This window comes from Lontra canadensis, unplaced genomic scaffold, assembly GCF_010015895.1.
Source record: "Lontra canadensis isolate GAN:19392208 unplaced genomic scaffold, GSC_riverotter_1.0 scaffold5, whole genome shotgun sequence".
Taxonomy (NCBI): Eukaryota; Metazoa; Chordata; class Mammalia; order Carnivora; family Mustelidae; genus Lontra; species Lontra canadensis.
Genome location: NW_022630999.1, coordinates 24,882,902 through 25,008,468, shown reverse-complemented (window position 1 = coordinate 25,008,468; position 125,567 = coordinate 24,882,902). Strand labels below are relative to the sequence as shown.

Genomic DNA, 125,567 nt, shown 5'->3' with positions numbered 1-125,567 from the left:
GGACCCGTGTGGATGACTTTTTTATCTGACTTTACCTCACAGGAAGTGGCTCACTCAAGGTCAGGTCCTTACTCAAGGACAGGACTGGAAATTAAGTCCAAGGGTGCCAACCACAAATCTGGAACTCTCTGCCCTGATGGGTGGCAACCCCTCCCCAGAGTAAAAGCCATCACTTGTGCATTTTACATCCTTCTCAGGAGTTAGCACAGTCATGCATGTAATAAATATTTGATCCATTATATAATGAAATAGTAATTTTATGAAATGATAATTCTATGTCCAACACTATGCAAAGTACTAATAATAGATTATTCTATTTGCTGTTCATAATAACTGTATTGAGGTAGCCTACTTTACAGAGAAGGAAACCAATTCTCAGAGAGATTAAGTAACTCACGTATGATCACAAAGCCTGAGATCACACCCAAGTGCACTAACTCCAGAGCCTGGTCTCTTATCTACTAAACCACGAGTTATCAAACTCAGGACTCCTTTATGCTTAAAAATTATTAAGAGCCAGCAGCACCTGCTCAGTCAGTTAAGCATCCAACTCTTGATTTCAGCTCAGGTCATTATCTCAGGATCTTGAGATCAAGCGCCTATATCCAGCTCCTTGCTGGGCTTGGAGCCTGCATAAGATTCTCTCTCTCTGCCCCTCCCACCAGCTCTCACTCTCTCTCTCTCTCTCTCTCTCTCTCTAAAAAAAGAAAAATTATTAAGGACAACAAAGAGCTTTTGTTTATAAGGATTATGGCTATCAATATTTATAGTATTAGAAAATTTTAATTTTTATTTAAATTCAATTTAGTTAACATATAGTATATTATTAGTTTCAGGGGTAGAAATTAGTGATTTATCAGTTGCCTACAACACCCAGTGCTCATTAAATCATGTGCCCTCTTTAATGCCCATTACTCAGTTATCCCATCTCCCCACCCAGCTCCACTCCAGCAGCCTAGTTTGTTTCCTAGAGTTCAGTCTCTATGGTTTGTCTCCCTCTCTGTTGTTTGTTTTGTTTTTTTTTTTAAGATTTTATTTATTTATTTATTTGATAGAGATCACGAGTAGGCAGAGAAGCAGGCAGAGAGAGAGAGGAAGGGAAGCAGGCTTCCTGCCGAGCAGAGAGTCTGATTCGGGGCTTGATCCCAGGACCCTGGGATCATGACTTGAACTGAAGGCAGATGCTTTAACCCACTGAGCCACCCAGGTGCCCCTCCCTCTCTGTTTTTATCTTATTTTTCCTTCCCTTTCCCTATGCTCATCTGTTTGTTTCTTAAATTACACATGAGTGAAATCATATGGAATTTTCTTTCTCTGACTGACTTACTTCACTTAGCATACCTTCTAGTTCCATCCACATTGCTGAAAATGGCAAGATTTCATTCTTGTTGATGGCTGAGTAATATACCATTAAATACAATATTACATACAATTATACATCTGCTTTATTCATCTATCGATAGACATCTGGGCTCTTTCTATATTGGGGCTGTTGTGGACATGGCAGAAATTAAAATGGGAATTTAAAAAATATTTACTCATTGATTTAAACATTGCAAACCCTCCTAATATTCTATTTTTTATGAAAAAATCACTATTTTCCCAGATTTAAAAAAATATTTAGTGAGAAGACCGTCACTATTTTTTTGGATTTCTTTATGACCTGACTTTTTTTTTTAAAGATAGCTAGATTCTCTATCTTCTTCTGCATTCAGTCTGCTGGGATACCTCACTTCATGCAGCTTCTGCCAAACTCCACTGTCCACTTATAAGAGAACAGGAATGCAAAGGGAAAATAACATCTTAGTATTATTACTGAAATAGTTTTGACCTCATGCACCCCTGAAAGGGCCTTTGGGACCCCTGGGGTCTTGGGCTGCTGTCGGAAAACCACCACTCTCTATAGGGCAAATGAGCCAAGGGCCCTGCCTTCCTGAGAGTCACTTCTGCAGGGAGCTCATTCCACTCAAAGCACTCCCGTGGACATCTCAACTGCTTTTGCTTCCTTTTTTCCTCCATTCTTGTTCTTTTCCTGGCAATTGCATGTCGTCTCAGTCGACTTTTTCTTCCTCCATGTCCTGGACACAGCCTGTCAGGGAGATGATGAACCTCAAGACAGAATCCTACAAGCACTAAAGAGGGGCTGTTTTAATCTTAGATGCCTCAATCTAAAGACCAAGAAGTATAAACTGTTAATTCCTATTATTCCATTTCTAGGGAAAAGAACTTCTAAAAAATCCTGACTCAAATTCATCAGACTAAGAAACCTAGTATTGAACAATGATACTCCCGCTTGGGTTTCACTGAGATAAGTAGTTCTACATAGCCTTATACTAAGACACCCACGGCACCTCGAGGGAACCTTGGCTCCCAGCTACCACCCCATCCCCGGCCTCCCGTCAGCATCAGTGAAGAGGGCGCCCCATCCACCACCACCAGGGATCCTCACTGCTGCTTCCAGGCCACTGTCCCTTTCTCTGCCCCAAAACCCAGCTTGAAACCTCATGTCATCAGACTATACCATCCATTGGCCTGTCTTGTTGTGAAGAACTGGGTCACTCCCTTCCCACCTTGGAGATTCTGGCTCCTGGCTCAGTACCATCCTAATACCACCCCTTCATTCTGTTTCTTCCTTTCAGAACTCTGCTCTCAAAATTACTGGGCAATTCTCCCATGAGCTTGTCCTCCATCTGCCTGTCCCTCATTCCTGTGGTCATCTGCTAGACATTCTCACTACCAATAGCTTCAAACTCTCCATAATCTGACCTTCAAGCACCAAAGTCTCCATCTTCCCAGCTCAGCACTACCCTATTCTCAATAATCTTTTGACCACCCCCGCCCAGGGACTTACACTTAAAATCCAAAGTCATTTTTATGGCCTTCAATGTCCTAATGATTAGGCCCCTGCCTACCTCTCTGGCACTGTCTCCTAACCCCCTATTACTCATTATGCTCCAGCCCCACTGACCTTTCAGCCATTCCTCGAACATGCCAAGTCCATTCCTACCTCAGGACCTTTGTACCAGCTCCCTCTTATGCCTGGATAGTCCTACCCCTGGATATTCTCAGCCTTTCTTTCTCACCTCCTTCAAATCTTTGTTCAAAATTACCTTCTCAATGAGGACCTCCATAAACTATTTAAAATCCCAACCCACCCATCCATCCCCTCACCCAAAGGACATTCATTCCTCCTTCTCTACTTTATTTTTCCATGGCACCCACCACTTTCTAGCCTATAGTAGACCTTACTAAATCTGGCTGATTTTTATCTGTTTTGTTTACTGCTATGTCCTTAGTACTTAGATCAGTGCCTGGCACTTAGGGACCATTCAGCATTTTCTGTGTGAATGAAGGGAATTGGATTGTGCAGATTTTGAAACAATAAAAAATAAGAGCTTATTAAGTCATCTTATACACACAGTTTTAAATAACAAAGGACCTGCTCTCCCTGTCTCTCTTTACCCAACTATCTCCTTCAGCATCTCTCCACACCACCCTCAGCCCTCTGCCTCCACCTACAATGTAGGACAGAAAGATGATTTGTTTTACTGCTCTAGTTACATGCCCAGTTTTCAACCTACCAATGCAGAACACTGCATTCAACTAGCTTTTGATCTTTCTAGGAAGATGAAGATGCTTCCTAACTATGCGCTCTCCCCTCACACCTCCAGGTTAGTCTCCCATAGTGCCCCCAATGGGCTGTGTCCCTTCCCGGGTTAGTGCAAGGGTGCAGGAAGCCAAAGCCAGCTGTGGCCTGGGTTCTGAACAGCATACCAATGGCAGGCAACTCCCACCTCTGCAGTGGCCCTGCAAGATGGAGGGGAGGGACAGTACGTGCCATCACCATGGAAACCCCCTCCCACTCCTCAGGCATCAGAGGAAGGCAGAGCCTGCAGGCTGTTCCACTGTGTTCTTAGAGAAGTGGCTCGTCAATCCAGCCTCTTCTCACAGGAAAAGAGGCCTCTTCATAAGGAGTGTAGTCACAGATCCTCCCGGGAGCCTGTGCATACAGGCATACTGACAGCCACTTTGCTGTCTGACTTCCTGCTGTAATCAGTCCCACAAACTGTCCCAGGCAGGGCTGTGGGCTTGAAGGCTGCAAAGATCAAGCACCCTTCAGAGCAGAGGACTGGAAGATGGGCCTCTGATTGCTCCTTTTGCTTGAGCGCATGTGGCTAAGGCCTCCAAAAGTCACCTCGTACAGCCTGTCCTAAAGCTAGCTCTGTGCTTGCTTTGAGGGGCAGAACCAGCCACCAGGAGGGGACAAAGGCCTAGGAAAAGGAGTGGTCAGCTTTTTATGTCTTCAGGGAAGACACATCCACCATAGGAGAACAGGTTTCCTCCCCCTCCTGTGGCCAAGACTGGCTCCAGATGAACCACATCTGAGGACCGGGACCTGCAAGAGGAGGAGAATGGTCCTTTGTCCCCCAGAGGCATGCCTGCTGAGCTGCAGAAACTGTGGGCCCACCTGGTGCCACCCACAGAGCCAAGCACTGTGAGACAGGGCTCCAAGGGGAGCATTCTGGAAGCCTAAGAATATGGTTCCTTTTCAGTCTTCTTACCAAACAATGGAGAGAAAGGGAGGATCATTGGCCTGTGGGGACTTGAGCTTAAATATTGGTGGCCGCTCCTTGTCCCAAGATTTCTCCCCTGCTGGAGTAGCCCAACACTTTAGGGCCTGAAGATCATTGAATACGGTGTGCCCAGGAAACCTACACTCCATCCTGTTCTCTGTGGCCCTCAAAGGGTATGAAAAGGACCCCAGTGGTTATTAAGGGAGGGGGCCCTGGACAAAGCAGTAGGAAGCCTCACCCAGGAAAAGTACGGAGGAGGCATGGCTGCCATTCTCAGAGGCGCGGGAATCCCCAGCCATATGGAAACACACGACCACACACACCTCTACACAGAGTGGAGGCCACCAGCCCCACACAGAGCTCAACACCCAGACCGAAACCAGGACACTGCCCATAACCAACACGTGGCCTGTCACACGAGCACTATCGTTTTTCCCTCCAGCTGTCCTCCCTGGCATTGGGCCGCAGGAGGCCCACGCAAGCCCAACATCTGCAGGGGGGAGGGGGGTTGGTGTTAACCACACAGGCTCCAGTCCCGGCTCTAGCCCATGCAGGGGGGAGAGAAGAGCTTGCGAGGAGTCCGAGACTGAAGTTTTAAAATGAACAAGATGGAGGCTTACATTCCAAGTCAGAAACTGATTTTAACAAAGAGAAACCAGAAAGCTATGGCATCTAATAAGATGCTTCTCCCCACCACCCAGCAGGGAGGAGAAGCTGAACAAACCCCAGTGGTAGCAGTTACTGAAGAAAGAAAACCAGCTCCCATTTCCACCTTGTTGATTTGGACCTTCTCTGCACACAGGCAGGTAGTGCTAGGAGAACACAAACAGGATGGGAGCTGCCCAGCAGGGGAGGCGAGAAGCTGGCCCCATGGGCTTGTGCTCTACCCCTGCCTCTCTCTCTCTGGGGGACGTGGGATAAAGGAAAAGTCCCTGGCCCTGACTCTGCATGATGTTAACAGTGAGCTTGGTGCAGTCACTGGGCCTCTAGAACCTGGGTCCCCAGGGACAGGTGACACATTCCTTCATTTCGGTAAATACCTGAGAACCTACCATCTCCAGGAATACAAGAGCAAACAGGGCCGACCCGAGCTGGCCCCCAGTACAGCAGAAGAGACAGACAAACAGGCAGACACAGCTTAACAGGTGACGTGATAGGAGGAGTTTCAGTGTCTGGAGTGGAGCAAATAGGAGGGAACCCAGCCCCCTCTTTGGGGTATCAGGAAAGGCTTCTGGTCAGACAAGTAGCCCAGTGGAGAGAGAAAGGGTGGATAGGTGTGAGCCCCCAAATCAGAAAAGCTTTCCTGGGGAAGAATCACACTTCATTGCCCTAGGAGCCACTGGGCAGCACTGGGAGTCACATGGGCTTTCTCCTGAGGGCAGTGTGGCACCGTTTAAAAATGAAGTGAGGAATGGCTGCTTGATGGGTACAGGTTTTCTGGGGGGAAGGATGAAAATGTTCTGAAAGTAGGTAGTGGTCATGTTTGTACAATACTGTGAATGACTTAAAAGCCACTGAATTGTACACTTCAAAATGGTTGAAATTTTTAAATGGTGAATTCTGTGTTATGTGAATTTTACCTCAACTCAAAACAAAAGGTAAATCACACCTGGAGGGAACTTTCGATGCCAGCCAAGCTGGCAGAACAAGGACCAATTTACCTTCCTGCCCAAAACAACTGAAAAACAACATATGAAACGTGGTTTCCAAGAGAATTGATATTGGGCAACAAAGGACAGTGGTCCCTGAGGAACGGGGAGTAAATGAGGTGAGCCCCCTATGATATGGCCCAGCTCACTGGTCTGAACATTTCCAGGCCAGAGTGGGGAAGAAAGAAGAGCCGAGCCAACTCTTTGAACTGAAGAGACAGAGTCAGAGAAGTCCATGTAGTTAGTCACTCGGCCAGAACACTGGAGAGGAGGGCGCTGCTCTGAGATGACCCTGGGAATCTGCCGTCTCCTGTAGGGCCTCATTGCTTGCAGGTGAGGAAACCACCTGAGAGCTAGAGGGAAGAGCACCAGAGCTCACAGAGCACTGGGAAGGCTGTCTGCTCCCAATAGCCAGGCTAGAAAACCTCCCAATCCTTGAACAGTGGATGGAGTTTTAAGAGTCTTACTTCATTCCTCAAAAAAAAAAAAAAAAAAAAGAGAGAGAGAGAGAACCACCATATGATCGAGCAAGCCCACTTCTGGGTATAGATCCAAAGACCATGAACACGGCATCTCGAAGAGATACCTGCACTCCCATGTTATTGTGGCACTATTCACAAGAGCCAAGATGTGGGAACAATGTAAGCGTTCATCAACAGAGGAACGGGAAAAGAAGATATGGTGTGTATTCACATACAATGGAGTACTATGCAGGCATGAGAAAGAAGGAAATCTACCATGTGCAACAACACAGATGGACCTTGAGGGCATTATGCAAAGTGAAACAAATCAGGAAGACAAATACTATATGATCTCATTTACATATGGAATCTTAAAAAAGTCAATTTCAGAATGGAATACTGGTTACCAGGGGCTGTGGGGTGAAGGAAATGGGGAGATGCTGGTCAAAGGGCAAAAACTTCCATTTTTCTTCTTTCTTTGGGGGGGGTGCCTGGTGTCCCAGTGAGTTGAGCCACCAACTCTTGGCTTTGGCTCTGGTCATGATCTCTGGGTCATGAGCTGGAGCCCCAAGCTGGGCTCTGTGCTCAGCCTGGAGTCTGCTTCTCTCTCTCTCCCTCTGCCCCTCCCCAGATCACACAAGCATGTATGTGTGCATGCTCTCTCTCTCTCTCTCTAAAGTAAATAACTCTTTAAAAAAGAGACAGAGCACAAGCTGGAGGATAGGGTGGGGAGGAGCAGGGGAAGACAATCTAAAGCACGCTCTGCGCTCAGCACAGAGCCCAACACCCATCTCATAACCCTGGTATCACAACCTAAGCCAAAATCAAGAGTCAGACACTTAACCAACTGAGCCACCCAGGTGCCCCCAAACTTCCAATTATAACATCAGTAAGTTCTGGAGATGTAATGTGTAGCATGGTGATTATAGTTAACAATATTGCATTATATAATTGTAACTTGCTAAAAATAGATCCCAAATGTTCTTATCACCAAAAAATGGTAATTACATGATATAATGAAAGTGTTAGCTAACTATGCATATGTACCAAATCAGCACCTTATACAATGTTGTATGTCAATTAGATCCCAAAGCTGGGAACAACGATAACCAAAAAAAGCCTGGCTCCTGGGGCTAGACAGACATGAGTTTGATTCCAGACTCCTACAACCTACCAGTTGTGCCACTTAAATTTCAGGAGCCTCAGTTTGCTCATCTATAAGATACAGATTCATTTGACTGTTGTAAAGATAAATGGAAGAATGTGTTTTTCTTTAAATAAAGCATGACCTCAATAGAAGGGGGAAAATTAGCCCTCGTGTTGCCTAACAAATTTAAAAGCAAGACTCAAATGAATCAAATTGTTTCCGAGCAACTTAACTACATCCCAGAAAAAGGTTTGGGAATGTTTACATAAGGGGCACCTGGGAGGCTCAGTAGGTTGAGGGTCTGCTTTTGACTCAGGTCGTGGTCTCAGGGTCCTGGAATCGAGCACCATGTCAGGACTCCCTGCTCAGCAGGGAGCCTGCCTCTCCCTCTGCCTCCTCCCCTTGCTTGTGCTCTCTTGCACAGTCAGATAAATAAAATCTTAAAAAAAAAAAAAGTGTACAGAAATATAAAAATACCCAGCACAAAATAAAAGGTAAAATTCTTCTGGCATCCAATAAAAAATTGCCAGGCATAGTACACAGTAGGAAAATAAGGGGGTGAAAAGCCAAAACAATTGAAACTGACACAGATCTGACAACAGATGTTAGAATTAGTAGACGAGGGCATTTAAAACAGAGATAACTGTATTCCATATGTTCAAAGTTAGGCAGAAACATGGAATATTAAAAAAAAAAAATCAAGCTTTTAGAGTTGAGAACTACATCTGAAATTAAAAGGAAATGACACCATCACATTTGCTGAATGGGAACACTCACCCTGGCTGCACATGGAGAATAGCTTTGGGGAAATCATATGAAAGCAGGTGTGAGAAGCTGTTAGAACATCCCAGGGGAGAAATGGTGGCCCGAAGGGGAATACCAGGAGCAAAGGAAAGAATCAAACCCTGAAATATGCAAGCGGGGGAAGTGGCAGGACTGGGTGACTGCTCAGGTGAGGAACAAGAGGACGGAACAGGGGGCACAGATGAAGGGAAGCAATGCACTCCCTCTGCTTCAGAGCTGCCCCTGCCCCCTCAGGTGCAGTCAGCAATGGTTAGAAGAATCAGAAAAAATGCAATTCAGGAGGCAAGAGGGATGCATGCCTCCGGCAGGAGCTGCACCAGGGGCAGGAGTAGTGCCTCAGGAACTAGAAGATAGGGAGAGGGAGACTGGAACAAGGGACAACCAAGCACCAGGCAGGGCCCAGATCATTCAAGGCCTCATAGCCTGAGGAGCAGAGTTCACCTGCTACCCAAGGCCCAGTAAGAATCTACTAGAAGGTTTCAAGCAGGGAACAAAAAGAGTTGCATTTAAAATGTCACTCGGCGGGGAGTGGTGGGGGGGCACCTGTGTGGCTCAGTCAGTTAAGCGTCTGCCTTTGGCTCAAGTCATTATCTCGGGGTCCTGGGATCAAGCCTTGCATCGGGCTACCTGCTCAGTGGGGAGTCCACTTCTCCCTCCCCCTCTGCCCGTCCCCACTCCTCGCACACACATGCTAATATTTTTTTAAAATAAAATATTATAATGTCACTCTGGGGCACCTGGGTGGCTCAGGTCATATTCTCAGGTCCTGGGATCAAGCCCCACTGCTGGCTCCCTGCTTAGCAGGGACCCTGCTTCTCCCTCTACCCCTCCCCCCACCATTTGTGCTCTCTCTCAAATACAATCTTTAAAAAATAAATAAAATGTCACTCTAGGGCGCCTACATGGCTCAGTCAGTTAAATGCCTAACTCTTGGTTTCAGCTTGGGTCATGATCTCAGGGTTGTGGGATCGAGCCCTGCATTGGGCTCCACACAGAGTCTGCTTGAGATTATCTGTCTCCTCCCTCTGCTCCTCCTCACACTGTGTTCTCTCTCTCTCTAATAAATAAATCTTAAAAAAATAAAAAGTCAGACCAGGGCTGTCTGAGTGCAACGGAGCTCCCAGGTATCCGAGCGGGAAGCCAGCTGCAAAGACAGAAGCAAGGAGTGAGCTCTCCTCTCCTCCTGCCTCTCAGCTCCAGATTACCTTAAACCATGATCCAAAGCACAGTTGAACCACCACTCTTCCAGCAGGGACCCCACAAGTGGCAGATCCGGGGAGACCCCCTCCTTGTTCTACTGGGAGGAGTGGCATAGAAGCAGCGTGGCAGGAATCTGCTGGGCTTGGAGACTCCAAACAGGGCCCTGTGCCAGAGATAGAAACACTTGGTGTTTCCACAGGCCAGGTGGGCTCAGAGTGCAGCCGGAAACCACGGAGATGGGAAGGGTTCACTGCTTTATCTTTGAGGGCACACTGAGGGGTGGGGTCCCAAGCTCTCTGCCCTCCCGGGCGTCCGGAGACTAGGACGAGGCCGCCATTTTCATTCCCAGCCTCCAAAGCTGTACGGAAAACATTCAGGGAACAAAAGCTAGCAAGAGCAAAACCGGGCAGATTACTTAGCCTGGCCCCTGGCAAGGGCGGTGCAATTCCACCTTGGGCAGACATTTGAGAATCTCGGCAACAGGCCCCTCCGCCAGGAGATCAGCAAGAACACCCAGCCAAGACCAAGTTTACTGATCAATGAGAACTGCGGAACTCCTGAGCTAAGGGAAAGCAACACATAGAATTCGTGGCTTTTTCCCATGATCCTTTAGGCTTTCAAAGTTAAATTTTTTTAATTTTCTTTTCTCCTATTCTATTTTTTTTTATTTTTCCTCTTTCATATTTTACCATTTTTAACTATTTTATCTTATCAATACCTTTTTTAAAATCTTTTTAAATTTTCATTGTTAAAGTCATATTCCATCCCTTCATCATGTTTACCCTTATTTTTGTAGATACATGTGTTTCTTTCATTAAAAATTTGGGAGGCATGGGGTACCTGGGTGGCTCAGTGGGTCAAGCCTCTGCCTTCAGCTCAGGTCATGATCTCAAGGTCCTGGGATCAAGCCCCGCATCAGGCTCTCTGCTCAGCAGGGAGCCTGCTTCCTCCTCTCCCTCTGCCTGCCTCTCTGCCTACTTGTGATCTCTCTCTGTCAAATAAGTAAATAAAATCTTTAAAAAAAAAAAATGGGGGAGGCAGTTTCTTCTAACAGACCAAAATACACCCAAAACCAAGTATGTGGCTCTGTTCTACTCAACAGTCTATCATATACACACACACATATATTATATATATAAATATATATATTTCCCCCCCTCCTTTATCCTCTCCCCAATTTCAGGTCTCTTCTGATTTGGTTATTGTATATTTTTCTGGGGTCGTTGCTACCTTTTAGTATTTTGCTCTCATTCATGTATTCTTATCTGGATAAAATGACAAATTGGGAAAACTCACCACAAAAAAAAAACAGCAAGAGGCCATACCAATGGCTAGGGACCTAATCAATATGGACATTAGTAATATGTCAGAACTAGGGTTCAGAATGAAGATTATCAAGGTCCTAGCTGGGCTCAAAAAAAGCATGGAATATACTAGAGAATCCCTTTCTGGAGAAATAAAATCGCTTTGTGGAGAAATAAAAGAACTAAAATCTAACCAAGTTGAAATTAAAAAAGCTATTAATGAGGTGTAATCAAAAATGGAGGCTCTTACTGCTAGGATAAATGAAGAAGAGAATTAGTGATAGAAGACCAAATGATGGAGAATGAAGAAGCTGAGCAAAAGAGAGGCAAATAACTATTGGCCCATGAGGGGAGAATTCGAGAGATAAGTTATACCATAAGACGGAACAATATTAGAATAAATGGGATCCCAGAAGAAGAAGTAAGAGAGGGGGGCAGAAGGTATATTGGAGCAAATGATAGCAGAGAATTTCTCTAATTTGGAGAAGGGAACAAGCATCAAAATCCAGGAGGTAAAGAGAATCCCCCTCAAAATCAGTAAAACGTTTACTGTCATCTAACAGTAAAACTTATAAGTATCAGTGACAAAGAGAAAATCCTGAAAGTAGCTTGGGACAAGAGGTCTGTAACATACAATGGTAGAAATATTAGATTGGCTGCAGACCTATCCACAGAGACCTGGCAGGTCAAAAAGGACTGACATGATATATTCAGAGCCCTAAATGAGAAAAATATGCAGCCAAGAATACTATATCCAGCTACACTGTCATTGAAAATAGAAGAAGAGATAAAGAGCTTCCAGGACAAACAAAAACTAAAAGAATTTGCAAACACCAAACCAGCCTTACAGGAAATATTGAAAGGGGTCCTCTAAGCAAAGAGAGAGCCTCAAAGTAATAGACAAGAAAGGAACGGAGACAATATACAGTAAAAGTCACCTTACAGGCAATATAATGGCACTAAATTCATATCTTTCAATAGTTACCCTGAATATAAATGGGCTAAATGCCCCAACCAAGAGACACAGGTATCAGAATGGTTAAAAAAAAAACAAGACCCATCAATATGCTGTCTATAAAAAAACCTCATTTTAGACCCAAAGACACCTTCAGATTGAAAGTGAGGGGGTGAAAAACAATTTACCATGCTAATGAACATCAAAAGAAAGCTGGAGTGGCAATCCTTATACCAGATAAATTAGATTTTAAGCCAAAAACTATAATAGGAGATAAGGAAGGACATCATATCATACTTAAAGGTCTGTCCAACAAGATATAATAATTTTAAATATCTATGCCCCTCACATGGGAGCAGCAAACTATAAAACCAATTAATAACAAAATCAAAGAAACACATCAACAATAATACAAGAACAGTAGGGGACTTCAACACACCCCTCACTGAAATGGACAGATCATCTAAGCAAAAGATCAACAAGGAAATAAAGGCTTTAAATGATACACCGGACAAGATGGACATCATAGATATATTCAGAACATTCCATCCCAAAGCAACAGAATACACATTCTTCTCTAGTGCACACAGAACATTCTCCAGAATTGATCACATCCTGAGTCACAAATCAGGTCTCAACCAGTACCAAAAGGCGGATCATCCCCTGCATATTTTCAGACCACAATGTTCTGAAACTAGAGCTCAAACACAAAAGGAAAGTTGGAAAGAACTCAAATACATGGAGGCTAAAAAGCATCCTACTAAAGAATGAATGGGTCAACCAGGAAATTAAAGAAGAATTTTTAAAAATTCATGGAAACAAGTGAAAATGAAAACACGACTGTTCAAAATCTGTGGGACACAGCAAAGGCGGTCCTGAGAGGAAAATACATGCAATATAAGCCTTTCTCAAGAAACAACAAAGGTCTCAAGTACACAACCTAACCCTACACCTAAAGGAGCTGGCGAAAGAACAACAAAGAAAGCCCAAACCCAGCAGGAGAGAAATAAGAAAGATCAGAGCAGAAATCAAGGAAAAAGAAACCAAAAGAACAGTAGAACAAATCAAGGAAACTAGGAACTGGTTCTCTGAAAGAATTAATAAAACTGAGAGAGCGCTGGCCAGACTTATCAAAAAGAAAAGAGAAAGAACCCAAATTAATAAAATCATGAATGAAAGAGGAGAGATTACAACCAACACCAAAGAAATACAAACAATTTTAAGAACATATTATGAGCAACTATACACCAGCAAATTTGTCAATCTGGAAAAAATGAATGCATTCTTAGAGACATATAAACTACCAAAACTGAACCAGGAAGAAATAGAAAACCTGAACAGACCTATAACCAGTAAGGATATTGAAGCAGTCATCAAAAATCTCCCAAAAAACAAGAGCCCAGGCCAGACGGCTTCCCGGGGGAATTCTACCAAACATTTAAAGAAGAATGAATACCTATTCTCCTGAAACTTTTCCAAAAAATAGAAATGGAAGGAAAACTTCCAAACTCATTTTATGAGGCCAGCATCACCTTGATCCCAAAACCAGACAAAGACCCCATTAAAAAGAAGAATTACAGACCAACATCCTTGATGAACACAGATGTGAAAATTCACACCAAAATACTAGCCAATAGGATCCAACACTACATTAAAAGGATTATTCACCACGACCAAGTGGGATATATTCCTGAGCTGCAAGGTTGGTTCAACATCCACAAGTCAATCAATATGATACATTAATAAAAGAAAGAACAAGAACCATATGATACTCTCAATAGATGCTGAAAAAGCACTTGACAAAGTACAGCATCCTTTCTTGATCAAAATTCTTCAAAGTGTAGGGATAGAGAGTACATACCTCAATATTATCAAAGCCACCTATGAAAAACCCACAGCCAGTATCATTCTCAATGCGGAAAAACTGAGAGCTATTCCCCTAAGGTCAGGAACACAGCAGGGCTGTCCACTATCACTACTGCTATTCAACATAGTACTAGAAGTGCTAGCCACAGCAATCAGACAACAAAAAGAAATAAAAAGCATCTGAATTGGCAAAGAAGTCAAACTCTCACCCTTTGCAGATAACATGATACTTTATGTGGAAAACCCAAAAGACTCCACTCCAAAACTTCTAGAACTCATACAGGAATTCAGTAAAGTGTCAGGATATAAAATCAATGCACAGAAATCAGTTGCATTTCTATATACCAACAAGACAGAAGAAAGAGAAATTAAGGAGTCAATCCCATTTACAATTGCACCCAAAAGCATAAGATACCTAGGAATAAATCTAACCAAAGAGGCAAAGAATCTGTACTCAGAAAACTATAAAGTACTCATGAAAGAAATTGAGGAAGACACAAATGGAAAAACATTCCATGCTCATGGATTGGAAGAGCAAATATTGTGAAACTGTCTATGCTACCTAAAGCAGTCTACACATTTAATGCAATCCCTATCAAAATACCATCAATTTTTCTCAAAGAAACAGAAAAAAGAATCCTAACATTTATATGGAACCAGAAAAGACCCCCCAATAGCCAGAGGAATGTTGAAAAAGAAAACCAAAGTTTGCAGCATCACAATTCCAGACTGCAAGCTTTATTACAAAGCTGTCATCATCAAGACAGTTTGGTACTGGCACAAAAACAGACACATAGATCAATGGAATAGAATAGAGAGCCCAAAAATTGACCCTCAACTCTAGTCAACTCACCTTCAACAAAGCAGGAAAGAATGTCCAATGGAAAAAAAGACAGTCTCTTCAACAAATGGTGTTGGGAAAATTGGACAGCCACATGCAGAAGAACGAAACCAGACCATTTCCTTACATCACACACAAAAACAGACTCAAAATGGATGAAAGACCTGAATGTGAGAAAGGAATCCATCAAAATCCTTGAGGACAACACAGGCAGCAACCTCTTCAACCTCAGCTGCAGCAACTTCTTCCTAGAAACATCGCCAAAGGCAAGGGAAGCGAGGGCAAAAATGAAGCATTGGAACTTCATTACGATCAAAAGTTTTTGCACAGCAAAGGAAACAGTCAACAAAACCAAAAGACAACTGACAGAATAGGAGAAGATGTTCGCAAATGACATATCAGATAAAAGGCTAGTATCCAAAATCTATAAAGAACTTATCAAACTCAACTCCCAAAGAACAAATAATCCAATCAAGAAATGGGCAGAAGACATGAACAGACATTTCACCAAAGACATCCAGATGGTCAACGGACGCATGAAAAAGTGCTCAACATCACTTGGCATCAGGGAAATACAAATCAAAACCACAACGAGACACCACCTCACACCAGTCAGAATGGTTAAAATTAACCAGTTAGGAAATGACAAATGTTGGTGAGGATGTGGAGAACGGGGAACCCTCCTACACTGTTGGGAATGCAAGCTGATGCAGCCACTCTGGAAAACAGTATGGAGGTTCCTAAAAAAGTTGAAAGAAAAGCTACCCTATGATCCAACAATTGCACTACTGGGTATTTACCCTAAAGATACAAATGTAGTGATCTTAAGGGGCACATGTACCCAAATGTTTATAGCAGCAATGTCCACAATAGCCAAACTATGGAAAGAACCTAGATGTCCATCAACAGATGAATGGATAAAGAAGATGTGGTATATATATACAATGCAATACTATGCAGCCATAAAAAAAAAAAAAAACAACAACAAAAAACACGAAATCTTGCCATTTGCAATGTGAAAGGAACTAGAGGGTATTATGCTAAGCAAAATAAGTCAATCAGAGAAAGACAATTATCATATGCTCTCTCTGATATGAGGAATTTGAGAGGCAGAGCAAGAAGTCATGTGGGGTAAGAAGAGAAAAAAATGAAACAAGATGGGATCGGGAGGGAGACAAATCATAAGAAACTCTTTAATCTCAGGAAACAAACTGAGGGTTGCTGGGGGGGAGGGGGTTGGGTATATGGATTACGGACACTAGGGAGGGTATGTGCTAAGGTAAGTGCTGGGAATTGTGTAAAAGTGATGATTCACAGACCTGTACCCCTGAAGCAAAAATACATTATATGTTAATTTAAAAAATAATAGTGAACAAAATACGATTCACTCTGGCAATGGTGGAGAATGGGTTGGAAAGGGCATGAGTGGAAGCAGAACTGCCAGTTAGAGGGCTTTGGTCATCATGAGAAATTACAGTTTGCATTTGAGGGGTGGGAAGCAGTGAACAAACCGGGAATATATACCAGAGGCAGAATTATCAGGCTTGCGATGGGGATGGATGTGGGGAAGGAGGGAGGTGACAAGGATAGCCCCAGGTTTGTGGCAGGAGTAAACATCATTTATTAAGGTATTGAAGGCTAGCAAGGTGCAGACTGGAGAGGGGAAAAACTAGAGCTCCAGTTTAGACAGAGGAGACTTGAGATCTAGTAAGCAACTACAGAGTTTAGGGGAGAGAGCTGGGTCAGAGATGGCAAAGCGGCAGAGAGGTGGGATTTCAAACCGCAGGACTGCAGAAGATCACACAGGGAGTTTGTCATTGGAAAGAGATGGAGACCAAGAAGGAGTTTTAGGTACAAAAGGGAGACTGCAGAGGCTGGAGTCCCTCCTCAAAACACACATGAGAGAGTAGGAGGGGGAGATAACAAAAGAGGGGACAAGGGGACGTGAGCCAGGCAGGACATCCATTGCAAGATGTTGTAGAATAAATGGCAGCAAGAAGAGGACATTCCTGAATGTGGGCTCCTGCAGCCTCTACTAGGGGGAGGTTCAGCAGCTGAGAGGCAGGGGTGGTAGCAGACAGACTCAAGTTTAAGGAGTGGAGAGGTAGGAATACAGTGGCCTCCATGTGGAAGAATGATATCAGTGTAAAACTGCCAGGCAATGTTGCGTGCCCCAGTCAACACACAAAGTTGGTTGATCATGAATCTGTACAGATGCTGACTGGCCCCATTGGGTGATCTGCCCCAGGAAGGCTCTTCAGCTCTTGAAAGGCACTAACACCAAAGCACCGTCTCCTACCCCAGCCAGCCTCTTATCGGGTCATTTCAGAATCAGCTGCACTAGGCCCATCCCAACTCATGAACTGGGTGTTCAGGCATCCCTGAACCTTAAGGGCTCAAGGTAAGGCTCAAACCCAATGCCCCCAACTCTACAATAAAGCCCATGGGCAAGGACATAGGGATTCATTTGACTGTTATCAAGACAAATGGGATAAATGTTTTTCTTTAAAAAAAAAATTACTGGGTGCCTGGGTGGCAGGGTTGGTGAAGCATCTGCCTTTGGCTCAAGTCATGATCTCAGGGTCCTGGGATTTGTTATGCCCAAGTTTTCATTTCCGAGAGACCACCAAGGAGCCAACACCGATGCAATCACACGAGGGTTTATTTGACAAGCTTAAGCTTGGACCCAAATATACCCAACACAGCGGAGTAGGGACTTGGACCCTGAGGTGACATGCTTAAGCTTGGGCCCAAGTATACCCGACACAGCAGAGTAGGGACTTGGACCCTGAACTGGATTACAGTCAGAGTTTTTAAAGACAGAGTTGGGGTGGACTTGGCAGTAGATATTTGGGCCACAACTGCTGGCTCAGCAGTAGGTGAGGACAAAGGGGATGTTCAGAAGGGCTATCAGGGTAAAAAAGACTGTCAGGATATTGGAGGCCCGGTTATTATCAAATCAAGGCCATTTCTCCCTCTGAGGAGGCACTAACATGACAATTGGGAGTTTCCTGGTAGAATGTCACATTTCTCCTATCAAGTGTTCTTGTTAGTGAGATTTAGGTTTAACATTTAACATTTAGTTTCCATTTTCTTCTGCCTCAGCCTCAGCCTCCTTCAGTTTTATGGAGGGGAGGGCGATGTTAGGGCTAGACTCGAGGTGGGTACAGCCTTGTTTTTCTTGGCCTCCACAGGATTAAGCCCCATGTTGGGCTCCCTGCTGAGCAGGGAGTCTGCTTCTCGCTCTCGCTCTGCTCCTCCCCCTCCTTGCTCTTCTTATAAATAAAATCTTTAAAAAAAAAAAAAAAAAAAGGTATGACCTCAGACAATCTCTCCAGCCTCCAGAGGGAGTATTTTCTCTTTCTTTAAATGGTGTAATCCTATTAATATATAAGTTTTTATAAGTTTAAGCTGGTCTCCCATATGCACACACAAGATAACCTCAGTAAGGCATGAATGTATGGTTTTATAGATATTTTTATACTCACAAATAACCTAATCATAATTGAAACTAAAAGGCTTACTACAAGTCAAGCTGGTTTTGCGTTCATGCAGTAGCTCTCGTACTCTTCCTGACAACCTTTCACGATAAACTCTATCAAGGATCTCATGAATAAAAAAACAGAAGTTCAGAGAGGTTAAATGATATGCCCAAGGTCACAGAGGAACTATGTTGCTGAGCCACAATCTCATTTTTCACTTCTTGTCACTATGCTTTCCTGTCTCATAATATGTGTATTTAAATAAAAGTGATCCTAGATCCTGTTCTGTAACCCACTTTTGACAATGAAAAAGTCCCATGGTTATCTTTCCTTGGCCACATATATAGATGCCTTTTAAAAAAAAAAGATTTATTTCAGAGAGAGAGAGAGAACAAGCAAGTGGTGGGGAGGCCTAGAGGGAGAGGAGCATCTCAAGTTAACTTTGTGCTGAGCACGGAGCCTGACATAGGGCTTGATCTCATGACCCTGAGATCATGACCTGAGCCAAAATCAAGAGTCAGTCGCTTAACCAACTGAGCCACCCAAGCACCCTAGCTCCCTTTTAATAAATATATTTAATTCCAGTATGTATCTGTATCATATTTTCCAATTACAAACTATGCAGCAAAAAACACATTTGTAAACATAATTGGGGAACCCCCCTGTAAGGGATGCTCCCAGGCATCACTGACTCTTCCCAGTGCTATCTCCACACCATTTGCCGCCCTGCCAAGTCCAACTCCTGGATCCCTCCTGAAGCCTTATTCCATTCTCCATGGTCACCTCTTCAAGTCATTTCATCAACATCAGCTATGGTAGACTCCAGAGCAGTCTCCCTGCCTCCACAGTGAGGTTCTGAAATACAAACCTCACCCTGTCACTCCCCTCCTTAAAACCTTTCCATGGCCCCTAACATCCCATCCCTAAGACAGATGCTAAGCCCCTTGCCAGAGTTTACAAAGCCATGTGGCCCCTGCTTAACTCTCCAGACTCCTTGTTACCAACCACAGACCTTGCCCAAACCTGAAGGAGAAAAAGGAAAAAAAATAAAAATAAAGGCGGGAGTGGGGATGGGGAAGTTTGTTTTCATTCAACATTCGACAAGTTGTGTTCTCTTGCCTCCTGGCATTTGCAGAAGCTGTTTCCTCAGGCCAGAGCACTTTTCTTCCTTCAAGTGTCCATCCATGGTTTCTCCTCAGGAAGCCTCCTCTGCCCTTCCCTAAACTGGGCTGGAAAGTGCTTCCCCAGCAGCTGGTTCTTCCCACCCCTGAATTCATTTTCCTGTATCCTGACAGCATTTCCTGCAGCGTACCCCACTGGATAACAGGCCCGAAAGCAGGGACAATGTGTCACTTAACCATCACAGCCCTGGTCCCTAGTACAGAGAGGCCTGTGTACATGATTGGTTAAACTAATGGAAAAAACAAAGTCAACTTGGGAATTTTAATGGTTGTACCGACCCTCCTGTGGCTTGGTACCATTGCTCAGAATTGGTCTGACAGAATATTTACATTAACATATTTAAAAAGCTTCATGTTCCTATTGAGGGTTCATCAGAATTCGAAGCCCGAAAAATGTCAATGGAGGCGTACGCTAGGTATGGGTGGACTTTTCATATATCAGAGCACCCTTATGGTCCAGTGCGGTGGAACTGCCTACCCCAAAAACAATCAACTTAAGAGAATTATCCCTTGGACAGACTAGAATTGCAAATAGGACTTCTTGTAAGCTTTAAGTAATGAAGCCAAACACGTGATACTTAGTAAAATGTATACAAATAGCAGCAATCCCCACAGAATAAAAATTACCTATATTAATGGAGAAGCTTCTGTCTAAAGTTCTCAAAGCCATGACCAACATTAGTCACTTTTAAGATTTTACTTGAGAGAGCGTGAGAGTCCACACCTGGGAGAACAAGGGGAGAGAAATAGAGGGGGAGGGAGAGGGACAAGTAGACTCTGAGCTAAGTGTGGAACCTGACGTGGGGCTAGATCCCAAACACCCTGGATCATGACCTGAGCCCAAATCCAAAGTGGAAATCAAGTCGGACAGACTGAGCCACCCAGACACCCCAAACACTTTGTATTTGGATTAATAGCAGATGAAGAGAGATCACCAAGGGCAGTTAACTAGCTGGAAAAGGACTAACTAGCTGCCAGGCTCTCAGTCCTTTGTTCCTTCTACCACAAGAGACCCCTTTCCAAAGCTTCTAAATTTATCACAGAGTATGAAAACCACTCACAATCACACTTTATTTTCACAGGGCCCTTCTATATCTGAGGATGGCAGATCTAATACTCTTCCTTAAAACCAAGTGTCCTAATAGTCTTATTTTCTCTTTTAGGAGTCCACTAATTACAGAAGTTCAGACTGATTCAGTTATATTTTGAAGATAAAAATTTTTTAAGATCGAGATCAGTGTATGTGTTCCTAGTATTTCATGCCTATCTTGCCACTTCCTTGTTTGCTTCTCAACAATGAAGGCAATAAAAGTAAACATTGAGGGGTTTAGGTTTCAGGGATAAGTGGCAGCTTCTAAAATAAACCATTAAGGGTTACCTGAGTAGCTAAGTCGGTTAAGCGTCCAACTCTTGATTTCAGGTCAGAGTCATGAGATCAGGCTGCATCGGGCTCAGCGCTGGGCATGGAACATGCTTAAGATTCTCTCTTTCCCTCTCCTTCTGCCCTTCCCCACTCACACTCTCTCTTGCACACACACACACACACTCTCTCTCTCTCTCTCTCTCAAAATAAATAAAATAAAACATTAAAATAAACCAAAGCGTTTTAAGTTTTTCTTTTCTTTTTTTTTTAAGATTTTATTTATTTATTTAACAGGGAGAGATCACAAGTAGGCAGAGAAGCAGGCAGAGACGGAGGGGGAGAGAGCAGGCTCCCTGTTGAACAGAGAGCCCGATGGGGGGCTTGATCCCACGATCCTGAGATCATGACTTGAGCTGAAGGCAGAGAGTTAACTCACTGAGCCACACAGGCGCCCCTAAGTTTTTCAATAAGATAAGCGATTGTCAGATTACAGACCCTAGTCTGTTAAACACTTCTGCTAGCTTTCAGTTTCCAGCAAATCTATAGAATACCAATCGCGGTAACGATGGAAAAGGGTTCAGATTCTGACTACAGATGCTACAGACCTTACAGGAGAGAAGCTTCCTACATAGGCTGGTATTAAGTAAGGATCAATTCAGTTGGACTCCATGGCCCAGGCAAGTAAAGGGAGTGAAGGGAGCTGGAGCAAAAAGAGACAGTAGAAGGACACTTCAGTTGTCCCTTTGGGCTATTCCATTTAGGGTCTATAGCACAGAAAGCCCACCTAAAAGGCAGCGAGCATTCCACTGCCGGTCCAAGTATTCGAAACAAGGGCCAACTATTGCCAGATCCCCTTTACCAAGAGCAGCTCCAAAACCGAAGGTATGTGATACATTGGAATTTTAAATGGTGGCCACAATTTTTTTTTTTTTTTAATATCCTCCATCCCAGCCCTTCAAAAAAGAAAATCCATGAGCAACCATTTATAATCTCTGATATTTTGATCCCAATCTCCAACTTGGGAGTCAAAGTGATAGCTCTTCCTGTCTCTGGCATATCAATGAGTTTCTGCACTTCACAGTTCTCATCTGAAAAATAGGGTCATAAACTTGAAACACAATAATGCTTATTAAATACTTAAAAGAGGTCCCAAAACAGTGTAAGCAACTAAACAGAGTTTCCTATAGGTGAAGAGTGGTTATTACTAACCGTAAATTATCTGTTGCGCTCTTGAAAGAACCTAATTGAAGATCCCAGGGAGGAAGAGTTCTCAGAAGATTTAGAGCCTTGCAAATTCTGATTACCAAATAGTGTTAAAGTCATTAGAAACCAAATAGAACCAGCAATAAAGAATGCTTTGCAATAGATATTTAATGAGCTAGAAGTGGCTCTTCTAATTAAGAGATCTAATAACTGTCACTAGTTAATGGCCACAGAAAGGCAGTACAGTACACATTGAGGGGTATGTTTCAGGGAGAACAGTGGTAGTGTCTAAAATAAGCTGTTAAAACAAACCGAAGGGTTTTAAGGTAAGTTTTCAAATGAGATATACTTCTGTTGTCAGATTATAGTTCCTTGTCAAACACTTCCAATAATTTCCATACCGTTTTAAGCAAATTCCAAAGAATACCAACTGCGAGATTAGGAAGAGTCTGTTAAAGAGTTGCTTTATTAATACAAAACATACAAACTATTAAATGCTAATTTAAATATCTAAGTCATAGCAAACAGGTGGTAATTCAACATCCAGGGTCGACAGAATGCTTGGAGACTGCAACAGATCTAGAAAACAGGAATTTCTTATTCAATATCTGCAAATGCTTTAGTCCATCTCAACAGACATTGGTTGTCAATTTTACTCACAAATTCTTATTTTCCCCTTTGTCTAATGAATCCCTAGCCCCACCCCAGCTAGACACACACACACACACACAATTCTTGAAATGTGGCTAAAACCCCAGAATTAAACTTCATTAGGAAATAAATCTTAGACATACCTGAAACTCCATTGCTCTGAGAGACCCAAGCAAGAGCCAACAATATCACTATGGTAATTTATAAAATAGTATACGCTATCCCATCAGAACAAATAGAAAAAATACAGAGGCCTCCCACCTTTGTAGTAAGATTTTGCCGTTCTGTGCTATTGTGCTCAAGTGTCTTGATCCTAGATTAGCTTTGGATAGAACTTGGAATTCTCATTCCACACAAGTTTATTACACTTCAAGCTATAAGCTATGAAGCTGTATCCTAAATTTACTCTTATTTTCTGCATCTAAACTGTCCAGATTCCAGAAGGACTTAATTTGACCTGGGCATTTGGGACTGAAAACAATACCAACTGAAAGCAGTTTTCATTATTCTGAAATTTTATCTCTGAAGTTTGAAACAGAAATTACTTATAGGCTAATCTTCTACACAATTCTGCCCCCACAGTAATGGAAGCATTATGACACAAATAATCCGCAGCCCTTCTAGAAGAGCACTTGCTCACTTACTAGACTCCCATGGTGGAGAGGGTATCTTCAGAGGTGAAGGGGGGCCCAGGTGTAACAGCTTTTCAAGCTCTCTCTCCTCATCAAGGATCATGAGAGGCACTCCATTCAAGGGGAGGTGTGCAATCTGGTGTTCTTCAGGCAGGTCGAAACTCTCAAAATCTGCCACAAAGACAAAGCACTTTATCAAGACAGTGGTTCTCAGAGTGGTCAGGAGCCCCTTGGGGGTCTGAGACACTTTCAGTGGAACAATGAGGTCAAACTCTGTGCTTAATAACATTAACACCTTCTGCTGTGTTGACATTTGCAGCAATGGTACAAAAGCAATGATGGATGGAACTGCTGTGCCTTGGCACAAATCAAGGCAGTGGCAATAAACTATATTTTATAGTCACTACTCCTCAATACCATTCACTTGTAGTAAAAAATTGCCAGCTTCACATCTCACTTTACCATCTGCAGTAAGAAGTATTAATTTTATTAGCTCTCAACCTGAAGAACAGTTGTCTTTTTAGTATTCTGTATGATGAAATAAGTACACCATAAAGCACTTCTGCTGCATACCAAAGTACCAGGTAAGCTCAAAGAAAACAAGATTTGCATGATTATTCAGTTTGCAAGCTAAACTAGAGGCCTTTTTCCTGGAACACTATTTAGTTGAAATAACAATGGAAAGACAAACTGGTTACTCAGACTTGGGTATTTGTAGCACATTTTCTGAGAGGAATGAAAGAAGTTCTATCACTTCAAGAAACACGATATTCGTTGCCAATGATCACAATTCCAAGAAAAAAAAATAAAACTAGAATTCTGGAAAACTTATCTGCACTCATTAGCTTGCCAACTTCCTAATACACTTTTCTGATGAGATCCGTGGTGGCATTAATGAATGTGTGTTTGATACTGCATAATGACACACTTCAACATTTGGATGAGCTACAGTTCCCAGTGAATCATTATTTCTAAATGATCAATGTGTGATAAATGCAAAAATAAAAGATATTCAAAGTACAGAACAGCCCAATGTATTTTAGCACTTATTGTCAGAGTACAAAATGTTCACTGATAAGGTTTCAGATTACACATTGCAATGCTACATTTGGAAACTGCCACTTGTTGGGTTTTAGTCTGGTAGGAAAGAAAACTCCACACTTATTTGAAAAGACTATTGAAATGCTCTTCCTTTTTTTTTTTTTTTTTTAAGATTTTACTTATTTGACAGAGAGAGAAAGATTACAAGTAGGCAGAGAGGCAGGCAGAGAGAGAGGGAGGAGGAAGCAGGCTCCCCGCTGAGCAGAGAGCCCTATGAGGGGCTCCAACTCAGGACCCTGAGATCACGACCTGAGCCGGAAGGCAGAGGCTTAACCCACTAAGCCACCCAGGTGCCCCTGCTCTTCCCTTTCTTAACTGTGTATCTGTATGAGGCCAGATTTTTTTCATGTACTTCAACCAAAACAAGAGATACAATAGATTGAATGCAGAATCAGAGGACAACCCAGTGCTTTATGCTAAACCAAATTAAGCAAGTTTTCAAAAATATAAAACTACACAATTCTTCCGTTTTAAAAAAGTTATTTTTAGGTCTTAGAAAAAAGTTACTTACATTAATGTAATGGGTTGTTTTTTTAAGGAATTCATTTTTTTATTTAAATATCCTGCATTAGGCATCAAAATTGATAAAAGACACACAAAGGTTCTCTGGAGTCTTCATTAGCTTTTAAGAGTTGTGAAAATCCCACAACAAAAATAAGAACTATTGGGTTAAATCACACTCCTTCTTATAATCCAAGTGCCTTACTTCTTAGGATTAAAGTAGATTTGGGGGGGGGGGGCACCTGCCTCAGTTGGTAAAGCATGATATTCTTGACCTCAGGGTCTTGAGTTCGAGCCCTATACTGGGCTGAGAGATTACTTCAAAAAAAAATTTTAATTAAAAAAAGAATACAGCATATTTTTCTTGACAGTAACAGAAATAGAATTTAAATATTCTTCCCTCTTTTTGAGGGGTTTAGCATTTCCTCAAAAGAACAAAGACGGAAAGAGAACCATCGTTTTCTGAAGTGTGAAAGTTCTTTAAAGCCTAAATACTAGGAATTAGCCTGCTCTTTTAAAGACTGACTAAAACCCAGAAGTTAAGGAATTGAGTGATATGGAACTATTTAATTTAAAACCAGTTAATTATATGGGGTACTAAAGCAGCTCAGTTGGTGAAGCCTCTGCCTTTGACTCAGGTCAGGATCCCAGAGTCCCAGAATCAAGCCCCACTTCGGGGTCCCTGCTCAGCAGAGAGTCCGGTTCTCCCTCTTCTTCTGCCCCCTCCCCCTGCTTGTGCTCGGTGTCTCACAAATAAATAAAATCTTTAAAAAAACAAAAAACACTGAATTATAAAGGAAACCATAAACAGACAAAAGACTCCAGAGGGAAAAAGTCTGCAACATATTAGGGTTAATTTCCTTTATCCACAAAAGCTGTTACAGAAAAGGAAAAAGGAAAGGAAGACCTATTATCAAAGGAAAACAAAGATACCAATAGGAAATTAAAAAACAAACTATAGGGGACGCCTGGGTGGCTCAGTTGGTTAAGCCGTTGCCTTCAGCTCAGGTCATGATCCCAGCGTCCTAGGATCGAGTCCCACATCGGGCTCCTTGCTCAGCAGAGAGCCTGCTTCTCTCTCTGTCTCTGCCTGCCACTCTGCCTGTGCTCGCTCTCGCACTCTGTCTCTCTCTCTCTGTGACAAATAAATAAAATCTTTAAAAAAAAAAAAAAAAAATTTTGGAGGTCAATAATCAAGTATGCTCACCACACATACATGCTCCCCAATTTAAAACAATAAGATACCCATTGCCCTTTTGATAAGAGGTTTAAAACATCTGCTGTTAGAGATTAGAGAAGCAGGCATCCTCAGCCACTGTACATGAATTCAGTAATTTATGCTATTTTGGAGGACAACTTCACCGTATCGCTTTCCTCAAACAGCATATGGAAGTCCTCCTTCCTGATCAAGATGCATAAATCTACCTCATTTTCCTTAATGGCTGAATGGTAATCATTAGCATGGAAGCACTCCATTTTATCAAATCTTAATCACATACCCTCTGAGACTCAGCTATCCTGACAAACTCACAATACAATTTCAAGAAAACTGCAGAATTGTATTATATAAAATGCATTATATAAAGCCAGAGACAATCTGGATGTACAGAATGACTAACTGCCCTTTGGATGAAAGGGCAAAAATGCCAGCTCAGAAACCTAGAAGGCACTGCAGGACCTGCCCACAGTCTCACCTCTGTCGTCTTTCCCTCTGCCTCTGTCTCAGAACCACTCCAGTCCTTTGCTCCACCTCAGGATCTCTGCACACACATTGGTGTGGTGCTCTTGCCTGGCCCCTCCCTGCTTCACCTAGCTCTCCCCTGTTACCTTTTAAAAGGCCACATCATGGCACTTCCTGAGAGAAAGCCTCCCTGCTCTTCCAGGTGAGGTTCAGTTCCCCCTAATGGGCTGGTTTCTCCTTCTCACTTACAGTGAGAGAATTTGTTCGTGTTTGACTTTCCCTCCAAATGATGGGCTCCATCAGCGTGGGCCTGTCTTGTTAAACACTGCATCCAAAGCCTGGATACAGTAGCCTCTCCTCCAGTGGGAGTAGATTAAAGCTTGAAAAGGTGCTTCTATAACAGAAAATACTTCGGATACATTAGCAGGCTGACGGAGTAAAAATGCACACGCTATCACGGACTATGTGGATTTTTCTCACTGTTCAACTTAACATAAAACTCACTTTCTAAAAGGCTTGCCAAAAAAAAGTCCCATTTAGACTTGTTCAATGTTAGTGAACACATCTTATCTCCCTTATGTTTTTGAGGTCAGGAACAATGTTCTCCACATCTTTGTACCAATTCCCCTTCTGACCTAAGATGTTCCTTACAAATAAATCTGCCAACAAGTATGTTTGTGGAAAGAAACCCAGATTTAGACTGTCTTATTACAGTTTTGGGTCACAGTTCACATTATATCCATATCAGATTAGAGCTGAATCAGATTCTAAGAGAAACTCAAAACTAAAGCATTTTTATAATACCAAAAGAATACTACCTAAAGGATTGAAGGGAAAGAATTTTTCTATTTCTGGGTAGGTGTCATCAGAGGCAGGAACAGAGCTTTTTGCTTTGACAGTCTTCTCGGTCACCTAAAACCATCCAAGAAAATATGAATTAGTGAAAGGCAAGCCTTGTCAACTGATTAGGACAAAAGATCTTTAGTCTTCTTCAAGACATGTGACTGCTTCACCAGTTTTTCAATCTCATGCTGACTTCTAAAAAAACCATAATCCTTAGTTCTCATAATTACATACCAATACAATTCTGCCAGCAATTCTAGTGGCATGGCTCAAGAGTTAAGTCTGAAATTTAAGTACCCACACCTCTCAGCATAAGTCACCAAGAAGGCAGAGTTAATTCAGAGCTAATCAACTCAGTCACTCAACCTGTCCCAGAAAACAGCATGACTCACTCACACAGAAGCTAATCCTAGAAGTCATTTGTGGGTTTTGGAAGTGTGATTTCCATCTATGTTTCTCCATCAGTGCTCCCTTAATTATTTGCTTGGTTAATATTAAGTTGAAATACACACACTGAGTAAGATTCAGCAAAAGACAGTTAAGCAGTTTAGAACCTGGATAATTCCCTAATCTAAAATTGGCAGATAGGCAGTATACTATAGTAGGCCAAAGCAGAAGCCTGCACATTCCTGATCCAACCTTATGTCATATGTGCATACCTACAGAAATCCTTAAAGCAGGGTTTCCCACACTTCAGTTCTGTGTCACATTCTCATTATTGTTGCCATAGCCTTCCAATACTTGAACTGAACATTTCTCTTACTCAACTTAGTTTTTTTAAAAGATATCTTGTTCTAAACCACACCTCAAGTCTTATTTTAATATAAAGTACTAGGGGGTTTTTTTTCCTAATACATAATAAAACCATTTATTTTAGCAAATGAAGCGTAAATCTATGTGCTGAGTCATCTTTCACAGCAAAGTCTCCTCAGTCTGGGATGCACAGACTGTTAGCTCGTGCACACACACTAAGGTCAACATGCTAGCAGAGTACCTGGTACTTCCTCCAGGAGGCCTTTGGGAGGAGGATGGTAACTCCTAAGCTATTCTATTAGCTCCATGACCTCCGGCAAAGAACCTTCCCTCTCAGTCCTTTCTGTGACCATACATAGATACTATCAATCAATCTTCTCCATACTAGTTAAGAACAGGTGAGGCAGAAATATTCACCAGCTGCTTCTGAGACTTCTGATCTTGCGGCACAGAGGAAGACCACAAAGAGAATAAGCTTCCCATGCTTCCCTCCTGTTAATCTATATTAGGTAGCCTACATTTCCTTGCATTCACAAGAGAGAAAGCAAGGTAGGATGCCTATAGTCACTTGAAGAGTCAAAAGCGCTAAAGTGTTTCAACAGTGACTTTGTAGCCAACACTTACCTTTTTGGCAGAGAAGGTTGGCTGCTTCTGTTTGAGAGGTCCACTAGTCTTTACTGAATTTTCTGTGGCTCTGTTGACAGTTCCCAAAGCCTTTCTGGCAACTCTAGGTACGGCTGCTTGAGCATCAAACATTTTGCCTACCCGTGGTGTTGAAACCTGAGATCTTCCATCTAAAGCTTTGACTGCTGAGGAAAAAGGCTTACCATAAGATTATTCAGGCAATAAACACGGGTGCAGCTTGAAGGCTGACTGTATAAATCAACCTGGCCTCATTCTCATCCCCAAACTCAACCTCCACTTTTGTTGGTGGCATGGCCATAGGCCTAACAGTACTTCGGTTCTGCACCCCCTTAATTATCTGAGGTACTGAACATGAAAAAGAGACCCAGGAGCACGTTGCAATAGTGGTATTCGGTAATACCTAACTCAAGCTGTCAAGTACACAGAATGCTTCCCCAGCTCCGGGACACGCCCACAATTGATTGACAATACCAGACTCGGGTTGCAGTCCGTTTACTTACGAGGCCTCGACCCCAGCTTCAGCCCGTCCTTGGGAGCCACACGGGTGCCTGGTTCTCCATTTTCCTTATCAACAAAGATCAGGGTAGCCATTCTGGACCAGCTGCGGGTGTGAAACATACATTAGACCCCGGGGGTTATGGAAGAAGACAGAAGCGAAGGTGTAGCACTGACCAAACTTTCTACCCTGAGCACGTCCACGCAAAAACTAGAGCTAAGGAGCGAGCTTAGCCTGTTCCTGAGCCAAGAGGCATTTAATCCAGCTCTTAACTCTTGAAACCTGCACCGGAGGCTCTAAGTTCCAGAAGACTCGGCGGTTTGGGGCTGGCACAGGTCCTGGTACTCATCACATGGAGGACTGCCCACGCAGAACGAGGACGTGGCTCAGCCCGGCTTGGCGACGCAGACGACCCCGGGAAGCCCCAGACCCCGACCTCCAGGCCCTCCGGCTTCCAGCCCCCAGCCCACCTTCCTCCTCGCGGGACCCGCGCGCCCAGCCAGTCACTAACCCACGGTCCACCCACGTCGGGACCAACAGCCAAACTCATCCGAGACTCGGCCTCCAGAGAGTTCCCAGGACTCCGAGTTTAAAACACAACTCACGCTCCTATTGGTTCATCTTCCAAGGAGGCGGGACCGTGGGTGGGGCGGAGGCTCCCAGGAAGAACCAATGGGAAGAACCCATGGGGGGCGAAAACCCAGCCTCCCGCGGACCGCCGGGAAAGCTTTCCCGGGAAGTTTGTAGTTTGCTTGCTGGGAAGAAAAAGACCGAACCTGCTGACACCTTTGCCTCTAGGTCATTTAATGGGACTTATTTTAAACCTCTTAACTTTATTTTAAACCTCTGTATCTTAACAATACATAAATCACAGCTGCCTGGAAGGGCCCGGTGGCGGAGTGCACAAAGGCGAGGAAAAGATCTGGGGAATAATAAAATTATAGATAAGGAATTCCAATTTCCAAGATAGGGGGAGAAATAATGCTTGAAAAAGTTAATGACCTTTTTCTATTTCTGTAGTAAATGGAAATAGATTAAACAAATACAAGGTAAAGGAATAAAATCAAAAGACCAAAACTGATCTGTATCATCCATCCCTACTCCCCACAGGTCACTAGATACATTCTAACTTGTAGGGAAGCTGAGAGAGAGCAGTTGAGCCTACATTATTTCACAAAAGATTTAGCACCACACCTGGCATAGACGCAGTTCCCAATATATGTTAGTTCATTTGCCTTTCTTCCCTGGTATTTCAGAACCAAAATTGGTTGAATGAGTAATTCATTCAATACATATTTATTGACTAACGTTTAAATGCTAGACACTGGGCTAGGCATCAAGAAGAAAAGATCCTAACTCAAGAGGGCAAAAAAGACAAAAAAAACCATGCACACCTTTATTGCCCCTTCCCTGTCCTTTTCCTTTTATTCCCACTCCTCTCCTTGCTTTCTCTCTGTATCTCCCTCTAAATATTTCAACTCTATATTGCATCATCAGCACATGAAAGTGTTCACTTTGAAACCATATCTGTACAGCACCTATAGCTCCGAAGTGAGGAGTCTCTATATCCTAAGGTCTTTGGGTGCAAGATTTGTATCTCCCCCAGTTAAGTCTTCCCTTTACAACAGTAAGCACTGTGTCTCCCAAGGTCATACAGAAACTGAAAAATGCTTTAACCACCTCCTCTTTGAGTGATTGTTGTTTTGTCACCAATGATGCCCCAGACCCACTTTACTACTCTCTACTATTACTAGATTACCCAGTTAGTAACCACCCTCCACTTATCATAACACCTAGATGCTAATTAATCCCAGTTTATTCTAATCCTGATTTACAAACAGCAACCCATCTAAAACTCACCCCTTGCTTCCCTATGCTCTCCTCCGAATCCTCCATGGGGGACCCCAGCCTTACAAATCTATTTCCTTCTCTTCCAGTACATTATATGATTCTTCTGTGAGATGTGTTCCCTGACTTACGCCTGGTGGGTTTTTTTTTAATAGAATTTATTTTATTTTATTTATTTATTTGAAAGACAGAGATCACAAGTAGGCAGAGAGGCAGGCAGAGAGAGAGGAAGGGAAGCAGGTTCCCTGCTGAGCAGAGAGCCCAATGTGGGCTCAGGGCCCTGGGATCATGACCTGAGCTGAAGGCAGAGGCTTTAACCCACTGAGCCACCCAGGCGCCCATGCCTGGTGGTTTTAAAACAGGCCTCAGCACTTCCAGCATATTTCAGAAATTGTTTAAAGAGATGAAAACAAAGTGTGGGTGATTCAGAGACTACTCACTTTCAAACTATTCTCTGACTCTGTTCCTTCACCTATTGCCCTGTAAATATCAAAATTAGTTATTTACATTCCTGAGCTCTAGGCACTGCAAATTTTTAATAAGAAAAAACATATATTGTATTATGAGAGGCTTTTATTGAGGCAAGTATGTGAGCTATTTTCACTTTTTTAAAATATATATTTACTTGAGAGAGTGAGAGAGAGAGCATGATAGCAGAGAGAGCATGTTGGCAGAGAGAGGAGGAGCAGAGGAATGGGGAGAATCTGACTCCCCACTGAGCAGGGAACCTGACATGGGGCTCCATTCCAGGACTCCAGAAGGGGAAGGCAGACACTTAATTGACTGAGCCACCCAGGGGACCCTTGCTTTTACTCTTAAAAGCAATACATGTTGGGGTGCCTGGGTGGCTCAGTCGGCTAAGCGACACAGTCTTGATTTCAACTCAGGTCATGATTTCCAGGTGCCAGGATCAAGCCCTGCAATCAAGTGGGAAGTCTGCTTGAGGATTCTCTCCCTGTCCCTCTGCCCTCCCCCTGCTCTCTCTCTCTCTCTCTCTCTCTCTCTCTCTTTCTCAACAAATAAATAAGATACCTGATATCTTAAAAAAATTTTTAAATGACAACAGCACAAAGAAGAAAAACACAAGAAATTCTATGAAAATTACTGCTTATTTTCCAGTATTTTATCTTACTTATTACATGAACTTTTTAATAAAGATTTTATTTATTGTTGAGAGACAGAAAGAATGAGCATGGCGGGGGGGCGGGGGGGCGGGGGGGCGGGGCGGGGGCAGAGGGAGAGGGAGAAGCAGACTTCTTGCTAAGCAGCGAGCCCCATACCAGACTGGGCTTGATCCCAAGACTCTGGGATCATCATCTGAGCAGAAGGCAGACGCTTAACTTAATGAGCCACCCAGGCGCCCCCATACCTGTGCTTTATTTTTATTTATTTGTCAGAGAGAGAGAGACAACGGGCACAGGCACAAGCAAGAGGAGTGGCAGGCAGAGGGAGAAGCAGGCTCCACACTGAGCAAGGAGCCCAGTGGGGACTCGATCTCAGGAAGTGGGATGATGACCGACCTAAAAGCAGAGCTTAATCAACTGACCACCCAAGTGTCCCCACACATGTACTTTCAAAGGAGGCTTGGGATGTCATAGATACTATTGTTTTCCCAAAATAGAAATTGTTTTGTACTATTTCTTTTCCAATGATAAAACGCGAGATCACTTCGGTGCAGAATGTCACAATTACCAAATAGTGCCTGACGTTCTCATAGCATCTGGTATTCCTTTCACAGACTTTTTAAAACGAAATTACTTGAATAATCATTTTAGTGTTTCACTCTGTATGATGAAATTTCGAAGAAATACTCTTTTTGCTCACCACGTCTGAAAGTGTTACACAGTATCTGCCTAATTAACGCTAGTTTTAACTGTTTTTTTTTTTTTTTAATTAATATGTCACGAGGTTCCCCGTTCATTTCATAGTTCCGTAGAGAGCCTTAAGCTGTTGTCCGTTCTCGGTACTTCAAAAATACAAACAAAAAACAACAAAAAACACATCCTAAGGCTCTCCGAGTCTAAAAGAAACAACAGTACAAACTCTGGGAACACAAAAGCATCTACTCAAACTAACCTCCTCTTTCCCGAGGTAAATAAAGACGCACTCGAGATCTCGCGATAACAACATCGCGTGGGAGCCTAGGACTCCCCCGTCCCTCGCTCCGGCCGCCTCCATGTTAGTGCGCATGTGTCGCTCGCCCGGAAACTACCGCAGTGGCTGCGGGGAGAGAACTGAAAGGCAGGAAGTAAACATTGACGGATTGACTTCATTTTTGTCGGGTGATTTCGGGGTGGCCTGTGGCCCGACTGGGTAAGAAAACGTGGGAATTTGGGGATCGGGAGGAGATGAAGCTGGAAAACTCTGGGAAATAGGACAAAGGCTCCTATTTCTTAGACACATCCTTACAGAAGTGATGAATTCCAGGTCGAGGAGGGAACGGGGATTGGGAACCGAGAAGAAAGCCACCGTCCTAGGCCTCAGACACTATACTGGTGCCAAGCCAAACCAGGACTGTGTCTTTTTAATGGTTTTTAGAGTAACAGCTATCAGATGTTATTGGAGTTTCACTTCCCAGCTATTAGCTACTTGGGGCTCCTGAGCACTTGATATATGGCTTGTCTGAATACGTGTAAAATTTGTATCAGATTTTAAAGATTTACTTTATTTTTTCTTATGTTCATTGCATGTTAAAATAATATGTTGGCAATATTGGATTAAGTTAAAATATTGTAAAGTAATTTTACCTGCTTTTTACTATCTTAATATGACTACCAGAACTCTTAAAGTGATATATGAGGCTGGCATTGTATTTATCTTTGCCCCGTATTGAGATTTTAGGCTTGTGTAGTGGGATATGACATAATCAAATTTATGTTCTGAAAAAATAACACTGCAGTTTGGAGAACTGATTGGAAAGAAGGACAGGAGACCAATAAGGAGGGAAAAGTAATAATTTATATTAAAATGTTAGCATTGAGAATAGAGAGAAGTAAATAAATCTGAACGCTATTCAGAAGGCAAAAAAAGCAATAGTGATGAAATATTTATGGAGATTAGCTGGAACATATATGTAAAGGTATGAATGGTATTTATCAGTAAGAGAGGAAACAGTGAATGGAGATGCTCATGAATTTGAATTAAGATTTGTTGAGTTCAGGTGTCTCTAAGACGCTCTAAATGGAGATGCTGTGAAGTAAGCAGTTGGAATATATGTATCTGAAGCACAGATAAAAGATCTAGAGAGGAGAAATAGGTTGGAGAGCCAACAGTGGTATATAGTGCCTATTAAAGCCTTAGAAATGGATGAGCTTTCTACTGATGGAGTCCAGAGTGATGAAAGAGACTAGCCTTGTGGAATCCAAAATTAAATAGGCAGAAATAGAGGAACTTGTCAAGAAGACAGGAGCAGCAGGAGAGATTCAAGAAAAACCAAGAGATAATAGTGTTACTTAAGCCAAGAGATACGAATGTTTCAAGAAGGGAAGGAACAGGGGTACCTGGGTGGCTCCATTGGTTGAGCGCCCAACTCTTGATTTCAGCTGATGTCGTCATCTCAGGGTGGTGGGATTGAGTCACAGTCTGTCCAGCTTCCCACTCAGCAGGGACTCTGCGTCTCTATCTCTCCCTCTGCCCACCCCCCCCATACCCACATGCATGCTCTCTTTCCCTCTAAAATAAGTAAATCTTGGGTCACCTGCGTGGCTCAGTCGGTTAAGTGTCTGCTTTTGGCTCAGGTCATGATCCCTGGCTCCTGGGATAAAGCCCCATGTCAGGCTCCCTAGAGTCTGCTTCTCCCTCTGCCCTTTCCCCTGCTCATGCTCTCCCTCCAAAATAAATAAAATCTTTAAAATAAAATATTTTAAAAAGGGGAAGGAAGAGAACTGAAAAATATCTAGTGGATTTAGCACATTGATCCTTGATGACTTAGTGCTAACTCTTCAGAGAGATAGGGGGTGGAAGCTAAATTAGAGTGACTGTGGAAGGAAGTAGAAGATGGGAAAATAGAGAATGGATATAGATAATTCTTCAGGCATTTCATCTTTAAGGAAAATAGGACACTGTTTACTCATGTATGATTAACATGCTAGAAAAGCCTGAGACATACATAGAGAGATTCAGGAGTGTTAATGAGAGAAAGAGTCTTGTGAAATTTTAAGTACACGTGTATGCAGGATGCCTGGGTGGCTCAGTGGGTTAAAGCCTCTGCCTTCGGCTCGGGTCATGATCTCAGGATCCAGGGATCGAGCCCTGCATCGGGCTCTCTGCTCAGCAGGGAATCTGATTCCCCCTCTCTCTCTGCCTGCCTCTCTGCCCACTTGTGATCTCTCTCTCTCTCTGCCAAATAAATTTTTTTTTTAATAAAAAAGAAAAGTACACGTGTATGCTTCTCTCCATTTGTAAATTAGAGTTGAGGAAGGAACTGCAGACAGTACATAGAGACTTTTTGTAGAAAGGAAAGAGACCCTTCCCTCGCAGATACTTTAAGAACATATGAAATACTATGTATAAATGAGACTGCAGTATGTGTTATTAGGGTGTACTTTTGATAATTTCACTAATGAACTCATGAGGGCCTAGTTTATACTAATATATATATATATTTCTTTTCATAGAGGGGTCCAGATAACCATGTCAGCTGCAGCTGTAGATGCAGTTAATGCGGCCCCCCTGTCGGGATCCAAAGAAATGAGTCTAGAGGAACCAAAGAAGATGACCAGAGAGGACTGGAGAAAGAAGAAGGAGCTAGAAGAACAGCGAAAACTGGGTAATGCTCCAGCAGAAGTTGATGAAGAAGGAAAGTAAGTACATTGTTTGCATGATCTGTTCATTAAAAATTGAAATTTATGTTTACTTAGTAATTTCTCATGTTTTGCTTTGACAGTTTTTATTATTTTATCAGATTTGTATATGTAAGATTTAATAATAGAAATGCATTAAAGAACTTCTAATGAACAGCAGTCATCCCTTTCAAGTCTTCCCACTCCCTGTCCCACTCTGCAAAAGTGACTACTTTTAAATCTATTTTGAGTTTTTCTGGTTGATAGCTCCACATCTCTAAATAATGTATCTACATGATTATTTTAATCAACTCTAGGCATTATTAACTAGCTTCTTGATCTTGTGTAAGGTTTATCTACTAACATATATCCCTATTTTCCTTATCTCTTTCCTGACTTCAGTTCTATCACTACTCTTAGTTGCTATATTGGAAATGTTTTCACTCTAAAATAAATTACATTCCTTGAGGCGCCTGGGTGGCTCAGTGGGTTAGGCCTCACCTTCGGCTCAGGTCATGATCTCAAGGTCCTGGGATCGAGCCCTCCATCGGGCTCTCTGCTTAGCAGAGAGCCTACTTTCCCCTCTCTCTGCCTACTGCTCTGCCTACTTGTGACTTCTCTGTCAAATAAATAAATAAAATCTTTAAAACAAATTACATTCCTTATCTTCAGGTTTTTTTGTTTTGTTTTGTTTTGTTTTCTACTATAGTATAGAGATACCAAGCATATCCCCCCCCCCCACTACACTATCTCTGTTTTTACAATCTATATAGGTTACCTTTGTAATTGTAATACCAATTATTTTTAAACTTTATTTTTTTTTCTTTAAAGATTTTTATTTAATTGATGGAGAGAGAGACACAGCGAGAGAGGGAACACAAGGAGGGGGAGTGGGAGAGGGAGAAGCAGGCTTCCCACCCAGCAGGGAGCCCAATGCAGGCCTTGATCTCAGACCCTGGGATCATGACCTGATCCGAAGGCTCAGAACCTTTAATCAAGAATTAAAGAACCTTTAATCAAGTTATATCAGAATATAGAACCTTTTACCTGGGATTAAAATTTACAATACATACTACTTTTGTTTCTGTGTTTTCTTTTCTATATTTTTTGTTGCTAAAATACTTAAACTTTCTCATTTATAAAAGTATGGAGACTTTAAGTAGTTTTACTCTTAATGAGTAAGTCATTAAAATTAATTCTAATTTTTTTCGGGTTTTTTTATTTATTTGACAGAGAAAAAGATCACAAGTAGGCAGAGAGGCAGGCAGAGAGAGAAGGGGAAGCAGGCTCCCTGCTGAGCAGAGAGCCCGATGCAGGGCTTGATCCCAAGACCCTGAGATCATGACCTGAGCCAATGGCAGAGGCTTAACCCACTGAACCACCTAGGCGCCTCCACAAACTTTATTCTTAAAAAATATATTTTTTTTAATTACAGAGACATCAACCCTCATATACCTCAGTATATTTCTTCAGTGCCATGGTATATCGATCCGTCAAAAAGACCTACTTTAAAGCACCAGAGACCACAACCAGAGAAACAGAAGCAATACAGCTCATCTGGAGAATGGTACAAGAGAGGTGTAAAAGAGGTATGTGAGCAACTTTTATATATATCCTTATGAAAATGGAGATTTTATTTTAAGAACTTAATTTAAGAACCTTTAATCAAGTTATATCAGAATATAGAACCTTTTACCTGGGATTAAAATTTACAATACATACTACTTTTGTTTCTGTGTTTTCTTTTCTACATTTTATGTTGCTAAAATACTTAAACTTTCTCATTTATAAAAGTATGGAGACTTTAAGTAGTTTTATTCTTAATGAGTAAGTCACTTCACTAGACAATATAGTAATGAGAACCAAAATTATTTCTAACTTATTCAGAAATAAAACATTTTGTTTTTCTTTATATCCATTTACAGAATTCCATAACTACTAAGTACCGCAAGGGGGCATGTGAAAATTGCGGGGCCATGACACACAAAAAGAAAGACTGCTTTGAGGTAAGTTCATCTTTGAGAATTCTAGAAACTTGTCAGAGAGTCTCTTTTTTCCTATCAAAGAGCTTAATTCTATTTTTCTAAAGTTACCTAAATTTTTGTACAAGTTAAATAAAAATTTATTTGAGTGAGATTAGTTTAGCACCATCATAATTTTCTGCTGGGAGAGTAACTGATAATTGAACAGACCACAAACTTGCATGGTATGTTTATGCTTGCTTTATAAAGGTTTCCTGAAATTTTCCTCTAGGCTACAGGAACTTGGGGAAAGGTTTGATTTTATTCTATTTCCCAGAGACCTAGGCGAGTTGGAGCAAAATTTACAGGTACTAATATAGCTCCAGATGAACATGTCCAGCCTCAGCTGATGTTCGACTATGATGGGAAGAGGGACCGGTGGAATGGCTACAATCCAGAGGAACACATGAAAATTGTGGAAGAATACGCCAAAGTGGATCTGGTGAGCAAAGTTCCCTGCTTTCCCACACTCCTTAAAGAATGTACATTTTGCTGTATCATTGATTAAGCGACTCTGTTTTTGAGTGTTCGAGCAATATAAAAATGGTGGCGTTTTTATTATAGTAGTAGTAGGTCTGATAGAAGAGAAGAGTGAAAATAAAGTGTGCTAACCGTAGTGGCAGCAGTTTCTTCTTACTTGATTCTTGTATTTTTTATTTAACTCCCTAACTGAGGCTGCAGAAGATATTGGAAGCATGAGAACGGATTAGTATCTAGGGCTTTTGGATTTTTAAGGTTATGAACTCTTTCCCGGCCCCACACACTGCATCTTGTCTGGGCCTATTTACAGATGTCTCACATAGCGTTTGAGAGAAGTGAAAGGAGAACAGGATAACACATATCAGAAAATTGAATTTTATTTTAATTCAGCTTCAGGTTTTTTTGTTACGATTTTATCAGCTTTCCCCCATTCCTTCAAATCCACAGTAATGCTGCTTTTTTTTTTCTTATGTAGATTTTACATTTAAAAATCACTGGATTTATATAATGTAAATTTCATCTATTCTTGAACAATGGAATATGTGGTAATCCTGGGCCTGTCAGGCAAACATCAGTCATCTGGGGCCAGGTGACAGCTGCCCCTTTTGGATAGGGCTTGTTCTTTACAGTTTAATCACTAGTGCTTTTTCGGCCAGTTTACATTAATGCCTGACTCGAACAGGAGTTTGTAAATCCTGTTATTTAGAAATCATACATCTAGAGTTAAAAGAAATCTCAAAGAGATGACCTTGTTTATTGACCTTTCTGGAAACAATAAATTTATTAATTTTAAGTATATAAAAATTAAATGTTCATTTGAATGTTGTAAAGTAAATTTCAAATGTTTCTTTTTTTGTTAGGCAAAACGAACCCTGAAAGCCCAGAAACTCCAAGAGGAATTAGCCTCAGGAAAATTAGTGGAACAGGCTGTAAGTAATAAAAATGGTCCATAAAGACATTAAACTCTTAGTAAACAAAAAATGAAAATCAAAACAAGAATTCATTTTATATCTGTCTAGTTAGGAAAGACTTAGGAAGAGAGAAGTGCTATTGAGGGGAAAGACTAAAACTGGCACTTCTATAACATTCATGGGAACATACCTTGATGCAGTCATTTTGGAAAGAATATTGCCATAAGATATTTATATACATTTTCTGGAATTAAGTCAGTAGGTCCTTTTATCCTAAAGAATTTCCTAGTAATCAGAAAAAAAAGATCACATATGCAAAGATATTCATTGTAACACTTTTTAAAATGGCAAGAAATTGAAATAGCCTAAACAGGAGTAAGGAGTTGGTGAAGTAAACTGTCCTGCATCTGTATAATAGAATGTTGCATAGTTCTTAAATGACTTTTATCAACACTTGTAACAACAATGGATAACACTTATATTTAAATAACATATGAAAAAAATATTGTAATATCACATAGGAAAAAAAACCAGAATACTGATTCTCATTCACTGTAGAATTAGTAAATTTTTCTTGGTATTTTTACTAGTATCTTCTACATTTTCCATAATAACTATAGTAATTTTATAGCGGAATAAAAAAATCTATAGTAAAGCTGTATTGCCAATTTTTTATTCATGACAGCTTTATAGTTAATGCATACTGTGCTTGGTAAAGGTTTTCTTTTTAACAAATTGATGGCACACATAAATAATAAGTAAAACATTTGGAGTTTAAATTCCTAAAAGGGACTCAGCAAATATGGGTTACAAACAGACCTAAGTAAGTAATCACCACCTGAGCAGTCACTGAGGCCACCTGGCAGGAAAGTTCACAGCACAGGTTAACAGAGTGATATCAAAATGCAGCTCTGTCCCTGGCCAGTTAGGTGGTCACAGAAAAAGTAATTTATTTCTCTGAGCCTCAGTTTATCATCTCAAGTAGAGACACCACCACCTACTGCCTAGGAGGCCTAGCATCATATCACAATGTAAGTAAACACTTGATAATTAGAAGCTGTTACTATTACCAGCTCTGGAAAAGAAAACTTGCTGTTTCTCTTGTTCTACTATATTCTCTATTGTTTGTTGTAACCTGGTCTAATTTATTTCGCCGGTAAGCATACTTAAATGTGTATAGGAGACTGATGATTTGTGCCCACTTCAGTACTTGGATATTAATATTAATTACGTGCAGTAGAATAGTCTACCATAGAGATTGAACTTTTTGTATGGCAGTATAAATGTTTTTTGTTGAACTAGCAACTTGTGGGAACAAAAAACATTTCTGGGGTGCCTGGCTGGCTTAGTCAATAGAATGTGCAACTTTTGATCTCGGGGTTGTGAGTTCAAGCCCCACATTGGACCATACATAAAAAATAAAATATATATATATATTATGTTAGTAGAAATATATATATATATATATTTCTGATGCTGAAAATAGTACATACTCAGTGAAAAAATAGAAAATTATAAAGAAGAAAATAAGTATCTTTTATGTTAATTATTAACCTTTTAAAGTAGGCCTTTCCAGGGCCCACTCCGCCTCCCCACATGTATCTATATGTGTGTAATTATAACACGTTTTTAACATGGATTTCATCTTTACATACCTATTTATCACCTACTCTTTCAAATAATATATAGTGCAGTGAACTTATGTTTTCTCTGTCATTATAGACCTATCTATTTTTATATTAATTCACATGGTTCAAAACTCAAGATGTGCAGTTATCTATTAAGAAGATATGCAGCAAAAAGTCTCCCATCCTGGCCTCCATCTACCTTATCTCTAAACCTCACCCCGCCATAATCTGTTTTATTTTTCTTGTGGATCCTTTCAGAGTTTCACAAACAAAAACAAATAATATTATTCCCACCTTTCTCTCCCCTTTTTTTTTAACAATAACTGCAAAAAAAAAAAAAGAGGAGCAAATTCTGTTTTTTTCCTGCAAATTGGATAAAATCACTTCTAATGGATGTTCAGTATTCACTGAGTGCAGTAATTTATGTAACAATTGTCTATTATTAATTTGACCTTTCCCAGATTTTTGATACTATATACAACACTGTAAATAACATTGTTTTACATACCACTTATATAATTGATTTATATAATTGACATATTCCCTTAGGACAAATTCCTTAATGTGTAATTGATGCAGTGAATATTTTTATTTAAAATTTTAATGTCATGCAGCGCCTGGGTGGCTCAGTGGGTTAAAGCCTCTGCCTTCCGCTCAGGTCATGATCCCAGGGTCCTGGGATCGAGCCCCACATCGGGCTCTCTGCTTAGCGGGGAGCCTGCTTCCTCCTCTCTCTGCCTCTCTGCCTACTTGTGATCTCTGTCTGTCAAATAAATAAATAAAATATTTAAAAAAATAAAAAATGAAAATAAAATTTTAATGTCATATCACTTAAGTACCATTCAGGAAAGCTATACAAATTTATGTGCACACATATATATATAATGTCCACATATACATAATCATTGTGTTTATATAGAGAGGATAGATATATTCATACACACTCATATTTCCACATCCCCCCACTAATGCTCTAAAGTAGTCTTTTTAACTTTGAAGACTTTTAAAAGGACATGATAAGATGCTGACTACTTTGCTATAGGCCTTTTGTGGAGTTAGAGAAAATCCTGACCAATGCTAATGAAGGAAGGATGTCTTTGTGACTAGGATATCAGACTCTCCTTAAATTACAGTACGGTGGCGTGCCTGGGTGGCTCATTGGGTTAAGCCTCTGCCTTCTGCTCAGGTCATGATCCCAGGGTCCTGGGATCCAGCCCTGCATCCGGCTCTCTGCTCGGCCGGGAGCCTGCTTCCCCCTCTCTCTGCCTGCCTCTCTGGCTACTTGTGATCTCTCTCTCTCTCTCTGTCAAATAAATAAATAAAATCTTCAAAAAAAAATTACAGTATTGTATCATTTGAGTAGATACCTCATTGCGTGATTTTGCAAAAGTTGTTTTGGCTCTAAAGATACTTATTACATGATTCTAGTAACATTTTCTTTTTAGACTTGATAGAAGAACTCCAGTGAGGCTTGGCAAAAATGGTATATGCCTGAAGGTTAACATATAAGAAATGAATATATATTGGATACATTGGTCATTTTAATGTCCTTCCTACCTTTGTGCAATTATAATCCTGTATCACTGAAAATTCTCTAGAAATTTTCTGGCTTTGTAGACAGTCTGATAAAAGCATTCACAGTGACATACTGGTATTCAGAATTTACATGCTGATTACAATGAGAAATAGGATTTGTTCAGCTAGATTTAACTTATGATATTTTACCTATATATTTAAAGTGTTAAATAATCAGTAGATTCAGGGGAATAAAATTACAAATTTTTTTTCTTCTTGAATGATGCAGAATTCTCCAAAACACCAGTGGGGAGAAGAGGAACCAAATTCTCAGACGGTAATAAATATGTGCCCTGTCTGGGTATACATTAAATTTTTCAGTTTCTGACAGCTAATAACAATAACAATAATAATAATAGCTTTAAGAAATATAAGTAAATAAGAGTTTGGTTAGAGGGAAAACAGGAACTAGATGTGGCTGTTTTTTTCTTATAATTTGTTTTTCCTTCTTTCCCCTCCCTTCAGGAAAAAGATCATAATAGTGAAGATGAGGATGAAGATAAATATGCAGACGATATTGACATGCCTGGACAGAACTTTGACTCTAAGAGGCGAATTACTGTCCGGAATCTCAGGATTCGAGAAGATATTGCAAAAGTAAGCCTTGCCAACTCAACATATACATCCAAAAAAATGTTTGTCTTCCCACCCCAGATTTTGTCTACTCATCTGGTATCTGAGCACTGTATGGGTTGATATAGTTTGTCATTCCAAGATTAAGTATCATTCTGTTTTTTCCTCTTCATCTGTACCCCACCAATGCATACACACATGTAATTGATCATGATTAATTCCTCCGCCTAGTCTGCTGAAATCTTTTTTTGACAGACGTAAACATTAATGCAGTCTTAAAACATTTTTCCTTCTAGTATTTGCGGAATTTAGATCCAAATTCTGCTTACTATGATCCCAAAACTAGAGCGATGAGAGAGAATCCCTATGCCAACGCAGGGAAGAATCCAGATGAGTAAGTATCAAGTTAAATGTATAGATTTCACGGTGGGGGAGGAGCGTTTTTAATCATAAAACTGAATCTGAGTTAAAATGAACAACATCTGTGGCTGGGTCAGAAAAGAATGAACTTTCCTTAAAGAAAGCAATTTCTGAAGCAATTCGTTTTTTAACTTGTATTTACAGAGTGAGCTATGCAGGGGATAACTTTGTAAGATACACAGGAGACACCATTTCAATGGCTCAGACACAGTGTAAGTGTTTACTCTATGTCAAGGTATTTTATATCCGCTCTAAAGAAATTTGGTGGCATTTTTAGAAGCTTGTTTTCAATAAGTATGCAATAAATATAGCTGAGAACTCATTAAGATGCTTTTGATTATTGTAGTGTTTGCTTGGGAAGCCTATGACAAGGGATCTGAAGTGCATCTACAGGCTGATCCTACAAAACTAGAGCTGCTATACAAGTCCTTCAAAGTCAAAAAAGAAGACTTCAAAGAACAGCAGAAAGAAAGCATCTTGGAAAAGGTAATTTTGATCAGAATGCAAAGAAAAGAATGTTCATTAACGAGAAATGACCAGTTCACCATTTGATTTACATGTGGAATACAACACACAGAGAGGCTCTTTTAGTTCGTTAGGACTCATTCTACCCTCCTATTAACTTGATCAACTGTATACATTATCAGTATATCCATATCAGGAAGCTTTTGCAGCAAAACAAACCATGGAAAAACTTAGTAGTTTAAAATAAACATTTGTTATTCCTCACAATTTTGTATGTCAGCTGGGTCTCCTGGTCTGGGCCTGCTCATCTGAAGCTGGATGATCTAGAATGGTCTCATTCCGGTCTCTAGCAGTTAGCAGGCTAATTATCCTAAAAGCCCACCTCTGGAACAGCTCATCTCTGCCCCATGTGAGCTCTTACCCTATAGTAGGCCAGTCCAGCTTCAGCAGGCATTCTCGGTACCAGAGACTAGTAACAAAAAGCATGATGCCCCAGTGCACGAGTGCTCTTCAGGGCTTTGCTTGCATCGCATTTTCCAGTTTCCCACAGGCCTAAACAAGTAACATGGCCAGGCCCAGATTCAGAGGTTGGAGAAGCTGTTTCTTGAGGGGAAGAGTAGCAAAGTCATGTGGCAAATGGGCATGCATACGAGAATAAAAGGAATTAATGGCCATTTTGTAATCTACACACTCAAAAGATGAATAGCAGCTGGAGACATCTTTTATTTCCCTCTAAGATTTTTGTGGCTTTTTTTTTACTGTATTTTGCATAACAAAGGCTATAATGATTATTCCTTTAATGTTTCTGATTAGAAATAAACCCCATCAATAGAGATTTGAATGTGAATCTTTGCTGTAAAATGTATTTAATAATGTTCGCTGTTCTTTTAGTATGGTGGCCAGGAACACTTGGATGCCCCTCCAGCTGAATTGCTTTTAGCTCAGACTGAAGACTATGTGGAGTATTCAAGACATGGAACAGTCATCAAAGGACAGGAGCGGGCTGTCGCCTGCTCTAAGTATGAGGAGGATGTGAAGATCCACAATCACACAGTATGTGCTAAACCAGAACTATTTGGTGTCCTTGTTAGCATTTTGCTCTGGGTCATATTTTCTTACTACAACAGTAGCAAATCATTGTTGTGCTTTTCTTTTTTTTTTTACATTTTAATTTTGTTTTATGAAATTTTTCCAAAAATACAAAAAATGTGGAAGAATACTATTATGTTCGTCCACATAGCTACTACTTAGATTCAGAAAATTTTTGCATGTTGGTATATATGCTTTGGGGTGTGTACATGCACGCGTGTGTGTATATGCATGTGAATATAATATATATATAAAATTTATATTTTTTTAACTAAAACATTTGAAAATCACAGATACTATGATATTTCATCCATAGAAACTGTATCATGTGTCTTCTAAAATCAGGGATATTCCCCTCCATAACTATCACACTTTAAAAATTGACACAACTCCTTCATATCATCTAATCTCTGGTTCTTAATCACATTACTAAAATATACACAAAAATGTCTTTAAAGAGGTGGCTTGTTTTTGTCTTGTGTCAGAATCCAATCAGAGTTCATTTTGGTTGTTGTATCTCTTTTTCTTTATCTTCCTCTGTCATAGCTCCCTTTTTTCATGACGGCAACTCTTAAACAGATGAGGCCAGTTATTTTTTAAACTGTGTCATATTCTGTATTTGACTGATTCCTAGTGATATAGGATTTATTCCTCTATCTTCTGCATTTCCTATAAACAGGAATTCAGAGCTAAAGGCTTGATTAGTTATAAGTTCAAAATTATGACAACATTTGTGACACAGAAAATTCATAATTCATACATTTTATGATGAATTCTACTGTCTCACATCATAAAACATATGTTATTTGCTATACTCTTGAAGTACTCAAACTATAATTGTCAAAGTCAGGTCAAAAACTGAACTAGCTATAGAAGCCAGGCCACTAAATGTATATGAGCAAAATGAGCCAGGCACACACACAGAACACAAATCCTGTCTAAAAGGGGCATCCAGGGCACCTGAGTGGCTCAGTCATTAAACGTCTGCCTTCAGCTCAGGTCATGATCCCAGGGTTCTGGGATCAAGTCCCACATCAGGCTCCCTGCTGGCCTACTTCTTCCTCTCCCATTCCCTCTGCTTATGTTCCCTCTCACTGTCTCTCTCTCTGTCAAATAAGTAAAAATCTTTTTAAAAAAATAAATAATAAATAAAAAAATAAAAGGGACATCCACTGGTAACCAACAGCCAGTTCTTGCCAAGTGGGAATGTGGGCCCAGAATTTCCCAGTTCTTAATTTTTGAAGAGAAATCAGATAATCCTAAATTTTTTTTATAGTTTTGGGAATGGAAAGCGAGACCATTATAATTTAATGGCTGCTTCTTACACCTGAGGTCAGGCCACCCTTTCCCTATTAGCTTGCCGTGGAATCCCCATAGTTTTCCTCCCAAATTACCTTTTAAAGGGCTGTATTATTTGGTACTCATATCAACAGTATATGAGAATCCCTAGTTTCAGTTTCCTTTTTAAGTAACAACTCTCTCTCTCTGCAGCATATCTGGGGATCGTACTGGAAAGAAGGCCGATGGGGATACAAATGCTGTCACTCTTTTTTCAAGTATTCCTATTGCACTGGAGAAGCTGGCAAGGAGATTGCTGTAAGTAATTGTCCTCTAGTTCTTAAACTGTAACACAACCAAAGCTCTTAAGTCAGAATCTGTATTAAGTATGTTTTCTCATATTTCAAATGTTAACTTTTTCTTCAGTGATTAGTAACTATGATAAGTCAAATATATTTTCCCACAGAATTCAGAGGAATGTATTATAAATGATATAACTGGAGAAGAATCTGTGAAAAAACCTCAAACCCTCATGGAGGTAAGTCTAATCATTTGTCCTGAATTAAGTCTTGGAAGGCTGACTTTAAAATTTGTGCCGGATCTTTGTTTTTGCATTAATAACACTATATATTTCAACCCTCCCTGTCAGATGCATCAGGAAAAACTAAAAGAAGATAAAAAGAAGAAAAAGAAGAAGAAAAAGAAGCATCGAAAGAGCAGTTCAGATAGTGATGATGAAGAAAAGAAACATGAAAAATTGAAAAAGGTCTCTGTGAACTCTAAATAGTCAAAGTGATGACAGTATTCTTTATTTGTAGCAACCTTAAGAAATGAGGAAATAAGCCCCAAGTCTGGGTGATTTGTTTAGGTTACCTTGTATCAGGTCTAGGGTGCAAAAGGAGATTTTTGTGTATCTCAGTATTCCCTGTTTCTTGGAATGTTTGATAAAAATTACTAACATACTGAAGAAATGTGCTTTTAAAGCTGTTATTTTAGAGTTATTGACTGCCCAGAAAGAATTGCCTTTTAGGTCTATAATTTGTAAGTTTCAACAAGTCCTTGGGAAAAGTCAGAATGGTAGTTTCCACCAGAAGCATCAGTTGTGGACTTCTGTTAGTGAAATCAATATCATTGAATCTTTGTTATTAAGTAAATTTTTTTAACATTGAAAATGTGGTAGAATGTTTTGTGCTATATGAAAATACTGTATCAGCCAAGTAGTGATTAGTTACAGCTTGACAGTAGGAGGGCTGACACTTTAAGCTCTTTTGAACAATCTATGTTTTTGATATGACAATTTATATTCAGTGGGGTCTTTTGGTATTCTGCTACTTTAGAACAGAAGAGATCTGATGTAGAGCTGTGGTTCTCATGTTTTTCCTCTCACTATAGGCATTGAATGCAGAGGAGGCCCGCCTTCTTCATGTCAAGGAGATCATGCAAATTGATGAGAGGAAGCGGCCTTACAACAGCATATATGAAACTCGGGAACCCACTGAAGAGGAAATGGAAGCCTATAGAATGAAACGTCAGAGGCCAGATGACCCCATGGCTTCCTTCCTTGGACAGCAGTAACTAGTTATAGACAGTCACCCAAGATAGACACAGCTGATACATTCTTTTCAGCTTCTTGCTGATGATTATAGATGGAAAAACCCATGACTACTACTCTTGCTGCCTGACTTTAATAAAGACTCCAGAAGTCTCATAGCAAATTCATTTCTTTACACACTGAAGAAACAAAAACAAAGAGGAAGTACATTAAGTGTATATTTTGATTTTACTTCCAGTTTTATATTAGGTGATGTGCAAAGAGGCCTTGGCTCTCTACCTAACAAGAACATCTTCTATTCAACATTTATTAAGTCTCTAACTTTATTTCCTCAATTCTTATGGCCCTTTATCTAGTGCTAGTACACATTTTAAAGGCAGATGAGTTACTCTTTCTCAAAATCACAGTTTTGTTTTTTCAAATTACTAGTAACTATGGTTGTAGTTATTTGAGTATCGTTTGTTTTTGCCTTCTAAGGTTTTCTTGGTCTAAAGCTAAAAATAAATTGGGTTCCTGAAAGGAAACCTTTGGAATATATGTATGACTTTATCCCCCATTTCAGTCTGTATAGTAATAATTCTGTTTTCTATTTGGTTATAAAATTTTGATTTTTAAAATATTTCCTTATACTTTATACCCAGAACTAAATGGATTAGTCTTTGAATGGAAAAATAACTCTTTTGTTATCTTCGAGTCACTGACCAGTACTAGGTCTTTTACCATTCTGGACATGAGCCTTTAGACACAGAAACCCTTTCCTCTATCATAGAGTATGGTTTGTGGTACTATTTGTTGTTTTAATTGTGATTGCCTTTATGTAATGATCATGAATATTAAGTTTTAGAAGATTGTAGAGTATCCATTGTACCTAATCTTTACAGAAAGCAAAAATTGCTTGTAATTGTATAAAAATTGCAGAAAGCAAAACCTGAAATTGAAGGTTTCTTCAGAGAATTACAAGGATAGCTTATAGGGCTATTAATAACTGAGACTACCATGATCCTCAGGCCTCTTCTAAGAACATTGTGAAGATAATACAGTGAGAGTGGGATCATGAAAACAGCCTGTTTCAAACCCTGACATAAGTAATTGGCTTTTAACAGCTCACTGGCTTCTAAGCTACCAAAACCCACTAGGACACCACATTAAGTTACCATCTAAGAAATTGTGCTGGTGAGAGTAACAATCAAATTGTCAAGTACTATGGATACCGTAGCTAGATTCAGACTAGTACTAGTACGAAGTTCAAACAGCAATGCAAAGAGAGCTCATTCTTACCTATTTCAAGAAAGTCAATGACTTACATTTTCATACTCCTACCATAATACGGAGTGGTTCAACATAAAGTCTGACAATGTCTATTTTGTATTTTATTTATCTTTTGCTAATAAAGATATATAATTGAGAATACTTAACTGAGTGGTTTATAGTATTATTTCAAATATTTGGCAGAAAAGTAGTTTATGGCTAGGGATTTTGAATTAGAAAATTTCAGGATCCTTTAACTCAAAAAATGTGTCGACTTTTCTGGCTCTCTGTTCCCTCTTCAGTGAAATCTAATTTACTGATTTTAGGAAGACTTCTATAATATCTGAACTCGTGTCTTATTTCTCCATTTTGGAAAACAAAGATAACACCTGGAACATTATTCATTATGTGAACTTTGTGTTTATTAATAATAGCTGCCTTTTGAGTGCTGAAACTGTACTGTAATTTTTTGTATGTTACCTCTGCAAAAAGAACTTCATGGTGTAATGGATAATGCCCCTATCTATCTTACAAAAAGCACATGGGCTTAACAATTCCAGGTAGCTTGCTCAAGTCCTGACAGTTAAAAGTATTAGAGCCAGGACATAAAGCCAAGTATCTCTGACTCTTAAATCCTACTCCTGTCTCTAGTATTTAAGACCCTGCTTTCTGGACCAGGAAGACTGGTCTTTTGCAGGCCTCAGTTGGCCAGGTTCACCCTCAACACCTGATAATGATGCATCTGTCCTACATTCTTTGATAGTGCCCCTTTCCCCAACCTTGTGGCATGTTTCTACCAATACTGACAATACAAAAATGAGTAAATCGTTCTTTCATTAAGTTTGTAACAATTCTGGAAGGAAGTACCCCCTCCACCGCCACCCCCAACGAGCTGGAGGTTTATGCTTGAATTTCTTTCAGCAACGTTTTCTAGTTTCTGCTTTGGGATTTTTCCTATAAAATCTCTCTAACGGTGCCTGGGTGGCTCAGTGGGTTAAGCTGTTGCCTTCGGCTCAGGTCATCGTCCCAGGGTCTTGGGATCGAGTCCTGCATGGGGCTCTCTGCTCAGCAGGGAGCCTGCTTCTCCCCCCCTGCCGTCTCTGCTTACTTGTGATCTGTCAAAAAAATAAAATCTTTTAAAAGTAAAACCTCTCTAATACGGATTTATAATTTTAAGATCATGTTAAAATGAATTTTAAAATTGAAGCACTTTTCTCTAAAGTGATGATGATTCTGAGGAAATTCATCCTCACGCTCTAATTTATGGAAAGAGGTGACTTGCATGGACAAGAAGACACAAGCTCTAGACGCTCTTCACTCTGAGTATCTTCATGGAGTTTACAGCCTGTCGCATTTGCTTCAGTGTTTAATTTGGGAGTTCAATGAGCTTGCTTCTCTTAACTCCTTAATCACACATAGAAAATGCTAATTACTGGAGTGTTAAAAATTTATTTCAGTGTTCTGAAGAGCTACGTAGACTTTGCCATACCTTCCATTCCTTCGATTCTACGATTCATTCTTTCTGGCAGACACAAAAAAAACCCTCCTTGCTACGTACACAATTAAAAAAAAAAAAAAAAATGGAGAGAAACAACACGCATGCTCTTTACTCAAGCCTGCTGAGTCCTCAGCCGGTGGCTAATGCGCCTGCGTGCGGGGAGACACCTCGCCCCGTCTGCGGGCGGGAAGCCACACGGAGAACCCGGATGGAACCCCGGCGCGGCCAGGGTGGAGGTCGCTGCGGACTCTTCTGTTTCCCTGCGCTCGGCGGGTTCCTGCTCGGGGACCGGACCTGAAGAGCCGCCGCCCTGACTGGTTCCGGCGCCTGGTGGCTGGACCCCAGCCCGATCGGAGAGCGACCTGGAGCTGGAGACGGGCGCCTGAAAGAAGCCCGAGCATCCTTTGGGCCTGCGCCCAGGCTCGGAGACGGGCGGGTGGAGACCGAGCGGAGTCTTCTTTCCTGGCCGCCGGCGCGCGTAGCTCGCCCGAGCCGCTTCCCAAACGCGCCGTCCTTAATACACCAACAGGTCCTACCAGTTACGAGCTGCATGTTCCTTACATGCATGCTTCATAATTAAAGCTCCCAACAACCCTCTAAGGTAGGTACTATTGTCCTCCCCACTTGAGAAATCGAGGCTTGGAAGGGACCCAGCCTCCAGGTGACAAAGCCAGGATCCCAGGCGTTCGCCTCTGGAGCGTTTGCTCAGCTACTGTTCCGTTTTCTCCTGGCTGTTGCCTTTAACTGCAGAGTGTGTTGATCAAATTCCGTCCCCCAGACACCCGCACCTCCCTTGGACTGGAAGAGGTAGTGGCGAGATAGAAGTTGAATTGGGTTTGATTTGGAGTTTTAGGTTTACAGCTGCACTTGGGTGTTGTCACTGCGAAATATATATGTTAGCATTTCCCAGAGATTTCAGTTATGTGAATGTTCACTTTTAACCGGCTTTTCATCAGTTGTGATACTTTTTGTGATCCTTATCTACCCTTATGCCTCATAAACTTGCAAAAACATTTTACTTAGTTATATCACGTCTTTAACTCCGCATCTTCACTCTCAAAGGAATCAAACAAATTATGTCTATTTTATAAGATAATGCATTTTGTTCGTTTTACTGTTTACTATGGAACGTTTTCCCATATAACATAAACATAGTGAGTGGTGTAATGTAACAACCATCATTCAGCTTTGTTAACAACTCAAGGCCCATCTTATGTCTCCTATCTCCACTCCACTTTGTGTGTATACAGTATTTCAAAGGAAATCACAAAAGTCATTTCACTTGTAAACAACTAAGTCTGTATCTCTAATAAATGAGTACTTTTTTCACACAAACATACCATTATCACATCTGTTTAACAATAATTTCTCCTTTTTTTTCTTTTTTTCTCCCCATTTTTTAAGCAGGCTCCACACCCAGCATGGAGCCCAAAGTGGGGTGCAAGCTCTGAGATCAAGACCTGAGCTGAGATCAAGAGTCGGATGCTTAACCGACTGAGCCGCCCTGGTGCCCCAGTTAACAACAATTTTTAATACAATAATGCTTTTTTAATGTTTACATATTTTAGGATATTGTGATTACTAAGGAGCAAGTGAAAATTGAGAGGTTCTAAAACACAAGAAAGCCTCTTGGGCAATAAATTCCTCTTTGAGAATCTTGAAAATTCTTGCCACCTAGTCTCCCTTTTTGAGGGGGATGAGGAGGACTACTGCAAATGAATTTTTCTAAAAATCCTTTTTGTTCAAAACAGATAAATTTTCAATCAAAACATAGTTGAGTAGCATAGGGTGAATTGGAATGGACTCTTAACTGGTCCTGTAATAATTTCTAATGAGACTAAAGCAAAGCTTTTTCATTCACTTCTGCTCCCCAAAACATACATGGTAAATACACATAAGAGAATATAGAAAGATAAGCATTTTTTTTGACAGTGTTATAATTACACTATCAGGAGAGGTTCTAAACAGTTGGCCCTATCATCATCACTTGACAAAGTTTAAGATCAACTTTTAAACTTCATATCATCTTTCTTGATGGGCAGATACCTTCCAGTTTTTAACTGACTCATACCAGACAGCCATATGGTATGTCAACTTACTAACTTACATAGAAGTTCATTTTATAGCTAGTTAATTGTGGCAGAGCCACTAGAAAGTTAGTGTTTGAAGTTAATATTCTTGCCTTACTTATTGTGAGGGTTTTTTATGGCCAAAGTGGGCATTTGGACTTAAATGTATCCCTTTTAAATTATTTCTGCCACATTCTGTAGTATAGAACTTTGGAAACAGGGGATCACTTGTTTACTGGAAGATAGAATTGTTTTCAAAGGTATATTTGAGCCTACCTGTGGGTTATACCTTTGCTCATTGCTAAGGAGGAAGAAAAGTAAAAGGCATGGCTTTCTTTCTGTCCTTCAACTTTGTTAGGAGGTTGTTACCAACTCAGAAACTTAAAAGCCCATTAACGCATTTACTTAGCAACCTAAGTAAATGCGTTAACTAGCAGCCTAGTGTGTCAGCAAGCTAGGGGTTGGCCTGAAGGGTATGTTTTCATTCCTCTAAATCTGACTATGCACTAGACTATGTATTAGAACCACTTGGACAAGATTTAGAGCCTTTTTTTTTTTTTTAAGTAATCTCTGCCCAGTGTGGGTCTTGAACTCACAACCCCAAAATCAAGAGTCCCATGCTGTACCAACTAAGCCAGCCAGTTGCCCCAAGATTTAGAGTCTTTTGTCCTCCTTCTAGAAAAGATGATTTATTAGTTCTAAGGGAGGGAGATGTATAATTTCAAAGAGGTTCCCAGTGATTATGATGAGCATCTCTTATTAAAGATTACTGTTCTAGTTATCATTTATAAGAATTATCTAAAATGTTTATGTAGAGTACAGATTCTGCACGCCTGCAGTAGAGCTAGGGAATCAGAATCTCTGGAAGTGGGCACGATGAATCTACATTTTACCAAAAGATTTCACTGATTCTTCCATTTGCTAAACTAGGAACCATTACCTTCTAATCCCTGTCCTCAGATTAAAACAAATTTAATCTTGGGAATACTGCTTATTTTCATTCCATTGTTGTGACTTCTTTCTTGACCGCTTTTATTGATGGGTAGCTATATGAAAAAGCATCATGAAATTCCTATTGTAACTAAGGGTGTCCTATGAGAGACATTTTTCTGAAGTCTCAGTAACAAAAATACTTGTGTTTCTCCTGAGCAACTTGTTTTGCTTCTCTGTATGGACAATATGAATCATGGTTTGGTAGTGTGTTACACTTCAGCCGCAAGGAAGCTCTGAGCCAAATTTGCATCCTGCTTCTGTGTCAAAGGCTACTTAATCCAACCTGCTTGAAATTCTCTCCTTACGTTGGAATCAGAGCCAGTCAAGGATCAGATAGTATTACAGACCTGTTTAATCCTTAACTACGAAAATGAACTGGCCACTACGTCAAAATATCTCCTTCTTAAGAGTATTTAGTGAATTACTCCCTTCCCTATTCACTTGTTCATAATAACTGCCTATATGTCTCCATCCCTGGTGGAGAATGGAAGGAGGGGGTAGTATAGTTGAGATGCCCTTTTAGGGAATACAAAATGTACCAGATTTGCTTGGAACGTACATCACTGAAAACAAGCCATAACTTCAGTTCACCAATAGAGGTTTTTTAGGTATTCACCACCTACATGAGTGCACATCTTCCAAATGTAGCTTACTGGTAAGTCATTTATTCTGGGGCATTAGCTGTGAGTTGATAGTTCTAAGTTGGACTGTCATGCTCTCATGGTTTACTTTCAACTGACGTGTTACAGGACGTGTCTTGACATGTACAAATGGCATGTGATGTGGCTTTGTTTTTATTCGGTCAGCTCGTGGTTTTTAATGTGTGGGTTATATTTTGCTTCCAAAGCAAAATTCTGCAGCATCTCTGGAATACTGCCTGAGAATTTGAGGGTGCCATGTCGAAGAAACGCAAATGGGATGACGACTATGTTCGTTACTGGTTCACCTGTACAACAGAGGTTGATGGAACTCAGCGCCCACAGTGTGTGTTGTGTAACTCGATATTTTCAAACGCTGACCTCAGACCATCCAAATTGTCTGACCATTTTAACAGACAGCATGGTGGTGTAGGTGGGCATGATCTCAATAGCCTGAAACATATGCCAGCACCATCTGATCGGAGTGAAACCTTGAAAGCATTTGGAGTTGCATCTCACGAGGATGCCCTATTACAAGCATCTTATCAGTTTGCATATTTATGTGCCAAGGAGAAGAATCCTCATACAATAGCTGAAAAACTAGTGAAACCTTGTGCGTTGGAAATAGCACAAATAGTTTTGGGACCAGATGCACAAAAGAAGCTTCAGCAGGTACCCTTATCAGATGATGTGATCCATTCTAGAATTGATGAAATGAGCCAGGATATCTTACAGCAAGTTCTAGAAGACATCCAAGCCAGTCCTCTGAAAGTGGGTATTCAGCTTGCTGAGACCACGGACATGGGTGACTGCAGTCAGCTAATGGCATTTGTACGATACATAAAAGAAAGAGAGATCATAGAAGAATTTCTATTCTGTGAACCATTGCAGTTAACAATGAAAGGAAAAGATGTGTTCAATCTCTTCAGAGACTTCTTTCTGAAGCATAAGATAGCATTTGATGTATGTGGCTCTGTTTGTACTGATGGTGCCTCTTCTATGCTAGGAGCAAATTCAGAATTTATTGCCTGTGTGAAAAAGGAGGCACCTCATATCGTGATCACACATTGTTTGTTGAATCCTCATGAACTTGTCACAAAGACCTTGCCTACAAAACTGAGAGATGCTCTGTTTACTGTGGTGAGGGTAATAAATTTCATCAAAGGACGAGCTCCAAATCATCGCCTCTTTCAGGCTTTTTTTGAAGAAATTGGAATCGAGTATAGTGTGCTCCTTTTCCACACCGAAATGAGATGGCTTTCCCGAGGTCAGATACTCACCCACATTTTTGAAATGTATGAAGAAGTAAATCAGTTTCTCCACCACCAAAGCAGTAATTTAGTCGATGGCTTCGAAAATAAAGAGTTTAAAGTTCACTTAGCCTACCTTGCAGATTTATTCAAACACCTGAATGAACTTAGTGCGTCTATGCAAAGGACCGGGATGAACACCGTATCAGCCAGAGAAAAGTTATCTGCTTTTGTTAGGAAGTTTCCATTTTGGCTAAAGCGACTTGAGAAAAGAAATTTTACCAACTTTCCTTTTCTTGAAGAAATCATTGTTTCAGACAACGAGGCAGCAAGCATTGCAGCTGAAATACCACTGCACCTGCAACAGCTGAGTAGCTTCTTCCACGGGTACTTTTCTGTCGGCGATCTTGCTGAGGCAAGTAAGTGGATACTGGATCCGTTTCTTTTTAATCTGGATTTTGTCGATGATGGTTACTTGATGAAAACTGATCTTGCTGAATTGCGAGCTAGTGGCCAAATCCTAATGGAATTTGAGACAATGAAGCTTGAGGATTTCTGGTGTGCTCAATTCACAGTGTTTCCAAGCCTGGCAAAGACAGCTCTAGAAATCCTTATACCATTTGCAACTACATACCTTTGTGAATTGGGATTTTCATCACTTTTACATTTTAAGACAAAGTCCAGAAGCTGCTTTAACATGAATGATGACATCCGTGTGGCTATTTCGAAAAAAGTTCCTCGTTTCTCAGACATCATTGAACAGAAGCTGCAGCTACAGCAGAAGTCACTGTGAGCTGATACCTTTTTAATGTATAATTTTTAATATATTTTTAATTCCATTGTAAAATTAAGCTATAATTGTGTCTCTTTTATATTTACGGTCTACCAAAGCCCAAGAAAAAGTTTAGCATCTGTAACTTTAATTTTCCCAGTTTTGGTAATAAGAACACAGGCAGCAGAGAAGATGGAGTCTCGTCTGGTGGATACATAGAATTCTTCAAAGTATCTGTTGAACCTGCTGATATGATACATAAAAAGACACATAAGCCCTAGAGTATCCAGCTAAGTGGTACAGTAGGCTAGGAATGGAGCCCATCGAAAAGAGAAGATCTCCTAGAAAATGGATCTTCATGTTAAAAGTAAAAGTTGAAGGACAAAACGACAGACTGAGTCCCCACATCTCTGTGAGTGTTGTTATGGGGAGATTAATGGGATCAGAAGAGGATTGTGAAATGTTATAGTGGGAGAAGGGATGATTCTAGTTTATATAAGATTTACTTTTAAATGTATTCTTTGGAAGTAGTCTTATAATATCCAGTTCTCTCACTCCCATGCTCTAAATACCATGACATTAATAAATGTCCTAATAGCCTATTAGTCACTCTTTGTCTTTTTTTAAATTACAGCAGGACTCCAAGTCATTGGGGTTGCTAAAAAGAGTCTTGCCATAGAGATTCTGATTTAGCAGGTCTGGGCCTTCATTCTCAACCAGCTTCCAGATACTTCTGTTGGATTCTTTGGGCTCTGTTCTCATCTTATTTTCCCTTTACCCCAATTTTCTCATTTATTTTACATCTTAAGCTATGTGAATTTTCCTTAGTTCAAAGCTTTTGAATGGACCAGAATATAAATAATAAATAAATTGACATGAAGTCACTGTGGTAAATCAGGGCCATCAGAAAATTTCCTGTGGGAATTTAAATTTATATGCTTTTTCTAGATAATAATTTGGTAAAATATATTTTTAAACATTAATAAATTTACATTTTTATTTCAAAACTTTAATATCTTATCGAAGTGGTAGGCTAAAATATGAGTCCTATAATGAAAAGCCACAGTCCCTTTCCTGCCCAATTACTTAACCATTTCTGTTTTTTCTCTAAGTAATGTGTTTATACCAAACACATATGCCAGTTCTGTGTTTTGGTTTTTTAGTTTTTTAATTAAGCAAACTCTACCCTCAGTATGGGGCTCGAACTCACAACCCGGAGACCAAGAGTCACGTGCTACACCAACTAAGCCAGCCAGGCATCCCCACATACGCCAGTTTTGATTTATCAGCTTTAGAAGTTATATATTGACTCCTCTAGATAATAGGTAATTACTGAATTTATAAAATGTTCATTTCCTTTCCTACTATTCCTAATTTTTTATTATGGTAGTATTAATTTTAGTTCCTTTGTTGATTATTCATTGCCCTTTGATTGGGGATTTTTCCCTCTAGGAATTTACATTCTGGGAAGAGTCAGGGATATCCTGATTTTATTTATAAAATGGGTAATTGCAGCATTTTTATAATAGTGAAAAATTGGAGGAAAAACGACTGAAGGGGAATGGAATCTAACAGTTATCACCTGAGTACTACAAATTGAAGTTTGTATTGTCTGCGCAAAACTCGACCTGATCACCATCCATCAAAATACTTTTATCAATAAACATAAATACGTGGCTTTCATCTAAAAATGTATTTATAAAATATAAGTCCTAATTTTTTTCTAGTATGATCTAACATCAAAAGCAGTGGGAAGAATTTCCAAAGCTAATGTAGGAATAAATATGGAAGAGTATGTATAAAGTTTCATATGTGAGTGTATCTAGAGATAGGAAGGAAGAAGGATGGGAGCAATGTAGGCATGTATGAAGCATGCAACCTAACAATACAAAAAAGCAGGACTAGGATGCACTGCTAGAAGTAAATGACCTTTGATGGCCAGTCTCTCGTTAAGTCCACTAGAATTCTCTCTTAAACTAAATTCATTCATTTCTGCTATGAAACAAAAATCCAAAGGATATTTTAAAGGGAATAGCTGAGTTTTTAATTTATCTTCAAATTCTACAACGGTTTATTTTCCCTGATCAAATTATAGAGACTGCAGTATCTAAAATGAAGAAGAAACTTAGTTTTTTGTTGTTGTTGTTGTTGTTGTTGTTGTTCTTTTTAGTTTAAAAAAATTTCTCACAATGGTACATACATTGGCACTTACAAGTCATGTGTTGGTTTCTTTTTCTCCCAAGAAAGAGATAACTGTCTTATATTTTTACTATAAGGTCATATAATTAAGGTCATGGGTCAATTGCAAAAAAGAATCAGGATAAATACGTAATCTTTATGACCAGCAGATGTCACTCTCTATGCATGATTGGTTGAAAATAAATTTAACCACATAGATTTTGCCAAATACCTTATTTTAAACATCTCTAGAAAAAGTATTTGTAGCTTACATTAAAATTCCCCACCTGAGGGGCACCTAGGTGGCTCAGCCAGTTGAGCTGCAGGCTCTTGATTTTAGCTTAGGTCATCATCTTGGGCTCCTGGGATCCTGCCCCATGTGGGGCTCCGTGCTCAGAGGGGAATCAGCTTGAGAATTCTCCCTCTCTTTCAGCCCTTCTCCCTGCATTTGTGCTCTTTCTCTCTAAAATAAATAAATAGATGTTTCTTCTTCTTCTTTTTTTAAGAAAACTGCCCCACCTGAGCCCCCTGCTGACTCAAAATTGGCAAACAGAACTGTGGTGGAGCATTGGGAAATGAGGGTGGGAAAGAGAAAATACAAGGAGCTTTTTCTCCAAAACTGACTTGAGCATGTGGATGTTTGACATCTCAACTAGTTTTTCTAAGCCACCAAGGGCTACTTGAAGTGGGTGGATAGGTCAGCACATACTCCTATGCTATTCCATGACAATAAGGCTGACAGAAGTGCCACCAGCAAAGCCATACCCAGATAATGTGTCTTTTCCAGTGAGAGTAAATTGCTGTCCTTTCCATGATAGAAGGGATCTAATGTAAGTAACCTGTCACTAAGTGCCCATATCAGGGCTCAGTACTGGTCTCTGGTCTCTGCTGTTGGCAGGTCAGGCACTCAGTAAGTCAGTCTTGGTGAAGGGAGGTCTATGTCGCTAAGCCTATGTATAAGCCTCCGTCCTTGCCAACATGGCCACTCTTGTCCATGGACCCACTGAACAGTCATTAGGATGGCTAGAAAAAGAAGCTGACTAATAGCTAGCTACAAAGTATGTCATCTTGTCCTGATGCTGAGAGCCTCCTCTGTCTTAATTTAGGTTCAGCAAGCCCTTCGAGGAGTCCTCAAGCCAAGGCCAGCTATCACAAGTGACCCCTATACGCTTTGGTATTCCTGTTACTCTCACTCATTTGCTGGAAGCAGCCCAGCTGGGAAGCATGAATCAGCACAGGTGTGATGAACTTCAGAGAGCAACAGCTGGGGCCCATGGTCAATTATGTTCCCTATAGTTGCATGTTTACAAAGTACATTCTTACGGATATACAGTGTCTTTTGGTGAATATTAGCCAGGAGCAAAATAACCTTCAATTCTCTGCCTATTCTGAGAGGTCCGGATATATACTTCGCTCCAGACCTCGTCACTTGTCGTACATATCTGTTCTTCCCAAATCCTGAACAATCATCCAACCATTAGTTACTGCCCTTGAACTCTAGAGTTTCGATGCATACTTCTGGGTAGTGCCCAGTTCAGACATAGCAGACAAGCAGTTGTACAGCTCAGAATTCTTTGAAAAACTCCCTGCGTTAGGATCTTTAAGAGCTGCACCTGATTGACGTTCTAATGCTATAGCAGACTTCGCAGCTCCCAGCTGCACAGCCTAGCGGGCAAAATAAACTATAAACCAGACTTAAATTCTTTGTTAGTCAGCTGGTCAAAAGTAACTCCTTAGGCAGCCAAAGTTAAAGACTGAGAAAAAGGAAGACTTGTAACAGGAGTAGGTGTCAAAGAATTTGAGCCACCTACTCAGGCAGTTTGCTTCTGCGTTCTAGAGCTCCTGGATCTCTCTCCCTTATATACCATTGCCTCTTGAGGAGAGGGGGCTGCGGTGCACATTCCAGTTTATGGCTTGCTGAATCACACAGCAACCAGTGCTGTGAAACAGAGCTGTTTCTAAAAGGAAAATCAGTTAGCTTCAAAAGAGGGTATGGATTTACTCCCAAGCCCTAGAGCTATATGCTTCACTTCTCCTATTAGCATTTGCCAGAGGCTCCATACGGAATCCTTATTTGCCACACTTAATGTCATTGAATCTACCGGTCTTCAGTTTCAGGGGGCAGAATAGCTAGTCCTACACTTGCTACAGAGCCTTTTCCACTCCACTCAAACCGGCAGTGTTATGGTAAATGGGTCAGAGTGATACACTCAAACGTGGTATGTGTTGCCTCCAAAAGCCAAAAAAGCCCACCAAGGATCAAGCCTCTGTTGCAGTGGGAGGTGATACAAGGTACAGCAACTTACATTTCACCTGGAAAGAACTATTGCAACATGCTCCGGACCATCAGCACATCAGAAATCTCATCAAGGTGCATGCATCCCTGGATTTTTACAGAGTTTACCTCCCACTGTCCCACCTCCCGTTCATTTTACGAAGGCATCTGAAGTACTGGCCACTACCTTCCTACCAGGTCCAATCTACATGTCATCAGTGAAGTGGACCAGTGTGATGGGACTGTCACACATCAAGATGATCACGATCTCTCAGATTATGACAGACAGGAGGCTGAGGTCGCCCTAAAGGAAAACTATAAAGGCGGTCTCAGTTCTGCAAGGTAGAAACAAGCTGCTTCTGGTGGCCATTGCAGATTGTTACAGAGAGGGGATAAACAGCATTTGCCAGATCACTAATGGTACATGAAATGCCAAAGGTTATGTTGATTTTCTCTCATAAAGATAGCACATCTGGAGCAGCAGTTGCAAGAGGAATCATCACCTGTGTAAGTTTACAGTAATCCGTAGTAATTCTCAGATGCATTGACATTTGGCACAGGACTAACAAGTAAATTTAAGTGGAAATGTGAAGATACCAAGCCTATGGTGGTGACACTAAGCTCTGCAATTTCCTCTAAGGATGTGTTATTACTGTTGGCTTAGTAAGGAGGGATTTTCTAGGGGGTTCTCCTTGGCCCTTTTATACAACAATAACCCTCAGTCCATGGATTAGAGAGGAAATTTGGGGAATCTGCCAGTAATTAAGTATGTCTAATGCAATGACGTTCAAGAACTGGAGATGTAACCACTGGGTTCACAGACCTACTAGGCTCTCTATAATTTTAACTTGGGTCAATATTCCATTCATCACCTGACCACCATTAGCCCCCACTTTAACTGGTGGATCAGAGTACGGTTTTAGGGTCCCAGAAATTCCTGCCAGTTCAGGGCCAGTGCTTATTAACGTCCAAAAGATCTGAAGGGTTTTTTTCAGTACACAGTCACCCTATTAAAGACTGCAGGTCTCTGGGGAAGTCTTGAAAGATGGTGTATAGTAAATACTGTGGCAGTGTTGTGGAGTTCTTAAGAGAACTCAGCATATCCTTCAGTCAGGGGGCTCTGGGAATGATAGCTGGCTTAGGTCTGGAAACCGGCGGAGAGTCTCTCTCTCTCTGTAGTGACTTTAGTCAGACTTCTGAACACCAGACCTAGAGTTTTTCCTAATGTGTAGACCAAGTAATATTTCGTAGACTTCCCATCTATTTTATTCCTAGGTCCACTGTACCAACTGGCTACTGTATTAGGGTTCTCCAGAGAAAAAGAACCGATAGGACATGTGTGTATGTACATAGAAGAGATTTAGTATAAGGAGCTGGTTCGCATCATTATGGAAGCTTGGCAAGTCCCAAATCTGCAGAGTGGGCTAGTAGCCGGACAGGCAGGAAAGCAGATCCAGTCTGAAGACAGTCTGCTAGAGATTCCCCTTTTGCTTGGGAAGCTTGGTCTTTTTATTCTATTCAGGCCTACAACTAATTGGATAAGGCCCACTCCCATTTTGGAGAGCAATCTGCTTTACTCAAAGTCCACCACCATCTGAATGTTAATCTCATCTGAGAACAGAAACACCCAGAATAATGTTTACCCAAACATCTGGGCACCCAGCGACCCAGCCAAATTGACACATACAAGTAACCATCAACAGCTACCATCAATGATCCCTGAGGGTCAAAACGTTTTGATGGCCATTTTGTCCCTGCTGTGTATTATGTTAAACACATTCCCCTTATTTCTAGTGACTAAGCACTGCTGCTTAGTCTCTGCTACTCTACTCTTCAATCCAGATGAAATTAATGAACAGCAATGAATTGGTGACAGCACCTTTTATACCAGCTTAAAGAGAAAAGCCATCGCAGAGATTCTCAAGAATACTGATGCTTGATCAGTAATGCTTGCTACCTTAATGAAGGAGTGTCCACTAGGTCCTCTTGAACCATGTAGTAGTTGACAGTAGTGGCAGAAGTTTGAAGGTCACACATAATATGTCTACTCTGACACTTCTCTCTCCCTACATTTTTTCATTCCTTTCTCTACATTATGCCAGGGAAGTTTTGGAATCTCAAACTGATTCTTATATGTAGGTCACTACGGAGTCCAAATAAGCAAATTCTTAATATAGGTTAACACATTAAATAGAGAATCCCTGATAAGTACACCCATATCAGTAAATCTGGCCTTTTTCTTCTGCCTTCTTGGGTCTAATGCTCTTAGAATCCCATTCCACACATATTTACCAGGTTTCTGCCTATGTAAATTAGAAAAAAATCTTGCAGTTATTTTTAATTATAAAATCTTTTCTTCAGGATCAGACTCTGAACTTGTTTCCTTGTAATATGCTGAATCTGACTCTAGTTATGGGTCTAGTGGCAATAAGGGGTAGTAGGGTAGATCTTGCAGAGTAAAGGCATCTCCTTGAAAAGCGTCTGCCTCTGGTGAGGTTAATATAAAGACTTCAAGCAAAGAAAGCCTAATCTCAGTCATGGAGGGTGAAGGCAAGGAAGGCTCAGAGTGATTTAGGGGTGAAGATTTTTAGCTTCATCCAAGCCCATGCAGATGTCTTCATTCCAAGTCTTAGAATTAGACACTGTCCCAGTTCTCATCCCAACTTGACTGAGAGACATAGGCTGTGAATTCAATTTACATTTAAATTCTGCAGCCCTCACAGTTAAATATTGCATCTGAATTTGCAGCTACAAGAGATTTGAGATACTTTTTAGAATCTCCCTAACCAGGACTTGAGCTGAGACTTTCAAGAGCTGAGTGTGTCATTTTCTTTCTGTAAGCACTCCAGTGCCCACAGAAGAAGGCATCCCACCCACAATCCTCCTAGTCATCATTATCCCAGTGAGCCACTTGATCTCAGGAAGTTCTTCATCAGAATGATCTACAGCCAATAAATTGACTAATCAGTGCCACTCTGTGGCATGGGTTACCAGCATCCCATTTCCATGACATGTCATTTCCATGACAAGAAGCTCAATAGTGCACTCAGGTCTAGAGACAAATCCAAACACCTAAAAAATTTCATCTTTGAGGGTCTGTTTCCTGTCACTTCTGGTACCAATTTCTGCATCAGTCGAGATTCAGTCAGGGGGCACAAACTCTACCAATTACATTCACAGACAGAATTTAATATAAAGAATTGTTAACCAGACATTAGGAAACTGGAAAGGCAAAGGAAATACTGTAGTAAATGCAGAAAGCAGTTACCAGCCCAAAAGCTGGGAGAAAGGAGAAGAGCTTGGGATTAATAAAACGTAATAGCTCGGATAAAGGGACCCATGGGGCTGGGATAGGAAAGACATCTGACAGCTGAAATCTGTATGTGTGAAGAAACATAATGAGGCTGGTTCTGAGATTGTGGAAAAAATGGAAACTTGAACCAGCTGCTCCCACAGGAAATAATTCTGTCATTGCCAGCGTGAGGAACTGTTGTTTGGGTGACACTGACAGTAATAGGAAGCAAAACAGAAAGGAGCTAGTTCCTGGCCAAGTCTAGACTTCCAGTCTCTCTCTAGTGCTCCTATTGGCTGACTAACAGAAAGAAGACCAGCTGGCAAAGGGGAAAGAATTAGCAGTCCCAGCCTTGACGTAGAGCCAGTAGAGTTCGAAGCTAAGAGAGTATAACGTAATAACCGTGTGTGTGCGCGCGTGTTCTGAACCATGTTAAAGTGAGTTCCAACATTGTGTTCTTCACCCCTGCATACTTCAGCATCCATCTGACAGTAACTCCCTAATACTATCTAACACTCAGATCATATTCAAGTTTTCTCCAATTGCCCCCAAAACATCTTCTTAATTTTATTAAACACCTTATAATTTTGTATGCCATTTGAAACAATGTCTCACTCTCGGAATTGGTTGTTTTCTATCATTGAACTAGTGCCTCTGTTCTCTCTTTTCTGCTAACCAGAGGTTAGGTGTGTGTATGTGTAACCTTTTCTCTTCACAAGCAGTAGCACTTATAATGATTTTTTTATTATGCCAATCATAAAATATGTGGATGAGACCTGTAGAGCTAAGTGTCTTCAGAGAAATCTGTAGGTCTTTTGAAATACAAGATTTAGACAAATTAGTCTCTGTTCACTGTACAACAGCTGATAGACAAAAAATGTCTTTCTAGCCACTAGCTAAATCTCACTTACGCAGTCTAATCATGCATCGTCTCCTCAATCTAGGATTTCTGCTTTGCTTTCCAGACAAAAGGCAGGGATAGGTCCTTTATTTCTCACAGCCCCTCCCCACATTATGCTGGCAGAACTTGGCAAGGCCTTGGTTTCTATACTCATTCCTATGCTGATCTCTCAAACATTGATTCCCTAAAGCAGAAGGCTCAGACTTTCTTAGCAGGGCGTTTCCCTCAAATCAAATGTCTTGTTCCTTTCTGGTCCCCACACCGGCTTGAGAAACATCCTCAAGAGCGTTTTGCATTAGATTCCAGAATGTCCCTCCAACTGAGGCCCTTCAAGTTACATCTGGAAAGTGGTTGGATCTTTTCTGGGTCATTTCCTGTTGAATATAAGTGGTAACTATTTTGGTCTGACTTCGTTAGTGCTGGGAATCTTGCTGGCTCAGGGCTTTAACTCTACTGAGACCTTGGGCCAAAGGAGCCTCTCCGAGCTCTCTGGTTCTTCTTTTCCCTCCCGCAAAGACCCTGTGCTTGCGGAAGCCATCGCCCAGCTGCACGTAGCCCCCGCAGAAGAACCTATGACTGAACAAGAGCTGAGCTCACATGGCATCTCTGGATCCTGCTCACCCCATAAACTTGGGAAGATGGCCGGCTTCCCTGCCTCCGTTCCTTCAGCTGTATAAAATGAGAGAAATAGTCATCCCAAACTTGGAAGACTCAAACAGACTGAATTTTTTCTTTTTTAAGAAAGTATATAGTTGTAGGGGGAGTGTTAGTAATTTTAACTCTCTCAGCTCTGGCACAGCCACAGATCCAACTCATCCATCAGAGCAAAGGAAGAATTTCCAAGGACTGTAACACAGTATAATCTTTTATTTTATTTTATATTATTGAGGGAGGGACATAGAATAAGTACGAGATTCCCATGTTTTAAAAGTCAATTTGTCCCATACAGTGAATAATAAATCTTCCTTTTACGACTATTTTCCAGTTCTCCTCTCTAGAGACAACCTTTTGGGTCACGATGTTTCCTGTATCTTTCTTGAGGTAGATTATGTTCATACAGTCATGTGTTCTCCTGTGTGTTTTCCTCACCTCTTTTTAACTTGGATTCTAGCAAACTATACACACTGTTCCACTCCTTATCGTTCTCACTAAACAAAGTATCTTGCAGATAATTCTATAGTAGTACATAGAGTTCTGCCTCTGTGTAAGTACATATTTAATTAGTTCCCGATGATGAGCCATTCAGATTGTTTCCAGTCTTTTATTAGTTCAAACACCGTTGAAATGAATATCTTTATGCACATTTCCAGAATAAGTTGTGGAAACAGAACAGCTATGTCAAACATAAACTGTGTATTTTCAATTTTTATAGTCTGCAAGCTTTCCTTGCAGTTCAACTATCATTTTGTTTGATTCTAAGTGACATAATACACAGGGAAGCCAACACTCACTCCAACATCTTGATCTTTCTGTGGAAGGACAGCAAGTCCTCTCTTTCAGCAGCTGTCTCCCCAGTGCTGCCACAGTAAGAAGACCCCATCTGGAATGATCTCATCCTGGAGAACTTCACAGCCCCAAAGCCCCTTGTTGAAAGTAAGCATTGACAATTTGGGTCTTGGCCATTAGCTATTTGGAATGATTCAACAATTACTTTAAACCCTTTTTTGTGCCAAAATTGCAAAAAAGAAGGGCTGAAAAAGGACAAAGAAGAAGGCCAGGAAGGCCTACATTTTATTCATGGGTGGAAGTCAAAAGATTGTGGACTTTCTCTGCCTTGACTTCACAACTAATTACCAAGTCACTGAAGGTCTCTGTCCTCTTTTTCTCCATGTGTAAAATGAAGACCACAGACCAAACTATTCCTCAAGACCTTTCCTCCTTTGGAGATTCAGATGCAGTGCAGGTCAGGGGTCCTTGCCCTCCCAACCTCACCACATTCAAAAAGCAAGAGCTGTCACAAATTGGTACATGACTAATATCCGAGTGGGTGGTTCAGTTGACATGGCATTCAGACAGTGCTGTGCTGGTGAACAGGCTGGAGCCTCGGCTGGGGGGAGAGAGTCTTGATTTGTAGCATTTGCTGATTTCCGTAGTGTAATTATTCCCACTATGACGCAAATATGAAGTTCCTTGACTCAGAATTGGAAAGAGAAGCACAGAGGCACGGCATGGGTGGCTGTCTCCAGCAAACCACTAGTTAGGAATTCAAGGACAACATTTTCTCCAAATGATTCTGTACTGAGAGGCCCTTCATGAAAGAGGAGAGACTTGAAGTGGGCACTGAAGGGTAACACTGTAGGACTCTTTGGTAACTCACGGTAACTGACAGGAACTACTCACACTGGCTTGAAAACAGAGAGAAAATGAATATGAGAACATGAATGTTGTAGTGCAAGTATCTGCACAGATTTCCAATAATGTGGTCAGAGCACTTTCTCCCACCTGTCAGTGTTTCTTGCACCTGCTTCTATCTGTATGTTGATGTCACTGGCTCCTCGCATAAGCAGGCTCTCTCCAAATGGCAGGAAGAATGGCGAGTGCAGCCCAGGGCTCTCTCTTTACACTTAACAGATTCAGAAGAAAAGCAAGTGCCATCTCATGGAAATCACATGGGAAGATTCTGATGATCTCTGCTTGGATCTCATGCCCACCATTTGGGTCCTTAACTGGGCACAAAAGGAAGGGGTGCCTGGTCCACATACCCCTACTCCTGCAGCCAGAGGGCAGGCAGAGCACCAACATGGACCACTCTTTCCTTACCACCCAGTACACATGAGAATCACCCAGATGGAATTTCCCAGTGGACAGAGAGATAACGGGCAGATAAAAGCTGTGAATTTCTAGTAGACACATGGGTAAGGCTTTGTGGAGAGGCAGAAGAGTGGTTAGAGGGAACTGCCTGAGTGGAGGTACAGACATGTGAAAGGTGAAGGTGAAGCTGGGAGCCAGCCCAACCAAAACAGGGCTACCCATAGGGCAGTGGTTCTCAGTGGAGGGCGATTTTGCCCACCTTGGGACATTTGGCAATGTCCAATAACTTTGGTTGTCACAAATGGAGGCTAAGGGGTTGCTGCCATCATCCGGAGAATAAGGCCAAAAGATCCTGCTAACCATCCTGCAATACCCGGGATAGTACCCCCCAATGAAGACTTACAGTCTCAAGCGTCAATAATGCAGAGAATGAGAAATGTTGACACAGGAAAAAATCAGAGAAGTGGCTGGAAACATGTCAAATCACGGGGACTTCCGGGTAGTGAGGCTACAGAGACGCCAAGAGGCTGAGGCTCTCTGCTATGACTATTACCCAGGGGAGCATTAGGGAGCTGTTGGGAATGGCTAGTGTGGCCCTTACACACTGCTCCTTCGGCCTGGCACCTCTCGCCCTCCTCCCCCGCCACCTTCGCAGGGCTGGCTCGTTTTCATCCTTGGTGACACAGCTTCAACATTACCTACTCGAGAGATCTTCCCAGACCTCCCAGGAAAGTAAGGTCTCTCACAGACTCCACACCGCTATTCTCTCCCACAGTTCCCTCTTCTTTTCCTTCGTAACTCTTACCACAGTGTAGAATTCTAAGTTTCAGAGCTCCTTCGACACTTGTTTCCTCAAGAGCACCACAGAGGCAGAGAGCTCCCTTGTTTTGTGCACTGCCGTGACAGGAACAAAAAACAGAGTGCCTTGTGCACAGTTGTTGTTTGATATCTAACCAATAGATTAATCGGTTTGAAAGTTGCTTATAGGACTGGAATGGGGTCAAGGTGAAATGGAAAGAGGAAACAGAGGTGGGCCTCTGGAGGTCCTCCCTGCTATTCTGCTCACATTCGTGTCCTGCTCTGACTCTGACACTCACAACATCTGTAGATCACAGCGTAGTGTATCAGGGCTCATGTGAAGGTTCAAAATCGTTCTAGCCATTTTGAGAAAACACGGATTAATAAAGAGAATCAAGAGAACTCAGAATACTTGCAGAGCAATGTCTGGCCTGGCCTGGTCCTCCGAGAATGATACCCAGAACACCACAGGGTACTGAGTGCCCAAGGGAATATGGTCTCTGCCACAGTCTGGAAGCTGAGGTTCCAGGAGTCACCAGACGCACTCTCTGGCTACAGGAATACATAATTTTAGGTGTAAGCTGGGACCAGGAGTTACTGCCCAAACTCTAGAGTCATCTTGCCCCTTGTAGCACACCGGCAGCACCATGGACCTTTCCCTGGTTACTGCCTCCTCTCCACCAAACTCCGTTGTTTATCCTAACTCAGTGTTGAATTCAGGTTTGCACAAGCACACAGGACTGGCTAACCCTAAATTAAGACAGGAACCCTAACAGCAAGGAGTTTGGGAAATGGGATTTTAGTTTTTCAGCCTCTGTAGTACAGGAAGGCAGACGGAGAAAGGTTTGGTCAGATGGGGAGCAAGCCAGTCTGCCATCTCCGGCATGTGGCTGCCCCTGTCGGCTTATAAGCTCTCTGTGGCCATAAATGTCTTGGTGTCCTTCATCTCTAGACATGAATGGCATCGTGAAATGAATTGAACTGAGGGGCTTCTGGGTGGCTCAGTCGGTTACGTGTCTGCCTTCTACTCAGGTCATCATCCCAGGGTCCTGGAATCAAACCCTCACTGGGTTCCCTGCTGAGCAAGGAGCCTGCTTCTCCCTCTCCCTCTCCCTGCGGCTCCCCCTGCTTGTGGTCTATCTCTCTCTCTCTCTGACAAATAAGTAAAATCTTTTTAAAAAATGAATCAAGCTGAATCAAACAAGTAGGGAAATCCTCATTTTGTACACTTTATATGTTACTGATAGCACTTACCGCATGATGCCTCTTAGACTGATTTGTCTTCTCATTCCCTGTGAACAAGATGTTCACCTCCTTGTCCTCACACTCAAGACAAGTAACAAATGTTTGTGGAGTGAATTAAAGGCAGAAACAGGCTAGACCAAGGAAGTTCTGAGCCCCTTTCCATCTTGAAGCAGCTCCTGCAGCTCCTAGAACAGCCATTTCACGAATATTTGGGATTTCCTACTCCATGAAGCCATCACCACTGGACAGGACCCCAAGGACTCTGCTCAGTTTCAGGGGACCTCGGTTCCAGGTCTCCCCCAAAAGCTGGAAGAACATCCACACCCATTCATTCAGCCATTAAACATGTATTAAGTGCTTCCCAGGTGTCCTTCTCCTGTACTTCTTTTCCCTTTCCTGTACTTCTCTTCAACCATCTCCTTACCAACAAGAGCATGTCAGGGATTTCAAACTCTATGGCTGTGACCCCCCTGGGTAACACATGGAGATTCCTACTCTCTCCTGGAGCCCTTTAGGTTGTGAATGGCATCCACGCATTCGAGGCAAGGTTTCCTTACCTTTTTCATTCCTGACATATTTGGGAACAGACCAAGGTACCCAGAGGGAGTGGTGGACAGAAGTCCCCTTTCCAGCCATCTATGAATCAACACACTAAACCCTACTTCACATGTCATCTTTCCTCTGCATTTAGAGCTCACACTCCCCTACACCAAAACAAGTCCCAACCCGCCCCCAGGGCTTGAACCAGGTCTTCCCCTGAACACCCAGTTTCATACCCAATGTTTTCTTCTTCTGTGATACTCATTTCACTTGTAGCCACTTGTGTCATCCCCATGAGACTCCAAGTTCCACGAGGACAGGCACCAGACATTTCTGGTTTACCTCCAAATCGCCAGCACCTGGCTCAGGGACTGACAGATAACATTTTGAGTCTTATCAAATGTTTGTTGGATGAACACCCATTGAGCCTGCTAACTTTCAGCCTCAGTTACTGTTTATGTAATATTAGTAATAATTCTCTACATAGTTCAGTGGCTTACCAAACACCTTTATGGGGGAGTGGCCCACCTTCGAGGGGGAAAGACAACGCAATAATATAATCATTACTCTCTCTACTTTTCAGAAAATGAAACACCATCCATGAGGTAAAGGACTTAGGTGGTGGAACCAGCAGAGTTCAAACGCATATCTGCATTAAAATTCTGAATGTGGGTCATATACCATCTGCTAGGCAGATGCTCTGGCCTCAGAGTAAAATGCTGGAAGCTCATAGAAGAGAGCGGTGGAAAGAGGAGGAAGAAGCTAAGGCCGAGCCTCTGTGGTTGTCTTTCTTCTAGTGTCTGCTTGCAACCTGTTCAGGTTCTTGCAACCCGGCCTGTTCTGGGACTTTGAGGCAGGGGCAGAGAGTAAGTGAAGCCAGGGAAGCTTTACCTCCTGGGAGGAGGGAGATAAGGGCTGGGACGCTGGGCATTATTTCATATGTGCACACTCACATCTGGACGGAATCTACACCAAGGCACATGTACATATAAACACACCCAGAATGAGCCACTACACAGATGCCACCCAGAAATCATGCACATACACACTGGTATGTGGTTGTGCACACCCATACGCACATTTCAACGTGTATGGAGCACACAGATATCCAGCCACTGTTGTGTACACCCAGCAAATGAAGTGCACTTCAGCCCCCCCCCCCCCAGCAGCATTCTTGGACGTGTGTGTATGTGCATACAGGAGCCCTGATGAACGTTTGGACACGTGCACTTGAGAATGCGCACACACACACACACACACACACACACACCCCTAAACATGCACACACGATTCATAATCACTCTCAAGTACAGGCAAATTCCGTACCCGGGGAATTTACGCTGCTATAGCTGTCCTGCCCACACGCACCCTCTGGTCGGAAGCGAGATGAATGCTCACGTGCAAGCAATACAGAGGTTTCTTCGGACACACGCACAAATACCCACACCCTTGCAAACGCCTGGGTAGGCATCACTCTCGTGCATGGAAACCTTCCAACACGCTGACAAGCTCTACACACAGATACCTGCACTGACACGCTCAAGCCGTCACCCGCGCAGGTTTTTTCCAAACCCAGGCCGAAGGGAGCGATCCGAGCCGCGGGCGGGCCCACGTGACCGGGACGGCGCGCTCCCGCCCATGACGGGATGGGAAAAGTATGCCTGGGGCGGGCGCGGGCAGAGTAGCCGCCGCAGGAGGCGGGACGCCGAGCTCCGCCGACAGCTTCGCGGTTCCGGAAGCCCCTGGACGTGGCCGAGGCTGCGAGGGTGAGTGTCCGTGCGCTCCCGGCGCAGCGCCTCCGCCGCCCTCCCACAGAGGGGGAGCGCGCAGGTGGGAGGGGAGGGCTCGCTGGTGCTGAGGCCCGGGCAGGGCTCTGCGAGGGTGGGAGGTCGAGTGCTGCAAACTTACCCTCTTTGCAGGCCCGCCAGCCCCGGGATTCCTAGCTCCCGACCTCTGCCTTATGAACTATACCATGAGTTAACATGTGTTGAGTGCTCCCTGTATGCCAGGCTCTGTGCTAAGTGGCTTCACCGTTGATAGGAACACCACTACCATTTATTGAGCGTCTATTTTGTGACAGGCTCTGCCAGCCATTTGGTGTGTTGTTTCATTTCCATGAAGACAGGTTATCCCCATCTGCCAAAGAGGAACCAGGCTCAGAGACGTTCATGACTTGCTTCAGGTTGCACAGCTAGTAACTGGTGGTAAAGGGATTTGAACCCTGGTGAGTCTGAGTCCAATACCAGAGCTAACAATCCTAGATCGTATTTACGGAGAGCGTGATCTCATTTACTTCTCACAGCACTTGTTTAATTAAATATATTATTAAACAGGCAAACTGAGCTCAAAAGGTACTAAGCGGCAAGTTGAGGTTTGCAGCCATTTCTTTCAACTCCCTTCCCCAAAACTACTTGCCTTGTCTTATTTACTTTGTTCATATTTCCCCAACCCCACTGTCATGGTCCTATTCCAGGACTGCAACTCTCCGCTGAAAGATCGCAGTGACCCCCAGTGGTCTCCCAGTCCTCATTTGCACAACTTCTGCCCCATCCTCCTCTGCTCTTCCATCACAAAACTCTCCTACCTGGAACCATTCAAAATCTACCCCCTTAGATCCACCATCTCCCAGGGACCCCCTGTTCCTGCCCCCACTGAACCAGCAGCAATAGCAACAACATCCTATATATGTCAACCCAAGGCTGGTGCTCAGTTAGCCTTGTTCAAAGTCTGTCGTCTCCTCTCCTCCCTGTCTGCCCATTTACACAGTTCTCTTCTGGTTTATTCTGTTATCTGGTAACTGTATCCACTAGGCCCACGCTGCCCTTCCAGCACCCTTAGAACATCACTGCTACCCTTCATTCTAACACAGCAAGTGCACCATGGTCTTGGCTTCTTCCTGAAGTCTGGCTTCTCTCCATCTCCTAGCAGGGGCACCAGCTTTGCCTGTCTTCTAATACTTAAAGGTCAAGGTCACCTTTTGTTTTAAATGCTATAAAATTAACAGTGCTCATCATAAGAAATTTAGACAGTACAAAAAGGGATAAAATAAAAAGTAAAAGCCTGTTCCTAATTCTGAGAGGAAACCCATTTATCAAGAAGTTGTGTCTTTTCAGAAGTTACCGTGTGTGTGTGTGTGTGTGTGTGTGTGTTGTCCTTTTTAACTAAAAAAGATCATACCTTGCATTCCATACCGCAACATGCCTTTTTCACTTGGTGTATCTTGGCCGTCTTTCCGTCTGCATGTCTGGACTGACTTTGTTCTCATAACGGTGTCATAGTTGGTCACTGCACGAATAAATGGAGATTTGTGTCACAAGTCTGGGGTCCTCTCAGAAGCTATTCTGCCTCCATCAAATATTCAGCGAGTTCCCCCAGGAAGTGACTGCTTTCTCTGCAAACCCCCCTCTTCTTCCCTATCTTGCTACTCCTCCTCAGCTGCTTGGACGCAGGGGACTGACCCTTCTTTCTTCCTGTGCCATTCTCCGCTGCTTTCTGCTCCTGAAAGTTCAGCATAGGCTAACAAGCCCTCACAGACTCCCTTACCCTTCCTCCCAGGCAGAGGCTTGCCAACCAGGTTTTGCCTCCATGAGATGAACTCCTGCATAAAGCAGATTTCAGTTCAAATTCTATTCTAGATTTACTTTTGAAAGGAATTCTACGTCAGATCTTTTTCCAAGAAAATAAGCCTCCTTGGATGTGTGCATTGCTGTGTTTTAAGGCTTTATGTTTGTGGGTCCTATGCCCAAGCACATGGCAGAGGGACAGGAGCCTCGCACCCTGAGTCAACAGGCCTGGGTCCCCTCCCAGCTTGGACCTGGGAAAAATGACTTCACTTTTCTGAGCCCTGTTTTCTCTCCAGCCAATTGAGGACAATAGTATCAGCCTTACAGAACTGTGAGGAGAGCAAAAGGGGAAAATGAATGTCGAAGCTTTGAAGTAAGAACACACAACATATGTGGAGAACATCCTTTCCCTCCGGGTCAGGGGTTGCCAACTCGATGCTGACAGGGGTTGTGTGTGACACAAAAGTAAGGAGAATGCATGCCATCCGGGAGTGGTAAGTGCTATGGACATTGGGAAATATAGGTTCTGCGTCGTGGTCTGTTAAGGAGGCCATAACAAAGTACCACAGCCTGGTGACTTAAACAACAGAAAGTTATTCCCTTAGAGTTCCAGGGTCTAGAAGCCTACCATTATGGTGACAATGGGGTTAGTTCCTTCTGAGGCCTCTCTCCGTGGCTTGCAGATGGCCACCTTCTTGCTGGGCCCTCACATAGTCCTCCCTCTGTGTGTTGTGTCTTAATCGCTTTATAAGGATGCCAGGGCCCACCCATATGACTTTATTTCCCTTTTCTACTCTTCAAAGCCCCAACCTCCAAATATTGCCCCATTCTGAGGTTTTGGGGATTAAGACTCAACATATGAATTTGGGGGAACACATTTCAGCCCTAACACTCCACCTCAAGAGGCAGCCCACTCACGCCTTGCCAAATGTTGCCAGATCCCCTAGATTCTCAAGAAAACCCAAAGATCTTGATTGTTTAAAAATTTTTTTTGCTTTTTCCAACAACCTTCTATTAACTTGTTTAAAAGAGCTGAAGCTCTTAGGTTTATGGTGATGACTTTTGAACTTCTTTGGTGAGCCCAACTGCTTCTCCCAATGCTTGAGCACCAGCTCCTGGTCGGCTTCCATCTCTTCTCTGGCCCCAAGGCCCTTCTTTCTTGGATACCTTCGCTTCTCACCTCCCCTGTCAAACAGTCATCGGTGCTGCCCCCATGCTCAGTCCCTCCCAGGTCCTTTCTGGTGACCAACTCGGGTGGGTATAGTTCTGTCATACTGTGGTCACTGTCACTTGCCTCTGTGCCGTCTTCGCTGGAAGCGAGGTTCCCAGGAGTCTTCTCTCCGGTGAGTGGGCCATTGCTGTCCATCTCGTCTTCCCTCCTCCTCCTTTTGTGCCTGAGGCAGGCAGGCGCGCCCTCCATACGTGGCTCCCATGGAGCTCTCTGGCACCGCGGGCGCTGGGTATGCCTCAGCTCCTGCTCCGGGGGCTTCTCAGTGTGCCCCAGGGTGAGTTTGCAGAACAGCTGGCTTGAGTTCTAGATGCCAGGAATAGTGTGCAGCTCCAACTCCGGACTTCAGGTCCTAGAAGGCAGGAGAGGCATGGACCAGCCACCGGTATTTTCAGTGGGTGGAGACCTGGAGCTCAGGCAGAAGGCAGGGAGGCCGGGGGCTGGCGAGAGCACTTTGCACCTTGCCGGAACCGGGCTCCAGCCGCAGACTCCATTGCTTGTGCCTGGAAATCTTGACTTTAAAATCTCCCACATTTTGCATTGGCAACAATTTCAAATTTAAACAAACACAATGCCCCCTTAGCATTTGTTGCCTTGCTGTCAACCCCTATCAGCTGTTAAAACTGCGTTTGAGCTGTTTACACAAGCTGTTGTCACAACCGCTCAGCTCACCTTTCTCATATTTTACAGATGAGGCAACAGCAGAACCAGGTCTGATCCTTTAACCTCCCATTATATCCTATCTCACATGGTTTTCACATGTTATCATTATGTCAGAACAACACTACCATTACTGAGTGCTTACTGGTGCCTGGTTACTGCGTCATCTCATTTGATATTCACAATTATTCTATAAGGGAGGTATGAGCAATTTAATTGCTCAGGGAGTAAAGACATCAAATAATTCAAATTGGTGTCATTTACACTTCACCTGCTGGAGGATCGCAGGTACTTCTGCTCACCTACTAGACTAGCATTGTCTCGTGGCTCTCGCGGAAGCACAGTTGACGATTTGTAAGTCATGCTGCCTTGCAAGGTTCTTGACAAACTTTTAATTGGGAGGCGGGGGTTGAGTTATTTCAGATTTCATGCGTAAAGAGAAAGAAGAAATATTTTTCTATCATGCTATTTCAAATCCAGGTGGCTTAAATAAGACATTACAATATGTTTTTTTCCCATTTTACAGACAAGGAAACTGAGGCCCAGAGGGGTACAATAGCAGAGGTCAAACATCTATAAGATGAATCCTAAGCACCAGACCAACTCTGTGCTTCTCGAAGGCCAGCCGTGTGTCAGATCCTTAGAGTTACCCTGAATGCCTGTCAGGGCCTGACTAAAACAGGCTCCGTGGAGACCAGCAGCCCAGAGAAGTCCAGGGAAACTTAGCCTTTGCTCCCTAGCCCTTCAGAGTTCAGAATTTCTTCCCTCCCTCAGTTCCTGGTTCTTCAAGTGTGGCCCCTTTTATACCATTCCAAGGGATCGTCTTACCCCACAGTTCCCTTCCCTTGCCTTCTGCATGGTCCTGGACGCTCTTTGGAAAGAGAGCCTGATTCAAAGAGAAAGGAAGTTCAAGGCTCGCTTTCCATCCTGGGCACCCGGGTGGGCCAGGCTAGACCCTCAGTATAACCTGATCATGTGCCCTGTGAGGGCGGCAGCCACATCATTTCATCTCCAGAATCCCAGTGTCTGGCCTCAGAGGCAATAAGTGGCACCATTTATGGGCATCCACGTGCCAAGCCTTGGTACCAAGCCCGTGATATACCATGTGGCCTCCTGTCACCGGCTGAGCTAAGCACTGTCCCACTGATTGACCTGTCTGTGCATTATGGAGCGTGAACACACCAGGTATCTCAGCAGTGTGGGGCCAAGACAGACACCCCCGTCCTTCCCTCAGGAGGCAATGCCAGGCCCAGAGCAAAGACCAAGCCTCCTGGCTTTCGGTGGCAAGTGACAGAAACACAAAGCAAGCTAGCTTAAATGAAAATGGAGAAAGAGAAGAAGTCAGGGGCCTCTGCCTGAAACACCACAGGTCTCAGAGATCAGGACTGCTCTTCATGAGTTCAGCTGCAGTTGGTGAGAATTACAGTTTTGAACAAGGTTTTGATTTCTGAATCGTGCTTTACTTTCAACATCCATCATCCTGTTTGATTTTTTGAAGGGTAAGAAATAATGCAGTAATGATAGCTCATGCTTTTGTACCCCTCACCACAGGCCACATCTTGTCTAGGGACATTATGTCCTCATAACAACCTTCTAAGGCAGTAGTAGTAGTATTGTTGTGCCCATTTTGGAGAGGACAAGGCTGAGGGAAATAGAATAAGTAATTTGTAAAAGGTCCCACAGCGAGTTCAGCTAGTTCAACTCAAGTGGCTCGGTTTAGAGCTAATCCCAGCCACCACAAGGCCGGTCTGAACTCAGACGCGCTGCAAGGGGAAAGTACACACTGGGTTGCCAGCACTTAGTGCTGATTAACAAATGCAAAATGCCTCATTAATCATTTTTACATCAGTTACACGTTGAAATGATCTTTGAGAGAGATAAGGCTACATAACATATTAAAATTAATTTCACGGCTTCTTTTTACCTTTTTAACATGGCAAAGAGACCCACTTCAAACGGTGGCTCTTGGACGGTGCTGCTCAAACATGCTCCCCAGACCTCTGGGCTGCCACTTGGGGTTTGGCCCCTGGGACAAGCTGGATTCAGGGCTCTGAACACCCTCAGGCCTCCTTCCCTCCCCTCCCATCTGGCACACCGGCTGCATTCTTCCGGCTCACTGCAGTCCTCCGTCTCTGTGGCAGAAACAGCTGTGGGCAGCTCCGAAGCTGGGTGGCTGGGAGCCCTCATTGCACGAGCAGCTGGGATCCAACACAAAGCGGCCGGGGCCTTGGGGCGTGGGCCCTGTGTCCAGCATAGCACCTCGCATGCCGGTTGGTCGAGGTTTGGGTGTATATAGCAGATGGTAGAGCAACTTCCAATGTGCCTTCAGGAGTGTTTGCTGATCTCACTGGATCATGCTTTGTCCTTGGGCCTCTTTTTCTATACCCAGCCAAAGGCAGGGAGTGTAGTAGGAGAAAACAGCAGATTGGATGGTTTCTGAAACCTCTTGGCAAGTGGGCCCCTTGCCTTTTAATCTTCCGTATTAGACTTGGGTTACTGGAGTGTTTCCAAATCCCAGGAAAGGGGACTTTTCTGTGAGCCCTACATGAGGAGCTGTCGCCAGCCCCTCTCCTCCAGGCAGGCTGTCAGCTTTTCAGAGAAGCTGGAGAGGGCTGTTTCCAATCTGCTTCCTGGAATTCAGGGAGGGCAAGGGGTGTTCTTCATTATGGAATTCTCGCTCCCATCAAAGGGAATGTTCAGGGAGCTTCATCTGCAAGAGAGCTGCACCCCATTCCAGCCATCAGCTCTTCCCCTTTAACTCCAAAGTCTGGGAGAATCGCTGGCTGGGTCAGAATCAGGTATCCCCAGCAGCCCCCTGCCAGAACCGGCCTCCCCAGGCACTCCAGGGAAGGTCAGGACTGCTTGCTGTTAGTTCAGGGGCAGATGATGGCAATTACAATTTCCAGCAAGGTGCAAACTTTTGTATCCTGTTTGCTCACAATGTTGGTTATCTTGTTTGAGTCTCAGAACAGCCCTAGAAGGGAGACAGAATGAGTGTTACCACCTCCATTTCATAGGTGCAGAAGTGGAAGCTGGGGTAAAAGATGACTTCCCCATAGTCACGTACCCAGCAAGTTATAAAACCAGCTCTGGGACCCACATCTTCCAGTCCAAGACCAGTCATCTCGCTGTGCCTCCCTCATTGGCCAAGTGTGGCTTTGTCATCTGCACAAAGCAAATGAAAGCTTTGATACTGTTACCCTTTTATTACAAGGGTTATCTCGGGCAAGGCTGAGGAACAACTCTGAGCTGAGCACTCCTGTGTGGGGGGTGGTACTGTGCTGGGGTCTGGTAACATGATCAAGAGCAAGATAGGCAGGGACTTGCTTTCCTGGACCTTCCACGCCAGAGGAAGCACACTGGTAGTGGGTCAAGACACCAATACCTATATAATCACAGCTTGGTCCAAGTGCTTGGGAAGGAAAAGCAAACTAGCTGGAGTGGGCAAGGTACTCTTGATCCCGTGACCAGACATTTCCCTCTGAGGAAATGGTACTAGATCTGAGCCCTGAAGGACGAGGCAGGCAAGGGTCTGTGAGCTTCAAGGGGAGGAGGGAGGGCTAGTGGGTATTTCAGGTAGAGCTCTCTCTCCAACTGCTGAGCAGTCACTGAGTCACACACTGGGCTCGAAGCTTTCAGTAGGTTATCTCATTATTCCTACAGAAACTCCATGAGGTGGTTAAACCATTATTTCCATTAGATGGGGAAACTAAGTGGGTGGGTTTCCCATGGCTCCTAATCACAGAGTTAAACACCACCCTACCTGCCACTGTGTCATCACCCAATAACCAACAAGTCAGATTTATTTAAGCATAAGGAAGATCTTCTGTCTCCAAGGCAGGATGGCTCAGAAGAGAGCATCCGGCCTGGACAAGTGGCCCTGGAGTTTCTGCCAGCAGACCACACTCAGGGGTAGTCAGCAAGACACTGGTGTCCCCACTTCTCCTTCTTGCATCACAGTCTGGCCCGAGGGTCCTTGGGAATGAACCAGGGGCCGTGTCTTGAGGGCCAAGGGCAGATAGGAGGAGGAAGGCTCTTGCCCTGACTGCAGGCTGGGGCTCATTAGCTCCCAATGTATTCCTAGGACATGAGTATTTATGAATCATTAGCTACTTAACTGAGAGATAAGAAACCCAGGGACTGGACAGATTAAAACCAGACTGAAGAACTTCTTCCAAGTTTAATACCTCATGACTTCATTTTGGAGGTTTAATCAACTAACATTTTTTCCCCTACAGCAGGAAGACTGTCACAGCCTTCTTATTCAACTCCCACCAGAAAGAATTTAGGAAATAAGATAGTTTTGTTCTTTTAAGGTTTATTTATTTATTTGAGAGAGAGAGAGAGCATGCGTGTGTGCCAGCGCAAGCAGGGGAGCAGCAGAGGGGGAGAGAGAATGAGAGAGAGAGAGAGACAATCTCGGGCAGACTCCGTGCTGAGCATGGAGCCTGACACAGAGCTCTGTCTCATGACCCCAAGATGATGACCGGAGCTGAAATCGAGAGTTGGATGCCTAACCAACTGAGCCACCCAGGTGTCCCAGGAACTAAGATAGTTTTTGAAAAGCTGAGGAAGGATCAATACTTTTCCCCCCTCTGATCAATTGGACAGATATTTATGGAGTACCTACTGCGTATAAAATACTCTGTAAGTGCCATGCCTGGAGTGGGGAGCCTGTGCTCTAGAAGGCCAAAAGGAAGGAGGGATTAGAATTAGATCCTCTTTGAGTTAGAAAAACCTCAAAAGGGAGAAAACTTGTTTTGTTTTGTTTTGTTTTGTTTTTTTGGAGAAAACTTATTTGGATCCAAGGATTCCTTTGATTTAGGCCATTGCCTTGTGTTCTCCTCATTGTGGACTTTCTTTTTTTTTTTTTTTTAAGATTTTTTTTTTTTGACAGAGATCACAAGCAGGCAGAGTGGCAGGCAGAGAGAGAGAGGAGGAAGCAGACTCCCCGCCAAGCAGAGAGCCCGATACAGGGCTCGATCCCAGGACCCCGGGACCACGACCCGAGTCAAAGGCAGAGGCCTCAACCCACTGAGTCACCCAGGAGCCCCCAGTGTGGACTTTCTTGAGGGCAGAGTGCATGTCTCATTCATTAATGAGGCAAATGCTTCTTGAACACCCACTGTGGTCAAGGAAGTTGGAAGACGTGGGCGTACACCAGGTCCGCTGGAGTCCCTGCTCCCATGGGGCTTCCATTTTAATGGGAGAGAAAACTGGCCCAGTAAGCAGGGGAGCGAGCTAATCCAGTGACTAGAGGTGCATCATTGGGCTAGAAAGGCACAGACAAGGAGCTGGGGTCCAAAGGGAGGAAAAGCTGTGGGAGAGGGCGCCTCAGGGAAGGCCTTGGAGGAAGTGACCTTTAAGCAGAAACACAGTGGATAAAGAGCCAGCTAGCCAAGAGGGTGGGGCTCTTAGGCTGGCAGAATGGAATAGCATGGCCTAAAGGAGCATGGCTGGGGGAGGGAGCAGAGAGATGCAGGGGGAGCTTGCAGGGGTGCAGTGGTGGCAGCAGGGGCCGGGTCACTTAGGGCCTTGTGGGCCACGTCAGGATTTCCAATGTTTGCTGCCCTTACGGCCAGCAACAACTGGAGTAAACCCCTCGAGGAAATGATGTGGCTGAGTTATGTTTGAACAGCCCCTCTGGCTTCACATGGGGCTACATGTGGGGGAAGGAGGGCCCTGCTGGGTCAAAGCAAGGAATGAGCTGCTGGGGATGGAGATGGCCTTTGTGTACCCTAGTCTTTCGGTTCTGCTGATGTTAATGGGGGACACCCTGTTAACACTCCAAAGGGGCTTGCGGAAGTTGGGGCCCAGGACGGGCCCCCCATCCCCACCCCATCACCTTGGCTAAGCCAAGTGTGGGCCTCTCAAAGGTTAGGAGGTTTTCCTTAAGCATCGATTTACTCAAGTATCTTGAGGGAGAAAAAAATATCACATCTACATTTTCAAGGTCATGTATTATATATACACGTGTGTGTGTGTGTGTGTGTGTGTGCGCGCGTGCGCTCTCACGTGTGTGTAAACTGACATTAAAGAAATTTCTCTGTTGTTGCATGTGGCTTTGGCAAATGCTTCGGAGTCTCTTCTGTGATTCAGAATATTTAGGATGAAAATCTAAGAAATGCTGACATAATGGAAAGCGTTTGGGCATTAGGGTCAGCCAAACCCTAGTTCAAATATAACTTCTGCCACAAACTAGTTGAGTAAATAAGAGAAAATTAGCCTCCGTGAGTTTCAGTTTCCTCTTGTATAAAACAGGACAAAAATACCAGGAGAGGGCCACAAGGTGTAGTTAATTAAGTGTGGTCTTCAGATCCCCTCAGACACTGGTTTGAATGTGGTCCCATCGCTCCAATTGTGTAACTTTAAGTAAATCATTTCACTTTGCAGAACCTGTTTCTTCCTCTGAAAAATAGCATAATAAGTTTACCACCTTCACAGAGTTTATTATAAACTTCAAATAAAGTAATTCATGTAAAGAGCTTCATACAGTACCTGGAACATTGCGGGCATCTAGTAAAGTCCATTTGCCTCTGCCTCAGTTTCTTTGTCTGTAACTAAAGGGGCTGGTCCCTTGGGGACCTCCCCCAGTATGCCATTCTAAATTTATTTATTTATTTATTTATTTATTTATTTGACAGGCAGATCACAAGTAGGCAGAGAGGCAGGCAGAGAGAGAAGGGGGGAAGCAGGCTCCCTGCTGAGCAGAGAGTCCGATGTAGGGCTTGATCCCAGGACCCTGGGATCAGGACCTGAGCCAAAGGCAGAGGCTTTAATCCACTGAGCCACCCAGGCACCCCGTTTCTAAATTTATTTAAAAGACCCTGGTAGAGGTAACCTATATGGACGACTTGGGGCTCTGGCTCCCCTCCAAGCCCCCAACACCCAGATTGTCTCACCACCATAGTGTGGAGAGTTGGCCTGGGGCCAGACTTGGGAGGGCAAGAGAGCAGGGGCACCAGCTGGGAGCAGGAATTTTTTACAGCCTTGTTTTTCTTGGAGGTGCCCTGGAGGCAAGGAGCCTCTCTCTCCCTCCAGAATCTAGTCTCCCCGCCTTTATTTCCAAAACAGTTCCTGGCTCAGACTGCGGGAACCGCCAGACTCCAGCTCTGAGAAATCCCTTCCTCGGTGCGTGTTCCAGATCCCTGCGCCTCCACCCAGCCGCTGGGGTCTGCCCTGGGCCAGCTGTCGCTGAGCAGAATCCCCTGTTGTCCAAAGAGGCTGGTGCCAGCAGAGGTAGGGGGAACAGCAGACCTTCCTCCCTCTTGCTGGGCTGTGTGGCCAAGAGTGATCATCAGAAGAGAAAAGGGCACTCATAAACCAAAGCAGATGCTTCCTCTCCTTCCTTCCTTGTTCATCTAGCTGTCTCTCCTTCCTGCCTTTCTTCATCTAGCTGTTTGCAGGACCTCCTCTGCCTAGAAGACCCGCTCCCACCTGCCTCCTTCCTCCCTCTCCCTGGTCCAAAATGTTTGCAGATGGCAACTTTTCAGACCATTTCAAACCTGCTTTGAGGAGTCAGTTTCTCTTGTGGGCACCCAGATGTATCACAGCACACAAGGAGCAGTGGCAGTTTTCCAAGACTCTTGTCAAGCAGACCAGGGATGGAGATGGAGATGCCTGGTACCTGGAAGGGTCAAGGACACAATTCTTCAAAAGTATATCACGCACCACGTTCTCCAGGTCCACCTACCACCTCTGCTGTCACTCAGGCCATCCAGGGGGAGCACAGGTGACCCCAGAAATACACATTTTTGCCTCCTCTGCCCCTTTGTAATATAGCCAGGGAGGTACCTCCCAGGCCCTGGCATCCACTCCCGGGGAATCACTTCTTCAATCTTCATCCAAAGGTGAGGCTTCCTCCTGTCCCCCAGCCCAGATAGGAAGCTAGCAGGGCCATGTGCCCCCTTTCTTAGCTCACCTGTTTCCAGGTTGAAGGAAGGAGAGGTAAGGGGACAGGCAGCGGGAGGGCTCTCCCATGCGTCTAGGCAGAGACTGCTCTGGCTCTCTCGCCTTAGCAGACATCAAAGTTACCTCTTTTGTGGGGGCCTTTTGCCGGCTCCTTGGGGCCGCCATATTGGACTGTAACAGCCTTGAAGTGGGCCACGCACATTCTCTTTTCACTGCCAAGTCCAGGTCTCGCCCTCAGCTTCTGGCTTTCTGGTGTCTGCCTTGTGTGGTTATCGCTGCTGTGGCTCCTCCCTTTCTGTCCAGACCCCTCTGGCCCAGGCTGGCTCCTGCTGGGGAATGTCTGGTACCTTCCACCTCCCAGGGAGGCAAGAAGGGAGTCAGCCCCTTCTCATACTCTCTTCCCCCTTCCACCCAGCCAGTGTCTCAGCCTTTCACACAGGCTTCAGAGGAGTGGCCGTTCTCCTTCTCCGTCCCAGTGACACGGGCCACATTTTTTAAAAATCCTTGATCTGATATGAGTGCCAAGAATCACAGAAAGGGCTCTCACACTGTTCCTTTGTCCATTTTTCGCTTTGGCCTGACCACTCCTTTTAGCATACAGCCTTTCATGAGTCCTGGTGCCCAGTGGAAGTTTCGATTGTAACACTCTCTTACGCTCACCTGCTAAGTCTTGCTTTCCTCCCTCTCCAGAGGACTGGATGCCCAGAGCTCCCCTGTGCCCCCATCCAAGTCTCTTTCTTTATGTGGGGCCATAGGCCTTCCTTACGTCGTAGCGGATGCTCTTTCCTGGGCCCCTGGCGCCATATTCCTGTCTGGGGCTTCCCAAGATCTCCGTGAGTATTTAGGGCTGGGGGCGGGGGGGGGGGGGGGTTTAAGAATGGGTATGCACTGCTACAGATGATAGTGCTCTTGGCTAAAAAGGGATAGTAGAAAGGACTAGGGAGGCATTAAAGATACACTATCACCACATTGAAATTGTTTTCTCGACTTAATCAGGGTCAAAGAAATTGAAAAGATACTAATTGTGTTACTATATGATGTAATGTTATTGAAAGCAGTCCCCGGCCAGGGGCTACCTCTATGACAGCACTACCTGGCCAGGGCACCTCTATGACACTTACCTTGAGAAACTGCGCAAGGTCCAAAGAAGGTGAGCCTTGGTGCCGGAACGCAAACAGGCCCATAGGTCCCAGACGGTGCTGTGCTCTGGCATTCCCTCGTCTCCCTGACAGGAAAGGCCTGATTTTCTCTCCCCTTCACCTCTTCCCAGGGGTAGAGATGCCAGAGAGGGTTGGAGGGGAAGTAGAGTCAGCAGTCTGAACAGGCTCCTAGAACCAGGGCAAAACAAGGTCTGAAGGAAAGCAAAGTTGAAGGTCCAGGGGCAAAACTCGAACTCCAGGACCCAGACCCGCCAGCACCCTGGCACCCATTGCTGGAAAGCTCTGGCTAGGTAGCCAGAAGCGTCACAGGCAGAGTGGAGCCAGCAAGGCTTACATATCTGCAAGAGGGCAGGCCGAAGCCTGGAAGGCCCAGCATCCGAGATGAAGAAACCTGAGCGACCATCTAGGCTGATGGTTCTCAAAGTGGGTCCCTGAACCACCTCCAGCAGCAGCATCTCGCAGAGAATCACTAATAAAATGCAAATCTTTTAGCCCCAGCACAGACTGACTGAATCATAAACCCTGGGGGCAAGGCCCATCAATCTGGGTTTGCACAAGCCCTCCAGGTGAGGCGATCCACACCAAAATGTGGGAACTGCTGACCTAGTTCAAACCCCTTCTTGCTCAGGTGGGAAAACTGAGGCCCAGAGAGGGAAAAGGGCTTGCCCGGGGTCACAAAGCAAGCTATCCTTTGGAGCTCTCCCCATGGCAAGAAACTTTCCATGCCTAGAAAGTTTCATTCTTGGGAGAAAGGCTGTTGATTGTGAAGTGACTGAACCAATTTGTTGAGAGATCATGGTCAAGTTGCTTATTCCTGCTCTGGACCTCAGTGTCTGCATCTTTACAGTGAGGGTCTAGGAGTGCATCATCTCAGGGAGCCATGCTGACTTAGTCAGTTAAATGTCCGACTCGGTTTCTGCTCCAGTTGTGGTCTCTCGGGTCATGGGATCAAGCCCGGTGTCAGACTCCGTGTTCAGCAGACAGTCTGCTTAAGATTCTCTCCCTCTGCCCCTCCCCGTACTCTCACTCTGTCTCTCTCATAAATAAATACATCTTTATTTTTTTAAAGATTTTATTTTATTGATCTGTCAGAGACAGCACAAGCAGGGGGAGCAGCAGGCAGAGGGAGAAGCAGCTCCCCCGCTAAACAAGGAGCCCCAGGTGCCCAAAGACTTGAAAGTTTTTTTTTTAATTACTCCCCATACTACTTTTCAGGAAGCTATATCACAGGATATATGCCACCAAACTGAAGCCTTAAAAATTTTTTTTTAATTAGGGGCGCCTGGGTCACTCAGTGGGTTAAAGCCTCTGCTTAATTTATTATAAATAAATAAATAAATAATGCAAAATACAAAAAAAATAAAAAGTCACATACTCTACTGACTGATTCAGCCACAGTCCCAGGGTCCTGGGATCGAGCCCCGCATCGGGCTCTCTGCTCCGCAGGGGGCCTCCCCTCCCCCACAACCTCTGCCTTCCTCTCTGCCTACTTGTGATCTCTGCCTGTGAAATAAATAAAGTTTTTTAAAAAAATTAAAAAAAATTTTTTTTAGTTAAAGAGAGAAAGACATGGGATGCATAAAACAGGAGATGTAACGCAGGAGAGAGGCAGAGAAGGGGGCAGAGGGGGCCAGGGAAGCAGGCTCCCTGCTGAGCAGAGAGCCTGACATGGGACTCAATCCCAGGACCCTGAGATCATGACCTGAGCCGAAGCCAGAGGCTTAACGCACTGAGCCACCCAGGCACCCTAAGAGTCTCTTATGATTTGTCTCCCTCCTGATCCCATCTTGTTTCATTTTTTTCCTTCCCTACCCACACGACCCCCTGCCCCGCCTCTCAAATTCCTCATATCAGAGAGATCATATGATAATTGTCTTTCTCTGATTGACGTATTTCACTCAGCATAATACCCTCTAGTTCCATCCACATCATTGCGAATGGCAAGATTTCATTTCTTTTGATGGCTGCATAATATTCCATTGTGTATATATACCACATCTTCTTTATCCATTCATCTGTTGTTGGACATCTAGGCTTTTTCCATAGTTTGGCTATTGTGGACATTGCTGCTATAAACATTCGGGTGCACGTGCCCCTTCAGATCACTACGTTTGTATCTTAGGGTAAATACCCAGTAGTGCGATTGCTGGGTTGTAGGGTAGCTCTATTTTCAACTTTTTGAGGAACCTCCATGCTATTTTCCAGAGTGGCTGCACCAGCTTGCATTCCCACCAACAGTGTAGGAGGGTTCACCTTTCTCCGCATCCTTGCCAGCATCTGTCGTTTCCTGACTTGTTAATTTTAGCCATTCTGACTGGTGTGAGGTGGTATCTCGTTGTGGTTTTGATTTGTATTTCCCTGATGCCGAGTGATATGGAGCACTCTTTCATGTGTCTGTTGGCCATCTGGATGTCTTCTTGGCAGAAAGACTATGTGACTCTTGTTATCAGGGTTAGGAGTTCAAGCCCACTTTGAGCGTGGAGCCTAATACTTAATTTAAGAAGTTTTTTCGAGGGGCACCTGGGTGGCTTAGTCAGTTAAGCATCTGCCCTCAGCTCAGGTCATGATCCTGGGGTCCTGGGATTGAACCCTGATTTGGGCTCCCTGCTCAGCAGAGAGTCTCCTTCTCCCTCTCCTTCTACCCTTCCCCCGACTTGTGCTTGCTCTTTCTGTCTCTCACTCAAATGAATAAATAAAATCTTTAAAAAATTTTTTTTGATAAATAAAAAGGAATCATTATTAGGATATTATCTCTTAATGGACATCAGTGCCAGAGGAGATAGCTAAAAGGGTGTGGGGTCGGGTGTGAGGTTAAGGAGAGGTGGGGCTGGAGACCACAGTTTTTCATTATAAGATTTAGAGTATTATTTGACTTCACAAACAATGTTAAGTGTATTGTTTCAATTAATTTTTTTTCACTTAAAAAAGAAGTATGCGTTATTGCCAGCAGCAAAAGGACACAAACTCTGATTCTGCCCAGTTTGTTCAAACCCAAGCCCTGCCACCTTCTGCTTGCACAAGCTGGGCTTGTTGCTCACGTCTCTGAGCCTGTCCTCCCTCGCCGGTATCTGTCTGGCAGGGATGCTGTGAGTTAGTAATGTACGGATCGCTCCGAGCCCGTGCCTGGCCCCCAGGCAGCTCCTGGTGCAGCCGGGGCTGCTCCGGTGTGGGGCAGCTTGACTTGGAACTGAAGCCTCAGTTCGCACCTGGTGCTCCCCTGACCCCCCCTCTGCAGAAGCAGCAAGAGCCACGAATCATCACTGACAGTGCGAAGTATTTCTGCCCTGGAACTGGCTACTTGTACCACGTATTGGAATAAAATCGTAGCTCGGTTCTCTCCACCCATGGCTCCTCCCAGTCAGTGTGACTGGGCTGTTAGGTCCTGCCTCCATTTCAGCTCCTCCGAAGGACAACAGTGTGGTGATGAGGGCCTCGCCCTCAGGACCTCTCCAAAGTATATTCTAGGTGCATGACTCAGTTCACCCAAATATGTCCTCAAGATAAGATGACACTGTCCAGCTACTTGTATGTGACGTAGGAGAGAGCAGGAGAGAAATATAATGGAACTTCTCCCAGCTGCCTCCTCCTCCTCCTCTGGTTGCATTTCTCCTGCCCACCAGTCAGCCCAGTAACTGGACTTGCCTGCTCACAGCTCTTCTGCCTCCCACAGGTGACCACCATGATCCCTTGGGTCCTCTTGGCCTGTGCCCTCCCTTGTGCAGCAGACCCACTGCTTGGAGCCTTTGCCCGCAGGGACTTCCAAAAGGGCTCCCCTCAACTTGTCTGCAGCCTGCCTGGCCCCCAGGGCCCACCCGGACCCCCGGGAGCCCCAGGGCCCTCAGGAATGGTAGGAAGAATGGGCTTTCCTGGAAAAGATGGCCAGGATGGCCAGGACGGGGATCGGGGAGACAGCGGAGAGGAAGGTAAGAGGCCCAGCGCCAGCCCCTCCTGTTCCTACGTGGGGTTGACATCCTCTTTCACAGAGGGAGTTTAGTTATAAAAACTAAAAATAATCACATTTCATTATAAACTGAATTAATGTCTCTTTAAAAAACAGAGCCATGTATTCTCCTGAAAGGAACAGTAGGTACCAGATCTTATGTTCCTTCCCCAGCTGCCGCATTGATTTGCTGAGTTGCTTTAGGCAAGTCTCCCGATATATTACTCAGAATTCCTTTGGTGGCAGGTGACAGAAACTCAATTTATAGCCCTGAATGGAATTTAATGTTTCATGCAGCTGGGAAGTTCAATGTCTGGGTCCGGAAGCTCAAATGTGTTGTCAACTCTCTGCTTCTCGAGTGTGTTGGTTTTGTTCTCACAAAGGCTAAGGGTTTTGAAATGGCGACCACTGGGCTCGCTCCTACCTCCTCATGGGCTTGACCCACAGAGCAAATCTCAGGATGACGAATCTTCCCAAATCACATACAGATCCCGGACCAATCCTTTTGACCATGGAGGCGAGGTACCACCACCTGCCAGGACTGGGTCATGGGCCCGCCACTGGGTCTGACCACAGGAAGTCATGAGGGGCAGTTCCCTGAAGGAGGAGAAGCCAGACAGCCAGAAGACAGACCAAATAGTCTCTCCAGGCCCTTTCAGCCTGTTATTCTTTATGTCTCAGAGCCCTTAATGTCAGCAAACATCCCCACGTGTACATTTTAAGCAGTAGGGGAGCCGTAATGACTTTTAACGTTGACAAAGCGATTATGAGTATATTGCTCAACTGGTGAGGAGGTTCTATCCCCATACCGCAGATGGAGAAACTGAGAGTCAAGGGGGTTCCCCTGAGAGCAGCACGTCACAGCTGCGAGAACCAGAACTTGGGACACAGACCTGCATACCTGCTTTGGCAAATGAGTTACCTTCTCTCCATTCCTCAGTTGCTTCATCTCTACAATAGAGATGATGACAGCAACTTACCTCACCGGGTATGACAAAGATGACATATGACCGGGAAGCCTCAGTCCCAAGGTAGATACACAGTAAATGGTAGTCACCCCTTCACTGACATGCCGAGCTCATGGAACAGGCCAGGAGCAGACTCCAAATCCAGACCTTTTCCCACCACACCAAATCAAGTCCTACAAAGGCACCTCCTTCCCCAAATAACTATATCAATGATGACGACGGCTTTGACTTGGGGAGGTCTCACAGTGTATCAGGAGCTGGGTGTCATGGTGTCGCATTCCCTGACCCCAGCGTAGCTTCAGTCTGGGCCTGGGCTCCAAGCAGGGCTGGAGAGAGCTTCCCCTGACATTCATCTTGCAGGTCCCAGAGGTGAGTGGGCATCTCTGCTATTGACTTTTTCTCCTGGATCAAGAGGTATGAGGATGTAGGCTGGGGGCTGCTCTTGGCCATCTCTCTTGTGATGCAGGGAGTCTCTGCTGAGAATTAGGACAACACAGCAAGGAAGGCAGTGTAAAGAGGTGCAGAGTCCTGACCAGTAAAGCTGGGCCATCCTAGGACCAGTAACAACCACCCAACTATCCTCCCCCTCACATACACATACAGATCCGTCTCCAGAATAGTCTTGATAGGTAAAATCCGCTTCGCCTGGAGTTCCTCAAAAAAGTCTCAGGAAAGAGGCACACCACATTACACACTGTTGAACTTCCTCAGAAATTCCTTTATCTATCTCCCCCATAAAACTCCAATGCAAAATGACTCCGTTTTTTTTTTTAAGATTTTATTTATTTATTTGACAGAGACAGAGAGATCACAAGTAGTCAGAGAGGCAGGCAGAGAGAGAGAAGGAAGCAGGCTCCCTGCTGAGCAGAGAGCCTGATGCAGGACTCGATCCCAGGACCCTGGAATCATGTCCTGAGCCGAAGGCAGAGGCTTTAACCCACTGAGCCACCCAGGTGCCCCATGACTCCGTTTTTATTCCTCCTCACAGTCCTTTCTGCCACTATTAAGGCAATAAGGTTTGCTTCTTTTCGTTTTTTCATGGAACGGCTTCGTGATCTTAGTTTAATTTTTCCGCATTTAAAAAAATTTTAATTACAAGTAATACATAATACATTCTCATTGCGATATATGCAAACAATACAAATAAAACAAGAGACCTCTTTAATTCCTACCCTCCTCATCCTCTCCTCACTTCCCAGAGGTAACTACTATTAATTGCTTAGATGTGTCTCCTTCCTGGCCTTTTTCTACATAATTTACATTTGTGTGTGGTAACACCAGGCTTTGCCAGCCACTTAGATGTTCAGTGAGAAAATGCTATTTGGGAATCTGTTTCCCAATTTCTTAAAATAGGAAGAATTTAAATGCATTACATCTTTACTCAAAACTAAAACACAGTGAAGTGCCTACCTATATCCACATAAGAAGCAAAGTACGTTGTTAGAATATAAGATGCCTACAACGTTTCTTTCTGATCATTCATTTGGGGGCTAGCACAGAGTCGCCTTGGTGTACAATAATGCCAGCATGACTTTCAGCACCAGCAACCTTCAGAAGCAGGCCCTCGACTGACATTCAGCACTCTTCTCAAACATCTACACCTGATTCTCCCAGTCTACCAATTGTACCTGTTATATCATTGTGTTTGGATGTGACTCAAATCCTTACCCACATTTGTTTCGTTTAAAAGGTTGTATTGAATTTAGGGGACATGAATAGACACATGTACTATATAATCATTGGCCAAAAAATATTATATTGAGAGAAATGTACATTTTGTGAAATATAGGCATTAAAAACCAAGGGGCATTCTACAGGAAAACATGACTCGGGGAATGTTCTGTAGGATATGCCAACTATATTCGCAGAGTGTTGACTGTGGACCAGCCATTCTCCTCTGCAACTTCATGGTTATAGAACTAGTTAGTGTGTGGTTTCCTTTCAACATAAAAGATTCTGCCACCTGCTTCTCCCTCTTAACAGCATACTTGAGAGAAGTCCTCATATAGCGCACATAGATCTGCCTCACTGTTTTAACTCCTGCATAGAATTGCACAGTATGGGCAGAGCAGAATTTTTAAGTTTTTCCCTTTGGATGGGCATTTAGTTATTCTTAGTTTTGCTATTGTGAGTAATGCTACACTGAAACTCTTACCATATGGACAGAGACCTCGTGCACTAGGCAGGGCTTGTACCAAGATCAGTGTGTTGAAGTCAAGAAGCTTCTTCCCATTCTTTTGTCAAGCCATTCCCGCCACAGCCCGTCAAAGGATTGATCTGACAGACAAACCAGACTCTTCCCAAGAAGACAGGAAAAGGGAAGGGGGCAAACCCTTTTAAGTTATTCTTTTTGTCCTGATCCACAGTGGTTCTGAAAGGTAAGTATCGCTATTCCCATTTTCCAGTTAAGATGGGGAGAAGTGCCCCGGTTACATCATCAGGATTTGCTCCCATTTCTATGTGGCTCCAAAACATTCTTGCCTTTTCCATTATCCAAAGGCTCCCGCTCCAAGGATGGAAAGCCAAGGCCACAGCCTCTGCCTAGTTCTGTGAAGGTCCCTCCCTAACACCAGCTGCTCTGTCTTCCAGGTCCACCTGGCCGGACAGGTAACCGGGGAAAGCCAGGACCAAAGGGCAAAGCCGGGGCCATTGGGCGGGCCGGCCCCCGTGGCCCCAAGGGGGTCAGTGGTGCCCCAGGGAAGCACGGCACACCAGGAAAGAAAGGGCCCAAGGGCAGGAAGGGGGAGCCGGGCCTCCCAGGCCCCTGCAGCTGCGGCAGCGGCCACGCCAAGTCAGCCTTCTCAGTGGCGGTGACCAAGAGCTACCCGAGGGAGCGGCTCCCCATCAAGTTTGACAAGATCCTGATGAACGAGGGCGGCCACTACAACGCGTCCAGTGGCAAGTTCGTCTGCAGCGTGCCAGGAATCTACTACTTCACCTACGACATCACGCTGGCCAACAAGCACCTGGCCATCGGCCTGGTGCACAATGGCCAGTACCGCATCCGGACCTTCGATGCCAACACGGGCAATCACGATGTGGCCTCGGGCTCCACCATCCTGGCTCTGAAGCAGGGTGACGAGGTCTGGCTGCAGATCTTCTACTCAGAGCAGAACGGGCTTTTCTACGATCCTTACTGGACCGACAGCCTCTTCACGGGCTTCCTCATCTACGCCGACCAGGACAACCCCAATGAAGTGTAGACAGGCGGGTGCTGGGGCTCCAAGGAGGGAACAAGCTCCTAGACTTCCAGAATAAGACCCCTCAGCTCTCTGCCTGGTGGGTGTGGGAGCTGCCAACCTTGGACATTCCTTCTCTGCCCATTTCCCCTTCATCATTAAATCCAAGCGTTTTTGTTCATCCTTCCACCTATCCATTCACTCCTCTTCATTTCTTTTTTTTCAGTATCTACTGTGTGACAGGCACCATGCTGTGTTCTGGAAGGTGCATCAGGGAACAAGACAGACAGAGGCTCTGTCCTTGTGGGACTTCTATTCTAGTAGGAGATGCAATTTACAAATAAATAATCAAAGCATATAATTACCATGCCTGGATGGAGATGCACGTGCCATGGTCGAATGTAATAGAAATTATTTATTGCTTTAATAATAAGGAGATGAGGAAGAGAGTGGCTTTTTTTTTTTTTAATTTCATCTTTTTTTTTTTAAGTCTGCTTACATAAAGTCTACAAATCTGAAGCAGGCAGCTCGGTGAGTTTTTACGTGGGTGCACAGCTTGTCACTTCTGTGTAGGTCACAAACACGGTATTTCCCCCTCCCTGACTCCCCGAGGCTCTCTTAAGTGCGTTCCCAAGTGAGTACCAGGAAGAAGTTGGTTTTCAACTGAATTCCAACGACGCAGAGGACATAATTTGCATAATTTACATATTTTACACAATCTGCATAATTAGCATAATTCGTCTGGGAGAAGGGGTCTCTTGACAGAAGGAGCTGTGAGTGCAAAGATCTCGCTTTAGGAAAGAGTGTGACATACCTGAGGGACTGGCTAAAGGCCAGAGGGACTGGTGAAGTAAGAAAGGAGACAGGAGGCATGAGGTGTGAAGCCAGGTGTTACACAGAATCTCACAGGCCGTGGCGAGGAGTTCACTGGCTGCAGGCAGCTTCTTGAAATGCAACAGTGAGCATGATATCAATATGGGGATAACCTTGGATCTGCTCAGCCTCACACTTAAGGACTTTATTATTAGTTACAAATCACAGGCAGTCCCGCTTCTCCATCAGGGAGAACTTCCAGGATATCCCTGCATGCCTGAGAACCATGGCTCTAACATGGCGGGAAAGAATAGCATAGAAATGAATCTTGCTCCCAACCTCAGGGATTTCCAGAGTGTAGGGTTCTGAGGGACATGAGAATCCAGTACAAAGTGGCTGGTGCTGAGAGGGACCCACACGTCAACTGCTGAAAAGAACTTTCTGATGGAGCTGGCAGGTTACTCTGACTGACCTCTAGCTGGAAAGGTGGGTCCAGCAAGGTTGCCTATGGTGGTCCCAGAGATGGGTACCCCCCTCCACAAATAAAATAGGTTTTACTTAAAATAGCTCCATTCTCTCTGGGCCACAAAAAGTGTGCGATTGGAATGTGTTTAAGTAACCCAGGAAGGGGTGTGGGCCCAAGTGGATTAGTGCGTGGGTTGTGGTGCTGCCATCAGCCCTGTAGGAAGGGGCCAACTTCTGAGAGTAAGGGTATCTTTTTCTGTAAAGAGCTCTTTTTCCCTTTTTCTTTATTAAAAAAACAAACAAAGAAACAAAAAAACACCCACAACTTTTAAGGAGCATCTTTAGCTACTTCCTCTTCCCTCCCCCAGGGATTTACTACTTTGAAGGCAGTTGACTTAACCCTTGGTAGTCTGGGTTATAAATCCTGCCTGAGCAAGATGGGCAGGAGCCCAAAGCTCTATGGTTGCCCCTTCTGGGACCTGACCTAAACCCATGTGCCCTTGCCAGGGACTCCCCAGGGATGGTCGTGGAAATGATGAGGGATACTTAGCCTTCTTTGGGGGGCAGGGGGCAGAGATTGGCAGAGACCTGGCAGGACCCAGAACTGGGGTGTTGTCTTCCTTAGCTGTGGTCCGGGGCTGCTGGAGATTGTGAGATCAGAGCACTAGGTTTGTGACAGGTGGGGCAGAAACAGGTGACACTGTTGAGAGGGACTCTGGTAGCCCCCTGCTGGTGAGGGTGAGGGCTGGTTCATCTCCTGACACTTCTGATAGGACTGCCTCCTTGGGGAGCCACTGGGAGTCCTCCCGCAGAGGAGGCAGGACCAGAGGAAGCAGGATGGAGGTCCAGACAAGCAAGGTGTTCCCAGGAGGGGGCCTTCCCAGCCACACGGGGACACCAGCCTCTATTCCTGGCTCTGGCTGCTTGCGATGGGCCTCAGCCAACAGGGCCTATCTTTAGGCCTTCCCGTTTGTAGGCATTGATGAAGACCCAGAACGGGGTGCATCCTTCCCCAGTGAAATTGCCTTTGAGCCCAGGGTCTTTTCTCATAAGGGACACACTCTGAAAGGGACCCATTGTCAAAGACAAAGAAAGCTGATTTTAATCAGTATTGATTAAAATACTGGTAAAGACAAATTTAATCAGTATTATACTCACTCTGACAATAGGGAAAAGCATCCAACATGAACTGAACCCAACTTCGATTTGTACAGACGTGACTGGGTGTTTTGGGGTGTGGAGGGACTAGGGATGAGGGGTTCTCTGGAGTCAGTGGAGTAAAGAACTACAAAACAGAGGAAAGGGTTGGTCCACATGAAACCCACCTACATTTGCTAAGTGGCATTTATCCAAGGTGGACTCCTACCCTCCCACAGAGCCTGGGAGACACAGTCTTCAGATGCTGCCTGGAACAAACAATACGGGGTGTTTTTTTTTTTTTGGCTGCCTTGAGTTTTTTCCATCAGTCACTTTAAGAAGACACTTAGGGTCACGGTTGGGACACGACCCTGAGCTGTTAGAAACTATGGTAATGTTCTCGTTCAAGTCTTTATAGGTCAAGGTTGACAGGCCTAGTCCAGACAACTGCTCTGAGTAATGTGGCTAGAATTTAGGCCACGAGAGAGTCTTTGCCACCATCCCCTTCTGGAGAAAGCCGACAATGTGCAGCTCTGGTTATTATGGGGCAAAGAACACCGGACCCGTGCTGCCTGAACAGGCCAGCCCTGGTCCTGGCCCGGCCACCAGCTCACCTGCAGGTGAGGGAGGCAGCATGGCATGTGTCTGCGGAGTGTTTCAGGACTGACTTCTGGATAAGAACTATGTCTGGGGGCGGGTGGCAAATGAGTCACTTGCCTCTGGCACAAAATTTCAGGGACTGCCAAAACCCTCAGTAATAAATATAAATATTTTAATGTAATATGTTAATAAATCAAAATGCAAAAAAACTCTATGATGATCAAAATACTAGAATTTTAAGTAAAGATGGGATCTGACTGTGCTGTGATTAGGGTGAGGTGAGGGAGGCCACAGATCCTGGCAGCCTCAGACCCCTAGCTCCCACGCTCTGGAGGGGAAACTTTTTTTCACTTCCTGCCTGTCATCTTCACTCCTTCCTCTAGGGGGAGAACGTCTACTGCACAAACCTCCAGGCCCCAGGCTTAGAGGCGGGAAGAGCCACTCTGGTCTCCAGGCTGTTTTCTAGATTCAGAGCCAAATGAGGGGGAGAGAGATTGAAAGCGACTCTGGCTCATGGTACTATGCGGCTATGACCTTGCACACTGGGGAAGAGAAAAAATAAAAACACAAGAGCCGCGTGTGTTCCTAACACTTTCAGTGGAAGAATTCCACATACATTCAAAATTGCAGCGATGACTGGTTTAGTGCAAGGAATACAGCAGTTGTCTGGGAAACAAGAAATCTCTGTTCCAGTCCCAGCTCTGCCTTGACGCCTTGGGTGCCTTTGGCCAAGTCATTTCCCATCTCGTGGCCTCAGTGTTTCCATCTGTAAAATGAAGGGTTGGATCAGATGGTTCCAGAATCCATTTTGGCCCTAAACATCTCTGTTTCTGTCTCTAAAGCAGAGCTGGAAGAGCCTGAAGTTCCTGAAACAGAAAGTAAAGCAGCCGGGTCATTCAGGCCGGCGCATTCTGGAAGGTTGATTTTCCACGTTCGGCCTTCTGCCTCCATCCAGGACTTTCAGCCAACTGCCAGCACTAGGTGTCCTGAGCTAGAAGCCAAGTCACTTTATCTAACATGGGCCTTAGCTGGGTTTTACACGCGTTGTCTCTTTTCAGCTTCTCAACACCGCTGTGAGCAGCTGCTAGGATCATCAGCCCTGCTTTACAGATGGAGAAGTTTGAGCCCTTGCAAAGGTTAGGTCAGTGCCAAGGTCAGCTAGCTGGTGAGTGCATGGCTAGGCCTGGGCGGGCATTTAAGTCCAGAGGACGAGCAAGCCCACGTGTGAGCCGCAGACCCTCCCTGCCCCCTGTGTATCCCCTAGGAGAGTGAGTGTCAGGGAATGAGAAGTGCCCTGATTTGGAAGCACTCCTGAGTGGTGGGGGAATGGGCCGCAGACACTTCCCTCCCACAGAGCGGGATGGAGGCTAATGACGGATGGATCCAGCAGACAGCTCCTGGGTTCTTGCCAGGGCAAGGCTGGGGAAGGCCCCAGTGGTACCCCTGACAGGTGAGGAGTCAGAAACCCCCAGGGCAGGGTGGGAGTGTGGGAGAGGGCAGGGTCCTACCTTCTCCAGCTCCTCGGTTTCCCTGGTGGGGACTGCAGGGGTGGGGATGAGGGGGATCAGGTGGGTGAACCAGCTCCCCAGCTCATTCAAAGCACAGCCTGCGTTGCCAGTCCCTGGCCAGGCCTGAGGGAAACACGAAACCAGGAAAGACTCCATTCTGCTCTTTAATGGGGTGGGGGGGGTGCTCCTTTTTCTTCATTTTCTCCTTTCTTGGTGCCATTTCCACAGCTGCCCTTAGGCCCAGGTGGAAGGTGAATCTGAAGCTCAGAGAAGAGTTTGAAGGTCTAACTCCTCAGCCACAGGTCCTAAGGGCGGAGAGGAGTGCCAGGCTGGCCGGCTCCCAGTAACCTCCGGGAACTTCCCGGCCCGGCCCCTCCCCCTCTCCCTGCTTCAGAGACAGAAGCCTGGAAAAAAATTTCTCAGCAAAGGCACGAAGATGGCTCTGGGCAAATGGCTTTTTAAGAAAAGACATTCTTGGGGCGCCTGGGTGGCTCAGTGGGTTAAGCCGCTGCCTTCGGCTCGGGTCGTGATCTCAGGGTTCTGGGATCGAAGCCCCGCATCGGGCTCTTTGCTCATCAGGGAGTCTGCTTCCCTTCCTCTCTCTCTGCCTGCCTCTCTGCCTGCTTGTGATTTCTGTCTGTCGAATGAATAAATAAAATCTTTAAAAAAAAAAAAAAAAAAAAAAAAAGAAAAGACATTCTTCATCTACTTTAAAATTTTCCCTCAGATTGGCCCTGATTAAAAATGAGAAGGAAGAGTTCACCTTTGTCTCTGGGATTTATTTTCACTGATGCCCTTGTCAATTCAGCAACACTGAGTCATGCCTGTCCCAGGTGCTCTTCAAGTTGAGGCTGACAAGGACCCAAAATGGCCTCCTGGTGTAAAAAGTCCACGTTTCACTTGGGCTCCCTTATCGAATAAAAGTCATTTAAGGTATGAACTTAACATGGAGCTCAAGGGCCTTGGAGGTGAAAGGCTAACAAGGGCATCTGGAACTACTTCTCAGCTGCCCCATCAGTTGGCAGAACTGTATGAGCAAATCACTCTTGAAAAGCTCCCCATCCCCTAGTTTTTGTACCAGTCAGGCACCATTCAACCAGAACCTGCCCAGGACAGGATATGGAGGGTCTGGAAGAGCCATTTTCTATAAGGAACAAAGAGGAGGGGAGAGTGGGAGTCCCAGTGGTGCTTGCCTACACTTGCAAGGGAGCCCAGGGGTCAAGGGTGCAGACTGCTGTGAGAAGTTCTAGAAGGCACACTTGAACACTGTTGGAATTTATCTCGTGACCATATTTGGTCAGTTTATTTATTCAACAACTGACTACTGACCCTCAACTATGTGCCAAGCACTGAGTTAAGCATTGGGAATACTGGGAGGAGCAAAACACAGAGATGGTCTCTGTCTTCCTGGAACTCAGCCTCTAGTACAGGTGACAGATATTGGACAAATTGACCACCAAATAAAGGTAAAATGTCAACTGTGATGGTGCTGTGAGAATGCCAAGTGAGGATTTGTCCTGATAAGAAACCAAGGAGAACTTTACTGGTGGAAGGATGCCAAAGCTGAGAGCTACATGGTGAATTAGCCATGGGCAGCAGGGAGGGTAAGCATTTCAGGGAGGAGCATCTCATGCAAAGGTCCTGTGGTGTGAGAAAGCATGGCAGTTGGAGGCAGTCAAAAAAGCCCCCTCCCCCGGGGAAGCGGTGGGGACAGGTGTAAGATGAGAAGATGACTGGCAGAGCCTGGATCTTGAAAGCTTGTAGGTCAAACTGAAGACTTTTGTCTTGTCCCTGAGAATAGCAGAAAACCACAGAATGATTCTAAGTGGGTGGGTGAGAGAAACAAAGTTGGGTTTTGAGAAGATCACTCCTGCAGCCATAAAAAGAACACTTGAAATTAACCTACCAAACAACCTTCTAAAGGAATGCTTGACTTGGGGAAAGTACTAACAATAAACACATTCATCGGCTTCATATGGAGAATGAAACATAGTACTGTGTGCTTCTCAGGGATTCATACATTTGGCCTTGAGAATAGCATCTAAGACAGCTGTATTACTATGATGCGTGTTTTGTAGATGAGGAAACAGAGGCCCGGAAGGTTGGTTGTGGTCACTCAGCGGGAGAAGGTGCAGAGCAGGAGTTCAGATCCATGTCTGGGTAACAGCAGAGGCCCTGCTATCATGACTATGGCCCCAGAAAGCTGCAGGTAACCCTGGCCTGGTCCTCAACCTTGGCTGCACGTTGACATCGCCTGGGTGGGGTGTTAAAAAGTCTAGTCCTCTCCCCAGTGAGACTCTGTTACAATCAGCCTGGGCATTGGGAATTTTTGTAAACTCCCCAGGTGGGTTTACAGATTGTGCAACCCAGTGGAGACCCCCCTGCCCTCAGCCTGGGAGAACACCTGGGAATGTTCCATTTCCAAGGCTGCAGTTTACAGCAGTGTCTCTGGCTGCACTCGGTGACCTCCGAGTTCCCTGCCAGCTTGGAGAGGCTACAGTTTCATGATCCACCAGTTGTGCTGCCAGAAGCTTCTCACCCAAGGTGAATGGGTTTCTGGAACTGACAGATGGAGGCCAAAGGACCTTGGTAACACAGCACTGGCTGTAAAGCCTAGGCAGCAAGAGCCAAGTCCTCAAGGCTGCGTCTTAAACCCTGCCAGGCACCTTCCCTCTGGCCCAGACCCAGCCTGCAGGCAAGCTGAGAAGAGGAAGAAAGATGGTCAGCTAGTCCCATGTGGGCATGGCCACAGCTGGGTGTTGCTGGCTGTTGGCCCCATTACTGGGGACTGATTCACTCCTTTGAAAGCATCTAGAGCCTCAGAAGATAGGGGGATCCCTCCAAAGCCAAGACTTCCCAGAAGTCAGGGGTGACCATGCCTGAGGACTGGGTGGTGAAAAGAACCAGGAAGCATCCCTCACCGGCCCCCTTGGGGGCTCCTTGTCTTCTTGGAAGTGCTGCTGCCTGGGTGGATATTTGACTTTTTCCCCTTCCTCTCTCTAGCCAGGCTTGTCTGCTACCACTTGAAGCTGCCAAGTTCATGCCCCCATCCAGGCCCTGCATTTGTGATCCTTGGTAAGCTTAGAATGCCCTCCTCCACCTATTGTCTTGGCAACTCTGGGCCTGAAACCCAGGCCTGGCCACTTGGCAGAGCTATGAGAGCAGACTGGGAGTTGCAGGGCACAGAGGCAGGCCAGGCCTGAGCCCTTGCTCCTCCCACATGCCTCCTCCCTAACATCTGGGGGGCCTTCCTCTGTCCCCAGGGAGGCCAGACCCACCTGAACCAGCATCACTATGGCAGTCTGGGGATTCGAGTCACAAATGCTCCCCTGACCCTCTCCGAGCCCAGAACCGCACAGCCATGGGAGGCTGGGAAGAGGTGGAGCAGCAAAGAATAAAACCACCACCTCCCATCGGTGGGCTGCTTCCTGGCTTTTCCAGGCTCTCCTGGAACTGTTATCTCATTTATAGACATAAGATCCGACAGCCCCATGGCAACCACATGTGTCTCCCTCGTTATAGAAATAAGAAACTTAGAGGACCAGAGATGGTATGCTTATTATAAAGTCATGCGATCTCAACTCCAACCCAGCCACTTTGGATGCACCTTTGATTCTCAGGATAACTCTGCAAGATTGGCAGAGCAGACCATCAGCCCATTGGACAGATGAGGAAGCAGAGGTGCAGAGAAGAATCAGTCTGCCCAAGGTCACCCTGGACCTCACTGGTGAACAGAGACCAGAAACCTGTACTCTTGGCTCCTGCCACCATTACACTGCAGAGCCCTGGTTCTAAAGGGCCGAGAGAAGGGCGAGAAGGCAGGTGGGACGTAAATAATGTGAGCTGAAGTGAGTTCAGGTGGGAAGTTGCTTTTAGGACTGTGAATTTGGAACTTCTCAGAACTAGAGTTTGCCCCCAAAGGTCAATCTCAGCCCAGTGTTTTTCCTTCACCCCATGAGTCTCAGTGTTTTCATTTATTAAATGGCAATAAGTGATAGAACTTACTACATAGGGTCATCATGAAGATTAAGTGAGGTAAAAGCCCCCAAAATGTATGACCTATCCTTAACAGGCAATAAAGAGTAGTTACTATTTTTATTTTAATTGCCATTATTATAATTTCCATTATAATCATAACCATTCTGGAAAACAATCCATCAAAACAGCTTCTTCCAGTAATGGGGCCTCATTTCCAGCCTGCTGGGCTCCTAGCTGGTAATCACCCCAGAGGGAATCTATCCATCTTTGCCCTTCCTTGTTTCTTCCTTGAAATACAGTGGTGTGCTGGAGGCAACCAGTACTGGCTTCGGAGGCCCTATTGTTAAATTTTCAGGAATTTTCTGAGCTGGTAGTTCAACACGAACAATTAAAATTAAATTATATAAACTGCTGGGAGCCAGTTCTTCTTGGGTCTCTCTCACGTTAGCCGGTCTCACAAATAGAGACACTGACTCTTCATTCTGGGCTGTCTTTTCAAAGATGTTTGTACAATGTCTTCTTCCAGAGGAGAGGGCAGGTTTGCTTATCATCCAGAATAAGAAAAATAACATCCACCTCTGAGCATTGCAAAAGAGTTAACTTACCAGAAGAAGAGATTCTGGGGACGCCTGGGTGGCTCAGTGGGTTAAGCCTCTGCCTTCAGCTCAGGTCATGATCTCAGGGTCCTGGGAGCGAATCTCGCATCGGGCTCTGTGCTCAGTGGGGAGACTGCTTCTCCCCCTCCCCTGCCTGCCTCTCTGCCTACTTGTGATCTCTCTCTCTGTGTTAAATAAATAAATAAAATCTCAAAAAAAAAAAATGAAAAGAAAAGAAAAGAGAAAGAGATTCAGGTCTCTAAGCTCAGGCTTCCTCTCTTGTGTTCAACCTGCTGCTTGTGCAAGTGCCAGCTGGCCCACTTTGCTTCCACCCCGTGGGAACTGGGGCTTAGGGAACTAGTGCAAGATAATGCTGACACTCTGATTACCGCAGCTGCTCTGAGTAATAAAGGCCTTTGTCTCTGACCTGGGAGTCTCATGTCTTCTGTTGGCATCTGTGAAACTGACAATTTGTTAGTTTACCAGTAGAGTAAACTCTTAGAACTTCTAAAGTTCTGGATGTAAAATTAAATAAATTACATTGTTATCTATACTCCATCTATGTAAGTGTGGAAATACAACGTATTGGTGTGCTTCTGAGCATCTCTTCCCAACTCCGCGTTCAGTGGTACAATATAGGTAGCTTGAAATCAACTATGAAAGTCTTATTTTTACCACAGAAATTGCCCTTCCTCATCTGGAACCAGTTGTGAAACATTTATCGTCACATCACTGTCGAAATCCTACAAATCTCTCCCCAGCAGTTCTCAAATCTTCACGTTCCTGAGGAGCTTGTCAAAATGCAGGCTGGGGCGTCTAGGAGGCTCAGATGGTTAAGCGTCTGCCTTCAGCTCAGGTCATGATTCCAGGGTCCTGGGACACAGCCCCCCCTCAGGCTCCCAACTCAGCGGGGGTCTGCTTCTCCCTCTCCTTCTGTTGCTCCCCTGCTTGTGCATATGTTCTCCAATAAATAGTCTTTTTTTTTTTTTGGAAGATATTATTTATTTATTCGAAGGAGGTGCAGAGGGGGAGGGGGAGGGACAAGGATATTCCACAGGGAGCATGGAGCCTGACATGGGCCTCCATCTTACCACCCTGAGATCAGGAGCTGAGCCCAAATCAAGAGTCAGACACTTAACCGACTGAGCCATCCAGGCACCCCGATATTGAAGAAATTCTTAAAACTCAATAGTAAAAGAGCAAGCGATCCAATTAGACCATTGGCCAAAGACATGAAGAGACATTTCACCAAAGATAAACAGATGGCAAATAAACACACACAGAAATGATACTCAAGATCATTAGCTATTAGAGAAGTGCAAATTAAACCCACAACATCACTAAGCACCTATCAAAATGGCTAAAATAAAAAATAGTGACGATAGCAAATGGTGGCAAAGATGCTAAGAAATGATCATTCTTCATTGGTGGTGACGTAAAACGGCACAGTCCCTCTGAAAAACAGTTTGGCAGTTTCTTTTGAAAAGTAAACAAGCACCTACCATATAAGCCAGCAATGGTTCATTGGTGTTTATCCCAGAGAAGTGAAGATTTGGGTTCACAAGTACAAAATTGCAGGGGCACCTGGGTGGCTCAGTCAGTTTGTGTCTGCCTTCAGATAGGGTCAGGATCCCAGGGTCTCGGGATTGAGCCCCACATCCAGCTCCCTACTTAGCAGGGAGCTTGCTTCTCCCTTTCCCTCTGCTCTTCCTTCCTGCTTGTGCTCTCTCCCTCTCTCAAATAAATATATAAAATATTTTTTAAAAACAAGGGAAGGGCTGAATAAACTCCATCTCATGGAACAGCACTCAGCGATAAAAAGGAACAAACCATGGATACATGCAACAACAGAGGAGAAGAACTGTAAAGAAAATATCTCATCCCTTTGGCCCAATAGTCCTACCTTGAAGAAGTGGGATGCTAAACACAGACAGATTACTTATGTAAATAAAGATTAAGATTAAATTAAGATTATTTATGTAAATAAACACTAAGTAGGTACATGTTCCAGGCTCTGTTCTGGACACTGGGGATAAAGCTACAAAGAGAATAAAGACTCCTGCCTTCATGGACCTTCCAGTCTAATAGAGAGAGGGGCGATAAACCAGGTAAATAGACACAGCAGTATGTTGGATGTTCCTGAGTACTATGGAGAGAAAATGAAGTGGAGGAGAAAATAGGAGGTTGCTTGGGGTGGCTTGCATGTTTGGTAAGGTGTTCAGAAAAGGTGTCACTGCAAAGGTGACATTTGAGTAAAGACATTTTAGTAGGTGACATGCGAATATCTGAGGGTATTGTGGGGGAGGGGGGACATTTCAGGAGGAGGGAACAACACATGCAAAGGCCTGAGACAGTGTATGGCCAAGAAGCCACTGTGGCTGGAACGGAGGGTCAGGCAAATAATGGTGGCGCAGGTCACGTATGGCATCGTGGACCTTGGACCTGACACTGGCTTTTACATGGAGGTGGAGAGTGACCTGGAATGTTTTGAACAAAGGGCTTACATAAATGATGTACATGTAAACAAGAAATAGATGCAGGCCCCCAGAAGACAGCTGGCTGGGTGGGCCAAATCTGACAGCGTTCTCAAGTAGGTTTCATAGTGATCAACAAAAAAAGGGAGTGGGGTAGAAATCAGCTCCAGAGAAACGCACATCCTTGAACCTAGTAGCAATAAATTACAGATAAGAAATAATCCTGCAGAGGAGGGAAGGGATGTTTTCCCTCTCCGTTCTCTTGCTGTGCTCTGCCAGGCTTTGGTTCTGCTGAGATGACATGAAATCCTTGCAGTACGTGGGACTGGGAAATGGGACATTAGCAGGCTGCAGCTGCCCGTCCTCCCTGCCTCATCTCAACCCTAGGTCCAGATACCCCTATTCCCCTAAATGCCTTGCATACAGCTTCTCATTTCCACTAGCGGGTGGATGGATGGATGGATGGATGGCTGGCTTTTATTTTTAAGTAATCGTACCTACACCCAACATGAGGCTCATTTTCACTACTTCGATCTTCACAACAACCTCATCAGCCAGGTCCTATCTGCTTCATTACATTTTAAATCAACACCAAGAAAAAGAATTTCTTCCATTTTATACTTTTTCCATTTAAAGACAAGCACTACCTCTTCAAATGGGTCCATTTTAAGACATAGTCTCAATACCAGCAATATTAAAAAGTGAATGACAGAATTGAGGAAATTCAGAGTTATAACCCCACTCTGAAGATAATAAAGTTGAGGTTCCTATACTTAGGGGTGTAAAATCGGGGTGGGGGGGGAAGCAACATGAAATCAGAGACTTGAAACACACAACCATGGATCCTGGCCCCAGTTCCCTCATTGTAGTAACTGGCAACCCCATCCACCTATGTGCTTAGCTCAAAAATGTTGGGAGCATTCCCTCTACCACAGTGTTGAGAAGGAGGGTTCATCTTAATCCTAAATGAGCAGGACCTTGGCTGGGCAGATGGAGCCTCCTACCACAATTACCATCTGTTGATTTTTCGCTCCATGGCCCAGCTCCTGAATATTGCTGATACGTTTTAATCATCAAAATCTATGTGACTTTGCCATTCGACTTATTAGCATCTCTCTAACTGTAAAACACAGGAATAAAATATTTTCCTTAGGCAAATTTTTAAATAGTATTGAAACTTGAAGGAAAATGGGCCATGGCCTTGGGCACCCAGCACACACTGATAAAGTTGATCCATTCGGTTGTGTGTTTCCAATTAGTCAACCACAGCTTGCCGCTTGGCAGATACGGGTAACAGATGAAAAGGTACTTTGTGTGTCAGCATTAATGCCTCACTGAAAGCAAGTCAGTAACGATTTGTAAGAGGAGGCAGACATCAAAGAGAAAAACCACCATATCATCAGGGTAAGTAAGGGTTTCTGTATTTAAATTGAAGGATGTGTTTGGATGTGTTTTTGGCATGCTGCTTATTATAAATTCCTAGTGTTGAAAGCAATGATGACTTTTCACTCTCGCAGTGGTGAACTAAAAAAGATACTTTTATTTACGTATGCCTGAGATACATATACATTTGTTAATTATCATCTTTGTCTTGGATTTTACTGTTCTATCTTCAAAGCCCTCTCTTATTTATAGGGATTGAGGTTTAATCACAGGTGCTGGGGCAGAGGACAGTACTGCAGTTAAATTTGCCAGGTCCTTCTTAGGTTTTAGTGCTCTTAGAATACTTGTGGTCACGCTAGCTCTTGCTCACTGAGCCCTTACAATGTGGGGGGTCTCGTAGCAAGTGCCTCCTATACGTCACCTGACCTAATTCCTCGCTCTCCAGCTTTGATTTCACTGTCCAACATTATACTCACTCCCTTGCACAAATGGCCTGAATGTCCTTATCTTCTCTTCCTATTATTCTTCACTAACAAAACCTTGATCTGGCCATGCCCAAGCCTCTCCTTTCTCCATTCACTTATTCCTAGCTGAATGTTGAAGAGAAAAAACTGTGCCAATTGACCTCACTTTATTATTTCCTTTTTCATTTGGCATCACTTCAAATTCATGTCTTCAAATCTCAAACAGCACGAAATGTAGTCTAGCAATTCCATCAGCTTCCCTCCCAGACCCCCAGCATTCTCAATGAAACGTTCTTGAGGTGGGAAACAGCACAGCTGGTTCGAGGACCTGAGTGATGGAGGAGGGAAATTGGCGGGGGAGGGGTAACGCAGAGGTTACAGGGGCCCAGATCATGTAGGTCCTTGTAGGACCTTGGAAAGATGCAGCTTTTATGTTGAGTGAGTTGGAGGACCATCGGAGGAGTGGTAAAATCCAACTCAGATTTGAACAGCATCGCTCCAGTTACTGTTTTGAGAACAGACTGTAAGGAGCAAGGACAAAATCAGGGAGAAGGAAGATGATTGCAAACACCCCAGCAAGAGGTGATTGTGGCTTGGCTCCAGGTGGTTGCAGGGAAGGAGGTCAGAAGGAACCTGACTGATGCTGCCTTTGAAGGTAGAGCCAACAGGGTTTGCTGACAATATGCATGTGGATGATGATAGAAAGTGAAGGTTTGGCCTGAGCAACTATAAGGCTAGAACTGCCCTTTCCTGAGAGGGTAGAGGCAGTGTGGGAGGAACAGTTTCAGAGGGTGAGGACGTGGGGAGGGGAGTAACCGAAGACTGTGTTCCCGACATATCAAGTTGGAGATATCTATTAGACATCTCTATTAGTTTCCTAGGACTGCTATAACAAGTTAGTGCAAAGTTGGTGGCTTCAAAGAACAGAAATTTGTTCTCAGTTCTGGAGGCCGGAAGTCTGAATACTAAGTGTCAGCAGAGCCATGCTCTCTCTGAAGGCTCTGGGAGGACCTGCTCTTTGTCTCTTCTAGCTTCTGGTGGCTGGTGGCATTCTTTGACTTGTGGTCACACTGCCTGTCTCCCATAGAAGCAGGAGAGAGCCAAGGGACTATGATGCTGGAAGCCAAGTGTCTTAGTCCGTTCAGACTACTAAGACCAAGTAGTATGACTGGCTGTGTCATAAACAACAGAAATTTTGATCTTATGGTTCTGGAACCTGGAAACTCCAAGATCAAGGAGTCAGCAGATTCAGTGTCTGTGGAGAGCCCACTTCTTGGTTCATAGACCACCATCTTCCTGCTGTGTCCTCATATGGTGGAAAGGGCAAGATACTCTCTGGGGTATCTTTCATAAGGGCACTAATCTCAAGTTCCTGAGGGCTCCACACTCAGGACCTAATCATCTCCCAAAGGCCACACCTCCAAATACCATCACACTGAGGATTAGGTTTTATTTTTTTTTTTAAGATTTTATTTATTTATTTGACAGAGAGATCACAAGCAGGCAGAGAGGCAGGCAGAGAGAGGAGGAAGCAGGCTCCCTGCTGAGCAGAGAGCCCCACGCGGGGCTCGATCCCAGGACTCTGAGATCATGACCTGAGCCGAAGGCAGCGGCTTAACCCACTGAGCCACCCAGGCGCCCCGAGGATTAGGTTTTACTATATGAACTTGAGGTGGATACAAACATTCAGTCTACAGCACCAAGTGAAGACACTGTCACAAAAAGGAAGACATGATCCGCCATATTGTAGCATGGATGATGCAGCAGGAGAGGTAGGATTAGGACCAAGAGTGGACCATTGGCTTTAGCAAGATGGAGTTCAGAGGAAATCCTTTGGAAAGAGTCACTTAGGAGGAGGAGCCATTAGAGGCAAAACATGGCTGGGGAAGATTCAAGAGACAACAGGAGGCTACATCTTTGCTGAATCTGTTCATTAGCTCTAGTAGCTTTCTTGGAGAGTCTTTGAGATTTCCTCTGTGTAGGAAAAAATTCGGAAACTGTGGTGATGGTTGCACAACAGTGTGGATGTGATTAACGCCACTGGATCATACACTTACCATGTTTAAAGGAGCATATTCTGTGTTATATATATTTTAGCACAATGAAATGTTAGAAAATAAGGCTGGGTGAAAAATTAGAGGCAGTGACTACTTTGAGAAGTTTTGTTGAGAGAGATTTTGTTGAAAGCCAAGAGAGGTAGCAAGGAGGGAGATTAGAAATATTTTTCTCCTAAGATGAGAGAAGTTGTAGCATGTTTCTATGGTGATGGGGGTGTCCCCGCAGAGGGACAGTTCCTCTGTAACAACAGGCAGGAAGGCAGCAGAAAGGCAAGGAGGAATGACAGGGAGCTCGGGCAAGTTCTTTTCTGACCACTCTTGTTTTCCCAGTGAGATTGTGAGGCCGTGTCAGCAGTCTAGAGTGAGGGTGGGAATAAGGTGTTGAAGGTTGAGAAAAGGTGTGAAATTGTGGCCATGGTCCTCACAAGGGTCTTCAGACCAGCAGTGTAGTCTCACCTGGGCACTGTGAGAAATGCAAACGATCTGGCCTACCCCTTCTTCTCAGGGATTTGGGACCCCACAGAGTGGGACCAGACATCTGTGTTTAATAAGCCCTCCCGGAAGGTCTGAGCTTGGTCTGGTCTGGCCTGAGAAGGCCCAGCCTATTGAAATGTGTTATCATTGCTGGGCATCAGCAACCCTATGAAGTCTTCTGACCTGAAAGGCTGGTGTCCTTGTTCCAAGTGTGGGGTCTCGAGCTGGGCTCTGTTATAATTCTTTCCCTTAGTTGTGTGATCCTGGGCCAGTCCCTTGACTTCTCTGGGCCTCAGTTTTCTCACCTTGAAAATGCTGATGCTAATAATTCTCATGAGAATTAAATGATTTATTCTATAATAATGACTTATTCTACCCTTCATGATCTCAGGGTTGAAAGATCCAAGCCCCAAGTCGGGCTCTGTGGCAGCATGGAGTTTGCTTGAGATTCTTTCCCTCTGCCCTTTCCCCTGCTCGCTCTCGCTCTCTCTCTCTCTCTCTCTGTCTCTCAAATAAATAAACCTTTTAGAGTGAGGCCTTCAGTATGGTTCTCTGTTTTTATTGCAACATCTAGTTGCCCAGGGACAGAGTAGATGACAGTTGCATTCTCTGCAAGGCTGGACTCTTGCCAGGTGGAAGTCATGAAGTGAGAAAAGGCAGCAGAGTTGAGTGTCTGGACAACAAAAGGGTTTAATGATAAGCTCTGGAATCTGCTGTCTACAGAAGCAAGCTTGGGCCTGATAGCAGGTGCATGGGACAGTGAGAACATGGAGGATCAATGGATGGAGGGCCCAGTGGGATAGAATGGTTGTTGGAGTTGAGGAACCGGAGGGGTGACCTGGGAAGATAGGTGGGCGGTTTATAGTGTGTGATGCCTGAAATGGATGGTTTACAGTTATTAGTAATAAATTCGGGGTCTGGGCTTAGTGTGGAAGACAAGATCGTTGGAGAAGCTCTCAGGAACTGAGAGTCTTGGACCTTGGATCATGACCCATGATAATGAAGCCAGTGAAATGAGCACAAACTATGATGAGGCAGTGGTCAGGATAGTGACTGTGAGGCATGGCCTCAGGTCCTCAAGGAATGAGGAGAAATGCCTTTGGGCCTTAGGACGTTGAGACAAAGTGATCTAGTCTGATGATGTAAATTTCTAAGCAGTGGCAGTTTATGACAGAGGGAATGAGAACGGTTTGAGTGTACCAATGAGGCACAAGGAGGTCACCCACCCCCCGCATTCAGGCCCCCTGGTATGAGGGGAATAGAACAGAAAACAAATCCAACCTAAGGGGGGAAAAAAATCCAGTGTAAGGAAGCTAGAGTGGAAGGACATTCTCAGAAAGGAGCCAGGTTTTAGGTAAAGGGAAAACAAGAAGAGAATACTGAAAGAGATTGATAGTATAAGTTCATTCTCTGTGCCACTCAGCTGGGTATGGAGACAGTGAACAAGAGTGTAAAATATCCTGTCCTCATCGACTTTCTGTTCCACCTGGGGAGACAGAGTAAACAAGATTGAAAAAGTCAAATATACGGTCTATTAGTGCTTAATATTAGGAGAAAAAATAAAGCAGTGGAGAGAGAGTACAGTGTCAGTAATTGGGAATTGAAATGATAAAGGCCCCCTGAGAAGGTGACATTAAGTAATGACTTGAAAGATATGGGAAGCTGACCAGATATCTGCGAACAAGAAGAACAACGAGTGCAAAGGCCCTGAGGTAGGAGTATACCCAGAATGTCTGAGGAAAACAAAGAGGCCAGTGTGGTGGGAGCAGGTGGAGGAATGGGGGTATCATGCTGACAGATGAGGTCAAGACGGAAACAGAGAAGTGGGCCAGTCATAGAGAGCCCTGTGGTTATCGGTAGAACTTGGCCTCTACTCAAAGTGAGATGGGGAGTCACTGAAGACTTTGGGAAGAGGAGAACTGCACTTTGATGAGAAGATTCTGGCTGTTATGTGGAGGGCAAAGTGGTGGGATAAGGGCTGATATAAAGAGACCAGCTGAGAAACTTTTGGCAAAATCCCACCAAGAGTTGGTGGTGGCTTAAACCCGGGGTAGTAATTGGGCCATGGCCTCAGAGCCCAGACAGGCAGTACATCCTTACTAAGAGCGAGCAGGTAGGGAGAGGGTGGGGGCACGGGAGCAGTAAGAGGGGGCACAGGTGTGTTGTGGAAGTACCTCTGGTTTCTTCTGGTTCATAGTGAATAAGGAAGCAAACTTCATATGAGGTGAGAGAGGAAGTATCAGGAGTTAGCAGGAAGGGAAAGTATAGTCATCAAAGAGGGTAGGAGAGAAGACAGACAAGAGCATTGGTTCTCAGACCTGAGCAACTAACTGCACATGTCAGGCTCACCTGGACAGCGGCTAATGCAGACCGCTACCCTGCCCCCCAGAGTTTCTGATTCAGTAGGTCTCGTCTGGGGCCTGAAAATCGCATTTCTTCCAAGCTCCCAAGTAATTCTGATGCTGCTGTCCAGGAACCACCTTTGAGAACCACATGACAGGAGGTACAGCCAGCTTGCCCCGCAGAAGGGAGCACTCACTTAGGCTTAATGACCGTGACTTCACTGAAGGCCATCAGCGTGGCTCCATTCTTGTCCAGTCATGCTCAGCTGGCCCAGAGCAGCCAGGTGGGTTTCACCGGGTTTGAAATTTAGCCAAAAGGATGCTACAGATCATGAGAAAGGCAACTGGGTTGTGGGTAAATGCAAAGGAGTGATGTGACTGATCGACCTTGGAACTAAATGCAGACAAGGTGAGAGGGGAATGTGAGACCGTGGAGAGGTGGCAGGATCCAGGACTTTGAGGCACTGGGGTCTGAGTCCTAGCAGGAGTGAACTGGAAGTTGAGGTTAGGGATGGGGTGAGATCCTGGCAAGGGGTGGCCAAGGTGGGCTGGATGACGGGGTAAATGGAGGATGGGAGGTCATGGGAAGTACATCAGTCTTCTTGGGCTTTGAAAACACCAAGACTTAAAAGAGGACCTGTTTAGAGAGAGTGACAGTGAGCCAGGAGCCAAGGTCCTCAAGCAACGAGATGCTGAACTAGGGGCCGGGAAGTGGCCACAATAGGAGTGGTGGCAAGAGCTGTACTCTGATGACAGGAGGTCCAAAGCCAGAAGGTTTTACAAATGACAGAGGAGGAAGGTCTGGCAAGGGGGAACAGGAGGAGCCCCCCACTCCGGGCCCCCAGAGCAGAGGCAGGAATGGCAGTGCTATAACAGGAGAGCATCTGGGTACGCTGAGCCAGAGTCTATGTCCCTGTCCTCGAGGCACACATTAGAAACAGCTGGGGACTCAGGAGACCACCTGACTCCTGGACACCACCCCCCCATCTGAGATTTTAATGTCAATAGTCTGGTGAGGTGCCTGAACTTTGGAGGGTTTTCAAGCCTGGGAAGAGATTTGAACGTACAGCCCAAGAATGACAGCAAGAAGGGGAAGGGGACACTGAGGAGTCTTAGGATGTGGGGGCTTTGCCTGTGACGGGGGTGGGGTCCCCTGACGGAGATGGAGAGAGGATTAGGTAAGAGCTGGCTTGAGGATCTGAGTCTGGGGACGGAGTGGAGGCCTGGGCTGGAGGGGGCTTGAGTCCCTGATGTGGTCTCAGAACAGAACATGATGGCGGTTGGGCTCTGAGTGTCGGGGAGAGGGAGGGATGGGATATTGCCTGGAGCACAGAGAGGTCAGTGGTCCCCTCTTCACCAGCAGTGGGAGCCTGGAGGCTGGAGGGACGGGCAGTCCTAACAGAAGGCCTGGGGCTCTGGGGCCTGCTTCCCTCCAAGTTTCCTCCTCCCCACATCCAATCCTTCAGTGGGCTCTAGTGAGGCAGACAAAGTACCAGGTAGAGCCTAGCTTGTGGAGTCAGATGGTCTTGGTTCAAATCTCTGGTCTAGGTGACCTTAGACAAGTTACTCAATCTTTCTGTGTCTCAGTTTTCCAATCTGTAAAATGGGGCTAAGAATAGGACCCATCTGCCTAGGATTTTGAGAACATTGAGTTAATTTACAGATGGTTGCTAGAAGAGTGTCTGGCAAACAGTAGGCCCTATTTATGTTTGCCATTGTTCTTTGTAAAACATACCCCAAATCTTCTCCCTTTATCTATCCCCATTATTACTACTCCCATCTAGGCCACTGTCAGCACCCACCATCATGGCTGGGAGTCCTGTTTTCACTCCCTCCCTGCAGACCCACTGTCTCACAAAACTCCAAATCCATCCATGTCACTCCTTTGCTTAAATCATCCTATGACCTCTCATCCATGGTATTTAGAATAATGTTCCTGGATTATGCTGTCCCTCACCATCTGGCCTCCTCTCCACCTCATGTCCTCCCCACTAAATTCCTAGTTCACTCACCTTCTTCTTCGGTAACAGGCCAAGCACACTCCCGCTTTGGGCCTCTGCACCCTCCTTCCATCCCAGATCATTCCTTCCCCTAGACCACGCATGGCTGGATTCTTCTTGTCCCTCAGGTCTCAGCTGAGGCTTTCCATGACCCCAGTGTTGTGTGACCTCTGATTACTTGTTCTGTTCATGACCATTTAAATCGCTCTGCATGGAACTGGCCACCCTCTTGTATTTTTTCTTTCTTCTTTTTTAAAAATGTCTGTGCTACTTTGAATTTCCCTGAAAACAGAGACTAAGACAAGGCTCTGGGTGTGGATGTGCTCTTTGGAAGATGTTGCCAGAAGCAGTGGGTGAGGATGCAGGGACAGTACATGGGCTGCCTCAGCAAGCACAAGGATGCAGGGAGAGTGAGAGAGGAAGGTGTGAAGTCAGCATCAGCCTGTTAGCCTTACTGCTGAGGGGGAGGGGTGGGATCTCACCATGACCTCTGGGAAGCATGTGGAATACCTCACAGACTTGTTCTGCTGAGGGTTGGGAGGCTGAAGCCTTGAGCCCCTGGCTGCCATCCCCCGTTGGCTGAGGACTGCCTTTGGGGCATTATTTCCCTGACTTCCCGGTTGTGCTAACCTGAGGGTCAGTCTAATTCTGGCAGTCAGAGGCCCAGCAGCCCTTCCCAACACAGCTGTAGCTGAAGTCAGAGACCGGCTGCCCCACAGGCTCTGGGGTCTTCTGCCTGATGCATTTTCCCCTCTAGAGTGTAAGTTGTTAGTGAGTGTAGAATCTTGTGTCCCAAGAGCCCAGCACAGTGTCAGACAGATAATCAGTATTAGTAAATACTAGTTGAAGGAATTTAATTCATCCTTTCTTCGAGCTACAGGTAGTTACTACTGTTATCTGCATTTTTAAATTTTTTTTAAGTTTTTGGTTTTTTTTTTAATTTGAGAGAGCATGCAAAAGCAGGGGGAGGGGCAGAGGGAGAGGGACAAGCACACTCCCCACTGAGCAGAGCCATATTAGGGTCAATCACAGGACCTAGAGATCATGACCTGAGCCGAAGTCAGATGCTTAACTGACTGAGCCACCCAGGCTCCCCTTAAAAATTTTTTTAAGTAATCTCTATGCCCACCAGGGGGCTTGGGCTTATCAACCTTACAACCCTGACATCAAATGTCACAATTTCTAGCTCTAAATCTGGAATCATAGAATGCCAAAGTTGGGAGTGAGCTCAGAGATCTAACCACATCTACTCCCACCATTGACTCAAATTCCCATTGACAGATGGGGAAGCTGTGATCTGAGAGGAGATGTTACCTGCCTATGGACAGTCACACAACAAGCTAGGGCAGAGGCTGGCCTGCACTTGGGTTCCCAGGGCCTTTGAACATGTATGCCAATGGGTTCTGGAAGCCTATCTCGAAGGAAGAGAAAAGAGGTTTGACTATATATGTCCTGTAAATTATAAAAGCCCAACATAAAACATAAAGACAGTAGGAAAAATATGTGCAATAAATTCAACAGACTAATTTTTGTTAGTTTTAGTATGTAGCCAGCTCTTCTGTTAGCAAAACCTCAAAAGAGAGATCAAGGACAGTTTGCAGAAAAAATGCAAATGACAGATAATCACATTTTAAAATTCCAGTCTCAATGAAGAGCAAAGAAATGTGAACAAAAACAATGTGTTCAATTTCATAATCAGTTTGGGGGAAAATCTAACATACTTTTCTCTCCTTGTTTTGTTTGGTGAATGCTGACTTCGTTTTGGTGAGGGATCAGGGAAGCAGTCACTTTTCTAACATTGTATTGACAGGAATATGTTTTGGTAGAATCTTCCTGAAGCTTGATTTATCATCTTGTTTCAGAAGCCATAAAACTGTTCATACCCTTTATCACAGCAATTTCACTTCTAGGAGTGTCTCCTCAAGATATGATTGGAGAAGCATAAACAAAGTATGTTTTTAGGATTTTTAACTCATTGTTGTCTATAATACACAGAGAAAAACCAGAAACAATATAAGAGTTACCAATAGCCCTTAGTCATAGTTTAAAATAATCCAACAATAAAAGATTGGTTCGATATATAATGATTTATCCATCTGATAGGGACGTAATGAGATCAGGAAGACAACATTTCAGAGAAAGAAGCTTGCTGAGGAGAAGAAAAGTCTCACAGCTCTCCTGGTCTACCTTCTGATATTTCTGATAGCATACTACACAGCCATTACAGATATTTTTGAAAGATATTTTTTCAAGGTATCTCATGAAAACTGCTCCTAAGATACTTTGGAGCTTAGAAAGAGCAGGACACAAAACGATATATACATGTGATTACAACTTAATGGCGACATGGTAATTTTGGCTCACACCTATTCAGTGCCCCGTAAACACCAGGCATTATACCGCTTGATCTTCATATAACTCTCTATGCGAGGGGCTGTTCTCATCCCCATTTTGCCAGTGAGGAACCTGGGGTTAAGTAACTAGCTGAGAATAGCAACAAGAAAGAAGCAAGGCCAAGACTGAAGGCTGAGGCAATGTCACTGAGAACCTGGTCTTACCCACTAAGCTGTAGGGAGGCAGAAAGGCCAGGGTGGGGGAAGGGCAGTACCTCAGAAACATCCCTGCTAATAGGGTTAAGGTCCTTGTATCAGTAGATAAACACTTCAGTCTTCAGGTGCTCAGAATGAAAATCTTGGAGGTCTTCCTGATTCCCCTCTTTCACACCCTACATCTGGTCCCTCAGCAGGGCCTCCTACTAGCCTTAACTTCAAAATACGCTCCGAATCTGGCCCCTTCTCACCTCCTCCACCAGGGCCACCTGGAGCCTCTGACCTAGTTTTCCTTGCCCCCATTGTCTCTGTGCACCCTGCTCCCCATACCAAGAATACCATGTGATATAACACAGTTGCCTGGTGCTGGTAGGAGGGTGGGGTTGTTTAGGATCTCAATAATATTTTTATCGTGCTTAGGAGGAGAGTGATACTTGTGTCATCAAAAAAATTTTTAAATAGAAGACTGCCCAACCTCCCCTCCCCCTCTCTGGTCTCAGGGTCCCCAGATGGGTGGCTGCTACCCTAATTCCCAGCCCTTCACCCTCAGGTCTCTGCCCACCTGGAAGCTTTGGAAGCACCTCACAGAAGGTGACCTATTGGAGCCCTGCTGCAGGCTGTCAGGACCTTCCCATCTTGAAGGCCCCACCTGCAGGCCCCAACAAGCTTGTCTGGTTGCTGTTTACTGTCCTGGTCTCAGTTTCCTTCCTGTTCATTGTCTGTCAGAGGAGGGGGTCTGGCAGGCTCAGGGGCTTTGAAGTTAATGGCTGCTTTTATTTCCTCCTCCTGGAGTCTGGGTCGTTCTTAGGGTCTTGCTCCATTGTTCCCCACAGACTCCTAGTCAGTCTGGAAGGCTCCTTACCACACACCTATTCCAGATCTCACAAACTAGGGCTGATGTGCAGTGTGGCCACATGGCATTTTTTTCTTAAAGCCAGTGTTTTAAAAGTTAAGGGGTACCTCAATTTCTTCTTTTGTTTGAAAAATTTTATGGTCTGGCAGTACCAGGCCCAAATTCTGGAGCTGGAAGAATCAGAGTGTGTTGAAAGGGCCTCTTCCTTTGGATGTGGCCAGGCTCTGGCTTCACAGCAGTTCCCCCCCACCCCCATTTTGCTTCCCATCACCTCCCTGGTTCCTCCGCCCTTGACCCTCACAGAGAGAAGTACTTCTCTATCTCCCTCTCTCTTTCCAAGTGTGTCAGGGGTTGAGGGTCAGGGAAGGTAGACCAGGAGAGCTGTGAGACTTTTCTTCTCCTCAGCAAGCTTCTTTCCCTTAAACGTTGTTGTCCTGATCTCATTACGTCCCTATGAGATGGATAAATCATTATATATCGAACCAATCTTTTATTGTTGGATATTTTAAAACTATGACTAAGAGCCACCCAGGCACCCAACCACCTCCTTTAAATCAGGCACTGTGCTTGTTGTCTTCAAGGAGCCAACACTGTGAGGGTAAATAATAATATTCGTGGGGAAAGAGAGAAAATTTTCCCCCAAGTGTTGCCCATGGAGGGGGAGGGGTGAATTCAGATTAAGTGATACAGCATAGAATGTCTTTAGGAGGAAACATTCATGGGTGTCTTAGTCCACTTGGGGTGCGATAATACAATACCGCAGTCTGGGTCACTTACAAATGACAGGAATTTTTTTCTCACAAGTTCTGGAGGCTGGGAACACAGATCAAGATGGTCCCAGTGTGGTCATGTTCTGTTGAGAGCCCTCTTCCTGATTCACAGCCAGAACTTCTTGTTGTGTCTTCATAAGGTGGAAGGGGCTAGAGATCTCCCTAGAAGGATCTCTAATCCCCTTCATGAGGGCTCCACCCTCATGACCTAATCACCTAAGGCCCCGCCTCCTAATACCATCTCTGTTGGGGTTAGGGTTTCAACATATGAATTTGGCTTGGAGGGGGCGGGTTGTGTGTGGGGGGACACAAACATTCAGACCATAGCTGTGGATTTCCTCTAGAGTAGACATCAAGGAGGACAGAGGCAGGAGCTGGGTCAGCGACACAATTTGCAGGACCCTGTGCAAAATGAAAATGTGGGGACCCTGGGTCATAATGCAGGGAATGTGCTGGTGAGGGTAGTAGACTATGAAGGTTTCTCCTTTCTCCTGCCATCTCTCAACTTGCCATGGATTTTCTTAGTTGCTAGTTAATGTTCTAAGTAAAAAAACTTAAAATATTAGCATGAAGTTTTTTTTTTAAGATTTTATTTATTTGACAGAGAGAGGAGTAAGAGAGGGAACACAAGCAGGGGGAGTGGGAGAGGTAGAAGCAGGCTTCCTACTGAGCAGGAGGAGCCTGATGTGGGGCTCGATCCCAGGACCCTGGAATCATGACCTGAGCAGAAGGTAGACGCTAAACAACTGAGCCACCCAGAGGCCCCAAAATATTAGCATGAGTTGTACTGTTCATCTTTATATTATGCAATGTCACTTTTCAATGCAAAAATAAGAGTATTTAACTCATATGTAGAATCCCAGAAGTTACACAATTCATGTTTCATAGCTGATATGTGCACATGTATTTAGTTTGTACAATAATGGTAGAAATGCTGCAGAAAGTTAACTTAATCGTTCTTAATTTCACTTCTTTTTTTTTGTTCTGCTTTGTTTTAGTTTTTAATAAAAATTGTATTTAAGGTGTACAACATGGTATTTATACACACACACACACACACACACAGTGAAATGATGACTGCAAGTCAAGCTAATGAACGTATCTCCTCACATAATTACTTTTTTTTTCTTGTGATGGTGAGAACACCTGAGATCTAGTCTCTTAACAAATTTCCAGTATACACTGAAGTGACTATTCACTACAATCACTGTCCTATACTTTAGATCTCTAGAACTTACCCATCCTACATAGCTGCAACTTTGTACACTTTGAGCAACATCTTCCCTTTTCCCCCATCTCTCTGCCCCCGGTAACCACCGTTCCATTCTCTGCTTCTATAAATTGGACGTTTTTAGATTGCACATATAAATGATACCATATAGTTACTTTTCACTCTGTAACTGGCTCGCTTCACTTTGCATTATGCCCTCTGGGTTTATCCGTGTTGTTGTATATGGCAGCATCTCCTTTTTTATGGCTGAATAATATTCCATCGTATGTGTGTGTTCTCTATTCATTCATCCATCCATAGACATGTAGGTCGTTCCCATGTCTTGACTATTGTAACGCTGCAATGAACTTCTTGAGATGTGCACATCTTATCAATACTCTACCTTTGGCTAACTGATGGCTAAGGAAGGGCAAAAAGAAAAGGAACAATGGTTGCCCCATCTTTTCCTTTTCTTTGGTGTCATAGATGTGGTTGCCTAATATAAGGAAGCAGCACCAATAAGAAAGGATAGGAGAGGGATCCTTGGTCATTCATATGTCTTAGAACACTATTGCCTTCTGTTATAGGTTGAATTGTGTCCCTCCAACTAGAGATGTTGAAATCCTAACACCCAGGATGCCAGAATGTGACCTTATTTGGAAATAGGGTTATTCCAATGGAGTTAAGATGAGACCAGACTGGAGTAGGGTCTCAACCCTGTGTCCTTGACTGGTGTCCTTTAAGAAAACTGTGAAGGTGGAGCAGAGATCGCATTTAGGCAGCTGCAGAACAAGTGACATGAAGGACTGACGGCCACCACCAGAAGGCACCAGGAAGCATGGCCTCTTGGGATGCCTCCGGGAATGCCCATGTCTAATAGGTCTACTGAAATTCTGTGCTCACGGGACATGGAGAATATCATATGGGAAGGGCGGCAAGGAACAACAGACAGTCTCCTCGGCCCACGTGCCCGCTCTACTGTCCCTTCAGACTTCATTTACAAACATCATTTCGAAAATAAAACTCCAGAATTTCCGGCAGTGACGGTAGGGTATTAAACCAAGTACAAGGCCCTTCTGAGCACTGGACTGTGCAACCATAGGTTACACACGTGTGAACTGGCCCCCAGTGGGGAGGGAGATTTATTTGTCTACTTTTTGATCTTCTACCTTTTTTTTTTTTTAAAGATTTTATTTATTTATTTTACAGAGATACACAGAGAGAGAGGGAACTCAGCAGAGGGAGTGGGAGAGTTAGAAGCAGGATTCCCACGAAGCAGGGAGCCTGATGCAGGACTCGATCTCAGGACTCCGGGATCATGACCTGAGCCAAAGGCAGACACTTAACGACTGAGCCACCCAGGTGCCCCTACCTTTCTCTTTTAATTAAAAAAGTAATATGGGCCAGCTTTCCAAATGTCCTAGGTTTTGAGCTCTGTTTGCAAAATGCTGTCTTTTTATTCTTCCTGCCTGGTTCTCAGAGATAATCTATAGAGTTGTATCTCAAGAATTTCTGGCCAAGGATCATAAAGGATTTGGCCAACGTTCTTCTGATTATGTACAGCAAACTTCTAGAAACAGTTTGAGAGCGTTGGCTTGGTTTCTGGTTAAAGACCAAAGGGGTAAGTAAACAAGGCTTATGTCTCTAGGTTTATGGTCCAGATGTCTTCCTTCTGTCCCTATAAACAGAGCCAGCCTTCATGAGTTGGGTCCTAAATGAAGAAATGCAAACCATTAAGACCCAAAAGAAACACTGCTCAAAGTATATGCTTATCTTCCCCTGAAAAGCCGAGTGCCTGAAGAATTTTTATCACTGACCCCCTTGACCCTGCAGGGTGGTCATGCCAGCAAAAGGCTGGAAACAACCTAAATGTCCAGCAGAAGAAGACTGCTTACATGTCTCATGATGGATCCATTCTCTGGGACACGGGATAATGTGCGTCTTTGCGGCCACAGGTGTGGGACCAGGAGGAAATAACAAGGTGCAGAGGGATGTGGACCGTAGGCTGTCGTTCATGTACAAGGAAAAAGGCAGGAATGTCTAAGTTATTAAATGCACGGATCACTTCTGGAAGGAAACATAAGGCGCCAGTTTTCCTCGGGGAGGAGAACAAGTCCTGGGACCAGAGTGAGAAGACAAACATTTTGCCCTAGATTATTTTAATGTGAGAGCTTGTATCCCATGAAAAAATGAGAGAAAAAGAAAAATTAAAGTGAGCATCTGGTAATATTAGATTGACTTGTCCACTGAGGAAGAGGGGAAAGGCCAGAGAAATTTTCTTTCTCCTTATTTTATACATGGGTAAGTTGCCCGTAGGTAGGATGGTCTTGCCCTGAACCTTTGGCTCCCAGCCTGTGGGCTTCAGAGACTGGGGGTGGGCAGGTGTTAAGTGGCTCACAGTGAGCCCTTGATAAATGTTTGGTTTTGAATGAATGACTGAGTGAACCAACAAATACTTCTTGGCTTGGGTGGGATGTAGTGGCGGGGAGAGTAACTAATTGTGTGGTTCCATGCTGGTGGCCGGAAACCTCTCCTGCTAGGGGCACCGACGTCATTTCTCCCGGTGGACAGGGACTGACCACCCAAACCATCCGTGCAATGCATTTTTGTTCTTCAGAGATACCAGGAAATAGAGAGTCTCCTGCGAATGATACGCAAAGGACAGCAGAGTACGCATGACTTTGAGAATCGTCTTAAAATTGCTCCTGGAGAAAAGCCAAGTATCTGCCTCCCTGGGCCATAAGACAGAACTCCCGATAAGGAGAGCGGAGGTTCAGGAAAAGAGGAGTCCAAGTTAGTGAATCATCAAGGCCTTTCTTCTTTGGGGGGACCCTGCATAGAGAGATGATAATGCAGCTATGAGGAAGGAACAACAGCAACACTGACAAAAAGCCAAACCATACTGGGACTTGTTATTCAGTGGAAGGCCCCGCCAGTGAGCAAGGATATCATGTGATTTAAAAAAAAAAAACAAAAAACATTGATGGGGCACCTGGGTGGTTCAGTTGGTTACACGTCTGCCTTCGGCTCAGGCCATGATCTTGGGGTCCTGGGACTAAGTCCCGCATGGGACTCCCCGCTCAGCAGGGAGTCTGCTTCTCCATCTCTCTCCCTCTGCCACTCACTTGCTCGGTCTCTCCCTCTAAACAAATAAAATCCTTTTTTAAAAATTGGCTTTTTTTCTGATTATAAAAGTAATACACGTTTCTTGTAGAAAACTTAGAAAATACAGATGTCCTAGAATAAAAAGTAAAAGAAAATTTCCTACAATCCCACCACTCTGATTACAGTTAATATTTTTAGGGATATTCTTCATTTTTTTTTGTGTATGTGTTTAACCAGTCCCTGTTCTAATAGTTTGGTACAATAGAAAAAATTGTGATAAAACTCCCTGTAAAGAAACCTTTGTACTCATCTGCTTCTTTCTTTTTAAATAAATTTCCAGGGATGCCTGGGTGGCTCAGTTGGTCAAGCTTCTCCTTCAGCTCAGGTCATGATCCCACAGTCCTGAGATCGAGTCCTGCATTGGACTACTTGCACGGCGGGGAGCCTGGCTCTCCCTCTGCCTGCTACTCCCCCACTTCTCTATCAGTCAAATAAATACAATCTTTAAATTAATTATTAAAATAAATTTCCAGAAGTGGAATAGTTAGATAAAGGATACATTTAAATTGTTTTGAGTTTTATCTTTTAGTAAGAGGGTGTTAATTTATATTCCCAACAACACTTACATTTGTCAAATTTACATGTTGTGTTTTTAAAAATCCTCAACAAGGATGTACCATACCGTTTCTAAAAAAAAATTTTTTTTTTTTGGGGGGGCGCCTGGGTGGCTCAGTGGGTTAAGCCGCTGCCTTCAGCTCAGGTCATGATCTCAGGGTCCTGGGATCGAGTCCCGCATCGGGCTCTCTGCTCAGCAGGGAGCCTGCTTCCCTCTCTCTCTCTCTCTCTCTCTGCCTGCCTCTCTGTCTACTTGTGATCTCTCTCTGTCAAATCAATAAATAAAATCTTTAAAAAAAATTTTTTTAAAGATTTTATTTATTTATTTGAGAGAGAGTGTGACTGAGAGAGAGAGAGAGAGAGAGCGCGCGCACACAAGCTGGGGAAGAGGCAGAGGGAGGGAGAAGCAGATTCTCTGCTGAGCAGAGCACCCAATGTGGGTTCCATCCCAGGACCCTAGGATCATAACCTGAGCCGAAGGCAGATGCTTAACAAACTGAGTCACCCAGGAGCCCCCCAAAATTTTTTTTTGTAATGTCTTTGCTAGTGAGTATGAACATTTTCAAAATGATACTAATCCATTTGAATTTCTTCTTTCACGGCATGCCTGTTCATCCATTTCTGAATTTTGGTGTTAGTGTTTTATGTAGTACTGATTTACAAGAGGTCCAAGTAGTAAGACAAACTTAAGTCACATTTGTTAAAAACATTTTCTCCAATTTGTCATTTGCCTTTTCAGTGATACTCGACATGTCTAAGTCTTGCACACTCATTCAAATATATATACTCATCCTTTGGTTTCTTCCTGTGCTTTGTATCTGGGCTTTCTCCTCTGAAATAATTCACCTATGTTTTCTCTTAATTGTCTTGTGATTTTGTTGTTGTTTGCTTGTAGTTCTATGGGCTTGATAAAGCTAATTTATAGGTAGGGACCCATAAAATGGAGGCCACCCTAGTGACCTGTTCCACATCACAAACCCAAACTTAAGTCAGACTGCACTCTTCCGGAAACACGTGGCAGGGAAACCTAACATACACCAATCACAAATCTCCAAATTAGCTTTAGCTAGTTTACCTTACCTTAGAAAATAGGACTGGCTAGCCTTCTAAGGAAATCCCCATCCTCCTACTGAGCCAATCACACCCTGCTTCTGTATTGCCTTTTCTAACATCCTGGAAAACTTGCTCTTGCCCCAAATCCCTATGGAAGACAGCTCCGCTGCTGGTAAGACACTGTATTCCCCCCATCCATGGACTGTCTTCCCTTGAATAAAGGACATCAAACTTGTCATTAAATTTTTTTAGTCACTTGACAGGTTCTTATATTTACTTTGGAGACGGTTTAAATAAATCTCTATAGTTACTAATTTCCCCAGCCTAATTTATTGAAGAATTTATCCTTTTCCCCACAAAAGTGAAATGCCACACTTATCCTAAGGATGATACTTAAATATCTTGTATACGCATCTTGACTTCAATTATTCCACTGATGCTTACCTGCCCATTGTTTTACCAACACCACACTATTACAATTGCAGCTTGGCAATATGCTCTAAGATTTGGTAATGCAGGTCTAGCCTCCCTTCTTAGTTTTTCCTCACAGATATTCTTCCCTTTGAGTGTTAGAAAAAGTGTTATATGTCCTCCCTCACCCACCGCTATCTATCTGTAATCATTAGAATTTTATTAAAAGAACTAACTTGAGGGGCATCTGAGTGGCTCAGTTGGTTGACCATCAGACTCTTGATTTCAGCTCAGGCCTTCAACTCAGGGCTCTGAGTTCAAGGCCCAGGGTGGCCTCACGCTGGGCACGGAGCCCACTTAAAAAAAAAAAAAAAAAGTTAATTTGAGTAAAGTCGGTATTTTCACCTCCTTCTATTTCTCCAAACCTTTCTTATCATGTTTCAACTTTTCTAATTTCTTCATTAAGAGCCTGCACTTAACAGTAAGTTTATTCCTAGGTATTTTATACTTTTACAAGAGTATATATATATCATATATATACATACACATATATGTATATATATACATACACACATTTTTATTACATATACTACAATAAATATATGTATTATATTAAAACTGCTCTTTAAGCTCCAGTTGAAGCTTATCAAAGCTGACTTAAAAATTTTTTTCCAGGAACACCTGGGTGGCTCAGTTGGTTAAGCCGCTGCCTTCGGCTCAGGTCATGATCCCAGCGTCCTGGGATTGAGTCCCACATCGGGCTCCTTGCTCGGCAGGGAACCTGCTTCTCCCTCTGCCTCTGCTGCCACTCTGTCTGCCTGTTCTCTCTCTCTCTGGCAAATAAATAAATAAAATTTTTAAAAAATAATAAAAATTTTTTTTTCCAGGTGGGTTATGTGCTTGCCGAAAATCAGTCAGAAACTAAAGGTTCTTTAGGCATGGCTGTCTATTGTTGTTGTTTTTATACTTGTCATGGCCATTATCTTTTTACACGAATTATCTTATGTGATAATACATTTATCTCCAGCAGGCTGGTGCAATTTTTATTCCCATTTTACACAAGAAAGTTCCCAGCCTCAGAGTGTGTGAGGAACTTGGCAAAAAACATCCACTTTGTAGGTGGATTTGAAACACATCTGTGACTCTCCAAAAGTATCACACACACAAAAAAGTCAGCCAACAGGACAGCTCACAGATGAGCCAATAGATCAGCTGATACGAGGGAGTGCCTTTCCGAAAACAATCAGCTGAATTAAAATGACAATGCTTTCCATCCACTGTACCCTTCCAAAAGACAGGTTTTCCTCCAGCCTAAGACGAGATCTACACTCTGCAGGAACATGATAAATACCAGTTGGTATACTGATCTCCTTTAGAATTAAGGACTCGTGGATAACCAAGAGTGGCTTTTCTCGAGCTTTCGTGGGAACTGCCCGTTTGGAAATCTACCTCCCGATAGCAGGACAAGTTTACAAACAACAACAGAAAGAAAGAAAAAGAAAGAAAGAAAGAAAGAAAGAAAGAAAGAAAGAAAGAAAGAAAGAAAGAAAGAAAGAAAGAAAGAAAGAGAGAGAACAGGTGAAACCTAACGTAAGGCTGGCTACAGCGGAGCACGCGGGAGACAGAACTTTCTGGGGGCATCCTGCCCGCGCGTTTCACGCGTGGTGCGCGCAGGTGGCGCTGCGGTCCCTGCGCTCCG

The 125,567-nt window shown here is 44.0% G+C and overlaps 4 protein-coding genes across 12 annotated transcripts; 3 read left to right on the top strand and 1 right to left on the bottom strand.

Moving 5' to 3' along the window:
- Window positions 1-22,532: 22,532 nt before the first annotated feature.
- PTTG1 (PTTG1 regulator of sister chromatid separation, securin) lies at window positions 22,533-29,940 on the bottom strand. 7 transcript variants are annotated; one of them, XM_032851719.1, is made up of 6 exons: window positions 29,845-29,940; window positions 29,338-29,438; window positions 28,817-29,001; window positions 27,415-27,508; window positions 23,326-23,484; window positions 22,533-22,609 (listed from the first exon to the last, which is right to left on the bottom strand). In XM_032851719.1, exons 2-6 carry the CDS (start codon window positions 29,426-29,428, stop codon window positions 22,533-22,535), a joined length of 606 nt encoding a protein of 201 aa, XP_032707610.1. In that variant the 5' UTR covers window positions 29,429-29,438; window positions 29,845-29,940. The 7 variants fall into 7 exon arrangements, with proteins under 7 accessions (XP_032707610.1, XP_032707614.1, XP_032707611.1 ...); XM_032851723.1 differs by having other exon boundaries at window positions 28,817-28,998; XM_032851720.1 differs by having other exon boundaries at window positions 29,841-29,920.
- Window positions 29,941-33,383: 3,443 nt separating this feature from the next.
- Window positions 33,384-48,112, top strand: SLU7 (SLU7 homolog, splicing factor). The gene is made up of 16 exons (XM_032851715.1): window positions 33,384-33,494; window positions 35,798-35,983; window positions 37,398-37,551; window positions 37,888-37,968; window positions 38,261-38,425; window positions 39,324-39,392; window positions 42,807-42,854; window positions 43,043-43,174; window positions 43,447-43,544; window positions 43,715-43,782; window positions 43,917-44,056; window positions 44,927-45,088; window positions 46,616-46,720; window positions 46,869-46,940; window positions 47,052-47,168; window positions 47,795-48,112. Exons 2-16 carry the CDS (start codon window positions 35,814-35,816, stop codon window positions 47,975-47,977), a joined length of 1,764 nt encoding a protein of 587 aa, XP_032707606.1. The 5' UTR covers window positions 33,384-33,494; window positions 35,798-35,813; the 3' UTR covers window positions 47,978-48,112.
- A 2,741-nt stretch (window positions 48,113-50,853) lies between these two features.
- Window positions 50,854-57,024, top strand: ZBED8 (zinc finger BED-type containing 8). Of its 2 annotated transcripts, none has more exons than XM_032851713.1 (2): window positions 50,854-51,301; window positions 54,610-57,024. In XM_032851713.1, the coding sequence occupies exon 2, from the start codon at window positions 54,659-54,661 to the stop codon at window positions 56,441-56,443; it is 1,785 nt and encodes a 594-aa protein (XP_032707604.1). In that variant the 5' UTR covers window positions 50,854-51,301; window positions 54,610-54,658; the 3' UTR covers window positions 56,444-57,024. The 2 variants fall into 2 exon arrangements, with proteins under 2 accessions (XP_032707604.1, XP_032707605.1); XM_032851714.1 differs by lacking the exon at window positions 50,854-51,301 and adding an exon at window positions 52,481-52,785.
- Window positions 57,025-72,077: 15,053 nt separating this feature from the next.
- Window positions 72,078-93,198, top strand: C1QTNF2 (C1q and TNF related 2). Of its 2 annotated transcripts, none has more exons than XM_032851711.1 (3): window positions 72,078-72,168; window positions 88,595-88,847; window positions 92,422-93,198. In XM_032851711.1, the coding sequence occupies exons 2-3, from the start codon at window positions 88,604-88,606 to the stop codon at window positions 93,033-93,035; spliced, it is 858 nt and encodes a 285-aa protein (XP_032707602.1). In that variant the 5' UTR covers window positions 72,078-72,168; window positions 88,595-88,603; the 3' UTR covers window positions 93,036-93,198. The 2 variants fall into 2 exon arrangements, with proteins under 2 accessions (XP_032707602.1, XP_032707603.1); XM_032851712.1 differs by lacking the exon at window positions 72,078-72,168 and adding an exon at window positions 72,568-72,626.
- The last annotated feature ends 32,369 nt before the right edge of the window (window positions 93,199-125,567 follow it).

Coding starts and splice junctions, on each gene's coding strand:
- PTTG1 (XM_032851716.1), bottom strand. CDS start 29,455: ATGTTTCACACCCGCAGCTGGTCCAGAATGGCTACCCTGATCTTTGTT. Junction 29,002..29,337: donor GAAGCTGGGGTCGAGGCCTC/GTAAGTAAACGG, acceptor CTTTTTCCTCAG/CAGTCAAAGCTTTAGATGGA. Junction 22,610..23,325: donor CTCTCCACCATGGGAGTCTA/GTAAGTGAGCAA, acceptor CCTGTTTTCTAG/ATCTGTTGCAGTCTCCAAGC.
- SLU7 (XM_032851715.1), top strand. CDS start 35,814: ATGTCAGCTGCAGCTGTAGATGCAGTTAATGCGGCCCCCCTGTCGGGA. Junction 42,855..43,042: donor AGGAACCAAATTCTCAGACG/GTAATAAATATG, acceptor CCCTCCCTTCAG/GAAAAAGATCATAATAGTGA. Junction 43,175..43,446: donor TTCGAGAAGATATTGCAAAA/GTAAGCCTTGCC, acceptor TTTTCCTTCTAG/TATTTGCGGAATTTAGATCC.
- ZBED8 (XM_032851713.1), top strand. CDS start 54,659: ATGTCGAAGAAACGCAAATGGGATGACGACTATGTTCGTTACTGGTTC.
- C1QTNF2 (XM_032851711.1), top strand. CDS start 88,604: ATGATCCCTTGGGTCCTCTTGGCCTGTGCCCTCCCTTGTGCAGCAGAC. Junction 88,848..92,421: donor GGGAGACAGCGGAGAGGAAG/GTAAGAGGCCCA, acceptor TCTGTCTTCCAG/GTCCACCTGGCCGGACAGGT.